Source organism: Alosa sapidissima, chromosome 9 (genome assembly GCF_018492685.1).
Source record: "Alosa sapidissima isolate fAloSap1 chromosome 9, fAloSap1.pri, whole genome shotgun sequence".
Lineage (NCBI taxonomy): Eukaryota > Metazoa > Chordata > Actinopteri > Clupeiformes > Clupeidae > Alosa > Alosa sapidissima.
In genome coordinates, this window is record NC_055965.1 from 10,730,318 (window position 1) to 10,864,093 (window position 133,776).

General features: G+C 43.0%; 9 protein-coding genes and 1 long non-coding RNA gene across 13 annotated transcripts; 9 read left to right on the forward strand and 1 right to left on the reverse strand.

Moving 5' to 3' along the window:
- Positions 1–11,923: 11,923 nt before the first annotated feature.
- On the forward strand, positions 11,924–13,405 carry LOC121719186 (cytosolic phospholipase A2 gamma-like). The gene is made up of 5 exons (XM_042104623.1): positions 11,924–12,006; positions 12,140–12,223; positions 12,340–12,494; positions 12,849–13,014; positions 13,149–13,405. Exons 3-5 carry the CDS (start codon positions 12,360–12,362, stop codon positions 13,352–13,354), a joined length of 507 nt encoding a protein of 168 aa, XP_041960557.1. The 5' UTR covers positions 11,924–12,006; positions 12,140–12,223; positions 12,340–12,359; the 3' UTR covers positions 13,355–13,405.
- Positions 13,406–17,860: 4,455 nt separating this feature from the next.
- LOC121719151 lies at positions 17,861–22,007 on the forward strand. The gene is made up of 8 exons (XM_042104575.1): positions 17,861–18,115; positions 18,521–19,280; positions 19,569–19,764; positions 20,045–20,150; positions 20,401–20,636; positions 20,833–20,991; positions 21,390–21,515; positions 21,673–22,007. Exons 1-8 carry the CDS (start codon positions 17,996–17,998, stop codon positions 21,683–21,685), a joined length of 1,716 nt encoding a protein of 571 aa, XP_041960509.1. The 5' UTR covers positions 17,861–17,995; the 3' UTR covers positions 21,686–22,007.
- Positions 22,008–29,075: 7,068 nt separating this feature from the next.
- Positions 29,076–33,169, forward strand: LOC121719150. Of its 2 annotated transcripts, XM_042104572.1 has the most exons (8): positions 29,076–29,333; positions 29,747–30,512; positions 30,799–30,994; positions 31,275–31,380; positions 31,637–31,872; positions 32,069–32,227; positions 32,623–32,748; positions 32,907–33,169. In XM_042104572.1, exons 1-8 carry the CDS (start codon positions 29,214–29,216, stop codon positions 32,917–32,919), a joined length of 1,722 nt encoding a protein of 573 aa, XP_041960506.1. In that variant the 5' UTR covers positions 29,076–29,213; the 3' UTR covers positions 32,920–33,169. The 2 variants fall into 2 exon arrangements, with proteins under 2 accessions (XP_041960506.1, XP_041960507.1); XM_042104573.1 differs by lacking the exon at positions 29,076–29,333 and having other exon boundaries at positions 29,738–30,512.
- Positions 33,170–36,650: 3,481 nt separating this feature from the next.
- On the forward strand, positions 36,651–41,001 carry LOC121719153. Its single transcript, XM_042104577.1, has 8 exons — positions 36,651–37,072; positions 37,515–38,274; positions 38,563–38,758; positions 39,031–39,136; positions 39,393–39,628; positions 39,825–39,983; positions 40,384–40,509; positions 40,667–41,001. The coding sequence occupies exons 1-8, from the start codon at positions 36,959–36,961 to the stop codon at positions 40,677–40,679; spliced, it is 1,710 nt and encodes a 569-aa protein (XP_041960511.1). The 5' UTR covers positions 36,651–36,958; the 3' UTR covers positions 40,680–41,001.
- An 8,776-nt stretch (positions 41,002–49,777) lies between these two features.
- On the forward strand, positions 49,778–61,584 carry LOC121719155. 2 transcript variants are annotated; one of them, XM_042104580.1, is made up of 8 exons: positions 49,778–50,333; positions 50,801–51,560; positions 59,146–59,341; positions 59,614–59,719; positions 59,976–60,211; positions 60,408–60,566; positions 60,967–61,092; positions 61,250–61,584. In XM_042104580.1, exons 1-8 carry the CDS (start codon positions 50,220–50,222, stop codon positions 61,260–61,262), a joined length of 1,710 nt encoding a protein of 569 aa, XP_041960514.1. In that variant the 5' UTR covers positions 49,778–50,219; the 3' UTR covers positions 61,263–61,584. The 2 variants fall into 2 exon arrangements, with proteins under 2 accessions (XP_041960514.1, XP_041960513.1); XM_042104579.1 differs by lacking the exons at positions 49,778–50,333; positions 50,801–51,560 and adding exons at positions 57,224–57,655; positions 58,098–58,857.
- Positions 51,997–54,208, forward strand: LOC121719185 (TOG array regulator of axonemal microtubules protein 1-like). Its single transcript, XM_042104622.1, has 5 exons — positions 51,997–52,422; positions 52,679–52,914; positions 53,111–53,269; positions 53,665–53,790; positions 53,946–54,208. The coding sequence occupies exons 2-5, from the start codon at positions 52,697–52,699 to the stop codon at positions 53,956–53,958; spliced, it is 516 nt and encodes a 171-aa protein (XP_041960556.1). The 5' UTR covers positions 51,997–52,422; positions 52,679–52,696; the 3' UTR covers positions 53,959–54,208.
- A 7,072-nt stretch (positions 61,585–68,656) lies between the features above and the next one.
- Positions 68,657–72,960, forward strand: LOC121719154. Its single transcript, XM_042104578.1, has 8 exons — positions 68,657–69,007; positions 69,469–70,228; positions 70,517–70,712; positions 70,984–71,089; positions 71,346–71,581; positions 71,778–71,936; positions 72,332–72,457; positions 72,613–72,960. The coding sequence occupies exons 1-8, from the start codon at positions 68,894–68,896 to the stop codon at positions 72,623–72,625; spliced, it is 1,710 nt and encodes a 569-aa protein (XP_041960512.1). The 5' UTR covers positions 68,657–68,893; the 3' UTR covers positions 72,626–72,960.
- Positions 72,961–76,400: 3,440 nt separating this feature from the next.
- Positions 76,401–79,412, reverse strand: LOC121719239. 2 transcript variants are annotated; one of them, XR_006034209.1, is made up of 2 exons: positions 79,322–79,412; positions 76,401–77,480 (listed from the first exon to the last, which is right to left on the reverse strand). It is a non-coding gene; the product is annotated as an uncharacterized LOC121719239 (long non-coding RNA). The 2 variants fall into 2 exon arrangements; XR_006034208.1 differs by lacking the exon at positions 79,322–79,412 and adding an exon at positions 77,647–77,784.
- LOC121719152 (TOG array regulator of axonemal microtubules protein 1-like) lies at positions 76,484–80,566 on the forward strand. Its single transcript, XM_042104576.1, has 8 exons — positions 76,484–76,614; positions 77,078–77,837; positions 78,126–78,327; positions 78,600–78,705; positions 78,963–79,198; positions 79,395–79,553; positions 79,949–80,074; positions 80,230–80,566. The coding sequence occupies exons 1-8, from the start codon at positions 76,501–76,503 to the stop codon at positions 80,240–80,242; spliced, it is 1,716 nt and encodes a 571-aa protein (XP_041960510.1). The 5' UTR covers positions 76,484–76,500; the 3' UTR covers positions 80,243–80,566.
- Positions 80,567–105,873: 25,307 nt separating this feature from the next.
- Positions 105,874–127,939, forward strand: LOC121719156 (cytosolic phospholipase A2 delta-like). The gene is made up of 15 exons (XM_042104581.1): positions 105,874–105,980; positions 107,885–107,903; positions 108,529–108,622; positions 108,840–108,982; positions 116,540–116,741; positions 117,146–117,251; positions 117,432–117,629; positions 117,854–117,943; positions 118,860–118,883; positions 119,037–119,138; positions 119,408–119,578; positions 125,733–125,816; positions 125,914–126,068; positions 126,196–126,358; positions 127,347–127,939. Exons 2-15 carry the CDS (start codon positions 107,887–107,889, stop codon positions 127,502–127,504), a joined length of 1,707 nt encoding a protein of 568 aa, XP_041960515.1. The 5' UTR covers positions 105,874–105,980; positions 107,885–107,886; the 3' UTR covers positions 127,505–127,939.
- The last annotated feature ends 5,837 nt before the right edge of the window (positions 127,940–133,776 follow it).

A 133,776-nucleotide genomic window follows, 5' to 3' on the forward strand; every position in this document is an offset into this window, starting at 1 on the left:
TTACAGACCAATGCTCTATTTATAAAAAGTTGTTCTACAGTACAAATCTTTTTTTCTGCAGGTACACATATTTTTGCACCACCTTGAGGATCAAAAATGTCTCATATGTATTCTATATGTGTGCATCAGGATTTGTAACTGTATTACAACTGTACAAATCATTTTCACTGTTACAGATATCCACTGTTATCCACTGTTTCCATCCAAAACGTAGCATGGCATCTTATACATCAATTATACAAATAATATTTATTACCTAAATTACCTAGTGATGTTTTCACTAGAATAACATTGGACGAAACTCATTCTTAAGCAAACACACTGAGCCAACCAGCTTGATTGAGATATACATGTGGGAGGGAATATATCTCCCATATAGGAGTATAAAAGCAGCGTTGTCTTACATTCTGCACACAACAGTTCTCCTCATATAAGCTCTCATCTCACCTCCATTGGAAACACTGGCCCCAAATGGTTGTGGTACGTAAGTAAGATTTTTTTGTGGTGTACTCTAAACCATGATCGCTATCAAATAACAACAACAACAACAACATCAATAATATCAATAATCATCATCATCGTCATCATCATCACCATCATCTGATTTGTCTTTCATATTCACTTGTTCTGATTTCTTAAATTGTATTTTCTCTTTCAGGTTCAAATAACACCATGGACAGTTTCAGTGTGTCTCTAAGAACAAGGTTCCTTCTTTACCTTTTATATTCATGTGTGACACATTATTCTACCTCCGGCTATTCTTCAGACATGGATGTGGAGGTCAGGTAAGATTTCAGGTTTGCCTTATCTATGTTACTGTTAAAAGTTGTGATATCTTATCTTACTGTAACTACAGTATGTTTAGTTTTTTTATATGCGTTTCTTATATATTTATCTTAATCATCTCTTTTTGTTGCCTTTTTATACAAATATCTATATAAAATAAATACATAAATAATGAAATACATATACAGTATAAATGAATGGATGCAAATAAATAAATAATACAGTTATATGACACAAAGACGATAAACTACTATGTGAGGCTGTTTTGTTAATTATGGTGAGATTTTCAAAGAATCAATCAGTCTGTACTCTCTCCTGACAGAGCCACAGAAAAAGAGAGCGTTGCAACACACGGCTGAATCGCAGGAGGGTGGGATGTATTTTTGGATGCAAAAGGGCCTAATCAATTAACTCATTGACTACTGACCAAGTGATTGGCTGTTTTAAGTTCCAAAACCCCCATAATCTGGTAATTGGCATGGAAAATAGCTACCATTTCCCCCCACGGTGGGGGGGCGGATGGGAGTGTTGTGTTGCCACTCTGTTTTCTCTAGCACTCTGCCTCCTATATGCAACAGCTGAGTGTTGAAGCGACTCATCTCTAAATCTGGCTCATGCAACCCTCCTTCCAGACAGGAGCTCTGTAAAGAAGAGGAGGCCTTCATTCAGAAGAGGCTTGCAACTGTTAGAAGGTGTCTGCACAGTCATGGCATTGACAGCATCTATGTGAGGGGCCATAATTCATCCATCCACCCTTTCTGTATTGTTACAGATACAGTTTTTCTCAGTTACTTTGGTGTATTTCTCGATTCATCAGTACTACCCTACAAAGGCAAAAGGCAGTAACTGGCCAGAGTGTCAAATTGAGAAAAATTGTTGCCCTGATGAAGAAATGTGTGTATATATAAAAAAAAAAAACTTGTGCTGCACCTTTGACCCTTATTTGTCAGACACTGTACTCTGCCTTTGTATTATGTACTAAAAATAAGGAGTCATGCAAAGGCAAAAGGCAGTAACTGTCAATATTTGCTACCAAAGGCAGAGTATGGTAACTGGACTTGTGCGTCAAAGAACAAAGCCAAAGAACAGTAACTGCAGCTGAGGCTTTCTGCCATGGTTGCTTGTATAGTTTTGAGAGTTACGGTAAACACAACCCTCTATTTTTTTCAAAACAAAAAACAGTCAAATTGAGTACAGATAATTATCCACATGATAAAGGAAGTCTTTAATATCCCAAAAATGACAATAACTAATTTTCGACCAAAAATGCAGTTACTGCCTTTTGCATTTGTAGGGCAGAGTAGCGTACAGTAAGCATAACAGTAAGTGTACAACAGTAAGTACAACAGTATGTCTACAGTCACCACAACAGTAAGTGCAACAGTAAGTGCATTTCTCGAAACAATTTGTGCAAACTGCATCACACAGTAGATTACTGTGTGCTTACAAGGAAGTGGATTACAAGGCCAAACTGCTGCTCTTCTCTATTCATCAGAGAACCTGTATAATGCATTTTGACTGACAGTTCATAATTCATTCAACAATTCAATTTAATGTCAGAAAAAACAGACAATTGTCCACAAGCAATTGCACGGATGTGCGAAAGCATGTGCTGTTTGTTTGAAGGAAACAGACATTGCTTTAAAAATGTGCATAAGTATCTAGATGATGTGGCAGTTGAACTAGTAGTATTGAGAATATCAATCATGATCCGAAAAAACACCAAAGCAACTGAGAAAAACAGTAATGTGTTTATTCAGGTGTATAACGTATACTAAGAAGACCGTTGTGATAATGCAAATACATGGTATGACTGACTGACTGACTGACTGACTTACAGTACTAACTGGATGGAGCATGAATATGTTACAAGAAATAAAACAACATTTCTCTGCTCAGGATGTAGTACCTCGTATGGCAGTAATGGGCTCTGGTGGAGGAGAGAGGGCCCAGATCGCCTTTCTGGGTGTCCTACAGCAACTGGGGGAGTATAATCTTCTGGACTGCTTCCTCTACCTGGCTGGGGTCTCTGGATCCACATGGTCAGTAGCTGCTGATAACTATGTACAACTAAGTGATGGAAGATGTATTAAGAGCTATTAGCCAAGTAAGAAGTGTCAATACAGCAATGTAAACAAATACTCCTTAACAAGTCCTGTAATGCCTGTGATATAAGGTCTACACAGTGTGAAACTGAACAGTCCCTTTGAGTCCACACAGTGAGCAGCAAATCGTTTCAAGGGTAACATTCAAAGGTGCAGCCTCAGCTACTGCACTATGCACAAAAACAATCCGTAGCTATTGTAGATGGACCACCGCATAGTCATTGGTGACCGATTTCTACCCACAACATGAAACACTTCTTTTAAAACGTGAAAGGGAGTAAAATAAGAAACTCTTACTAACTAGGACCTACTTGCTGCAGTGTTCCGTTTCATACTTGTATGTTGTCATTTTGCACGTCCCCGTGCATTGTTTGACCATCACGTGTGGTGGTTCTAATGGGTTCTGGTTCTGTTTTTAATGTCACTCAGGGCTATGGCCTCGATGTACGATGATGCCCATTGGTCGCAAAACGTGACCAGCGTGACCAGACAGGTTCTCCAGAGTATGTCTGAGGGGAAGGGCGTGACGTTTTCCGAGGGTGTGCAGTGGCTCAAGGGGAGATATGAAGAAGGGGATCTGTCCCTCTCTGATCCTTGGGGAGTAATTGTTTGCAACCTCAAAGGCGCAGCGGTGAGTATCCAACCACACATTGTACAACAAAGACAAGAATACAATACAGGGGACACTTAAGAGCTTCAATTCCTATCGCAATGTCTTCATATGGGTGGTAAAAAAGGCTGATGCTTATTTTGCTGCACACAGTGGTAAGTTGAGTGATGCCACAGATACATTTGCCTTATTCAAACGGTGGCCATTGTAAACCAAAACAAGGCTACACAAACCATAGGATTGTTGTGTTCTATGCATTTGCCAGAAGGTGTACTAGAAGAGATGGAACTGAAGCAAATAGAAAGACTGACTTGAGTTATGCACTGTTCACCTCACAATATGTCTGGGATATAATGTTGTGTGTTGTATAGACAAAGACATTGAAAATAGCTTTTTGTTCAAGACCGCTAATCACATTGCGACAGATCGGCACTCAGACAGACAACACAGACAAACAGACAGACATATAAACGATTGAATGAATGAACGAATGAATGAATGAATGAATGAATGAACAAGCAACTGAGTTTGTTTGTAACACATCAGCTGGAGACTAGGACCCTGTCAGATGACGGATCCAGAGACCGAGATGGTGCCAATCCATACCCACTCTACAGTGCTATAGACCGGACATTATTTGACAAGGACAAAGTGAAAGGTACAAAACAACAACGTACATAGCATATTTTTCTGTGAAATCATTCATATTGGTGACTTATGGTATAGAATTTCAGACCAGTGTGAAAATCAGTCTTTAAAATAAATGTTGAAAGTGCTTGTAAACTATAGTCCTACCAGACTCTAAGAGTGGCGTTTGTGAACACATGTTATTATGACCGCCGCGCATCGTCCTATCCTTATTAGACGTTCTCTGCGGTACAGTCCTTGTAGGAAGCGTCCATTGTTTTTCCAACCCACTTTTAACTTCCAACAAAATTACGTCTCACTGCAACGATGCGCCATCTAGTGGACAAACGACTACTTATCGCCAATACTGGAAATGCAGCCATGATGATAATGCTGAATATTTATTTTGGCTTTCTTTTAATCCTACTGAATTTGTAATTATGTATCGGCCATTCTAATACCGATAGTATGTGGGTGCCTGTGTGTGTGTGCATGTGTATATGTGTGCACCGCCATCTACAGGCCAATGAGTGTACAGTTACTAAATGTACACATAACCTAATTTTTTTTAGACCCCCCCATGGATGAAATTCTACAAAACTTGGCATACCCCCAGAGAATGCCAGGTCAATCATACACATAAAATTTGGTGCAGTTCTGAACATCTTAACTGAAGATAGGGGCGATTAAAGCAGAATAATATTGCATTTTCATTTTTTACCGGGGGGGCAAATCACAAATGAGTGATTATGGGCCAGGTTGATGTGGGCCCTTGAGACCAACATACCATAAAAGATTCTTCATCCTCAGTGCCACGATTCAGGTAGTTATTTAGGAAAAACTGCTTTTTTTGCAGTTCGGGGGCCCAGCACGGGGGGGGAGTGGCCCCGGGGACGAAACAAAATTTTTCCGTAAAAATCTAGTGGGGCTACATACCCACCAAATTTCATGTGTCCCGGTGGTTCGGTGTCCCGGGTATCGTTGACCAAAAATTCAGGAAGTAGATGACGGAAAAAAAAACAAAAAAAACCTTTGACAATCCCTATATGACCGCTTCGCTAGCTTCGCTAGCGTCGGTCATAATGAATGACACTGGCACTACGCACAAATTAATGTAGCCTAAACTTACACCGCACTTTCCTAATAACTTAAGTTCTCTCGCGTCACTGATAGTAGCTAGAATGCATAAAAAAAACACTGGGAAAAACAGTGTTCAGTCCACCAAGTCATAAGCTATCGGCGCTGCGCAGCACCAGTTGTGATATTTATCTTACGGAGTGTAATCGTAGGTAATGTCATGTATGAAAACTAGTATTGTTAGGCAATACTATAAGTGCAACTCCAGGGCAGCTGAGATGTGGCGATGACATCATCGATACGCAAGCAGGATGTGCGGTTTCGCTGTCTAAACGAATTCAAACGGGCTACGGTTTCAGATTTTTCCACTCTGGGACCAGGTTTCAAGAAAGTGCGGTTTCGGGCAGTGCGTTTACAGAATTCGTTTGGACGCTCGGCCAAGACGAAGCAAAACCTCTGCATTTAACCTAAAAAGCGTCTCCGTGTGGACAGGCCCTTAGTCAGATTTTTTATTTTTTTTATTTTTCGCATGTCCAAATTTCCGTCAAGGATTCCCGGGACACTGTAAGACTGGGGTACACAAAACTTGGTGGGCATGTAACCTCCTTTTTTCGTTTTGATCTGTAGCCCCCCCGCTGGACTAGACTAGAGTGTGAGAGTCGGGACCCGTCGGGCTCGGGTCCGGTGGGGTTCGGACAAATATTTAGAAATTGTAGTCGGGTTCGGTTCGGGTTCGGACACATGGGGGCGATATGCATTGGAAGCTTTACATTTAAATCCCTTATTATGTTGGGTAACCAACAGGTCTGCTTTACATGATGCAAACATTTGTTTTTTGAGAATAAAGAAAAATGTAAAAAAGACCTAATAGCTTTCTTCCTGTGTGCAAGATTTGTTTATCGTGACAACGCATTTCAGGCATGCCGCCTGAAATGCACACGCGTTGTCACGTCTCACGACTACGTAAACAAAGGTTATGCACATCGCACATATGCACATAAGCACAGTCTTGGGTGACGTTAAAAAAGTTGTTAGCCTATCAGGAGATTTTAAGATTATTTGCGTTGCATACTGTGGTAAAGACAGGCTACCGGTAGGCTATAAGGTCGTCTCGTTCAACTGGATGAGGATTTCCTCGAGTTGCCCCAATTAACGTCGATGCTGCATATGGATCAGTGACAGAGGCACTGTAGTTTCAACGACTGTTGCAGTTCATTTTTAAGACTTTTCGTCAATGGTAAGACAAGAATTCTATTTAAGCTATGCTTGCTTGGGCCTCTTGTGTTAATGTGCGCTGTGTGTGACCTGCGTGCGTGCATGCTCATCTGATTCTGTAGACAATTTGTTGTGTGTTCTGTTTAATGGGCTAAAAAGACAGGCTATCCACAAACGTGAACGTTTAATCACTAGCATGGGAATAACTGAGGCATCATATGCGTCGGGCTCGGGTCGGGTTCGGACATAAAAATGAAAATGCCTGTCGGGTTCGGGTCGGGTTCGGACACAACTCTGTCGGACGCGGGCCGGGTTCGGACAGAAATTTGCGTCCCGATCCGCACTCTAGACCGGACCCCCGAAAGGAGGGTAGGGCAGACACAGTTTTCTGTGAATATCTCGAGAACCGTAGGGTTTAGGAGGACCATTTTTTTTTGTATGTTGATCTCAAAGGGCCATGTCAACCCATTCCATAACCACTCATTTCATGTATAGCGCCATCTAGTTAAACACAAAAAAGTAAAAATGAGGTGTTGTAATCGCAGGTATCTGTGACCTAACATAGTCAAAACTGCACGAAATTGGAAGTGTAGGATCATTATGACACCCTCTGAATGCACGCCAAGTTTTGTGGAATTCCGTTCATGGGGGGCCACACAATAAATTAATTTATGTTACTATACACCAACTGGCCTGTATAGGTGGCCGGAGACAGTTTTCTGTGAATATCTCGAGAACTGTAGGGCCTAGGAGGTCCACCTTTTTTTGTATGTTGGTCTTAAGGGGCCATGTCAACTTATCCCATTACCACTTATTTCATGTATAGCGCCACCTAGTTAAAAATTAAAAAGCAAAACATTAGGTGTTTTCATCACAATATCTCTGGCTGACATGGTCAAAACTGCACAAGTGTAGGATCATTATGACACCCTCCGAATGCATGCCAAGTTTCGTGGACTTTCGTTCATGGGGGGCCTTACAATAAAATAATTTATGTGTACATTTAGTGACCGTACACCAACAAGGATTCCCGGGACACTAAAAAGACCGGGGTACACGAAACTTGGTGGGCATGTACCCCCACATGGATAGCATGGAACCATCGCTTTTCGTTTGGATCCCCCCCCCCCCCCCCCCGCTGGACTGGACCTCCTGAAAGGAGGGTAGGGCAGACACAGTTTTCTGTGAATATCTTGAGAACCGCAGGGCCTAGGATGACCCATTTTTTGCGTATGTTTGTCTCCAGGGGTCATGCAAACCCATTCCATATGCACACATGTGCATAAACAGATACACACGCACACACATACATTCACAGTAATCCTACGTATGACACATACTCACACAGTAGACCAGGGCTCTACAGTGCGCCCATTTCACTCGCACATGCGAGTAAAAATGATGCCGTGCGAATGCAAAAAATTATTTAGGCGCACTGATGACTTCTAACCATGTCAGTGTTTGTCTACAAAATACACCGCAACATCGAGAAACATTACTGGTGCAAACCATAGAATCACGTTGCGAATGCAGCATAAAAACTACACCTCCCATCAACGTTAGCAGTTTCGCGTTGTGACTCGCTAGTAGTCGCTTCTATCAAATCCAAGGGCGCGCAGAAAAAAGCGGAAAGCAATGTATTATATTATTTTACATTAACAAAATGTAGGAAAATAGAACAGACTGAAAATAAAGTAGGCACTGATCTTTAAAATCCTGTTTCCTGTAGCCTAAATGTTGTCAGTCATTCTTAATATTCGCAATTGGTGCACTGGTATGTTTAACTGTTAGCTGCAGTATAATGTTAGATTATGTGTAAGTTAAGTACAGAACTGACTGTGCGCCCAAATTGTTGTCTGTGCTCCTACATTTTTTAACTCGGGCGCACAAGTGCTCCTGAAAAAAAATGTTAGTGTAGAGCCCTGTCAGTAGACATATATACGCATGCATGCACATGCACACACACAGGCACATAAACAGGCAAACACACAAGCACATGCACATGCACGCACACACACCCACCCACACACCCACACACACATAAACATAAACATGTACACGCACACAATTCAAGAATTTCTCAGAATTATGAACAGGCAAGATGGGGGTGGGGTTGTATAAAATGTATATTACATGTGAAATCTATGAACTAATCATGTTTTGGTACTTGTTGTCTAGCAGATACTAGTAAGAATTGAGTCAGTTAGAATCATATATGCCTTTCAGCGTGACTTATTTTTGTGGAAAACGTGCTGGACTGGGCGGCGGTCATATTTTGTACCGCTCTGTGGTACATCTAGTTTTAAAACAACTCAACAATTTTTCCTCTGCAGAGATGTGGTTTGAGTTGAGTCCGCATGAGGCTGGGTTTACAGATCCTGGAGCTTTTATTAAGATGTCCCTGATGAAACAGGAGTTTAAGGGAGGACATGTAGAATACTCCCCAAAGAGGAAGCCAATGGACATGGTTCAACTGCAAGGTCTTTTTGCAAACTTGATTCACTCATGTCATACATACAGACACACACATACACACACACACACACACACACACACACACACACACACACACACACACATGCACAGACACACACACAGACACACAGACACACACACACACACACACACACAAACAAACACGCACACACACACACACTGCACACACACCTTATGTGTGCCTAATGATGCAGTGAGTCTGTTTTTGCAGGGATCTGTGGATCTGTTTTTGGAAATGAGAAGCAAGGCAAGCAAATGATAAAGGCATTCATCTTGGACTGGATCAAGTCACTCTGGGCTTGTGCGTTTGAGTACCTCCTTTGTGTTTTTTCTGCTCATTAATTAATACTATTCTTTTTAATTTGCAACATACATTTACACATTTACATTATATTTACACACACACACACACTCTTGCCGTCAGCAATTCTGGATGACATTGATGTTTGAACAAAACACCAGCAAAACAACAGAGAGCACCCCCCCCCCCCCCCCCCCCCCACAGGCTCCATATCTTCCTGTCTCACTATCTTCTTATGTCGGACAGGGTTGCAAGAGGATAACTCAACGTCAACAGGAGGTATGTAGCACTTTCTGTGAATGTGAATGGCCTAAGAGTAACCTGCAATGCTTTTAGACTGTCCATTGTCACTAATATCAATGCTGGACTCATGCATGTTAACTTTAAGCCTATCTTAGGCCTAGTCCACACGTACCAAACTGATCTTTTTTTCCTCCGTCTTCCCTGGAACCGTATCAAGAATATTTGCGTCCAAACGCATCCATCTCAACACGACTCAACACTTCATATCCCAAGTCTATAGGTGGCACTGTTTCTTTACGACAAAAATGGCTAGTACAAAGAAAACCAGAATTGTTTGTGTGGACTGATAGTGAACTGTCAACTGTAGTCAACTGTAAAACTAATAAACTTCAATTTTACAGTTTGTGAAGGGTGCAGTCCCATCCTTTATTTGGCTTTATCACTGCAAGTGCATAGGCTACTAAACGCTAGGCCTACCCAAGTTCTAGGCTATTCCGTCGCCACATTTATAATATTGCTATAATACCTTTGTTAGTAACAGTCGATACTTTTGCCTGCATCAAATCGCACATTCGCATTTAGTGCGCTACCATCGGCTTAACATGAGTTCTAGGTGTCTTTGTATATTATTTATGTTGTAAGACATGTAAAATAAATTAATGAAACCGGTACTACGCACAAATTAATTTAAACTTACACCGCACTTCCAATAACTTCTGACTAGTTCTCTCGCGTCACTGACAGTAGCTAGAATGCATCAAAAAAACACCGGGGAAAACACTGTTCAGTCCACCAAGTCATAAGCTATCGGCGCTGCGCAGCACCAGTTGTGATATTTATTCTACTGAGTGTAATCGTAGGTAATGTCATGTAAGAAAACTATTGTTAGGCAATACTATAAACTTGTGTCAAGTCCAGGGCAGCTGAGGTGTGGCGATGACATCATCAATAGCCTACGCAAGTATGCGGTTTCGCCGTCCAAACAAACTCACAAGGGCTACGGTTTCAGATTTTTCCACCCTGGGACCAGGTTTCAAAAAAGTGCGGTTTCGGGCAGTGCATTTACAGGATTCATTTGGACGATCGTTTGGAGTGCGTTTAACCCAAAAAGCGTCTCCATGTGGACGGGTTCAGTTCTGACTGATAGATCTCAGATAGATCTCAGTTTGTCGAGGTCACCGAGTACTGTCGGTACGAAAAGAAAGAAAGAAACAAACAAACAAAAAAAAACTGTGCTACCTAGTTCTACACTCTGACCTCGACAATCTGAGATCTAAAAAAACTCCGGACTTCTCCTTTAACATACTACAGTAAAAATGTGGATGTTGAGGTAATTAACACTATGGGTGTTTTTTTATGTTTGCTTTAACTAAGGTGTGATTCAGATTCTAATGGCACTGGTTGAGTTGGTGGAGAGCATGGGTGATGTGGAGCGCTGCCGTGAAGTGTTGGGCTACTTGAAAATTCTTCTTGGTGGTAAGACAGCAGGTTTTTTTTATATTCTGCTTCTGTGGACATGACGGAAGGAATGACAGCATGGCACAATATTTTGTTCAGGTTCATAAAATATGTCTGTTAGCTCAATTGCATTTGTTTTTCTATTCATTCATCATGACAATGAACTGAATACCCAGATCCCAGAGTCACATGTGCATGTACAGTAACCATGGTGAAATGAAACGTGAGGAGAACTGGATGCAAGTGCAGGACACGGTTTAAGTGAGGACAGTTGATGACACTAGTCAATAAACATAGAAACTGAGCACATATGCTCAAGGTAGCAAACATAAAGGTTTAGCAACACAAAGGCAATAATGTTCATTAGAACTCAGTTGAGCAGGAGCATTGATGGGGTAGAGTGTCAGCAGGTGTGGGTGTGGTTGTGACACATGGTTTCAGTTCCTCAGTTTCAGCGGTAGACTGCATGAGAGGCTTTGGATTTGGTTCCCTGGCCAATCAAGATTGATTGTGGGTCAAAATGATTCTTTAAAAGGCAGAAACTCAAAGTGTCATATGCGCACTAAGGGTATGATTGGAGATGATAAAATGGTGTGTTCAGTTGAAAAACCCATCTTGTCAAAGACATTAATTTGTGGCAAGCTCTACCAAAGATTCAGAAAATGAAATGAGTGGTTAAGGCAGCACTTTGGGAAACGTACGACTCTAAGTACTCTAAGAAACTTTCCCCTAGAAAGAGATGGACCACAATGTGAATTAGAATTGAGCTACGTTGTACTTTTGTGAAAGCTAGATGTCGAAAGAAAACACATCGTTTCAGCCATCTTGAATATTCTTCCAGTTACTTTTATCTAGACTCCACAGGTGTAATGATTATATTTAAGGGATTCATAGACTTCTCTGCTGCCATCTAGAGGACTATGGGAAATTCAGCCCCACGCTCCTTGAACTGGATTATGAGATGTGGACAGACATGAATGACCAGGAGAAAAAAAAAAAGCACATGGAGAATATCTTTGAAGAACTCATAGGATCATCTGAGCAGTGGGGCCAGGAGTTGAACAAGTTTAACGACATTGTAACTGATGGTAAGACTTCTGTTAGAATGTTCAAACAGAGAATTAGGGGTTAACATAAAGCAAATCTGAATCTGATATACAGTAGCACTACGATGAGTAATCCATTTGATAGCACTGACCCTGACTCATTTTTCCCTTTCAGTGTGGTGGGTCATTAAACACATCTTGCCATTATTCTATAAATGGCAATTTGGAAACGTGGCTAATTTCCTCAACCAATTCCACGGTAACAGTCCTCCACACTGAATCATTTCAGAGGAGCATTTTCAAAAGAGATCATGTAAAATTCTATCTTTATCAACATTGTGTGCTTACACTACTGGGGTTACTGGTTATGTGCAGACCCCAAGGTTCCAGAGGACATGAGCAAGAAGGATGTGATGCACCTGATAGATGCTGGGCTCTTCCTGAACTCTCCGTATCCATCCGTGCTGAGAGAGGCGAGGGATGTGGACATCATATTGTCCTTTGACTTCAGTATGGATGATCCCTTTGGTGTAAGGAAAAATCCCTATCCCTGCATACGCGATACCAGTGCAATCATCTCAGTACATGAACAGCAAATATATGATGTACCTATTGAACAACTGCACATCATCCCAATTTGAGATTATAATCCTCTACTGTGATTCCCTGATGTATCGAAGATCATACTGATATTTTACTTCCTTTAAGAAGGTTAAATTATGTAAAACTACAAATAAACATCCTTAAATTATTTGTGATAGGCTAGTGATTGTAAGAACAATACAGGATGAATACTGTATTGTGTTGAATAACGTTTTCCTCCACTTCATCACTTGTGTTCTGAGTTCAGTTATATCCATGCTGATGTGTATGTTTGTGTTCAGACATTGAAGGAGGCCAGTGACTATGCAGCCGCCAACAAAAGGCCTTTCCCCAAAATAGACTTCGCAAAATTGCACCCAGACCACCCAGACTCCTTCTATGTTTTTGAGGAAGAGGGCAAGCCAACTATAATCCACATCCCCCTCTTCAACATCGATAATTGTGAAAGTGAGTGGAATGTTAATATTGTCATATTTTTCCGTATTCCTATTTTTTAAACATGTTACCTACTCTGTCTCCTTCTCTGAACTCTACTCTCACATTTCCATTCTCTTCATGGCTTCCTCATGCCAACCCTACAGATGAATCCACCATTACAGAAGAGTCGAAGGAATACACCACCTTCCAGATGATCTACAGGGACAAAAACAAGATCGACCACCTAGCAGATCTGGCCGCAATGAATGTGAAGATAAACAGAGACGGCATCCTGGAAGAGATACGAAAAACATCTGAGCGACGCAGCAGCGCCATTTGTCAGTTTGTGCAGGATATGCGCTCATGCTGAAACGTGTTTTTAACATGGACGTGTGGCCTTTAGTATGAGCTTCCTTGTGTCTGACTAGATTTATTTAAGATTACAAGTATATTTAAGATTATATTTGTCTTTTTAATTTTCATGACACTGGCAATGTAGGCCTAAATAGACACAAAAATTAATTATTTTTCACTGCCCCATCAGTTGCTACTGAATTTGTTTAACTGTACATTGTGTGATATTCATAATAAAGTTATGGGAGTTTTCCGGGAAATGTAACAGCCACAGGAGAAACAGGTGTTGGCAGGTATGAATGTAATAGAATTCTCTCATTTCGGTATTTCATAAACATGTATGTTATACTTTTTAAAATTATTTTAGAACATAAATGTTTTTTTTCTGTGTGTCATAACTGTTAGGCCTACTAGTTAAAATGATGAATGTCACTACCTATTTTTTTTTTCATAGCCTGACATAGCCAGATTCAATTCTATTCAGAATTTCCCAAATTTATATTGTGGGCGTGGTCAATCCGGACTGGCCTCCAGGCAAATTCTAAAGTGGATGACACCTAAACTAGCAAATATTCTTTGGCCTTAATCTGGATAGATGAACCCTTCTGACAGCTCGTTGCATAGAAGCAGACAATATGGCTTTGCTAGTTCAATAGCCAAGGCTATTATAAGAACTTGTATATAAGCATATAATAAGAAGAATTTGGCTGTGATGTTGGTTTACATTTGTTGATGATAAGTGTGGCATATAAGGCTGAACAAACGTTTTTGCTATTTTTTCAAATATGAGGCATGGAAATGATTGAGTTGTGTTGCACCGACTTAGATTAAAAAATCTAGAAAATATTCTAATTTATCAATATTCCAATATTAGATTCATTCTTGCAAACCTTATTAGAAATAAATTCTTGCTGTCTGTAGTTTTGAGTTAAATATTGCTATACCAGCCACATCTTCTGTGCATGTTCACACTTCACTAGAAGTTAGTTGTATTTCTGGAGAGTGGCAAACCAACAGCATGACTTGGGATATTTGATTGTAATGCAGAACAATGGAAAATGCAGACATTGGTGTTTAAGGAGATTCAAGATTCAAAGATTCAAGGAAGCTTTACTGTCATTCCTACATTTGAGTGTAGGAGCAAAATTTAGTCATGCTAGTGGCTGCACTAGACCCGTTACAGTTTGCATACCAGGAGAAAGTGGGCGTGGACGATGCCATCACTTATTTTCTACACAGGACACATTCCCACCTATAAGGGGAAAAGTGCTGTGAGAATCATGTTCTTTGAATTCTCAAGTGCTTTCAACACCATCCAACCCCTCAGACTGGGAGACAAGCTCTTGCAGATGGGTGTGGATGCTCACCTGGTAACCTGGATTACAGATTACCTGACCGAGCGACCACAGTTCGTCAGACTGAAGAACTCTCTCTCTGACACCTCCAGACCGCTGCGCTCCTCTGACGAACGACGTCTAGCTCTACCACCGGTACGCTCAAGCCAATCCAAACTTTTCTCATCTGTTGTTCCTCGTTGGTGGAACACACTGCCAGTTCCTACAAGGGGAGGGACATCCTTTTCCACTTTCAAAAAACTCCTGAAGACCCAGCTCTTTAGAGAACATCTACTCTCATAGCAACACTTACAACAAGTCTTACTGATCTGTAACTGTTAAAAACAGCACTCACCGACGCACTTATTCTTACTGTACTCTAATGTTTTTTTTAAACTGTCCTAAAATTGTGAGAATTGTTCTAAAACTTACTGTTTACCATGTTGTTAGTCGCTTTGGTTAAAAAGCGTCAGCCAAATGTAATGTAATGTAATGTAATGACACTGATCAGCAGCACCGGAGCGCCACAGGGAACTGTGCCCTCTCCAGTCCTGCTCACCCTGTACACATCTGACTTCTGCTACAACACCGAGTCATGCCACATGCAGAAGTTTTCTGACGATACTGCAATTGTGGGGTGTATCAGGAACGGGCAGGAGGAGGAGTACAGGAGCCTGGTGGAGGACTTTGTGCAATGGTGCAATCATCTTCAACTCAACACTTCAAAGACAAAGGAGATGGTGGTGGATTTCCGCAGGTCTAAGCCCAGTCTGCTACCAGTCCCCATTGATGGGGTCAATGTGGAGGTGGTAAGCACCTACAAGTATCTGGGTCTCCACCTGGACAATAAACTGGACTGGTCAGCCAACACTGATGCTACAAGAAAGGGCAGAGCAGGCTGTACTTCCTGAGGAGGCTGCAGTCCTTCAATGTGTGCAGCAAGCTCCTCAGGATGTTCTACCAGTCTGTTGTTGCCAGCGTCCTCTTCTATGCAGTGGTATGCTGGGGAGGAAGCACAAAGAAGAAGGATGCGGAGGGAATTGACAGGCTGGTAAGGAAAGCTGGCTCTGTAGTGGGAGCTGAACTGGAGTGCATCACTTCAATATCTGACAAAAGGACCCTAAACAAACTGATCAACATCTTGGACAATGAGTGTCACCCACTCCACAGCACTATTGTTAAGCAGAAGAGACTGATCAGCTGGAGACTTCGCTCACTGCCTTGCACAACAGACAGACTGAGGAAGTAATTTGTCGCCAGGGCCATTGAACTGTTCAATGCTTCACTTAAGGGAAGAGGAGAGATAGACTTCTCTGCATAGTCTGTCTGCCTCTTCACCCCCTCCACGTTTGGATACTGTCTGTCAACTAGACACTTTTTACCACTGTCTTTCTGCCTCACTGTTTGCATGCTATATTAGCACATATGCAAAACCCCTCCCTCCATGCCACAGCCGAACTGTGGCCATACTTATACCTTTTCTTAAAATAGTTATATATAGATATATAGACTTATTCTTGCACTGTTGCACTGTTGGACTTACTCATTTGCACGATCACAATGACCACTATCACCATTGCACTATCACCGTGACACTCACTCACACAGAGCACCTTACCTTACCTTACTATGCACAGAGAATCACAGGCTCAGTCCCTGCCTCAGTCATTGCAAGCGCCTCTTGATTGATTAATCACCACAATGTGGATACTGTTTTTAGAATTTATTTAGATTAAATGTTAGTTAGTATAATTTGTATTTTAGTATATTTAGTATATTTTTTATCTTCTACTGTCCTTATTGCTTAGTTGTGTTTTTATATTATATACTTTTAATTACTTTTTCTGCTGTAAGTGAATGTGTGTGTGTTGTCTGTATGCTACTGAGACCTTGAATTTCCCCTGGGGATCAATAAAGTATCTATCTATCTATCTAGTGTATATGTCCTCAATGGTGGGTAGGCTGCAGCTGATGGTCCGCTGAGCTGAGCCTGCTTAACCACATGCTGCAGTGCCCTCCTGTCTGCAGCTTCTATTCCACATAGTACTACAGGAGAAGAGGATGCTCTCCACTCCGCAGTTAATTAACATAGAAGGCATAGGCCTAAATGATGGAACCTCAGTGCTGATCTGACCTAAGGGGTCAACGAGCTCGATAGATGGGAATGGACTCTTAACGTTAGGCCAGTGTCCTATCCTCAGATTCTACGAACATTTGGTGAGATCTGTGATTTTCTTGTTTGCAAAAAAATTGCAAAACGTGGATACAAATATGGATAGTCCTACCCTGATGCAGATTTATGACTCACTCACACCATATGAACTCTACCATGTTTGGATGAAAATTGTGATGAAATGAGGGATGTACTACATGCTCAATAAAAGTTCATATTCTGAACAATACAATAAAGTTTTATTGTGTTAATACAATTATTTGTTACTCGTGTTTGACAACGAGTAACAAATAAGGACAACGAAAACACCATGTCACGTTAATCACAACGTCAATCACCATAATAAAAGATGTGGAAGCTTATTTTTTACCCTTATATCCCACTAGGGCGAGAGAGTACTTAGGTAGCCTATGTGTCTGTCTACTCGCATAACTTCAAAGCCACTGTCCCGATGTAGGCCTACTGCAAATTTGTGAAGGCACCTACCAGAGGCTAACCATATTCCAGTCCTAGCCTACATGATCAGATAATGAAAAAAATCAGATTCTGGAATTTGGTTTTACTTTGATAAAATGTCTGACAGGGGCAATGGGGTCTGCAGTTGCCTGATTGCTCTTGTTCTGTACTTGAGTTTTTGGAATGGAATAATATCTGCTCAGCGTATAGGCCTAATAATTTGCAGGCTATGTTAGGCAGAAATCACTGAACTCAAATCAAAGATGAATTAGCCTTATTAAAGTTGTTGGCCCGACAAGGTCCTTTTTATGAGTCAACATTTACTTAAAATAGCTTAGCTTTCGATCGTTATGGTTATTTATCTATAATAGCGACTGCTGACCAGTTTAAGGCCTAGGCCGATAGGCGACAACTCATTTATTTGCATCTGAACAGTCCAGCTAGGCTACAGTCCAGCAACCATACATGCGTCACAATTATGAGGTCACAATAGCGTTCCTGTCACCCTTTGCGCTGTCACACACTTACTTTTCAGTAGATCCTTCTCGATTTTGTCAAATCAAATTTTGCATAACAATCTACGGTCTTTGACACGGTTTTGTATTTTAAGTTCAAGGCGTTTAATTTCAGTTCATTGTCATTACCAAGTTGGAAATGTAGGCTGGCTACTGTCTGTGAATTAGCTTTAAGTTCAATGGATTCCCAAAGTGTTAAAGGAGAGCTGGATAAAATCCGCGCTCAAAACCAGGAGATAATTACCAAAATGAGGCAGCACCTGAAGAAACAGATGCCTAACAACTGGACCTCTGTGTGTGTGAGTTCCCTCAACAATCTTATTATAGCTGAACATTATGTAAATGTTGTATCCCTTATTTTCTGGTGCCTATAATAAGTTGTGATGAATAACACTTCTAGTGACACACTTTAGAAAGTAATCTTTCAGAAAGTAGAAAGGTTAAAGGTCAAATTTAGTTTGATGACCTAAACTGGTAACCAAAGATTGTCTAGTTATCCGTCTCTGCTGGTAACTAATCTTAAATAATCTTTGGCTCAACCATAATTATGGGTTAGTGGTTACCATAAGAACTATATAAACTTTCAGGGTTCACCACATACAAAATTGCTACGTTTATGGTTTATATAGATACATAATTGTATTACACTTGCATTGATAATGCAGTGTGTGTGTGTGTGTGTGTGTGTGTGTGTGTGTCTGCAGTCTCAGCATCAGCTGTTTCATCCTCATCATCATCCTCATGTTGTGCCTGTGCTGCCGTCAGAACACAATCCCACAATGCTCTGCGGTTCACTGCAGCCGCTCAGAGCCGGTGTAGCGCCTGGCCAGCGCAAGCTGTTGCCCCCTATCAGCCCTGCACCCCCCCAGCAGCAGCGGTCCAGCGCCTCATTCCCCTCCTTGCCCACGATCGCCAAGGTCCAAGACCCGGTCCTGATGCAGCTGTTGGTTGGTGACAGATTCCCCTCTGCAGCTCCCAAACCAGGTGCCCTGCGATCCCTAGGCAGGAAGAAGTTGACAGGCCTTGATCGCGCTCACCCACTAAAGTCACTCCATCATGACAGAGCCCCGAATGGCGTTGCTACTGGCAGCATGGCACCTGCTCCACCTGAGGAAACAGGAGAAAGCCAGAACAAGCCAAACAAGATCAGGGCCAGGCGCTGTGCCAGAGCTGTCCAGCATGACCGAAACCATGACAGCGATGGTCAAGCTGAAGCCCAGGACGTGGGGTGCATGCAGGAGCCCCTTAGAGTCACTGAGGAGGTCAGACTCACTGATCTCCATTGCAACAGTGTCCTCAAACACGTCTCAGATGGCAGAGGCAGCTCCACTCCACCTATTGCCTCTGCTGTCCCTGTCCCCCCAGAGACAGCTAAACCCCAGGCAACCTGTCAGAGACAGTTCATCAGCAGACTGCCCCGCTTCAAGAAAACAACATCACTCAGTGTGGCCACTGCTGTGACAGGTGAGTAGTGAAGTTAGGAAAGTTAGGTACACACCCCTACCCCATCTCACACACACACTCAGTCACTCAGTATTGTCTCATATAGCTTTGGTTGTAACATGAAAATAATCTACAAATGGGCATGAGGTGTTCAATATAAAGAGATTACTGAGCAGCACATACAGAACACATTATACAGTTATAACACAGCTTACTTACACAGTGCAGTTATTACATAATTATGTATAGTAATAATTTGCCAGTGTAGACAGGATGTCAGACAAACACATTTGACCTTTAACCTCCCAGAGCAAAAGTCCGTGGAGTCTCTGGCAGGGAAGGAGGAAGTGAGGGAGCAGGTGAAGAAGAGGAGAGTGATAGTGGAGAAGCAGACAAGCAGCACCCAGCAGACCAGGGAGCTCCCAGAGCTTGCCAAACTGCCCCCTGTGTCCTGCCCTGAGCAGGCCATCCTGCAGGCCTTCAGGCTGCTCAGAGACGACGACTGGTGGGAGTAAACAGTAGCTAAAATAGGCTAGGCTAACACATCTAAGGCCTTTATTTATTTACAGGCCTTTAGCTGTGATATTGTAGGTTACATTAACATATTGACTTCAGACAGATGATAGGCTTTCAGCTAAGATCATAGAGTCTAGACATGATGACATATGTGTGTTAGAAGAATATGTTCCTTCATTGAAGATAGCCTGCCCTATGCTAGGGCTATATGCTAAAGTCAAGTCTATGTATCCTCATGTTTCTCTGAGTTGAGTGTGTTTTCTCTTTAGGGAGCAGAAGATCGAGGCCCTGAACTCCATCAGGTCTCTGTCCCAGCACCACGCTGAGGTGCTGCTGCCCAGGCTGCATGATGTGTGTCTGGCTGTCTACCGCGAGGTCAGAGGCTCTCTGCTGGAAAACAAGCTGGAGCTCATGATGCATTTGTTCTGTTTCAGACTAGAGAGAAAATGTGTATTTAAATGACTTTTGATGCTATATATAGTTCAATAAGTTTACATTCTTAATGCCACTACAATCTATAATCATACTGGGCATTCACTTTTGTGAACAGAATACAGCTGTAATTTTATTATATATTTTAAGTCAGAGTGGTAACCTATCATTCTGCATCACCCCTCCCACCCAGGTGAAGAACCTGCGCTCAATGGTGTCCCGAGTTGCCATGGTGACGCTGGCCCACCTGCACGCTCACCTGGGGCGAGCTATGGACGCAGAGGCCGAGGGCACAGCCCAGACGCTGCTCCCTAAAGCTGGAGAGGCCAGTGGCTTCATCAGGGAGGACATGGAGCTGGCACTGGGGTACATGGTGCTCAACGTCACCCCCTCTCGCAGCATGAACGCCCTCATCAACACAGGACTCAGGTGAGGGGAAAGAGAATCTTGGTGACCCTGCACTTCAGACTCTCTCCTTGTATACTGGTTCTTTGTGCTACAGTTTTACTGGTCCTCAACCAGTTCTCTCTGTTACATGGTTCTCTTTTTCACCTGGTTCTCCTGGCTCTTTGGTTTGTTGTCTCCTCTGGTTCTCTTGGTTTGTCATGGTTCTCTACTTTCTTAGGCACCGTAATGCGGCCGTGAGGAAGACCACTGCTCAGTTCCTGGAGAGACTGGCAGAGGTCATGGGGGCATCCCGCGTCCTGTCTGGCAAAAAGGACTTGACTGACCGGTTTATCCATTCCATCAGCTGCCTGGCCATTGACAGTGCACAGGAAGTCAGGTGGGAGTGCTATTTTTTGTTTCTAAATTAACCAATCAGCTACCAAATCAAAACAATCAGCTCTCCAAATCATTAATAAATGGTCAGTGCAGTGGACTTGAAATTGTGTGTTTACCACAATTAGAATGAAGTAGTTAGTGGAAAAATGTTTACGTCCAGGACCATACACTGTATGTTTTGTACATACTGTAAATAGAATATGAATGAATGAGCGTCAAACGTAATGCAACGACAGTAGACACACCATTCTCCCTATTAAAAAGTCATAGTGGCATCAGAATCTGTTTTGAATGCTATTATAAGGTACAACTACTACATAATGTTACTATAATGCGGCCATTTTTTATGACTATTATGTCCTCATCAATGAGTGTTGATGTATTTTGTGTCTGAAACAGGACCCATGCCCGTAACACCCTGGCATTCCTGGCTTCACATCCTAACCTTATCAAGATGGTGGACAGGTTCGCCCCTCAGAGAGACCAAGTCACTGTCAAGGACGTTATCAACAAATGCCAGAAAAGGTGGGTGCAAAACATTAGTGGACACCATGAACATTAAACATTTATATTTTACATCATTATCTATCAGTGTGATAATGTATCAGTTGTTTTTATTAAACCTGAGAGAATACAGAGGGGATATACCTGGTAAAGTGTTTTTTTTTTTTTTCTCCTGCAGAAATTTGCATTAAAGTAAACATCCAAGTCAGAAGACTGCAACAATTGATTTTGGATTACAAACAAATCTTCAAATGTGGCATATGAGGTGCTGAGACCAGGCCTATGAAAAGCAAAAAGCGCCCAGATTTAAATGTGGCCATAATCTCCATCTCGCCGCCGATCCAAAGAAAGAAGGAATTTTGGCAGCTGCAAAGGATCGCCTCCACCAATACCAAGCTCCTTCTGCCCCAACTATTTCACTCTCAAGACACCCCACCTCCCGCCACACACACACACACAGACACAGTACTACAGTATTCCATCATCCTTTGTCCTACAAATTAAAAATAAAGGGTGAAAAAAACACAAGTGTATGTATTTGTCTCTATTGCCTCAAGATTGCTAATAATAAACGTTGTAACAATAAACTTTATTGGTCCAATAAAGTTCAAGGTGTTTCCCTAGTGTCAGACTGTCAGTGGCAAGTTTTATTCTGACGTTCTGAGGTGACATAGTGGTTGCACTTTGACCCCATTTACCACTGACCTTGACTGAATGCTGACAATTACTTTACAGTGTAAAACATATATCTCAGATACATCAATGTCTGTATGTAACCCCTTCTTAACGGGTGTGTGCACAGGCACTATTACAATACATAAACAATTAATTAAATGGCGCAAACAGGATCCTGAAGGTCTCAGCGGTGGAATGGTGAGCTGGCTGAGATTCCTGAATACCAGTAGGCTAACAATTACAGACAATAAATTCAATTGAATAGCGCGGTGCCTCCACTGTAAAAATACTACACTTACCGTATAGCTCGTGTATAGTGTATTCCTACAGAATTTAAATAATCAATGTGAAAATAATAAGACTAGTGGTGAAGGTAGTTAAATGAATTGCCAATACACCCTGGATATAAAGAAATATAATAATTAAATATTTATTTGATAATAGCCACGTCGTGGACGTGACAACCCAAAAGCTGACAAATGTCAGGGAGCGAACAATTCACTCAAGGGGAAAACCGAACGTTAACGTTCAGACAGTAAGGCTAAATACACTGTTAGCTTAAGCTAAACAGTTCCCAGTGTGAAAGACAGACAACAATACAATATACATATCATTCAATCACAAGAATATACCAATCACAACAGTATTATTAATCATCTATAATCAAATAAAACCCCAACCCCCCCAAGCGCTGGCCGTTGGAGCTCGGTGGTGCACAGGACGGCAGCTCTCTGAGCTGCAGGCAGGACAGCAACCGCTGAACGGCTCTCCAACTCGCCGGTGATCCAAGCAGAGACGAGAACGTGTGTGTGTGTCAGTGTAAGTGCAGTTGACGTTACTCACGACCGATCACTCAGAACCGGGAGATCCCGCTCAGTCCTGACACAGAGGAATCGGAGGCAGCTATGTCCCAGCTAGCCGAGGATGCGACTCCGGTGGAGGATATTGCTGCAGTCAGCCTGCAGTGCACACCTCAACAGCAGCAGCGGGTAGTTGGCGGTTGGCACTCCGGTGGGCTCAGCACCGGAGACAAAACGCAGTCGTCCTTAGGAGGTCTGGCTCCGGTGGGCCCAGCACCGAAGCACAAATCGAGTCCGTCTCCGAAGGAGAATGCAACAGGAACTAGCTAGCAGGTCAGCTACCCAGGTCAGGATAGCTTCACCTATAGCACTCATAGATATATGAATAGCACTGAACAAATAGCTAGCTAGACAAATAATAGCAGACCGGTAACTTAAAAGAGAAGGGGTAAGCAAGTACGATGCGCTGATGTTACGGAGTAAGTGGGCCTATGAACTTGTCCAATGGTCTCCACAAACTACAGGCAGCAAAGTATCCTCTCTCTCTCCAGTGCAAACCCGGACCGTGACTGATGAGCCTTCCCCTCTCTGAGGAGATGGAACCTTCACATTCCCTGCGATTTCGCGGGCATAAACAAATAACAAATAATCATTGGCTGCTTAAACAATTCAAATAAAAGCAAAACAAACAAAGACATTTGATTGGTTCACACACAGAATGTAGTAAATCACAGTAGTAAGTAAGTTACAAAGCATTCTGGTACATGGAGTAAATACAGTACAGGTTATTAAATTGTCAGCTTTTACAGGTGCTTACACTCTCCCCCCACCAAACAAACAGCATGCCCCCATGCTGGGACACATACAGTATAAGGTGAAAAGGAAAACAAAGGTAACAAACAAACAAACAAATTAATAAACAAAGTCAAGGAACAAATAAACTAGTTTAAAAACCAGCTATGGGTGCGATGGCATTCTTGTACGGCATAAGAAATGGCCTGTGTGCACCTGTGCTACAAAGAGCCTGTGGAGAACACCACCAGGCATGAGAAGACTGCCCTGATGCTAGACGTGATGCTACTAGTGTGTGCTTGCTCTGCACTCCCAGTTTGCCATAAGTCAAATGATCAGTAGGCCTCCTTTCCCTATGTGACCTACGCACTACAAGGGGCACTGATTCTGAGGGAGCTGCAACCGTAGTTGAGGGACCATCAGGATAGCTACCATCCTGGCCTGCAGCTGCTACGTCTTCTATTACTTCAAGGGACCTGTATGGAGAGATGGGGAGTGCAGTGTTGAGGGGAGATGCGACTACATCATTAGGTGTGTGCACTAACCTAGGGCCTCTAAGTGGGGTGGAGACACACGGCGCAGTGGAATCTGGTATAGGCTGACGGACCTGTGTGCTAGTACTCAGAGGAGCGTTTTCCACTGCATCCTCAGCAAAACAGCCATATTCCGAATCGGAATCAGAAGAGCTAAGTTGTCTAAGATCTTCGGTAGGCAACACTTCAGAGACACCAACCCTACGATTCTCCTTATCCCTTCTATGCCTCACAGCTCTTGGGCACGGAGCTGGAGAAGTATCAGCCACGGGGCCCAATCTCACCTCCTGTCCCAACGGCAAAATATGGTTGCGGTGCATCACCTTGATGGGTCCTTTACCATCCACGGGCCTCAACCTGTACACAGGGAGGTCAGAAAGCTGACTGTCCACTACATATGGACAAGAACTCCACCTATCTGCCAATTTCTGCTTCCCTTTCAAACCAAGGTTCCGAATCAACACCCGATCCCCAGGACTCAGGCTATGATAGCGGACTTTCTGGTCATAACGCTCCTTATTGCTCTGGTTCATCCTATCCGCCGAGGCTTGGGCTAGCTGGTAAGCAGCTTGCAACTCCTCTTTCATCTTTGTCACATACCTCAAATGTGACGCAGATGACGTGTCATTAGACGAAACACCAAAACAGATATCAACAGGGAGTCGAGCTTCCCTACCAAACATCAAAAAATAAGGTGAGTACCCTGTTGCCTCATTGGGTGTGCAATTATATGCATGCACCAGATGCACAATGTGTTGGCTCCATTGGGACTTTTGCTGAGACTCAAGGGTGCCCAACATATCCAGCAAAGTCCTATTGAACCTCTCCGGTTGAGGGTCACCCTGTGGATGGTAAGGGGACGTCCTAGACTTCTTAACACCCAACATAGTCAACATCTCAGTCACCAGTCTACTCTCAAAATCCCTACCCTGGTCTGAGTGAATGCGGGTGGGCAAGCCGTAATGTATAAAATACTTCTCCCACAGAGTCTTCGCCACAGTAACAGCTGTCTGGTCCTTTGTGGGAAAGGCTTGTGCATACCGAGTGAAGTGGTCGGTGACAACCAGCACATTACAAACATTCCGAGAGTCAGGCTCAATCGAAAGAAAGTCAATGCACACCAGATCCAAGGGTCCAGAACTCTGTATGTGGGAAAGTAGAGCAGCTCTCTGAGGCAGCGTTTTCCGCTTGATGCAGCGTTCACAGGTCTTACAGTGTTTCTCAACATCCAGCTTCATACGGGGCCAGTAAAATCTGTCACGTACCAAGCTATACGACTTATCAAAACCCAAGTGGCCAATGTCGTCATGCAGCAACTTAAAAACAAGACTGTGAAACTGCTTAGGCAGCACCAATTGCCTTACACACTGGTCACCCTGCTTAATGGTCCTATACAACAACCCTTTGTTGAGGGACAGCTTTATCCACTCCCTTTTCAATACCTTCATGTCTGGGTGCCTAGTCTGGATACTGTTGGCAGGTTTCTTCAGACTAATCGCTTGCCAGACCTCTCCTATACAAGGATCACTCCTCTGGGCCTCTTGAAGCTCACCAGGACTGAAAGTAGGAAGCTGGTCAGTGGCTACTGTAGCAGCATGACAGTACACCGTAGGGATGGCTGACTTATGACTACCGATCTGATCAACCACACACGGAAAAGAGGGACAACCTGCTCTCTGCATGGATATAACTTGACAAATCGCTCTCACACCAGGCGCTGGAATTTCTTGCCACTCATCATATAGATCTTGAAGATGTATTTAAAAGACCACAAAAATCTGCATGGGCAAATTGAGTGAAGTTTCCTCTTTTTACTGGGTGTGTATGCACAGACTAGCATGTATATGTGTAGACCATGTATGTAGAATACAGTGAAGAGTTAGTAAAATATTGTACATTCAAGAAACACTTTTAAGTTTTGTACTGTACATCCTCAAGAAAGTTTTACCGAAGTACAGTACCATCAACATGTGAGGCAAAAAAATGCCCATAAAGACCCTCCTGTTACGACTCGCATTATGTGTGGCCCAATTACGATGATTGTTTTTGAATCAGTAGATGTTCCTCTCTCCAGCAACAGTAAAACCATCCACCAAAGCCACTGCACATGTAAGATAATGCCTCATAAAAATGACCAAAATTTAGAGATATGAAAATTCTGCTTTCAGTGGTTCTGATAACCCTACACCCTCTTAATGTCAATGCTTCATCTTCAACTTTTGGTCTGTAAAACTAGGGAACCCAGACTCTATGGAAATATAAAAGTTATTTTCATATCTTTATATTAGAATTATCAGGGAACTGTAGCCATTGCAATTTCAGTAATTTTTAGCCATAAATTGCCTGATTTTCGAGGGTCTCCAGGGGGGCCCCCAGAACTCAGTAATGAAATATAGCTTGAGGGTTTTAATCATATGGCTGTCCATAGTTCCACATACCTCTCACACATACAAAGTATGAGCCGATTTGGCCGACCCCCATCTTCCAACCTCTGCCTGGTTTTCTCATCCAATGACTCTTAAGTACAATAATCAAGTAAATGTTCTTAGTTACTGTTCACCCCTGGTGGCTAGGAAGATGGTGAAGTAACTAGTTTCAGAAAGGGACACACAGACAGGAGACAATAATGCAGGGTGGGCCATCATGGTAGTGCACTTTGGAGAATGAGAGGTGGAAATTCCAATTCCAATTATTGGAGATGCAGTGGTCAGAATATGCATAGACCCAAATATGTATGGTGGGCAAATGGATGAAGAGTCTCAGTCTGAGTCTAAAATTAATATTGAGATGAGCTTAAACTAAACAGGACATGTTCCCCCTGTGAGACATTTATGAGAAAAGATTGGTCAGCGTTTGACAACTGAATATTCCATTAGACTCAAGACCTACTGTAGGATGAGATCTCTCTCCTCCTATGCCTGCCTCTTTTATGAACATTTCTCCCTACATCCACCAGGTGGCAGGCTTACTGGAAGCCAGCAATTTATATGCCGTCTACACCGACCACAGAGACAGGACCTGGTTTCCTCTTCCACCAGAGAAGATTGATAAGAGAGCAATTCCTCAGCAACAGGGATGGACACTATGTATGATACATGTATTTAACATACATATTTCAAATACAAAATACTATTTTACAATTTGTATTTTATTGGGTTGAAAGAAATGGCTTCATATTTTGTTTTAAAATAGTTGTGTATTTTTGTAATTTAAATTAATGGCAAATATTCTTGGTAAAACCAATATGTGGTGACATCATAAAAGTGCAAAACAATGAATGCAATTCATTAATTCATATTGAGATTCAGGAAGATGATCCAGTGCGTGTAGGTATCATCAGTGCATAAGTAACGTGTAGGTTGCTCATACACACACCCCCTCTCTCACACCAACCTCAAGTGTCTTGAGAACTTTACCCATCAGTTCCCATGAGAACTTTAATCAGCAGAACACATGGAAACCATTTGTCGTCAGTTTAACCCCATTTGTCCACACAAATACCCAGTTAGTTAAAAACCAGCCAATAGGGTCCTACCTGATCAACAGCTTTACAAGGGAGCGTACCTGTTCCCTGGGTCCTATGTTCCCTGGTTCCTATGTTCCCTGTGCATGTTCACACTTCACTAGAAGTTAGTTGTATTTCTGGAGAGTGGCAAAACAACAGCATGACTTGGGATATTTGATTGTGTTGATGGAAAATGCAGACATTGGTGTTCAAGGAGATTCAAGATTCAAAGATTCAAGGAAGCTTTATTGTCATTCCTACATTTACATGTAGGAGCGAAATTTAGTCCTGCTAGTGTATATGTCCTCAATGTTGGGTAGGCTGCAGCCGATGGTCCGCTGAGCTGAGCCTGCTTAACCACATGCTGCAGTGCCCTCCTGTCTGCAGCTTCTATTCCACATAGTAATACAGGCGAAGAGGACACTCTCCACTCCGCAGTTAATTAACATAGAAGGCATAGGCCTAAATGATGGAACCCCAGTGATGATCTGACCTAAGGGGTCAATGCAATGCTTAATAAAAGTTAATATTCTGAACAATACAATAAAGTTTTATTGTGTCAATACAATTATTTGTTACTCGTGTTTGACAACGAGTAACAAATAAGGACAACGAAAACACCATGTCACGTGAATCACCACGTCAATCACCATAATAAAAGATGTGGAAGCTTATTTTTTACCGTTATCTCCCACTAGGGCGAGAGAGTACTTAGGTAGCCTATGTGTCTGTCTACTCGCATAACTTCAAAGCCACTGTCCCGATGTAGGCCTACTGCAAATTTGTGAAGGCACCTACCAGAGGCTAACCATATTCCGGTCCTAGCCTACATGATCAGATAATGAAAAAAAATCAGATTCTGGAATTTGGTTTTACTTTGATAAAATGTCTGACAGGGGCAATGGGGTCTGCAGTTGCCTCAGCGTATAGGCCTAATAATTTGCAGGCTATGTTAGGCAGAAATCACTGAACTCAAATCAAAGATGAATTAGCCTTATTAAAGTTGTTGGCCCGACAAGGTCCTTTTTATGAGTCAACATTTACTTAAAATAGCTTAGCTTTCGATCGTTATGGTTATTTATCTATAATAGCGACTGCTGACCAGTTTAAGGCCTAGGCCGATAGGCGACAACTCATTTATTTGCATCTGAACAGTCCAGCTAGGCTACAGTCCAGCAACCATACATGCGTCACAATTATGAGGTCACAATAGCGTTCCTGTCACCCTTGGCGCTGTCACACACTTACTTTTCAGTAGATCCTTTTCGATTTTGTCAAATCAAATTTTGCATAACAATCTACGGTCTTTGACACGGTTTTGTATTTTAAGTTCAAGGCGTTTAATTTCAGTTCATTGTCATTACCAAGTTGGAAATGTAGGCTGGCTACTGTCTGTGAATTAGCTTTAAGTTCAATGGATTCCCAAAGTGTTAAAGGAGAGCTGGATAAAATCCGCGCTCAAAACCAGGAGATAATTACCAAAATGCGGCAGCACCTGGTGAAACAGATGCCTAACAACTGGACCTCTGTGTGTGTGAGTTCCCTCAACAATCTTATTATAGCTGAACATTATGTAAATGTTGTATCCCTTATTTTCTGGTGCCTGTAATAAGTTGTGATAAATAACACTTCTAGTGACACACTTTAGAAAGTAATCTTTCAGAAAGTAGAAAGGTTAAAGGTCAAATTTAGTTTGATGACCTAAACTGGTAACCAAAGATTGTCTAGTTACCCGTCTGCTGGTAACTAATCTTAAATAATCTTTGGCTCAACCATAATTATGGGTTAGTGGTTACCATAAGAACTATATAAACTTTCCAGGATCACCACATACAAAATTGCTACGTTTATGGTTTATATAGATACATAATTGTATTACACTTGCATTGATAATGCAGTGTGTGTGTGTGTGTGTGTGTGTGTGTGTGTGTGTGTGTGTGTCTGCAGTCTCAGCATCAGCTGTTTCATCCTCATCATCATCCTCATGTTGTGCCTGTGCTGCCGTCAGAACACAATCCCACAATGCTCTGCGGTTCACTGCAGCCGCTCAGAGCCGGTGTAGCGCCTGGCCAGCGCAAGCTGTTGCCCCCTATCAGCCCTGCACCCCCCCAGCAGCAGCAGCAGCGGTCCAGCGCCTCATTCCCCTCCTTGCCCACGATCGCCAAGGTCCAAGACCCGGTCCTGATGCAGCTGTTGGTTGGTGACAGATTCCCCTCTGCAGCTCCCAAACGAGGTGCCCTGCGATCCCTAGGCAGGAAGAAGTTGACAGGCCTTGATCGCGCTCACCCACTAAAGTCACTCCATCATGACAGAGCCCCGAGTGGCGTTGCTACTGGCAGCATGGCACCTGCTCCACCTGAGGAAACAGGAGAAAGCCAGAACAAGCCAAACAAGATCAGGGCCAGGCGCTGTGCCAGAGCTGTCCAGCATGACCGAAACCATGACAGCGATGGTCAAGCTGAAGCCCAGGACGTGGGGTGCATGCAGGAGCCCCTTAGAGTCACTGAGGAGGTCAGACTCACTGATCTCCGTTGCAACAGTGTCCTCAAACACGTCTCAGATGGCAGAGGCAGCTCCACTCCACCTATTGCCTCCACTGTCCCTGCCCCCCCAGAGACAGCTAAACCCCAGGCAACCTGTCAGAGACAGTTCATCAGCAGACTGCCCCGCTTCAAGAAAACAACATCACTCAGTGTGGCCACTGCTGTGACAGGTGAGTAGTGAAGTTAGGAGAGTTAGGTACACACCCCTACCCCATCTCACACACACACTCAGTCACTCAGTATTGTCTCATATAGCTTTGGTTGTAACATGAAAATAATCTACAAATGGGCATGAGGTGTTCAATATAAAGAGATTACTGAGCAGCACATACAGAACACATTATACAGTTATAACACAGCTTACTTACACAGTGCAGTTTACATAATTATGTATAGTAATAGTTTGCCAGTGTAGACAGGATGTCAGACAAACACATTTGACCTTTAACCTCCCAGAGCAAAAGTCCATGGAGTCTCTGGCAGGGAAGGAGGAAGTGAGGGAGCAGGTGAAGAAGAAGAGAGTGATAGTGGAGAAGCAGACAAGCAGCACCCAGCAGACCAGGGAGCTCCCAGAGCTGGCCAAACTGCCCCCTGTGTCCTGCCCTGAGCAGGCCATCCTGCAGGCCTTCAGGCTGCTCAGAGACGACGACTGGTGGGAGTAAACAGTAGCTAAAATAGGCTAGGCTAACACATCTAAGGCCTTTATTTATTTACAGGCCTTTAGCTGTGATATTGTAGGTTACATTAACATATTGACTTCAGACAGATGATAGGCTTTCAGCTAAGATCATAGAGTCTAGACATGATGACATATGTGTGTTAGAAGAATATGTTCCTTCATTGAAGATAGCCTGCCCTATGCTAGGGCTATATGCTAAAGTCAAGTCTATGTATCCTCATGTTTCTCTGAGTTGAGTGTGTTTTCTCTTTAGGGAGCAGAAGATCGAGGCCCTGACCTCCATCAGGTCTCTGTCCCAGCACCACGCTGAGGTGCTGCTGCCCAGGCTGCATGATGTGTGTCTGGCCGTCTACCGCGAGGTCAGAGGCTCTCTGCTGAAAAACAAGCTGGAGCTCATGATGCATTTGTTGTGTTTCAGACCAGATAGAGAATGTCTATTCAAATGACTTAATGATGCTATACATAGTTCAATGAGTTTACATTTCTTAATGCCACTACAATCTATAATCATACTGGGCATTCACTTTTGTGAACAGAACACACAGCTGTAACTCTATTCTAGATATTTCAAGTCAGAGTGGTAACCTATCATTCTGCATCACCCCTCCCACCCAGGTGAAGAACCTGCGCTCAATGGTGTCCCGAGTTGCCATGGTGACGCTGGCCCACCTGCACGCTCACCTGGGGCGAGCTATGGACGCAGAGGCCGAGGGCACAGCCCAGACGCTGCTGCCTAAAGCTGGAGAGGCCAGCGGCTTCATCAGGGAGGACATGGAGCTGGCACTGGGGTACATGGTGCTCAACGTCACCCCCTCTCGCAGCATGAACGCCTTCATCAACACAGGACTCAGGTGAGGGGAAAGAGAATCTTGGTGACCCTGCACTTCAGACTCTCTCCTTGTATACTGGTTCTTTGTGCTACAGTTTTACTGGTCCTCAACCAGTTCTCTCTGTTACATGGTTCTCTTTTTCACCTGGTTCTCCTGGCTCTGTGGTTCGTTGTCTCCTCTGGTTCTCTTGGTTTGTCATGGTTCTCTACTTTCTTAGGCACCGTAATGCGGCCGTGAGGAAGACCACTGCTCAGTTCCTGGAGATACTGGCAGAGGTCATGGGGGCATCCCACGTCCTGTCTGGCAAAAAGGACTTGACTGACCGGTTTATCCATTCCATCAGCTGCCTGGCCATTGACAGTGCACAGGAAGTCAGGTGGGAGTGCTATTTTTTGTTTCTAAATTAACCAATCAGCTACCAAATCAAAACAATCAGCTCTCGAAATCATTAATAAATGGTCAGTGCAGTGGACTTGAAATTGTGTGTTTACCACAATTAGAATGAAGTAGTTAGTGGAAAAATGTTTATGTCCAGGAAACACTGTATGTTTTGTACATACTGTACATAGAATATGAATGAATGAGCGTCAAACGTAATGCAACTACAGTAGACACACCATTCTCCCTATTAAAAAGTCACAGTGGCATCAGAATCTGTTTTGAATGCTAGTATAAGGTACAACTACTACATAATGTTACTATAATGCGGCCATTTTTTATGACTATTATGTCCTCATAAATGAGTGTTGATGTATTTTGTGTCTGAAACAGGACCCATGCCCGTAACACCCTGGCATTCCTGGCTTCACATCCTAACCTTATCAAGATGGTGGACAGGTTCGCCCCTCAGAGAGACCAAGTCACTGTCAAGGACGTTATCAACAAATGCCAGAAAAGGTGGGTGCAAAACATTAGTGGACACCATGAACATTAAACATTTATATTTTACATCATTATCTATCAGTGTGATAATGTATCAGTTGTTTTTATTAAACCTGAGAGAATACAGAGGGGATATACCTGGTAAAGTGTTTTTTTTTTTTTTTCTCCTGCAGAAATTTGCATTAAAGTAAACATCCAAGTCAGAAGACTGCAACAATTGATTTTGGATTACAAACAAATCTTCAAATGTGGCATATGAGGTGCTGAGACCAGGCCTATGAAAAGCAAAAAGCGCCCAGATTTAAATGTGGCCATAATCTCCATCTCGCCGCCGATCCAAAGAAAGAAGGAATTCTGGCAGCTGCAAAGGATCGCCTCCACCAATACCAAGCTCCTTCTGCCCCAACTATTTCACTCTCAAGACACCCCACCTCCCGCCACACACACACACACACACACACACACACACAGTACTACAGTATTCCATCATCCTTTGTCCTACAAATTAAAAATAAAGGGTGAAAAAAACACAAGTGTATGTATTTGTCTCTATTGCCTCAAGATTGCTAATAATAAACGTTGCAACAATAAACTTTATTGGTCCAATAAAGTTCAAGGTGTTTCCCTAGTGTCAGACTGTCAGTGGCAAGTTTTATTCTGACGTTCTGAGGTGACATAGTGGTTGCACTTTGACCCCATTTACCACTGACCTTGACTGAATGCTGACAATTACTTTACAGTGTAAAACATATATCTCAGATACATCAATGTCTGTATATAGATCTTGAAGATGTATTTAAAAGACCACAAAAATCTGCATGGGCAAATTGAATGAAGTTTCCTCTTTTTACTGAGTGTGTATGCACAGACTTGCATGTATATGTGTAGACCATGTATGTAGAATACAGTGAAGAGTTAGTAAAATATTGTACATTCAAGAAACACTTTTAAGTTTTGTACTGTACATCATAGACATAATATACATAGACGCCGCATCGACCGCTGCTCCCTACTAGCGCTGACGAGATTTGGAGCCGCCATCTTGGACCGGTCATCCACTCCACTCAGTGTAATCTGTTTGGCCGGTGCAATGAGCTGTCAGCACACTTAATTAATCATATCTCACTGAATACCGAACAGATTTTCACGCGGTTTTTTTGCTGCAAAGGTCATACATGTAGCTATGATACAGGCCACATTGTTCGAAAATACAAAATACAACCAATAGTACGGTAATGTTAAATCTTACTTGTGAAAAGTAAATCCCCCGAGTATGGTCCGCCGATTTGAGCAGGAACATGTTGCACAGTGCTGTCATCTTGTGTTTTCTGCTGCAACGCAATGAGGAGTATGACCGGTCCAAGATGGCGGCCGCATTTCTTGTTTCCAGCAGCCAATGCGGCGTCTATGTATATTATGTCTATGCTGTACATCCTCAAGAAAGTTTTACAGAAGCACAGTACCATCAACATGTGAGGCAAAAAAATGCCCATAAAGACCCTCCTGTTACGACTCGCATTATGTGTGGCCCAATTACGATGATTGTTTTTGAATCAGTAGATGTTCCTCTCTCCAGCAACAGTAAAACCATCCACCAAAGCCACTGCACATGTAAGATAATGCCTCTGATAACCCTACACCCTCTTAATGTCAATGCTTCATCTTCAACTTTTGGTCTGTAAAACTAGGGAACCCAGACTCTATGGAAATATAAAAGTTATTTTCATATCTTTATATTAGAATTATCAGGGAACTGTAGCCATTGCAATTTCAGTAATATTTAGCCATAAATTGCCTAATTTTCGAGGGTCTCCAGGGGGGCTGGTGGCTAGGAAGATGGTGAAGTAACTAGTTTCAGAAAGGGACACACACACAGGAGACAATAATGCAGGGTGGGCCATCATGGTAGTGCACTTTGGAGAATGAGAGGTGGAAATTCCAATTCCAATTATTGGAGATGCAGTGGTCAGAATATGCATAGACCCAACTAAACAGGACATGTTCCCCCTGTGAGACATTTATGAGAAAAGATTGGTCAGCGTTTGACAACTGAATATTCCATTAGACTCAAGAAGACTTACTGTAGGATGAGATCTCTCTCCTCCTATGCCTGCCTCTTTTATGAACATTTCTCCCTACATCCACCAGGTGGCAGAGAAGGCTTACTGGAAGCCAGCAATTTATATGCCGTCTACACAGACCACAGAGACAGGACCTGGTTTCCTCTTCCACCAGAGAAGATTGATAAGAGAGCAATTCCTCAGCAACAGGGATGGACACTATGTATGATACATGTATTTAACATACATATTTCAAATACAAAATACTATTTTACAATTTGTATTTTATTGGGTTGAAAGAAATGGCTTCATATTTTGTTTTAAAATAGTTGTGTATTTTTGTAATTTAAATTAATGGCAAATATTCTTGGTAAAACCAATATGTGGTGACATCATAAAAGTGCAAAACAATGAATGCAATTCATTAATTCATATTGAGATTCAGGAAGATGATCCAGTGCGTGTAGGTATCATCAGTGCATAAGTAACGTGTAGGTTGCTCATACACACACCCCCTCTCTCACACCAACCTCAAGTGTCTTGAGAACTTTACCCATCAGTTCCCATGAGAACTTTAATCAGCAGAACACATGGAAACCATTTGTCGTCAGTTTAACCCCATTTGTCCACACAAATACCCAGTTAGTTAAAAACCAGCCAATAGGGTCCTACCTGATCAACAGCTTTACAAGGGAGCGTACCTGTTCCCTGGGTCCTATGTTCCCTGGTTCCTATGTTCCCTGTGCATGTTCACACTTCACTAGAAGTTAGTTGTATTTCTGGAGAGTGGCAAAACAACAGCATGACTTGGGATATTTGATTGTGTTGATGGAAAATGCAGACATTGGTGTTCAAGGAGATTCAAGATTCAAAGATTCAAGGAAGCTTTATTGTCATTCCTACATTTACATGTAGGAGCGAAATTTAGTCCTGCTAGTGTATATGTCCTCAAAGTTGGGTAGGCTGCAGCCGATGGTCCGCTGAGCTGAGCCTGCTTAACCACATGCTGCAGTGCCCTCCTGTCTGCAGCTTCTATTCCACATAGTAATACAGGCGAAGAGGACACTCTCCACTCCGCAGTTAATTAACATAGACGGCATAGGCCTAAATGATGGAACCCCAGTGATGATCTGACCTAAGGGGTCAATGCAATGCTTAATAAAAGTTAATATTCTGAACAATACAATAAAGTTTTATTGTCTCAATACAATTATTTGTTACTCGTGTTTGACAACGAGTAACAAATAAGGACAACGAAAACACCATGTCACGTGAATCACCACGTCAATCACCATAATAAAAGATGTGGAAGGTTATTTTTTACCCTTATCTCCCACTAAGAGGGCGAGAGAGTCCTTAGGTAGCCTATGTGTCTGTCTACTAGCATAACTTCAAAGCCGCTGTCCCGATAGGCCTACTGCAAATTTGTGAAGGCAACTACCAGAGGGTAACCATTCCGGTCCTATGATCAGATAATGCCGAATCAGGGACCAATCAGATTCTGGAATTTGGTTTTACTTTGATAAAATGTATGACATGGGCAATAGGGTCTGCAGTTGCCTGATTGCTCTTGTTCTGTAGTTTTTGGAATGGAATAATATCTGCTCATCGTATAGGCCTAATAATTTTGCCAACTGTAGGCTATGGTTAAGCAGAAATCACTGAACTCAAATCAAATATTAATTAGGCTTATTCAAGTTGTTGGCCAGAGAAGGTCCGTTTTATAAGTCTACATTTACTTAAAATAGCTTAGCTTTCGATCGCTATGGTTAGTTTATCTATAATAGCGACTATAATATCTATAATAGCGACTGCTATTGCTGGTTGTAACGCAGGCCTAAGGCCTAGGCCGATAGGCTAGCCTACAACTAATTTATTTGCACCTGAACAGTCCAGCAACAGACGTCGAAGAATCTCAACATGCGTCACAGTTATGAGGTCACAATAGCGTTCCTGTCACCCTGGGCGAAAACTATTTCAGTTGTTGAAACTTCTCAGAAAGAAACACACTTACTTTTCAGTAGATCCTTTTCGATTTTCTAAAATCAAATTTTGCATAACCATCTTTGACACGGTTTTGTAAGGCGTTTATTTCAGTTCATTGTCATCACCAAGTTGGAAGTGTAGGCTGGCTACTGTCTGTGAAAATATTCGCTTTCAGTTCAATGGATTCCCAAAGTCTTAAAGGAGAGCTGGATAAAATCCGAGCTCAAAACCAGGAGATAATTAACATAATGCGGCAGCACCTGAAGAAACAGATGCCGAACAACTACACCTCTGTGAGTTCCCTCAACAATCTTATTATAGCTGAACATATCATTTTATAGCCTAAATATTAGGTAAATGTTGTATCCCTTATTTTCTGGTGCCTATAATAAGTTGTGATACATAACACTTCTAGTAACGCACTTTAGAAAGTGACCTTTTTCAGAAAGTAGAAAGGTTAAAGGTCAAATTTAGTTTGGTGACCTAAACTAACCAAAGATTGTCTAGTTACGTCTCTGCTGGTGACTATTATTAAATCATCTTTGGCTCAACCACAATTATGGGTTAGTGGTTACCTAGAACTAGGCTATAGAAACTTTCAGGGATCACCACATCCAAAATTGCTTTTGTTTATGGTTCATGTACACAATAGTATTACACTTGTATTGATAATGCAGTGTGTGTGTGTGTGTGTGTGACATGTTTGATGACGTGTTGCCTCCTTCCTGTCTGCAGTCTCAGCATCAGCTGTTTCATCCTCATCATCATCCTCATGTTGAGCCTGTGCTGCAGCCAGAACACAATCCCACAATGCTCTGCGGTTCACTGCAGCCGCTCAGAGCCGGTGTAGCGCCTGGCCAGCGCAAGCTGTTGCCCCCTATCAGCCCTGCACCCCCCCAGCAGCAGCGGTCCAGCGCATCATTCCCCTCCTTGCCCGCGATCGCCAAGGTCCAAGACCCGGTCCTGATGCAGCTGTTGGTAGGTAACAGATTCCCCTCTGCAGCTCCCAAACGAGGTGCCCTACGATCCCTAGGCAGGAAGAAGTTGACAGGCCTTGATCGCGCTCACCCTCTGAAGCCGCTCCATCATGACAGAGCCCCGAGTGGCGTGGCTACTGGCAGCATGGCACCTGCTCCACCTGAGGAAACAGGAGAAAGCCAGAACAAGCCAAAGAAGATCAAGGCCAGGCGCTGTGCCAGAGCTGTCCAGCATGACCGAAACCATGACAGCGATGGTCAAGCTGAAGCCCAGGACGTGGGGTGCATGCAGGAGCCCCTTAGAGTCACTGAGGAGGTCAGACTCACTGATCTCCGTTGCAACAGTGTCCTCAAACACGTCTCAGATGGCAGAGGCAGCTCCACTCCACGTATTGCCTCCACTGTCCCTGCCCCCCCAGAGACAGCTAAACCCCAGGCAACCTGTCAGAGACAGTTCATCAGCAGACTGCCCCGCTTCAAGAAAACAACATCACTCAGTGTGGCCACTGCTGTGACAGGTGAGTAGTGAAGTTAGGAGAGTTAGGTACACACCCCTACCCCATCTCACACACACACTCAGTCACTCAGTATTGTCTCATATAGCTTTGGTTGTAACATGAAAATAATCTACAAATGGGCATGAGGTGTTCAATATAAAGAGATTACTGAGCAGCACATACAGAACACATTATACAGTTATAACACAGCTTACTTACACAGTGCAGTTATTACATAATTATGTATAGTAATAGTTTGCCAGTGTAGACAGGATGTCAGACAAACACATTTGACCTTTAACCTCCCAGAGCAAAAGCCCATGGAGTCTCTGGCAGGGAAGGAGGAAGTGAGGGAGCAGGTGAAGAAGAAGAGAGTGATAGTGGAGAAGCAGACAAGCAGCACCCAGCAGACCAGGGAGCTCCCAGAGCTGGCCAAACTGCCCCCTGTGTCCTGCCCTGAGCAGGCCATCCTGCAGGCCTTCAGGCTGCTCAGAGACGACGACTGGTGGGAGTAAACAGTAGCTAAAATAGGCTAGGCTAACACATCTAAGCAATTTACAGGCCTTTAGCTGTGATATTGTAGGTTACATTAACATATTGACTTCAGACAGATGATAGGCTTTCAGCTAAGATCATAGAGTCTAGACATGATGACATATGTGTGTTAGAAGAATGTGTTCCTTCATTGAAGATAGCCTGCCCTATGCTAGGGCTATATGCTAAAGTCAAGTCTATGTATCCTCATGTTTCTCTGAGTTGAGTGTGTTTTCTCTTTAGGGAGCAGAAGATCGAGGCCCTGACCTCCATCAGGTCTCTGTCCCAGCACCACGCTGAGGTGCTGCTGCCCAGGCTGCATGATGTGTGTCTGGCCGTCTACCGCGAGGTCAGAGGCTCTCTGCTGAAAAACAAGCTGGAGCTCATGATGCATTTGTTGTGTTTCAGACCAGATAGAGAATGTCTATTCAAATGACTTAATGATGCTATACATAGTTCAATGAGTTTACATTTCTTAATGCCACTACAATCTATAATCATACTGGGCATTCACTTTTGTGAACAGAACACACAGCTGTAACTCTATTCTAGATATTTCAAGTCAGAGTGGTAACCTATCATTCTGCATCACCCCTCCCACCCAGGTGAAGAACCTGCGCTCAATGGTGTCCCGAGTTGCCATGGTGACGCTGGCCCACCTGCACGCTCACCTGGGGCGAGCTATGGACGCAGAGGCCGAGGGCACAGCCCAGACGCTGCTGCCTAAAGCTGGAGAGGCCAGCGGCTTCATCAGGGAGGACATGGAGCTGGCACTGGGGTACATGGTGCTCAACGTCACCCCCTCTCGCAGCATGAACGCCTTCATCAACACAGGACTCAGGTGAGGGGAAAGAGAATCTTGGTGACCCTGCACTTCAGACTCTCTCCTTGTATACTGGTTCTTTGTGCTACAGTTTTACTGGTCCTCAACCAGTTCTCTCTGTTACATGGTTCTCTTTTTCACCTGGTTCTCCTGGCTCTGTGGTTCGTTGTCTCCTCTGGTTCTCTTGGTTTGTCATGGTTCTCTACTTTCTTAGGCACCGTAATGCGGCCGTAAGGAAGACCACTGCTCAGTTCCTGGAGAGACTGGCAGAGGTCATGGGGGCATCCCGCGTCCTGTCAGGGAAAAAGGACTTGACTGACCGGTTTATCCATTCCATCAGCTGCCTGGCCATTGACAGTGCACAGGAAGTCAGGTGGGAGTGCTGTTTTTTGTTTCTAAATTAACCAATCAGCTACCAAATCAAAACAATCAGCTCTCCAAATCATTAATAAATGGTCAGTGCAGTGGACTTGAAATTGTGTGTTTACCACAATTAGAATGAAGTAGTTAGTGGAAAAATGTTTACGTCCGGGAAACACTGTATGTTTTGTACATACTGTACATAGAATATGAATGAATGAGCGTCAAACGTAATGCAACGACAGTAGACACACCATTCTCCCTATTAAAGTCATAGTGGCATCAGAATCTGTTTTGAATGCTATTATAAGGTACAACTACTACATAATGTTACTATAATGCGGCCATTATCAATGACTATTATGTCCTCATTGTAAATAAATGAGTGTTGATGTATTTTGTGTCTCAAACAGGACCCATGCCCGTAACACCCTGGCATTCCTGGCTTCACATCCTAACCTTATCAAGATGGTGGACAGGTTCGCCCCTCAGAGAGACCAAGTCACTGTCAAGGACGTTATCAACAAATGCCAGAAAAGGTGGGTGCAAAACATTAGTGGACACCATGAACATTAAACATTTATATTTTACATCATTATCTATCAGTGTGATAATGTATCAGTTGTTTTTATTAAACCTGAGAGAATACAGAGGGGATATACCTGGTAAAGTGTTTTTTTTTTTTTTCTCCTGCAGAAATTTGCATTAAAGTAAACATCCAAGTCAGAAGACTGCAACAATTGATTTTGGATTACAAACAAATCTTCAAATGTGGCATATGAGGTGCTGAGACCAGGCCTATGAAAAGCAAAAAGCGCCCAGATTTAAATGTGGCCATAATCTCCATCTCGCCGCCGATCCAAAGAAAGAAGGAATTTTGGCAGCTGCAAAGGATCGCCTCCACCAATACCAAGCTCCTTCTGCCCCAACTATTTCACTCTCAAGACACCCCACCTCCCGCCACACACACACACACAGACACAGTACTACAGTATTCCATCATCCTTTGTCCTACAAATTAAAAATAAAGGGTGAAAAAAACACAAGTGTATGTATTTGTCTCTATTGCCTCAAGATTGCTAATAATAAACGTTGTAACAATAAACTTTATTGGTCCAATAAAGTTCAAGGTGTTTCCCTAGTGTCAGACTGTCAGTGGCAAGTTTTATTCTGACGTTCTGAGGTGACATAGTGGTTGCACTTTGACCCCATTTACCACTGACCTTGACTGAATGCTGACAATTACTTTACAGTGTAAAACATATATCTCAGATACATCAATGTCTGTATGTAACCCCTTCTTAACGGGTGTGTGCACAGGCACTATTACAATACATAAACAATTAATTAAATGGCGCAAACAGGATCCTGAAGGTCTCAGCGGTGGAATGGTGAGCTGGCTGAGATTCCTGAATACCAGTAGGCTAACAATTACAGACAATAAATTCAATTGAATAGCGCGGTGCCTCCACTGTAAAAATACTACACTTACCGTATAGCTCGTGTATAGTGTATTCCTACAGAATTTAAATAATCAATGTGAAAATAATAAGACTAGTGGTGAAGGTAGTTAAATGAATTGCCAATACACCCTGGATATAAAGAAATATAATAATTAAATATTTATTTGATAATAGCCACGTCGTGGACGTGACAACCCAAAAGCTGACAAATGTCAGGGAGCGAACAATTCACTCAAGGGGAAAACCGAACGTTAACGTTCAGACAGTAAGGCTAAATACACTGTTAGCTTAAGCTAAACAGTTCCCAGTGTGAAAGACAGACAACAATACAATATACATATCATTCAATCACAAGAATATACCAATCACAACAGTATTATTAATCATCTATAATCAAATAAAACCCCAACCCCCCCAAGCGCTGGCCGTTGGAGCTCGGTGGTGCACAGGACGGCAGCTCTGTGAGCTGCAGGCAGGACAGCAACCGCTGAACGGCTCTCCAACTCGCCGGTGATCCAAGCAGAGACGAGAACGTGTGTGTGTGTCAGTGTAAGTGCAGTTGACGTTACTCACGACCGATCACTCAGAACCGGGAGATCCCGCTCAGTCCTGACACAGAGGAATCGGAGGCAGCTATGTCCCAGCTAGCCGAGGATGCGACTCCGGTGGAGGATATTGCTGCAGTCAGCCTGCAGTGCACACCTCAACAGCAGCAGCGGGTAGTTGGCGGTTGGCACTCCGGTGGGCTCAGCACCGGAGGCAAAACGCAGTCGTCCTTAGGAGGTCTGGCTCCGGTGGGCCCAGCACCGAAGCACAAATCGAGTCCGTCTCCGAAGGAGAATGCAACAGGAACTAGCTAGCAGGTCAGCTACCCAGGTCAGGATAGCTTCACCTATAGCACTCATAGATATATGAATAGCACTGAACAAATAGCTAGTTAGACAAATAATAGCAGACCGGTAACTTAAAAGAGAAGGGGTAAGCAAGTACGATGCGCTGATGTTACGGAGTAAGTGGGCCTATGAACTTGTCCAATGGTCTCCACAAACTACAGGCAGCAAAGTATCCTCTCTCTCTCCAGTGCAAACCCGGACCGTGACTGATGAGCCTTCCCCTCTCTGAGGAGATGGAACCTTCACATTCCCTGCGATTTCGCGGGCATAAACAAATAACAAATAATCATTGGCTGCTTAAACAATTCAAATAAAAGCAAAACAAACAAAGACATTTGATTGGTTCACACACAGAATGTAGTAAATCACAGTAGTAAGTAAGTTACAAAGTATTCTGGTACATGGAGTAAATACGTACAGTACAGGTTATTAAATTGTCAGCTTTTACAGGTGCTTACACTCTCCCCCCACCAAACAAACAGCATGCCCCCATGCTGGGACACATACAGTATAAGGTGAAAAGGAAAACAAAGGTAACAAACAAACAAACAAATTAATAAACAAAGTCAAGGAACAAATAAACTAGTTTAAAAACCAGCTATGGGTGCGATGGCATTCTTGTACGGCATAAGAAATGGCCTGTGTGCACCTGTGCTACAAAGAGCCTGTGGAGAACACCACCAGGCATGAGAAGACTGCCCTGATGCTAGACGTGATGCTACTAGTGTGTGCTTGCTCTGCACTCCCAGTTTGCCATAAGTCAAATGATCAGTAGGCCTCCTTTCCCTATGTGACCTACGCACTACAAGGGGCACTGATTCTGAGGGAGCTGCAACCGTAGTTGAGGGACCATCAGGATAGCTACCATCCTGGCCTGCAGCTGCTACGTCTTCTATTACTTCAAGGGACCTGTATGGAGAGATGGGGAGTGCAGTGTTGAGGGGAGATGCGACTACATCATTAGGTGTGTGCACTAACCTAGGGCCTCTAAGTGGGGTGGAGACACACGGCGCAGTGGAATCTGGTATAGGCTGACGGACCTGTGTGCTAGTACTCAGAGGAGCGTTTTCCACTGCATCCTCAGCAAAACAGCCATATTCCGAATCGGAATCAGAAGAGCTAAGTTGTCGAAGATCTTCGGTAGGCAACACTTCAGAGACACCAACCCTACGATTCTCCTTATCCCTTCTATGCCTCACAGCTCTTGGGCACGGAGCTGGAGAAGTATCAGCCACGGGGCCCAATCTCACCTCCTGTCCCAACGGCAAAATATGGTTGCGGTGCATCACCTTGATGGGTCCTTTACCATCCACGGGCCTCAACCTGTACACAGGGAGGTCAGAAAGCTGACTGTCCACTACATATGGACAAGAACTCCACCTATCTGCCAATTTCTGCTTCCCTTTCAAACCAAGGTTCCGAATCAACACCCGATCCCCAGGACTCAGGCTATGATAGCGGACTTTCTGGTCATAACGCTCCTTATTGCTCTGGTTCATCCTATCCGCCGAGGCTTGGGCTAGCTGGTAAGCAGCTTGCAACTCCTCTTTCATCTTTGTCACATACCTCAAATGTGACGCAGATGACGTGTCATTAGACGAAACACCAAAACAGACATCAACAGGGAGTCGAGCTTCCCTACCAAACATCAAAAAATAAGGTGAGTACCCTGTTGCCTCATTGGGTGTGCAATTATATGCATGCACCAGATGCACAATGTGTTGGCTCCATTGGGACTTTTGCTGAGACTCAAGGGTGCCCAACATATCCAGCAAAGTCCTATTGAACCTCTCCGGTTGAGGGTCACCCTGTGGATGGTAAGGGGACGTCCTAGACTTCTTAACACCCAACATAGTCAACATCTCAGTCACCAGTCTACTCTCAAAATCCCTACCCTGGTCTGAGTGAATGCGGGTGGGCAAGCCGTAATGTATAAAATACTTCTCCCACAGAGTCTTCGCCACAGTAACAGCTGTCTGGTCCTTTGTGGGAAAGGCTTGTGCATACCGAGTGAAGTGGTCGGTGACAACCAGCACATTACAAACATTCCGAGAGTCAGGCTCAATCGAAAGAAAGTCAATGCACACCAGATCCAAGGGTCCAGAACTCTGTATGTGGGAAAGTAGAGCAGCTCTCTGAGGCAGCGTTTTCCGCTTGATGCAGCGTTCACAGGTCTTACAGTGTTTCTCAACATCCAGCTTCATACGGGGCCAGTAAAATCTGTCACGTACCAAGCTATACGACTTATCAAAACCCAAGTGGCCAATGTCGTCATGCAGCAACTTAAAAACAAGACTGTGAAACTGCTTAGGCAGCACCAATTGCCTTACACACTGGTCACCCTGCTTAATGGTCCTATACAACAACCCTTTGTTGAGGGACAGCTTTATCCACTCCCTTTTCAATACCTTCATGTCTGGGTGCCTAGTCTGGATACTGTTGGCAGGTTTCTTCAGACTAATCGCTTGCCAGACCTCTCCTATACAAGGATCACTCCTCTGGGCCTCTTGAAGCTCACCAGGACTGAAAGTAGGAAGCTGGTCAGTGGCTACTGTAGCAGCATGACAGTACACCGTAGGGATGGCTGACTTATGACTACCGATCTGATCAACCACACACGGAAAAGAGGGACAACCTGCTCTCTGCATGGATATAACTTGACAAATCGCTCTCACACCAGGCGCTGGAATTTCTTGCCACTCATCATATAGATCTTGAAGATGTATTTAAAAGACCACAAAAATCTGCATGGGCAAATTGAGTGAAGTTTCCTCTTTTTACTGGGTGTGTATGCACAGACTAGCATGTATATGTGTAGACCATGTATGTAGAATACAGTGAAGAGTTAGTAAAATATTGTACATTCAAGAAACACTTTTAAGTTTTGTACTGTACATCCTCAAGAAAGTTTTACCGAAGTACAGTACCATCAACATGTGAGGCAAAAAAATGCCCATAAAGACCCTCCTGTTACGACTCGCATTATGTGTGGCCCAATTACGATGATTGTTTTTGAATCAGTAGATGTTCCTCTCTCCAGCAACAGTAAAACCATCCACCAAAGCCACTGCACATGTAAGATAATGCCTCATAAAAATGACCAAAATTTAGAGATATGAAAATTCTGCTTTCAGTGGTTCTGATAACCCTACACCCTCTTAATGTCAATGCTTCATCTTCAACTTTTGGTCTGTAAAACTAGGGAACCCAGACTTTATGGAAATATAAAAGTTATTTTCATATATTTATATTAGAATTATCAGGGAACTGTAGCCATTGCAATTTCAGTCATTTTTAGCCATAAATTGCCTGATTTTCGAGGGTCTCCAGGGGGGCCCCCAGAACTCAGTAATGAAATATAGCTTGAGGGTTTTAATCATATGGCTGTCCATAGTTCCACATACCTCTCACACATACAAAGTATGAGCCGATTTGGCCGACCCCCATCTTCCAACCTCTGCCTGGTTTTCTCATCCAATGACTCTTAAGTACAATAATCAAGTAAATGTTCTTAGTTACTGTTCACCCCTGGTGGCTAGGAAGATGGTGAAGTAACTAGTTTCAGAAAGGGACACACAGACAGGAGACAATAATGCAGGGTGGGCCATCATGGTAGTGCACTTTGGAGAATGAGAGGTGGAAATTCCAATTCCAATTATTGGAGATGCAGTGGTCAGAATATGCATAGACCCAAATATGTATGGTGGGCAAATGGATGAAGAGTCTCAGTCTGAGTCTAAAATTAATATTGAGATGAGCTTAAACTAAACAGGACATGTTCCCCCAGTGAGACATTTATGAGAAAAGATTGGTCAGCGTTTGACAACTGAATATTCCATTAGACTCAAGAAGACCTACTGTAGGATGAGATCTCTCTCCTCCTATGCCTGCCTCTTTTATGAACATTTCTCCCTACATCCACCAGGTGGCAGAGAAGGCTTACTGGAAGCCTACAATTTATATGCCGTCTACCCCGACCACAGAGACAGGACCTGGTTTCCTCTTCCACCAGATAAGATTGATAAGAGAGCAATTCCTCAGCAACAGGGATGGACACTATGTATGATACATGTATTTAACATACGTATTTCAAATACAAAATACTATTTTACAATTTGTATTTTATTGGGTTGAAAGAAATGGCTTCATATTTTGTTTTAAAATAGTTGTGTATTTTTGTAATTTAAATTAATGGCAAATATTCTTGGTAAAACCAATATGTGGTGACATCATAAAAGTTCAAAACAATGAATGCAATTCATTAATTCATATTGAGATTCAGGAAGATGATCCAGTGCGTGTAGGTATCATCAGTGCATAAGTAACGTGTAGGTTGCTCATACACACACCCCCTCTCTCACACCAACCTCAAGTGTCTTGAGAACTTTACCCATCAGTTCCCATGAGAACTTTAATCAGCAGAACACATGGAAACCATTTGTCGTCAGTTTAACCCCATTTGTCCACACAAATACCCAGTTAGTTAAAAACCAGCCAATAGGGTCCTACCTGATCAACAGCTTTACAAGGGAGCGTACCTGTTCCCTGGGTCCTATGTTCCCTGGTTCCTATGTTCCCTGTGCATGTTCACACTTCACTAGAAGTTAGTTGTATTTCTGGAGAGTGGCAAAACAACAGCATGACTTGGGATATTTGATTGTGTTGATGGAAAATGCAGACATTGGTGTTCAAGGAGATTCAAGATTCAAAGATTCAAGGAAGCTTTATTGTCATTCCTACATTTACATGTAGGAGCGAAATTTAGTCCTGCTAGTGTATATGTCCTCAATGTTGGGTAGGCTGCAGCCGATGGTCCGCTGAGCTGAGCCTGCTTAACCACATGCTGCAGTGCCCTCCTGTCTGCAGCTTCTATTCCACATAGTAATACAGGCGACCACTCCGCAGTTAATTAACATAGAAGGCATAGGCCTAAATGATGGAACCCCACTGATGATCTGACCTAAGGGGTCAATGCAATGCTTAATAAAAGTTAATATTCTGAACAATACAATAAAGTTTTATTGTGTCAATACAATTATTTGTTACTCGTGTTTGACAACGAGTAACAAATAAGGACAACGAAAACACCATGTCACGTGAATCACCACAATAAAAGATGTGGAAGCTTATTTTTTACCCTTATCTCCCACTAAGAGGGCGAGAGAGTACTTAGGTAGCCTATGTTGTCTAGTAGCATAACTTCAAAGCCGCTGTCCCGATGTAGGCCTACTGCAAATTTGTGAAGGCAACTACCAGAGGGTAACCATATTCCGGTCCTACATGATCAGATAATGCCGAATCAGGGACCAATCGGATTCTGGAATTTGGTTTTACTTTGATAAAATGTGTGACATGGGCAATAGGGTCTGCAGTTGCCTGATTGCTCTTGTTCTGTAGTTTAGTTTTTGGAATGGAATAATCAGAGGTGGGACCAAGTCACTGTTTGGCAAGTCACAAGTAAGTCCCAAGTCTTAGCACTCAAGTCCAAGTCAAGTCCCAAGTAAATACAGAGAAGGGTAAGTCGAGTCCAAGTCCAAGTCTCATCACAGCCAAGGCGAGTCCAAGTCCAAGTCCCAATCTTTTTCAAGTCCTGAACAAGTCATCAGGTACTCTTCACTTAATAATGGCATTATTAGACTATCGATCATAATTTTAACACTTCCATCTAATCCACAGATTTTTTTTTTATAAATACAGATTAAAATATGTTCAATGTTTCTGTCTTGAAATATTTTACGATATATGCATGCGCATACAATATACACATGTGCATACCTGAGTAATCTGTACAAAACGGATAGCTACATGACAAATAAAAATATTGTTTTTCCAAATTTCGGAGCCCACTTTAAGGATGAGTAATAATTTGACTAATGGCATTTCACTGCGCTAGGCCACAGATTTGCCTGCAAACAATTTATTAGGCTGTCTGCCAGTGGCGACTCATAAGGGAAGCCAAGGTCAACACTTTTATATTATTTAAAAGATAATAATGACACAGTAATTTTGTTTTAAAGTATTCATTTCTTAAGAAATACTACACGTGATGCTGTTTATCTCATTTGTAAATGGTGCACTGTCACTTTAAGCCCATTGTGTGCCACTGTCCACACATTCTCATAATGATCTTTTTTACCAGCTCCATTCCTATGGCTAGTCCACAAACTCAAACATTGTTTGTGCCACATGAATAGCACAATATTAACAATGATAAGCATTATATTAAGTTGGCACAAACAGCTTTCATTCCTTTGGAAATAGATGCATGTATGACATGATGATTGCTTGACATTTTCTGTTTGCAATTAAATGTGAATTATGAGCCTGGTAGCCAGTAGCCACCTAGCTAGCTGAGTGGAATGCGTTTCAATCGGCATATCAATGTGCTTCATGTAAACAAATTATTGAATAGGCCTACTTCAAGACTCACCATTTCCATTAAACAAAGTGCACCAAAAATAGTTCCCTTTTCAATAGACAGCGTCTTGGTTGCTAGGTAACCAACATTCCAGACCCCTCATAGGTAGGGAAAGTAATCTCATCGCCATCTAGTGGTTGCGTTCCTAGAGTTTAGCGGAGTGGATGGGATTTTTTTTTTTGAAAAAATATATCTCGCTGCACAGTGGGATCTTAATTTAATGCCTTCCATATGTTAGGCACTGGGGTCACCTCTATTGCTTCAAGTGGTCATACCTTATTTTTAGGATCAGTTGAATTGTTTTGAGTTTTTGTCGTAACACGGTGATAAGGAACTACAGCTGCATGTGACGTCACATGTTTGGGCGCTTAATCTCTAACTGATCAGCCATAACGAAACAGTGCTTCACCACATCTGTGGATTAAGCCACACAGTCAACTCAATGTAAGTAAGATAAACGAGGATGCTAATTGTTCTTAGCATTGCCAGCATTGTGTATAATATGATTGTCACTTGGAGGAGACTAACCAGAGACGGTTGATAAAGCATATTAAGGATCTTTGGACTAGCATAATTAGCTAACCGCTGCTAACGTGCTAGCATCGTCACTTCAGGCTGTGCACAGTAATATAACATTTATTCACCATAAATTAATAAAGTTGAGTGGTTCTGCAATGCAGACAATGTTTCCGTTTTTTTGCAGTACCATGTCCCTTACATGACATGGCCCATTGTCCCTGTAACATGCATTCAGCAAACCTAGATATGAATGTGATTTCAGCCCGACTTTCAACATTTCTTTCAAGAAGACATGTAAACCACCAAGACCCGTAACGAGGGATCTGGAATGTTGGTTACCTAGCAACCAAGATGCTGTCTATTGAAAAGGGAACTATTTTTTGATGCGTTAGAACGATGTCGAAATTAACATTTTTAAACAATAATGGGGTGTTTTCAGATTATTTAGTTTGTTGTAGAATTGTTGTATAAACGTTAAGCAATATAGCACTCGTGATCGTGGGATTGGTGATGGATATTCCCACGGCTGTTGTTGCCTGCTTAGCTTTCGATCGTTATGGTTAGTTTATCTATAATAGCGACTATAATATCTATAATAGCGACTGCTATTGCTGGTTGTAACGTAGGCCTAAGGCCTAGGCCGATAGGCTAGCCTACAACTAATTTATTTGCACCTGAACAGTCCAGCAACAGACGTCGAAGAATCTCAACATGCGTCACAGTTATGAGGTCACAATAGCGTTCCTGTCACCCTGGGCGAAAACTATTTCAGTTGTTGAAACTTCTCAGAAAGAAACACACTTACTTTTCAGTAGATCCTTTTCGATTTTCTAAAATCAAATTTTGCATAACCATCTTTGACACGGTTTTGTAAGGCGTTTATTTCAGTTCATTGTCATCACCAAGTTGGAAGTGTAGGCTGGCTACTGTCTGTGAAAATATTCGCTTTCAGTTCAATGGATTCCCAAAGTCTTAAAGGAGAGCTGGATAAAATCCGAGCTCAAAACCAGGAGATAATTAACATAATGCGGCAGCACCTGAAGAAACAGATGCCGAACAACTACACCTCTGTGAGTTCCCTCAACAATCTTATTATAGCTGAACATATCATTTTATAGCCTAAATATTAGGTAAATGTTGTATCCCTTATTTTCTGGTGCCTATAATAAGTTGTGATACATAACACTTCTACTAACGCACTTTAGAAAGTGACCTTTTTCAGAAAGTAGAAAGGTTAAAGGTCAAATTTAGTTTGATGACCTAAACTGGTAACCAAAGATTGTCTAGTTACGTCTCTGCTGGTAACTATTATTAAATCATCTTTGGCTCAACCACAATTATGGGTTAGTGGTTACCTAGAACTAGGCTATAGAAACTTTCAGGGATCACCACATCCAAAATTGCTTTTGTTTATGGTTCATATACACAATAGTATTACACTTGCATTGATAGTGCAGTGTGTGTGTGTGTGTGTCTGTGTGTGTGTGCGTGTGTGTGTGACATGTTTGATGACGTGTTGCCTCCTTCCTGTCTGCAGTCTCAGCATCAGCTGTTTCATCCTCATCATCATCCTCATGTTGAGCCTGTGTTGCAGCCAGAACACAATCCCACAATGCTCTGCGGTTCACTGCAGCCGCTCAGAGCCTGTGTAGCGCCTGGCCAGCGCAAGCTGTTGCCCCCTATCAGCCCTGCACCCCCCCAGCAGCAGCGGTCCAGCGCCTCATTCCCCTCCTTGCCCGCGATCGCCAAGGTCCAAGACCCGGTCCTGATGCAGCTGTTGGTAGGTGACAGATTCCCCTCTGCAGCTCCCAAACGAGGTGCCCTACGATCCCTAGGCAGGAAGAAGTTGACAGGCCTTGATCGCGCTCACCCTCTGAAGCCGCTCCATCATGACAGAGCCCCGAGTGGCGTGGCTACTGGCAGCATGGCACCTGCTCCACCTGAGGAAACAGGAGAAAGCCAGAACAAGCCAAAGAAGATCAAGGCCAGGCGCTGTGCCAGAGCTGTCCAGCATGACCGAAACCATGACAGCGATGGTCAAGCTGAAGCCCAGGACGTGGGGTGCATGCAGGAGCCCCTTAGAGTCACTGAGGAGGTCAGACTCACTGATCTCCGTTGCAACAGTGTCCTCAAACACGTCTCAGATGGCAGAGGCAGCTCCACTCCACCTATTGCCTCTGCTGTCCCTGCCCCCCCAGAGACAGCTAAACCCCAGGCAACCTGTCAGAGACAGTTCATCAGCAGACTGCCCCGCTTCAAGAAAACAACATCACTCAGTGTGGCCACTGCTGTGACAGGTGAGTAGTGAAGTTAGGAAAGTTAGGTACACACCCCTACCCCATCTCACACACACACTCAGTCACTCAGTATTGTCTCATATAGCTTTGGTTGTAACATGAAAATAATCTACAAATGGGCATGAGGTGTTCAATATAAAGAGATTACTGAGCAGCACATACAGAACACATTATACAGTTATAACACAGCTTACTTACACAGTGCAGTTATTACATAATTATGTATAGTAATAGTTTGCCAGTGTAGATAGGATGTCAGACAAACACATTTGACCTTTAACCTCCCAGAGCAAAAGCCCATGGAGTCTCTGGCAGGGAAGGAGGAAGCAGGTGAAGAAGAGGAGAGTGATAGTGGAGAAGCAAACAAGCAGCACCCAGCAGACCAGGGAGCTCCCAGAGCTGGCCAAACTGCCCCCTGTGTCCTGCCCTGAGCAGGCCATCCTGCAGGCCTTCAGGCTGCTCAGAGACGACGACTGGTGGGAGTAAACAGTAGCTAAAATAGGCTAGGCTAACACATCTAAGGCCTTTATTTATTTACAGGCCTTTAGCTGTGATATTGTAGGTTACATTAACATATTGACTTCAGACAGATGATAGGCTTTCAGCTAAGATCATAGAGTCTAGACATGATGACATATGTGTGTTAGAAGAATGTGTTCCTTCATTGAAGATAGCCTGCCCTATGCTAGGGCTATATGCTAAAGTCAAGTCTATGTATCCTCATGTTCCTCTGAGTTGAGTGTGTTTTCTCTTTAGGGAGCAGAAGATCGAGGCCCTGACCTCCATCAGGTCTCTGTCCCAGCACCACGCTGAGGTGCTGCTGCCCAGGCTGCATGATGTGTGTGTGGCCGTCTACCGCGAGGTCAGAGGCTCTCTGCTGAAAAACAAGCTGGAGCTCATGATGCATTTGTTGTGTTTCAGACCAGATAGAGAATGTCTATTGAAATGACTTAATGATGCTATACATAGTTCAATGAGTTTACATTTCTTAATGCCACTACAATCTATAATCATACTGGGCATTCACTTTTGTGAACAGAACACACAGCTGTAACTCTATTCTAGATATTTCAAGTCAGAGTGGTAACCTATCATTCTGCATCACCCCTCCCACCCAGGTGAAGAACCTGCGCTCAATGGTGTCCCGAGTTGCCATGGTGACGCTGGCCCACCTGCACGCTCACCTGGGGCGAGCTATGGACGCAGAGGCCGAGGGCACAGCCCAGACGCTGCTGCCTAAAGCTGGAGAGGCCAGCGGCTTCATCAGGGAGGACATGGAGCTGGCACTGGGGTACATGGTGCTCAACGTCACCCCCTCTCGCAGCATGAACGCCTTCATCAACACAGGACTCAGGTGAGGGGAAAGAGAATCTTGGTGACCCTGCACTTCAGACTCTCTCCTTGTATACTGGTTCTTTGTGCTACAGTTTTACTGGTCCTCAACCAGTTCTCTCTGTTACATGGTTCTCTTTTTCACCTGGTTCTCCTGGCTCTGTGGTTCGTTGTCTCCTCTGGTTCTCTTGGTTTGTCATGGTTCTCTACTTTCTTAGGCACCGTAATGCGGCCGTGAGGAAGACCACTGCTCAGTTCCTGGAGAGACTGGCAGAGGTCATGGGGGCATCCCGCGTCCTGTCAGGGAAAAAGGACTTGACTGACCGGTTTATCCATTCCATCAGCTGCCTGGCCATTGACAGTGCACAGGAAGTCAGGTGGGAGTGCTATTTTTTGTTTCTAAATTAACCAATCAGCTACCAAATCAAAACAATCAGCTCTCGAAATCATTAATAAATGGTCAGTGCAGTGGACTTGAAATTGTGTGTTTACCACAATTAGAATGAAGTAGTTAGTGGAAAAATGTTTACGTCCAGGAAACACTGTATGTTTTGTACATACTGTAAATAGAATATGAATGAATGAGCGTCAAACGTAATGCAACGACAGTAGACACACCATTCTCCCTATTAAAAAGTCATAATGGCATCAGAATATGTTTTGAATGCTAGTATAAGGTACAACTACTACATAATGTTACTTTAATGCGGCCATTTTTTATGACTATTATGTCCTCATCAATGAGTGTTGATGTATTTTGTGTCTGAAACAGGACCCATGCCCGTAACACCCTGGCATTCCTGGCTTCACATCCTAACCTTATCAAGATGGTGGACAGGTTCGCCCCTCAGAGAGACCAAGTCACTGTCAAGGACGTTATCAACAAATGCCAGAAAAGGTGGGTGCAAAACATTAGTGGACACCATGAACATTAAACATTTATATTTTACATCATTATCTATCAGTGTGATAATGTATCAGTTGTTTTTATTAAACCTGAGAGAATACAGAGAGGATATACTTGGTAAAGTGTTTTTTTTTTTTCTCCTGCAGAAATTTGCATTAAAGTAAACATCCAAGTCAGAAGACTGCAACAATTGATTTTGGATTACAAACAAATCTTCAAATGTGGCATATGAGGTGCTGAGACCAGGCCTATGAAAAGCAAAAAGCGCCCAGATTTAAATGTGGCCATAATCTCCATCTCGCCGCCGATCCAAAGAAAGAAGGAATTCTGGCAGCTGCAAAGGATCGCCTCCACCAATACCAAGCTCCTTCTGCCCCAACTATTTCACTCTCAAGACACTCCACCTCCCGCCACACACACACACACACACACACACACACACACACACACACAGTACTACAGTATTCCATCATCCTTTGTCCTACAAATTAAAAATAAAGGGTGAAAAAAACACAAGTGTATGTATTTGTCTCTATTGCCTCAAGATTGCTAATAATAAACGTTGCAACAATAAACTTTATTGGTCCAATAAAGTTCAAGGTGTTTCCCTAGTGTCAGACTGTCAGTGGCAAGTTTTATTCTGACGTTCTGAGGTGACATAGTGGTTGCACTTTGACCCCATTTACCACTGACCTTGACTGAATGCTGACAATTACTTTACAGTGTAAAACATATATCTCAGATACATCAATGTCTGTATATAGATCTTGAAGATGTATTTAAAAGACCACAAAAATCTGCATGGGCAAATTGAATGAAGTTTCCTCTTTTTACTGAGTGTGTATGCACAGACTTGCATGTATATGTGTAGACCATGTATGTAGAATACAGTGAAGAGTTAGTAAAATATTGTACATTCAAGAAACACTTTTAAGTTTTGTACTGTACATCCTCAAGAAAGTTTTACAGAAGCACAGTACCATCAACATGTGAGGCAAAAAAATGCCCATAAAGACCCTCCTGTTACGACTCGCATTATGTGTGGCCCAATTACGATGATTGTTTTTGAATCAGTAGATGTTCCTCTCTCCAGCAACAGTAAAACCATCCACCAAAGCCACTGCACATGTAAGATAATGCCTCTGATAACCCTACACCCTCTTAATGTCAATGCTTCATCTTCAACTTTTGGTCTGTAAAACTAGGGAACCCAGACTCTATGGAAATATAAAAGTTATTTTCATATCTTTATATTAGAATTATCAGGGAACTGTAGCCATTGCAATTTCAGTAATATTTAGCCATAAATTGCCTAATTTTCGAGGGTCTCCAGGGGGGCTGGTGGCTAGGAAGATGGTGAAGTAACTAGTTTCAGAAAGGGACACACACACAGGAGACAATAATGCAGGGTGGGCCATCATGGTAGTGCACTTTGGAGAATGAGAGGTGGAAATTCCAATTCCAATTATTGGAGATGCAGTGGTCAGAATATGCATAGACCCAACTAAACAGGACATGTTCCCCCTGTGAGACATTTATGAGAAAAGATTGGTCAGCGTTTGACAACTGAATATTCCATTAGACTCAAGAAGACTTACTGTAGGATGAGATCTCTCTCCTCCTATGCCTGCCTCTTTTATGAACATTTCTCCCTACATCCACCAGGTGGCAGAGAAGGCTTACTGGAAGCCAGCAATTTATATGCCGTCTACACAGACCACAGAGACAGGACCTGGTTTCCTCTTCCACCAGAGAAGATTGATAAGAGAGCAATTCCTCAGCAACAGGGATGGACACTATGTATGATACATGTATTTAACATACATATTTCAAATACAAAATACTATTTTACAATTTGTATTTTATTGGGTTGAAAGAAATGGCTTCATATTTTGTTTTAAAATAGTTGTGTATTTTTGTAATTTAAATTAATGGCAAATATTCTTGGTAAAACCAATATGTGGTGACATCATAAAAGTGCAAAACAATGAATGCAATTCATTAATTCATATTGAGATTCAGGAAGATGATCCAGTGCGTGTAGGTATCATCAGTGCATAAGTAACGTGTAGGTTGCTCATACACACACCCCCTCTCTCACACCAACCTCAAGTGTCTTGAGAACTTTACCCATCAGTTCCCATGAGAACTTTAATCAGCAGAACACATGGAAACCATTTGTCGTCAGTTTAACCCCATTTGTCCACACAAATACCCAGTTAGTTAAAAACCAGCCAATAGGGTCCTACCTGATCAACAGCTTTACAAGGGAGCGTACCTGTTCCCTGGGTCCTATGTTCCCTGGTTCCTATGTTCCCTGTGCATGTTCACACTTCACTAGAAGTTAGTTGTATTTCTGGAGAGTGGCAAAACAACAGCATGACTTGGGATATTTGATTGTGTTGATGGAAAATGCAGACATTGGTGTTCAAGGAGATTCAAGATTCAAAGATTCAAGGAAGCTTTATTGTCATTCCTACATTTACATGTAGGAGCGAAATTTAGTCCTGCTAGTGTATATGTCCTCAAAGTTGGGTAGGCTGCAGCCGATGGTCCGCTGAGCTGAGCCTGCTTAACCACATGCTGCAGTGCCCTCCTGTCTGCAGCTTCTATTCCACATAGTAATACAGGCGAAGAGGACACTCTCCACTCCGCAGTTAATTAACATAGACGGCATAGGCCTAAATGATGGAACCCCAGTGATGATCTGACCTAAGGGGTCAATGCAATGCTTAATAAAAGTTAATATTCTGAACAATACAATAAAGTTTTATTGTCTCAATACAATTATTTGTTACTCGTGTTTGACAACGAGTAACAAATAAGGACAACGAAAACACCATGTCACGTGAATCACCACGTCAATCACCATAATAAAAGATGTGGAAGGTTATTTTTTACCCTTATCTCCCACTAAGAGGGCGAGAGAGTCCTTAGGTAGCCTATGTGTCTGTCTACTAGCATAACTTCAAAGCCGCTGTCCCGATAGGCCTACTGCAAATTTGTGAAGGCAACTACCAGAGGGTAACCATTCCGGTCCTATGATCAGATAATGCCGAATCAGGGACCAATCAGATTCTGGAATTTGGTTTTACTTTGATAAAATGTATGACATGGGCAATAGGGTCTGCAGTTGCCTGATTGCTCTTGTTCTGTAGTTTTTGGAATGGAATAATATCTGCTCATCGTATAGGCCTAATAATTTTGCCAACTGTAGGCTATGGTTAAGCAGAAATCACTGAACTCAAATCAAATATTAATTAGGCTTATTCAAGTTGTTGGCCAGAGAAGGTCCGTTTTATAAGTCTACATTTACTTAAAATAGCTTAGCTTTCGATCGCTATGGTTAGTTTATCTATAATAGCGACTATAATATCTATAATAGCGACTGCTATTGCTGGTTGTAACGCAGGCCTAAGGCCTAGGCCGATAGGCTAGCCTACAACTAATTTATTTGCACCTGAACAGTCCAGCAACAGACGTCGAAGAATCTCAACATGCGTCACAGTTATGAGGTCACAATAGCGTTCCTGTCACCCTGGGCGAAAACTATTTCAGTTGTTGAAACTTCTCAGAAAGAAACACACTTACTTTTCAGTAGATCCTTTTCGATTTTCTAAAATCAAATTTTGCATAACCATCTTTGACACGGTTTTGTAAGGCGTTTATTTCAGTTCATTGTCATCACCAAGTTGGAAGTGTAGGCTGGCTACTGTCTGTGAAAATATTCGCTTTCAGTTCAATGGATTCCCAAAGTCTTAAAGGAGAGCTGGATAAAATCCGAGCTCAAAACCAGGAGATAATTAACATAATGCGGCAGCACCTGAAGAAACAGATGCCGAACAACTACACCTCTGTGAGTTCCCTCAACAATCTTATTATAGCTGAACATATCATTTTATAGCCTAAATATTAGGTAAATGTTGTATCCCTTATTTTCTGGTGCCTATAATAAGTTGTGATACATAACACTTCTAGTAACGCACTTTAGAAAGTGACCTTTTTCAGAAAGTAGAAAGGTTAAAGGTCAAATTTAGTTTGGTGACCTAAACTAACCAAAGATTGTCTAGTTACGTCTCTGCTGGTGACTATTATTAAATCATCTTTGGCTCAACCACAATTATGGGTTAGTGGTTACCTAGAACTAGGCTATAGAAACTTTCAGGGATCACCACATCCAAAATTGCTTTTGTTTATGGTTCATGTACACAATAGTATTACACTTGTATTGATAATGCAGTGTGTGTGTGTGTGTGTGTGACATGTTTGATGACGTGTTGCCTCCTTCCTGTCTGCAGTCTCAGCATCAGCTGTTTCATCCTCATCATCATCCTCATGTTGAGCCTGTGCTGCAGCCAGAACACAATCCCACAATGCTCTGCGGTTCACTGCAGCCGCTCAGAGCCGGTGTAGCGCCTGGCCAACGCAAGCTGTTGCCCCCTATCAGCCCTGCACCCCCCCAGCAGCAGCGGTCCAGCGCATCATTCCCCTCCTTGCCCGCGATCGCCAAGGTCCAAGACCCGGTCCTGATGCAGCTGTTGGTAGGTAACAGATTCCCCTCTGCAGCTCCCAAACGAGGTGCCCTACGATCCCTAGGCAGGAAGAAGTTGACAGGCCTTGATCGCGCTCACCCTCTGAAGCCGCTCCATCATGACAGAGCCCCGAGTGGCGTGGCTACTGGCAGCATGGCACCTGCTCCACCTGAGGAAACAGGAGAAAGCCAGAACAAGCCAAAGAAGATCAAGGCCAGGCGCTGTGCCAGAGCTGTCCAGCATGACCGAAACCATGACAGCGATGGTCAAGCTGAAGCCCAGGACGTGGGGTGCATGCAGGAGCCCCTTAGAGTCACTGAGGAGGTCAGACTCACTGATCTCCGTTGCAACAGTGTCCTCAAACACGTCTCAGATGGCAGAGGCAGCTCCACTCCACGTATTGCCTCCACTGTCCCTGCCCCCCCAGAGACAGCTAAACCCCAGGCAACCTGTCAGAGACAGTTCATCAGCAGACTGCCCCGCTTCAAGAAAACAACACCACTCAGTGTGGCCACTGCTGTGACAGGTGAGTAGTGAAGTTAGGAGAGTTAGGTACACACCCCTACCCCATCTCACACACACACTCAGTCACTCAGTATTGTCTCATATAGCTTTGGTTGTAACATGAAAATAATCTACAAATGGGCATGAGGTGTTCAATATAAAGAGATTACTGAGCAGCACATACAGAACACATTATACAGTTATAACACAGCTTACTTACACAGTGCAGTTATTACATAATTATGTATAGTAATAGTTTGCCAGTGTAGACAGGATGTCAGACAAACACATTTGACCTTTAACCTCCCAGAGCAAAAGCCCATGGAGTCTCTGGCAGGGAAGGAGGAAGTGAGGGAGCAGGTGAAGAAGAAGAGAGTGATAGTGGAGAAGCAGACAAGCAGCACCCAGCAGACCAGGGAGCTCCCAGAGCTGGCCAAACTGCCCCCTGTGTCCTGCCCTGAGCAGGCCATCCTGCAGGCCTTCAGGCTGCTCAGAGACGACGACTGGTGGGAGTAAACAGTAGCTAAAATAGGCTAGGCTAACACATCTAAGCAATTTACAGGCCTTTAGCTGTGATATTGTAGGTTACATTAACATATTGACTTCAGACAGATGATAGGCTTTCAGCTAAGATCATAGAGTCTAGACATGATGACATATGTGTGTTAGAAGAATGTGTTCCTTCATTGAAGATAGCCTGCCCTATGCTAGGGCTATATGCTAAAGTCAAGTCTATGTATCCTCATGTTTCTCTGAGTTGAGTGTGTTTTCTCTTTAGGGAGCAGAAGATCGAGGCCCTGACCTCCATCAGGTCTCTGTCCCAGCACCACGCTGAGGTGCTGCTGCCCAGGCTGCATGATGTGTGTCTGGCCGTCTACCGCGAGGTCAGAGGCTCTCTGCTGAAAAACAAGCTGGAGCTCATGATGCATTTGTTGTGTTTCAGACCAGATAGAGAATGTCTATTCAAATGACTTAATGATGCTATACATAGTTCAATGAGTTTACATTTCTTAATGCCACTACAATCTATAATCATACTGGGCATTCACTTTTGTGAACAGAACACACAGCTGTAACTCTATTCTAGATATTTCAAGTCAGAGTGGTAACCTATCATTCTGCATCACCCCTCCCACCCAGGTGAAGAACCTGCGCTCAATGGTGTCCCGAGTTGCCATGGTGACGCTGGCCCACCTGCACGCTCACCTGGGGCGAGCTATGGACGCAGAGGCCGAGGGCACAGCCCAGACGCTGCTGCCTAAAGCTGGAGAGGCCAGCGGCTTCATCAGGGAGGACATGGAGCTGGCACTGGGGTACATGGTGCTCAACGTCACCCCCTCTCGCAGCATGAACGCCTTCATCAACACAGGACTCAGGTGAGGGGAAAGAGAATCTTGGTGACCCTGCACTTCAGACTCTCTCCTTGTATACTGGTTCTTTGTGCTACAGTTTTACTGGTCCTCAACCAGTTCTCTCTGTTACATGGTTCTCTTTTTCACCTGGTTCTCCTGGCTCTGTGGTTCGTTGTCTCCTCTGGTTCTCTTGGTTTGTCATGGTTCTCTACTTTCTTAGGCACCGTAATGCGGCCGTAAGGAAGACCACTGCTCAGTTCCTGGAGAGACTGGCAGAGGTCATGGGGGCATCCCGCGTCCTGTCAGGGAAAAAGGACTTGACTGACCGGTTTATCCATTCCATCAGCTGCCTGGCCATTGACAGTGCACAGGAAGTCAGGTGGGAGTGCTGTTTTTTGTTTCTAAATTAACCAATCAGCTACCAAATCAAAACAATCAGCTCTCCAAATCATTAATAAATGGTCAGTGCAGTGGACTTGAAATTGTGTGTTTACCACAATTAGAATGAAGTAGTTAGTGGAAAAATGTTTACGTCCGGGAAACACTGTATGTTTTGTACATACTGTACATAGAATATGAATGAATGAGCGTCAAACGTAATGCAACGACAGTAGACACACCATTCTCCCTATTAAAGTCATAGTGGCATCAGAATCTGTTTTGAATGCTATTATAAGGTACAACTACTACATAATGTTACTATAATGCGGCCATTATCAATGACTATTATGTCCTCATTGTAAATAAATGAGTGTTGATGTATTTTGTGTCTCAAACAGGACCCATGCCCGTAACACCCTGGCATTCCTGGCTTCACATCCTAACCTTATCAAGATGGTGGACAGGTTCGCCCCTCAGAGAGACCAAGTCACTGTCAAGGACGTTATCAACAAATGCCAGAAAAGGTGGGTGCAAAACATTAGTGGACACCATGAACATTAAACATTTATATTTTACATCATTATCTATCAGTGTGATAATGTATCAGTTGTTTTTATTAAACCTGAGAGAATACAGAGGGGATATACCTGGTAAAGTGTTTTTTTTTTTTTTCTCCTGCAGAAATTTGCATTAAAGTAAACATCCAAGTCAGAAGACTGCAACAATTGATTTTAGATTACAAACAAATCTTCAAATGTGGCATATGAGGTGCTGAGACCAGGCCTATGAAAAGCAAAAAGCGCCCAGATTTAAATGTGGCCATAATCTCCATCTCGCCGCCGATCCAAAGAAAGAAGGAATTTTGGCAGCTGCAAAGGATCGCCTCCACCAATACCAAGCTCCTTCTGCCCCAACTATTTCACTCTCAAGACACCCCACCTCCCGCCACACACACACACACAGACACAGTACTACAGTATTCCATCATCCTTTGTCCTACAAATTAAAAATAAAGGGTGAAAAAAACACAAGTGTATGTATTTGTCTCTATTGCCTCAAGATTGCTAATAATAAACGTTGTAACAATAAACTTTATTGGTCCAATAAAGTTCAAGGTGTTTCCCTAGTGTCAGACTGTCAGTGGCAAGTTTTATTCTGACGTTCTGAGGTGACATAGTGGTTGCACTTTGACCCCATTTACCACTGACCTTGACTGAATGCTGACAATTACTTTACAGTGTAAAACATATATCTCAGATACATCAATGTCTGTATGTAACCCCTTCTTAACGGGTGTGTGCACAGGCACTATTACAATACATAAACAATTAATTAAATGGCGCAAACAGGATCCTGAAGGTCTCAGCGGTGGAATGGTGAGCTGGCTGAGATTCCTGAATACCAGTAGGCTAACAATTACAGACAATAAATTCAATTGAATAGCGCGGTGCCTCCACTGTAAAAATACTACACTTACCGTATAGCTCGTGTATAGTGTATTCCTACAGAATTTAAATAATCAATGTGAAAATAATAAGACTAGTGGTGAAGGTAGTTAAATGAATTGCCAATACACCCTGGATATAAAGAAATATAATAATTAAATATTTATTTGATAATAGCCACGTCGTGGACGTGACAACCCAAAAGCTGACAAATGTCAGGGAGCGAACAATTCACTCAAGGGGAAAACCGAACGTTAATGTTCAGACAGTAAGGCTAAATACACTGTTAGCTTAAGCTAAACAGTTCCCAGTGTGAAAGACAGACAACAATACAATATACATATCATTCAATCACAAGAATATACCAATCACAACAGTATTATTAATCATCTATAATCAAATAAAACCCCAACCCCCCCAAGCGCTGGCCGTTGGAGCTCGGTGGTGCACAGGACGGCAGCTCTGTGAGCTGCAGGCAGGACAGCAACCGCTGAACGGCTCTCCAACTCGCCGGTGATCCAAGCAGAGACGAGAACGTGTGTGTGTGTCAGTGTAAGTGCAGTTGACGTTACTCACGACCGATCACTCAGAACCGGGAGATCCCGCTCAGTCCTGACACAGAGGAATCGGAGGCAGCTATGTCCCAGCTAGCCGAGGATGCGACTCCGGTGGAGGATATTGCTGCAGTCAGCCTGCAGTGCACACCTCAACAGCAGCAGCGGGTAGTTGGCGGTTGGCACTCCGGTGGGCTCAGCACCGGAGGCAAAACGCAGTCGTCCTTAGGAGGTCTGGCTCCGGTGGGCCCAGCACCGAAGCACAAATCGAGTCCGTCTCCGAAGGAGAATGCAACAGGAACTAGCTAGCAGGTCAGCTACCCAGGTCAGGATAGCTTCACCTATAGCACTCATAGATATATGAATAGCACTGAACAAATAGCTAGCTAGACAAATAATAGCAGACCGGTAACTTAAAAGAGAAGGGGTAAGCAAGTACGATGCGCTGATGTTACGGAGTAAGTGGGCCTATGAACTTGTCCAATGGTCTCCACAAACTACAGGCAGCAAAGTATCCTCTCTCTCTCCAGTGCAAACCCGGACCGTGACTGATGAGCCTTCCCCTCTCTGAGGAGATGGAACCTTCACATTCCCTGCGATTTCGCGGGCATAAACAAATAACAAATAATCATTGGCTGCTTAAACAATTCAAATAAAAGCAAAACAAACAAAGACATTTGATTGGTTCACACACAGAATGTAGTAAATCACAGTAGTAAGTAAGTTACAAAGTATTCTGGTACATGGAGTAAATACGTACAGTACAGGTTATTAAATTGTCAGCTTTTACAGGTGCTTACACTCTCCCCCCACCAAACAAACAGCATGCCCCCATGCTGGGACACATACAGTATAAGGTGAAAAGGAAAACAAAGGTAACAAACAAACAAACAAATTAATAAACAAAGTCAAGGAACAAATAAACTAGTTTAAAAACCAGCTATGGGTGCGATGGCATTCTTGTACGGCATAAGAAATGGCCTGTGTGCACCTGTGCTACAAAGAGCCTGTGGAGAACACCACCAGGCATGAGAAGACTGCCCTGATGCTAGACGTGATGCTACTAGTGTGTGCTTGCTCTGCACTCCCAGTTTGCCATAAGTCAAATGATCAGTAGGCCTCCTTTCCCTATGTGACCTACGCACTACAAGGGGCACTGATTCTGAGGGAGCTGCAACCGTAGTTGAGGGACCATCAGGATAGCTACCATCCTGGCCTGCAGCTGCTACGTCTTCTATTACTTCAAGGGACCTGTATGGAGAGATGGGGAGTGCAGTGTTGAGGGGAGATGCGACTACATCATTAGGTGTGTGCACTAACCTAGGGCCTCTAAGTGGGGTGGAGACACACGGCGCAGTGGAATCTGGTATAGGCTGACGGACCTGTGTGCTAGTACTCAGAGGAGCGTTTTCCACTGCATCCTCAGCAAAACAGCCATATTCCGAATCGGAATCAGAAGAGCTAAGTTGTCTAAGATCTTCGGTAGGCAACACTTCAGAGACACCAACCCTACGATTCTCCTTATCCCTTCTATGCCTCACAGCTCTTGGGCACGGAGCTGGAGAAGTATCAGCCACGGGGCCCAATCTCACCTCCTGTCCCAACGGCAAAATATGGTTGCGGTGCATCACCTTGATGGGTCCTTTACCATCCACAGGCCTCAACCTGTACACAGGGAGGTCAGAAAGCTGACTGTCCACTACATATGGACAAGAACTCCACCTATCTGCCAATTTCTGCTTCCCTTTCAAACCAAGGTTCCGAATCAACACCCGATCCCCAGGACTCAGGCTATGATAGCGGACTTTCTGGTCATAACGCTCCTTATTGCTCTGGTTCATCCTATCCGCCGAGGCTTGGGCTAGCTGGTAAGCAGCTTGCAACTCCTCTTTCATCTTTGTCACATACCTCAAATGTGACGCAGATGACGTGTCATTAGACGAAACACCAAAACAGACATCAACAGGGAGTCGAGCTTCCCTACCAAACATCAAAAAATAAGGTGAGTACCCTGTTGCCTCATTGGGTGTGCAATTATATGCATGCACCAGATGCACAATGTGTTGGCTCCATTGGGACTTTTGCTGAGACTCAAGGGTGCCCAACATATCCAGCAAAGTCCTATTGAACCTCTCCGGTTGAGGGTCACCCTGTGGATGGTAAGGGGACGTCCTAGACTTCTTAACACCCAACATAGTCAACATCTCAGTCACCAGTCTACTCTCAAAATCCCTACCCTGGTCTGAGTGAATGCGGGTGGGCAAGCCGTAATGTATAAAATACTTCTCCCACAGAGTCTTCGCCACAGTAACAGCTGTCTGGTCCTTTGTGGGAAAGGCTTGTGCATACCGAGTGAAGTGGTCGGTGACAACCAGCACATTACAAACATTCCGAGAGTCAGGCTCAATCGAAAGAAAGTCAATGCACACCAGATCCAAGGGTCCAGAACTCTGTATGTGGGAAAGTAGAGCAGCTCTCTGAGGCAGCGTTTTCCGCTTGATGCAGCGTTCACAGGTCTTACAGTGTTTCTCAACATCCAGCTTCATACGGGGCCAGTAAAATCTGTCACGTACCAAGCTATACGACTTATCAAAACCCAAGTGGCCAATGTCGTCATGCAGCAACTTAAAAACAAGACTGTGAAACTGCTTAGGCAGCACCAATTGCCTTACACACTGGTCACCCTGCTTAATGGTCCTATACAACAACCCTTTGTTGAGGGACAGCTTTATCCACTCCCTTTTCAATACCTTCATGTCTGGGTGCCTAGTCTGGATACTGTTGGCAGGTTTCTTCAGACTAATCGCTTGCCAGACCTCTCCTATACAAGGATCACTCCTCTGGGCCTCTTGAAGCTCACCAGGACTGAAAGTAGGAAGCTGGTCAGTGGCTACTGTAGCAGCATGACAGTACACCGTAGGGATGGCTGACTTATGACTACCGATCTGATCAACCACACACGGAAAAGAGGGACAACCTGCTCTCTGCATGGATATAACTTGACAAATCGCTCTCACACCAGGCGCTGGAATTTCTTGCCACTCATCATATAGATCTTGAAGATGTATTTAAAAGACCACAAAAATCTGCATGGGCAAATTGAGTGAAGTTTCCTCTTTTTACTGGGTGTGTATGCACAGACTAGCATGTATATGTGTAGACCATGTATGTAGAATACAGTGAAGAGTTAGTAAAATATTGTACATTCAAGAAACACTTTTAAGTTTTGTACTGTACATCCTCAAGAAAGTTTTACCGAAGTACAGTACCATCAACATGTGAGGCAAAAAAATGCCCATAAAGACCCTCCTGTTACGACTCGCATTATGTGTGGCCCAATTACGATGATTGTTTTTGAATCAGTAGATGTTCCTCTCTCCAGCAACAGTAAAACCATCCACCAAAGCCACTGCACATGTAAGATAATGCCTCATAAAAATGACCAAAATTTAGAGATATGAAAATTCTGCTTTCAGTGGTTCTGATAACCCTACACCCTCTTAATGTCAATGCTTCATCTTCAACTTTTGGTCTGTAAAACTAGGGAACCCAGACTTTATGGAAATATAAAAGTTATTTTCATATATTTATATTAGAATTATCAGGGAACTGTAGCCATTGCAATTTCAGTCATTTTTAGCCATAAATTGCCTGATTTTCGAGGGTCTCCAGGGGGGCCCCCAGAACTCAGTAATGAAATATAGCTTGAGGGTTTTAATCATATGGCTGTCCATAGTTCCACATACCTCTCACACATACAAAGTATGAGCCGATTTGGCCGACCCCCATCTTCCAACCTCTGCCTGGTTTTCTCATCCAATGACTCTTAAGTACAATAATCAAGTAAATGTTCTTAGTTACTGTTCACCCCTGGTGGCTAGGAAGATGGTGAAGTAACTAGTTTCAGAAAGGGACACACAGACAGGAGACAATAATGCAGGGTGGGCCATCATGGTAGTGCACTTTGGAGAATGAGAGGTGGAAATTCCAATTCCAATTATTGGAGATGCAGTGGTCAGAATATGCATAGACCCAAATATGTATGGTGGGCAAATGGATGAAGAGTCTCAGTCTGAGTCTAAAATTAATATTGAGATGAGCTTAAACTAAACAGGACATGTTCCCCCAGTGAGACATTTATGAGAAAAGATTGGTCAGCGTTTGACAACTGAATATTCCATTAGACTCAAGAAGACCTACTGTAGGATGAGATCTCTCTCCTCCTATGCCTGCCTCTTTTATGAACATTTCTCCCTACATCCACCAGGTGGCAGAGAAGGCTTACTGGAAGCCTACAATTTATATGCCGTCTACCCCGACCACAGAGACAGGACCTGGTTTCCTCTTCCACCAGATAAGATTGATAAGAGAGCAATTCCTCAGCAACAGGGATGGACACTATGTATGATACATGTATTTAACATACGTATTTCAAATACAAAATACTATTTTACAATTTGTATTTTATTGGGTTGAAAGAAATGGCTTCATATTTTGTTTTAAAATAGTTGTGTATTTTTGTAATTTAAATTAATGGCAAATATTCTTGGTAAAACCAATATGTGGTGACATCATAAAAGTTCAAAACAATGAATGCAATTCATTAATTCATATTGAGATTCAGGAAGATGATCCAGTGCGTGTAGGTATCATCAGTGCATAAGTAACGTGTAGGTTGCTCATACACACACCCCCTCTCTCACACCAACCTCAAGTGTCTTGAGAACTTTACCCATCAGTTCCCATGAGAACTTTAATCAGCAGAACACATGGAAACCATTTGTCGTCAGTTTAACCCCATTTGTCCACACAAATACCCAGTTAGTTAAAAACCAGCCAATAGGGTCCTACCTGATCAACAGCTTTACAAGGGAGCGTACCTGTTCCCTGGGTCCTATGTTCCCCGGTTCCTATGTTCCCTGTGCATGTTCACACTTCACTAGAAGTTAGTTGTATTTCTGGAGAGTGGCAAAACAACAGCATGACTTGGGATATTTGATTGTGTTGATGGAAAATGCAGACATTGGTGTTCAAGGAGATTCAAGATTCAAAGATTCAAGGAAGCTTTATTGTCATTCCTACATTTACATGTAGGAGCGAAATTTAGTCCTGCTAGTGTATATGTCCTCAATGTTGGGTAGGCTGCAGCCGATGGTCCGCTGAGCTGAGCCTGCTTAACCACATGCTGCAGTGCCCTCCTGTCTGCAGCTTCTATTCCACATAGTAATACAGGCGAAGAGGACACTCTCCACTCCGCAGTTAATTAACACAGAAGACATAGGCCTAAATGATGGAACCCCAGTGATGATCTGACCTAAGGGGTCAATGCAATGCTCAATAAAAGTTAATATTCTGAACAATAAAGTTTTATTGTGTCAATACAATTATTTGTTACTCGTGTTTGACAACGAGTAACAAATAAGGACAACGAAAACACCATGTCACGTGAATCACCACGTCAATCACCATAATAAAAGATGTGGAAGCTTATTTTTTACCCTTATCTCCCACTAAGAGGGCGAGAGAGTACTTAGGTAGCCTATGTGTCTACTAGCATAACTTCAAAGCCGCTGTCCCGATGTAGGCCTACTGCAAATTTGTGAAGGCAACTACCAGAGGGTAACCATATTCCGGTCCTACATGATCAGATGCCGAATCAGGGACCAATCCGATTCTGGAATTTGGTTTTACTTTGATAAAATGTGTGACATGGGCAATGGGGTCTGCAGTTGCCTGATTGCTCTTGTTCTGTAGTTGAGTTTTTGGAATGGAATAATATCTGCTCATCGTATAGGCCTAATCATTTTGCCAACTGTAGGCTATGGTTAAGCAGAAATCACTGAACTCAAATCAAATATTAGGCTTATTAAAGTTGTTGGCCAGAGAAGGTCCGTTTTATAAGTCTACATTTACTTAAAATAACTTAGCTTTCGATCGTTATGGTTAGTTTATCTATAATAGCGACTATAATATCTATAATAGCGACTGCTATTGCTGGTTGTAACGTAGGCCGATAGGCTAGCCTACAACTAATTTATTTGCACCTCAACAGTCCAGCAACAGACGTCGAAGAATCTCAACATGCGTCACAGTTATGAGGTCACAATAGCGTTCCTGTCACCCTGGGCGAAAACTATTTCAGTTGTTGAAACTTCTCAGAAAGAAACACACTTACTTTTCAGTAGATCCTTTTCGATTTTCTAAAATCAAATTTTGCATAACCATCTTTGACACGGTTTTGTAAGGCGTTTATTTCAGTTCATTGTCATCACCAAGTTGGAAGTGTAGGCTGGCTACTGTCTGTGAAAATATTCGCTTTCAGTTCAATGGATTCCCAAAGTCTTAAAGGAGAGCTGGATAAAATCCGAGCTCAAAACCAGGAGATAATTAACATAATGCGGCAGCACCTGAAGAAACAGATGCCGAACAACTACACCTCTGTGAGTTCCCTCAACAATCTTATTATAGCTGAACATATCATTTTATAGCCTAAATATTTGGTAAATGTTGCATCCCTTATTTTCTGGTGCCTATAATAAGTTGTGATACATAACACTTCTACTAACGCACTTTAGAAAGTGACCTTTTTCAGAAAGTAGAAAGGTTAAAGGTCAAATTTAGTTTGATGACCTAAACTGGTAACCAAAGATTGTCTAGTTACGTCTCTGCTGGTAACTATTATTAAATCATCTTTGGCTCAACCACAATTATGGGTTAATGGTTACCTAGAACTAGGCTATAGAAACTTTCAGGGATCACCACATCCAACATTGCTTTTGTTTATGGTTCATATACACAATAGTATTACACTTGCATTGATAGTGCAGTGTGTGTGTGTCTGTGTGTGTGTGCGTGTGTGTGTGACATGTTTGATGACGTGTTGCCTCCTTCCTGTCTGCAGTCTCAGCATCAGCTGTTTCATCCTCATCATCATCCTCATGTTGAGCCTGTGCTGCCGCCAGAACACAATCCCACAATGCTCTGCGGTTCACTGCAGCCGCTCAGAGCCGGTGTAGCGCCTGGCCAGCGCAAGCTGTTGCCCCCTATCAGCCCTGCACCCCCCCAGCAGCAGCGGTCCAGCGCATCATTCCCCTCCTTGCCCGCGATCGCCAAGGTCCAAGACCCGGTCCTGATGCAGCTGTTGGTAGGTGACAGATTCCCCTCTGCAGCTCCCAAACGAGGTGCCCTCCGATCCCTAGGTAGGAAGAAGTTGACAGGCCTTGATCGCGCTCACCCACTGAAGCCGCTCCATCATGACAGAGCCCCGAGTGGCGTTGCTACTGGCAGCATGGTACCTGCTCCACCTGAGGAAACAGGAGAAAGCCAGAACAAGCCAAACAAGATCAGGACCAGGCGCTGTGCCAGAGCTGTCCAGCATGACCTAAACCAGGACAGCGATGGTCAAGCTGAAGCCCAGGACGTGGGGTGCATGCAGGAGCCCCTTAGAGTCACTGAGGAGGTCAGACTCACTGATCTCCGTTGCAACAGTGTCCTCAAGCACGTCTCAGATGGCAGAGGCAGCTCCACTCCACCTATTGCCTCCACTGTCCCTGCCCCCCCAGAGACAGCTAAACCCCAGGCAACCTGTCAGAGACAGTTCATCAGCAGACTGCCCCGCTTCAAGAAAACAACATCACTCAGTGTGGCCACTGCTGTGACAGGTGAGTAGTGAAGTTAGGAGAGTTAGGTACACACCCCTACCCCATCTCACACACACACTCAGTCACTCAGTATTGTCTCATATAGCTTTGGTTGTAACATGAAAATAATCTACAAATGGGCATGAGGTGTTCAATATAAAGAGATTACTGTGCAGCACATACAGAACAAGTTATACAGTTATAACACAGCTTACTTACACAGTGCAGTTATTACATAATTATGTATAGTAATAGTTTGCCAGTGTAGACAGGATGTCAGACAAACACATTTGACCTTTAACCTCCCAGAGCAAAAGTCCATGGAGTCTCTGGCAGGGAAGGAGGAAGTGAGGGAGCAGGTGAAGAAGAGGAGAGTGATAGTGGAGAAGCAAACAAGCAGCACCCAGCAGACCAGGGAGCTCCCAGAGCTGGCCAAACTGCCCCCTGTGTCCTGCCCTGAGCAGGCCATCCTGCAGGCCTTCAGGTTGCTCAGAGACGACAACTGGTGGGAGTAAACAGTAGCTAAAATAGGCTAGGCTAACACATCTAAGCAATTTACAGGCCTTTAGCTGTGATATTGTAGGTTACATTAACATATTGACTTCAGACAGATGATAGGCTTTCAGCTAAGATCATAGAGTCTAGACATGATGACATATGTGTGTTAGAAGAATGTGTTCCTTCATTGAAGATAGCCTGCCCTATGCTAGGGCTATATGCTAAGTCAAGTCTATGTATCCTCATGTTCCTCTGAGTTGAGTGTGTTTTCTCTTTAGGGAGCAGAAGATCGAGGCCCTGACCTCCATCAGGTCTCTGTCTCAGCACCACGCTGAGGTGCTGCTGCCCAGGCTGCATGATGTGTGTCTGGCCGTCTACCGCGAGGTCAGAGGCTCTCTGCTGAAAAACAAGCTGGAGCTCATGATGCATTTGTTGTGTTTCAGACCAGATAGAGAATGTCTATTCAAATGACTTAATGATACTATACATAGTTCAATGAGTTTACATTTCTTAATGCCACTACAATCTATAATCATACTGGGCATTCACTTTTGTGAACAGAACACACAGCTGTAACTCTATTCTAGATATTTCAAGTCAGAGTAGTAACCTATCATTCTGCATCACCCCTCCCACCCAGGTGAAGAACCTGCGCTCAATGGTGTCCCGAGTTGCCATGGTGACGCTGGCCCACCTGCACGCTCACCTGGGGCGAGCTATGGACGCAGAGGCCGAGGGCACAGCCCAGACGCTGCTGCCTAAAGCTGGAGAGGCCAGCGGCTTCATCAGGGAGGACATGGAGCTGGCACTGGGGTACATGGTGCTCAACGTCACCCCCTCTCGCAGCATGAACGCCCTCATCAACACAGGACTCAGGTGAGGGGAAAGAGAATCTTGGTGACCCTGCACTTCAGACTCTCTCCTTGTATACTGGTTCTTTGTGCTACAGTTTTACTGGTCCTCAACCAGTTCTCTCTGTTACATGGTTCTCTTTTTCACCTGGTTCTCCTGGCTCTTTGGTTTGTTGTCTCCTCTGGTTCTCTTGGTTTGTCATGGTTCTCTACTTTCTTAGGCACCGTAATGCGGCCGTGAGGAAGACCACTGCTCAGTTCCTGGAGAGACTGGCAGAGGTCATGGGGGCATCCCGCGTCCTGTCTGGCAAAAAGGACTTGACTGACCGGTTTATCCATTCCATCAGCTGCCTGGCCATTGACAGTGCACAGGAAGTCAGGTGGGAGTGCTATTTTTTGTTTCTAAATTAACCAATCAGCTACCAAATCAAAACAATCAGCTCTCGAAATCATTAATAAATGGTCAGTGCAGTGGACTTGAAATTGTGTGTTTACCACAATTAGAATGAAGTAGTTAGTGGAAAAATGTTTACGTCCAGGAAACACTGTATGTTTTGTACATACTGTAAATAGAATATGAATGAATGAGCGTCAAACGTAATGCAACGACAGTAGACACACCATTCTCCCTATTAAAAAGTCATAATGGCATCAGAATATGTTTTGAATGCTAGTATAAGGTACAACTACTACATAATGTTACTTTAATGCGGCCATTTTTTATGACTATTATGTCCTCATCAATGAGTGTTGATGTATTTTGTGTCTGAAACAGGACCCATGCCCGTAACACCCTGGCATTCCTGGCTTCACATCCTAACCTTATCAAGATGGTGGACAGGTTCGCCCCTCAGAGAGACCAAGTCACTGTCAAGGACGTTATCAACAAATGCCAGAAAAGGTGGGTGCAAAACATTAGTGGACACCATGAACATTAAACATTTATATTTTACATCATTATCTATCAGTGTGATAATGTATCAGTTGTTTTTATTAAACCTGAGAGAATACAGAGAGGATATACCTGGTAAAGTGTTTTTTTTTTTTCTCCTGCAGAAATTTGCATTAAAGTAAACATCCAAGTCAGAAGACTGCAACAATTGATTTTGGATTACAAACAAATCTTCAAATGTGGCATATGAGGTGCTGAGACCAGGCCTATGAAAAGCAAAAAGCGCCCAGATTTAAATGTGGCCATAATCTCCATCTCGCCGCCGATCCAAAGAAAGAAGGAATTTTGGCAGCTGCAAAGGATCGCCTCCACCAATACCAAGCTCCTTCTGCCCCAACTATTTCACTCTCAAGACACCCCACCTCCCGCCACACACACACACACACACACACACACACACACACACACACACACACACACACACAGTACTACAGTATTCCATCATCCTTTGTCCTACAAATTAAAAATAAAGGGTGAAAAAAACACAAGTGTATGTATTTGTCTCTATTGCCTCAAGATTGCTAATAATAAATGTTGTAACAATAAACTTTATTGATCCAATAAAGTTCAAGATGTTTCCCTAGTGTCAGACTGTCAGTGGCAAGTTTTATTCTGACGTTCTGAGGTGACATAGTGGTTGCACTTTGACCCCATTTACCACTGACCTTGACTGAATGCTGACAATTACTTTACAGTGTAAAACGATATATCTCAGATACATCAATGTCTGTATATAGATCTTGAAGATGTATTTAAAAGACCAAAAAAATCTGCATGGGCAAATTGAGTGAAGTTTCCTCTTTTTACTGAGTGTGTATGCACAGACTTGCATGTATATGTGTAGACCATGTATGTAGAATACAGTGAAGAGTTAGTAAAATATTGTACATTCAAGAAACACTTTTAAGTTTTGTACTGTACATCCTCAAGAAAGTTTTACAGAAGTACAGTACCATCAACATGTGAGGCAAAAAAAATGCCCATAAAGACCCTCCTGTTACGACTCGCATTATGTGTGGCCCAATTACGATGATTGTTTTTGAATCAGTAGATGTTCCTCTCTCCAGCAACAGTAAAACCATCCACCAAAGCCACTGCACATGTAAGATAATGCCTCATAAAAATGACCAAAATTTAGAGATATGAAAATTCTGCTTTCAGTGGTTCTGATAACCCTACACCCTCTTAATGTCAATGCTTCATCTTCAACTTTTGGTCTGTAAAACTAGGGAACCCAGACTCTATGGAAATATAAAAGTTATTTTCATATCTTTATATTAGAATTATCAGGGAACTGTAGCCATTGCAATTTCAGTAATATTTAGCCATAAATTGCCTGATTTTCGAGGGTCTCCAGGGGGGCCCCCAGAACTCAGTAATGAAATATAGCTTGAGGGTTTTAATCATATGGCTGTCCATAGTTCCACATACCTCTCACACATACAAAGTATGAGCCGATTTGGCCGACCCCCATCTTCCAACCTCTGCCTGGTTTTCTCATCCAATGACTCTTAAGTACAATAATCAAGTAAATGTTCTTAGTTACTGTTCACCCCTGGTGGCTAGGAAGATGGTGAAGTAACTAGTTTCAGAAAGGGACACACAGACAGGAGACAATAATGCAGGGTGGGCCATCATGGTAGTGCACTTTGGAGAATGAGAGGTGGAAATTCCAATTCCAATTATTGGAGATGCAGTGGTCAGAATATGCATAGACCCAAATATGTATGGTGGGCAAACGGATGAACAGTCTCAGTCTGAGTCTAAAATTAATATTGAGATGAGCTTAAAATGAACAGGACATGTTCCCCCAGTGAGACATTTATGAGAAAAGATTGGTCAGCGTTTGACAACTGAATATTCCATTAGACTCAAGAAGACCTACTGTAGGATGAGATCTCTCTCCTCCTATACCTGCCTCTTTTATGAACATTTCTCCCTACATCCACCAGGTGGCAGAGAATGCTTACTGGAAGCCTGCAATTTGTATGCCATATTAAACCGACCACAGAGACAGGACCTTGTTTCCTCTTCCACCAGAGAAGATTGATAAGAGAGCAATTTCTCATCAACAGGGATGGACACTATTTATGATACATGTATTTAAAATACGTATTTCAAATACAAAATGCTATTTTACAATTTGTATTTTATTGGGTTGAAATAAATGGCTTCATATTTTGTTTTTAAAATAGTTGTGTATTTTTGAAATTTAAATATTGGTAAATATTCTTGGTAAAACCAATATGTGGTGACATCATAAAAGTGCAAAACAATGAATGCAATTCATTAATTCATATTGAGATTCAGGTAGATGATCCAGTGCGTGTAGGTATCATCAGTGCATAAGTAACGTGTAGGTTGCTCATACACACACCCCCTCTCTCACACCAACCTCAAGTGTCTTGAGAACTTTACCCATCAGTTCCCATTTAATCAGCAGAACACATGGAAACCGTTGGTCGTCAGTTTAACCCCATTTGTCCACACAAATACCCAGTTAGTTAAAAACCAGCTAAAAGGGTCCTACCTGATCAACAGCTTTACAAGGGAGCGTACCTGTTCCCTGGGTCCTATGTTCCCTGGTTCCATGTTCCCTGTGCATGTTCACACTTCACTAGAAGTTAGTTGTATTTCTGGAGAGTGGCAAAACAACAGCATGACTTGGGATATTTGATTGTGTTGATGGAAAATGCAGACATTGGTGTTCAAGGAGATTCAAGATTCAAAGATTTAAGGAAGCTTTATTGTCATTCCTACATTTACATGTAGGAGCGAAATTTAGTCCTGCTAGTGTATATGTCCTCAATGTTGGGTAGGCTGCAGCCGATGGTCCGCTGAGCTGAGCCTGCTTAACCACATGCTGCAGTGCCCTCCTGTCTGCAGCTTCTATTCCACATAGTAATACAGGCGAAGAGGACACTCTCCACTCCGCAGTTAATTAACACAGAAGACATAGGCCTAAATGATGGAACCCCAGTGATGATCTGACCTAAGGGGTCAATGCAATGCTCAATAAAAGTTAATATTCTGAACAATAAAGTTTTATTGTGTCAATACAATTATTTGTTACTCGTGTTTGACAACGAGTAACAAATAAGGACAACGAAAACACCATGTCACGTGAATCACCATAATAAAAGATGTGGAAGCTTATTTTTTACCCTTATCTCCCACTAAGAGGGCGAGAGAGTACTTAGGTAGCCTATGTGTCTACTAGCATAACTTCAAAGCCGCTGTCCCGATGTAGGCCTACTGCAAATTTGTGAAGGCAACTACCAGAGGGTAACCATATTCCGGTCCTACATGATCAGATGCCGAATCAGGGACCAATCCGATTCTGGAATTTGGTTTTACTTTGATAAAATGTGTGACATGGGCAATGGGGTCTGCAGTTGCCTGATTGCTCTTGTTCTGTAGTTGAGTTTTTGGAATGGAATAATATCTGCTCATCGTATAGGCCTAATCATTTTGCCAACTGTAGGCTAGGGTTAAGCAGAAATCACTGAACTCAAATCAAATATTAGGCTTATTAAAGTTGTTGGCCAGAGAAGGTCCGTTTTATAAGTCTACATTTACTTAAAATAACTTAGCTTTCGATCGTTATGGTTAGTTTATCTATAATAGCGACTATAATATCTATAATAGCGACTGCTATTGCTGGTTGTAACGTAGGCCGATAGGCTAGCCTACAACTAATTTATTTGCACCTCAACAGTCCAGCAACAGACGTCGAAGAATCTCAACATGCGTCACAGTTATGAGGTCACAATAGCGTTCCTGTCACCCTGGGCGAAAACTATTTCAGTTGTTGAAACTTCTCAGAAAGAAACACACTTACTTTTCAGTAGATCCTTTTCGATTTTCTAAAATCAAATTTTGCATAACCATCTTTGACACGGTTTTGTAAGGCGTTTATTTCAGTTCATTGTCATCACCAAGTTGGAAGTGTAGGCTGGCTACTGTCTGTGAAAATATTCGCTTTCAGTTCAATGGATTCCCAAAGTCTTAAAGGAGAGCTGGATAAAATCCGAGCTCAAAACCAGGAGATAATTAACATAATGCGGCAGCACCTGAAGAAACAGATGCCGAACAACTACACCTCTGTGAGTTCCCTCAACAATCTTATTATAGCTGAACATATCATTTTATAGCCTAAATATTTGGTAAATGTTGTATCCCTTATTTTCTGGTGCCTATAATAAGTTGTGATACATAACACTTCTACTAACGCACTTTAGAAAGTGACCTTTTTCAGAAAGTAGAAAGGTTAAAGGTCAAATTTAGTGTGATGACCTAAACTGGTAACCAAAGATTGTCTAGTTACCCGTCTCTGCTGGTAACTATTCTTAAATAATCTTTGGCTCAACCACAATTATGGGTTAATGGTTACCTAGAACTAGGTTATAGAAACTTTCAGGGATCACCACATCCAACATTGCTTTTGTTTATGGTTCATATACACAATAGTATTACACTTGCATTGATAGTGCAGTGTGTGTGTGTCTGTGTGTGTGTGCGTGTGTGTGTGACATGTTTGATGACGTGTTGCCTCCTTCCTGTCTGCAGTCTCAGCATCAGCTGTTTCATCCTCATCATCATCCTCATGTTGAGCCTGTGCTGCCGCCAGAACACAATCCCACAATGCTCTGCGGTTCACTGCAGCCGCTCAGAGCCGGTGTAGCGCCTGGCCAGCGCAAGCTGTTGCCCCCTATCAGCCCTGCACCCCCCCAGCAGCAGCGGTCCAGCGCCTCATTCCCCTCCTTGCCCGCGATCGCCAAGGTCCAAGACCCGGTCCTGATGCAGCTGTTGGTAGGTGACAGATTCCCCTCTGCAGCTCCCAAACGAGGTGCCCTCCGATCCCTAGGTAGGAAGAAGTTGACAGGCCTTGATCGCGCTCACCCACTGAAGCCGCTCCATCATGACAGAGCCCCGAGTGGCGTTGCTACTGGCAGCATGGTACCTGCTCCACCTGAGGAAACAGGAGAAAGCCAGAACAAGCCAAACAAGATCAGGACCAGGCGCTGTGCCAGAGCTGTCCAGCATGACCTAAACCATGACAGCGATGGTCAAGCTGAAGCCCAGGACGTGGGGTGCATGCAGGAGCCCCTTAGAGTCACTGAGGAGGTCAGACTCACTGATCTCCGTTGCAACAGTGTCCTCAAGCACGTCTCAGATGGCAGAGGCAGCTCCACTCCACCTATTGCCTCCACTGTCCCTGCCCCCCCAGAGACAGCTAAACCCCAGGCAACCTGTCAGAGACAGTTCATCAGCAGACTGCCCCGCTTCAAGAAAACAACATCACTCAGTGTGGCCACTGCTGTGACAGGTGAGTAGTGAAGTTAGGAGAGTTAGGTACACACCCCTACCCCATCTCACACACACACTCAGTCACTCAGTATTGTCTCATATAGCTTTGGTTGTAACATGAAAATAATCTACAAATGGGCATGAGGTGTTCAATATAAAGAGATTACTGAGCAGCACATACAGAACACATCATACAGTTATAACACAGCTTACTTACACAGTGCAGTTATTACATAATTATGTATAGTAATAGTTTGCCAGTGTAGACAGAATGTCAGACAAACACATTTGACCTTTAACCTCCCAGAGCAAAAGCCCATGGAGTCTCTGGCAGGGAAGGAGGAAGTGAGGGAGTGTAAGAAAGTGAAGAAGAGGAGAGTGATAGTGGAGAAGCAGACAAGCAGCACCCAGCAGACCAGGGAGCTCCCAGAGCTGGCCAAACTGCCCCCTGTGTCCTGCCCTGAGCAGGCCATCCTGCAGGCCTTCAGGCTGCTCAGAGATGATGACTGGTGGGAGTAAACAGTAGCTAAAATAGGCTAGGCTAACACATCTAAGCAATTTACAGGCCTTTAGCTGTGATATTGTAGGTTACATTAACATATTGACTTCAGACAGATGATAGGCTTTCAGCTAAGATCATAGAGTCTAGACATGATGACATATGTGTGTTAGAAGAATGTGTTCCTTCATTGAAGATAGCCTGCCCTATGCTAGGGCTATATGCTAAAGTCAAGTCTATGTATCCTCATGTTCCTCTGAGTTGAGTGTGTTTTCTCTTTAGGGAGCAGAAGATCGAGGCCCTGACCTCCATCAGGTCTCTGTCCCAGCACCACGCTGAGGTGCTGCTGCCCAGGCTGCATGATGTGTGTGTGGCCGTCTACCGCGAGGTCAGAGGCTCTCTGCTGAAAAACAAGCTGGAGCTCATGATGCATTTGTTGTGTTTCAGACCAGATAGAGAATGTCTATTGAAATGACTTAATGATGCTATACATAGTTCAATGAGTTTACATTTCTTAATGCCACTACAATCTATAATCATACTGGGCATTCACTTTTGTGAACAGAACACACAGCTGTAACTCTATTCTAGATATTTCAAGTCAGAGTGGTAACCTATCTTTCTTCTATCACCCCTCCCACCCAGGTGAAGAACCTGCGCTCAATGGTGTCCCGAGTTGCCATGGTGACGCTGGCCCACCTGCACGCTCACCTGGGGCGAGCTATGGACGCAGAGGCCGAGGGCACAGCCCAGACGCTGCTGCCTAAAGCTGGAGAGGCCAGCGGCTTCATCAGGGAGGACATGGAGCTGGCACTGGGGTACATGGTGCTCAACGTCACCCCCTCTCGCAGCATGAACGCCTTCATCAACACAGGACTCAGGTGAGGGGAAAGAGAATCTTGGTGACCCTGCACTTCAGACTCTCTCCTTGTATACTGGTTCTTTGTGCTACAGTTTTACTGGTCCTCAACCAGTTCTCTCTGTTACATGGTTCTCTTTTTCACCTGGTTCTCCTGGCTCTGTGGTTCGTTGTCTCCTCTGGTTCTCTTGGTTTGTCATGGTTCTCTACTTTCTTAGGCACCGTAATGCGGCCGTGAGGAAGACCACTGCTCAGTTCCTGGAGAGACTGGCAGAGGTCATGGGGGCATCCCGCGTCCTGTCAGGGAAAAAGGACTTGACTGACCGGTTTATCCATTCCATCAGCTGCCTGGCCATTGACAGTGCACAGGAAGTCAGGTGGGAGTGCTGTTTTTTGTTTCTAAATTAACCAATCAGCTACCAAATCAAAACAATCAGCTCTCGAAATCATTAATAAATGGTCAGTGCAGTGGACTTGAAATTGTGTGTTTACCACAATTAGAATGAAGTAGTTAGTGGAAAAATGTTTACGTCCAGGAAACACTGTATGTTTTGTACATACTGTAAATAGAATATGAATGAATGAGCGTCAAACGTAATGCAACGACAGTAGACACACCATTCTCCCTATTAAAAAGTCATAATGGCATCAGAATATGTTTTGAATGCTAGTATAAGGTACAACTACTACATAATGTTACTTTAATGCGGCCATTTTTTATGACTATTATGTCCTCATCAATGAGTGTTGATGTATTTTGTGTCTGAAACAGGACCCATGCCCGTAACACCCTGGCATTCCTGGCTTCACATCCTAACCTTATCAAGATGGTGGACAGGTTCGCCCCTCAGAGAGACCAAGTCACTGTCAAGGACGTTATCAACAAATGCCAGAAAAGGTGGGTGCAAAACATTAGTGGACACCATGAACATTAAACATTTATATTTTACATCATTATCTATCAGTGTGATAATGTATCAGTTGTTTTTATTAAACCTGAGAGAATACAGAGAGGATATACCTGGTAAAGTGTTTTTTTTTTTTCTCCTGCAGAAATTTGCATTAAAGTAAACATCCAAGTCAGAAGACTGCAACAATTGATTTTGGATTACAAACAAATCTTCAAATGTGGCATATGAGGTGCTGAGACCAGGCCTATGAAAAGCAAAAAGCGCCCAGATTTAAATGTGGCCATAATCTCCATCTCGCCGCCGATCCAAAGAAAGAAGGAATTTTGGCAGCTGCAAAGGATCGCCTCCACCAATACCAAGCTCCTTCTGCCCCAACTATTTCACTCTCAAGACACCCCACCTCCCGCCACACACACACACACACACACACACACACACACACACACACACACACACACACACACACACACACACAGTACTACAGTATTCCATCATCCTTTGTCCTACAAATTAAAAATAAAGGGTGAAAAAAACACAAGTGTATGTATTTGTCTCTATTGCCTCAAGATTGCTAATAATAAACATTGTAACAATAAACTTCACAGTTTAAGTCCTATTGGTCTAATAAAGTTCAAGGTGTTTCCTTAGTGTCAGACTGTCAGTGGCAAGTTCTATTCTAACGTTCTGAGGTGACATAGTGGTTGCACTTTGACCCCATTTACCACTGACCTTGACTGAATGCTGACAATTACTTTACAGTGTGACCCTCCTGTCACGTCTTGCATTATGTGTGGCCCAATTAGACGAAGATTGTTTTTGAATCAGTAGATGTTCCTCTCTCCAGCAACAGTAAAACCATCCACCAAAGCCACTGCGCATGTGAAATAATGCCTCTTAAAAATGACCAAAATTTAGAGAGATGAAAATTCTGCTTTCAGTGGTTCTGATAACCCCCTATACACCCTCTTAATGTCAATGCTTCATCTTCAACTAAAGAAACTAGGGAATTCAGGCTCTATGGAAATGTAAAAGTTATGTTCATATCTTTATCAGAATTATCAGGGTAGCCATTGCAATTTCAGTAATTTTCAGCGATAAATTGCCTGATTTTCGAGGTTCTCCATGGGGGGCCCCAGAACACAGTAATGAAATATAGCTGGAGGGTTTTAATCATATGGCTGTTCATAGTTCCACATACCTCTCACACATACAAAGTATGAGCCGATTTGGCCGACCCCATCTTCAGACCTTTGCCTGGTTTTCTCATCCAATGACTCTTAAGTACAATAATCAAGTAAATGTTTTTAGTTACTGTCTACCCCTGGTGGCTAGGGAGATGGTGAAGTAACTAGTTTCAGAAAGGGACACACACACACAGGAGACAATAATGCAGGGTGGGCCATCATGGTAGTGCACTTTGGAGAATGAGAGGTGGAATTTCCAATTCCAATTATTGGAGATGCAGTGGTCAGAATATGCATAGACCTAAATATGTATGGTGGGCAAACGGATGAACAGTCTCAGTCTGAGTCTAAAATTATTATTGAGATGAGCTTAAAATGAACAGGACATGTTCCCCCAGTGAGACATTTATGAGAAAAGATTGGTCAGCGTTTGACAACTGAATATTCCATTAGACTCAAGAAGACCTACTGTAGGATGAGATCTCTCTCCACCTATACCTGCCTCTTTTATGAACATTTCTCCCTACATCCACCAGGTGGCAGAGAAGGCTTACTGGAAGCCTGCAATTTATATGCCGTCTACACCGACCACAGAGACAGGACCTTGTTTCCTCTTCCACCAGAGAAGATTGATAAGAGAGCAATTTCTCATCAACAGGGATGGACACTATTTATGATACATGTATTTAAAATACGTATTTCAAATACAAAATGCTATTTTACAATTTGTATTTTATTGGGTTGAAATAAATGGCTTCATATTTTGTTTTTAAAATAGTTGTGTATTTTTGAAATTTAAATATTGGTAAATATTCTTGGTAAAACCAATATGCGATGACATCATAAAAGTGCAAAACAATGAATGCAACCTCTGACTGGTGCTGACGTTTGTCGTCAGTTTAACCCCATTTAGCGCTTACACAGTACCCAGTTAGTTAAAAACCAGCTAAAAGGGTCATACTTAATCAACAGCTTTACACAGTGCAATATCATTCTGGGCATTGACAATATCAGAGACTAGCCTGGCTAGCGCCACCACTTCTCAATGAGACGTGGTCTGGGAACCAAACGTTCATTTTCTCGTATTTGAAAAAAATGCCCAGATCCGTTTATTGGGTGCCACGGATGTCTATCAAATGCGTCTGTGCATAGCTCATCATTGTCTTGCTTTCCCCCCTGTTCTGTTATTGGTTCCCTATCTGAGGCAAAAATTAGGGCGGTAGTTTCCAGGCTGCCTTAGCAGCGTGAATCAAATCGTGCGCAAGGCAGCATGGGAACACCCAGGCTAATCAGAGACTTCATTCTCTGTAGCCTATATGTTAGTGTAGCCTACCATGAGTTGAAGCCGTTATTATGACCGCCGCGCAGCGACTGAAAGACCGGGGTAGACGAAACTTGGTGGGCATGTAACCCCACATGGATAGCATGGAACCATCGTTTTTCGTTTTGATCTGTAGCCCCCCCTGCTGTACTGGACCCCCCGAAAGGAGGGTAGGGCAGACACAGTTTTCTGTGAATATCTTGAGAACCGTAGGGCCTAGGATGACCAATGTTTTGCGTATGTTTGCCTCCAGGGGTCATGTAAACCCATTCCATATGCACACATGTGCATAAACAGATACACATGCACACACAAACATTCACAGTAATCCTACGTATGACACATACTCACACAGTAGACATATACGCATAAACAGGCAAACACACAAGCACATGCACATGCACATGCACATGCACACACACACACCCACACACAGGAGGGTAGGGCAGACACAGTTTTCTGTGAATATCTCGAGAACCGTAGGGTTTAGGAGGACCTTTTTTTTTTTTGTTTGTTGATCTCAAGGGGCCATGTCAACCCATTCCATAACCACTCATTTCATGTATAGCACCACCTAGTTAAACACAAAAAAGTAAAAATGAGGTGTTGTAATCGCAGGTATGTGTGACCTAACATAGTCAAAACTGCACGAAATTGGAAGTGTAGGATCACTATGACACCCTCTGAATGCACGCCAAGTTTTGTGGAATTCCGTTCATGGGGGGCCACACAATAAATTAATTTATGTTACTATACACCAACTGGCCTGTAGGTGGCCGGAGACAGTTTTCTGTAAATATCTCAAGAACCGTAGGGCCTAGGAGGTCCACCTTTTTTATGTGTGTTGGTCTTAAGGGGGCATGTCAACCCATCCCATTACCACTTATTTCATGTATAGCGCCACCTAGTTAAAAATTAAAAAGCAAAAAATTAGGTGTTTTCACCACAATAGCTCTGGCTGACATGGTCAAAACTGCACGAAATTGAAAGTGTAGGATCATTATGACACCCTCCGAATGCATGCCAAGTTTCGTGGACTTTCGTTCATGGGGGGCCTTACAATAAAATAATTTATGTGTACATCTAGTGACCGTACACCAACAAGGATTCCCGGGACACTGAAAGACCGGGGTACACGAAACTTGGTGGGCATGTAACCCCACATGGATAGCATGGAACCATCGTTTTTCGTTTTGATCTGTAGCCCCCCCGCTGGACTGCACCCCCCGAAAGGAGGGTAGGGCAGACACAGTTTTCTGTGAATATCTTGAGAACCGTAGGGCCTAGGATGACCAATTTTTTGCATATGTTTGCCTCCAGGGGTCATGTAAACCCATTCCATATGCACACATGTGCATAAACAGATACACACGCACACACAAACATTCACAGTAATCCTACGTATGACACATACTCACACAGTAGACATATACGCATGCATACACATGCACACACACGGGCACATAAACAGGCAAACACACAAGCACATGCACATGCACGCACACATACACACCCACACACACACACAGGCACATAAACAGGCAAACACACAAGCACATGCACATGCATGCACACATACACACCCACACACACACACATAAACATAAACATGTACATGCACACAATTCAAGAATTTCTCAGAATTATGAACAGGCAAGATGGGGGTGGGGTTGTATAAAATGTATATTACATGTGAAATCTATGAACTAATCATGTTTTGGTACTTGTTGTCTAGCAGATACCAGTGAGAATTGAGTGTGCATAATGCAATTCAGTGAGACAGTTAGAATCATATATGTGGAAAACATGTGCTGGACTGGGCGGCGATCATATTTTGTACCGATCTGCGGTACATCTAGTTATTTGAATAGTATGAGAACATATTGTTATTATCATTATTACATACACAAGTACTTATTACATATAAGTCATTTGGCAAGTCATGGCCTATAAAAGCACACTTGAATTCAATCATGGAACCCTGACCAATTAAAGGAAAGGGAAAACGGTTGGTCGATTAGGAAATAAGTAATTTACTTACATTACAGTGCCACATAAAGCATTACCTTACTGAGAACATTAGAAAGAAGATAAAGTAACTGTTGTAACCACCAAAACATATGGCCGCTGTCATTTTCCAAATTGTAATCTTATGAAATCAAAATTAATTTCCACACACTGCCATTATTCAGATACCTATCAAGAAGCAAACTGAGCGATGGGAATGGGAGACGGCCATTGAGAACTCTCATGCAGGGGATCAGAGATACAGAAAACAATATGTGGCCAGACCTGTTTGAATTATAAACCCAACTCATTTACACAAGGACCTGTCTTAAATATATGACTTGTTTCCAGACCTACTGCACTCAGTCCCCCATACTTTGTGACTGCACTCAGTTCTACATACAGTACTTTGTGACTACACTCAGTTCTACTTTGTGTCTGCTTGTCATGAGCTCTCTCTCTGCCTGGTAACACGTGCTGATTGAAGTCTGATGACCTCCACCTGTTCCTGCTCTGCTCTGCCTCACCCTCGTTACCTACCAGCTGCACTGCATTCACCACTCATCATGCCCTCTATATAAAGCCTTGCTTTTCAGTCCACACTTGTCAGATCGTCTGCAACCAGCACCAGTTACCTGCCTGTTTATTGAAAACGCCTCTGACTCTTTGCCTGTGATCCCGGACCCGCTCGACTACTTCTGTGTTCTCCAGCCCCGGTAATCTTGACCTGCCTTCCGTCCCTCTTCTACGAATACCGCCTAGTCCTTGACTGTACTGCTGCTTCGTTTCAATTGCTGTTGTGTGTGTGTTTCCCCCAGGACTTCCCGGATCATCCAGCTCCTGCCTTCGCTGTTCGGCTACTGGGGGAACACACACACGCAGACTCTTGGAACTCCTGTACCCCCCCCGGAACCCCTGAAACCCCCAACCCTTAAATAAACTTTTGAACGTGACGCAATTGTGGTCCTCGTCCTGTTTGGTGTCTGACAGTACGATCTGACCAAACATGGACCCAGCGCACGGTCGAACCAGCATGGAAACCGACGAACCAGAACCACCCACCGCCATGCAACGCCTGGAAGAGACAGAGAGAGAGGTAAACCGCAACACTGCTGACATTGCCTCCCTACTTCAAGCCGGCTTGAGCCAGCGTCAGCAGTTCCAGCAGCAACAGCAACAACTTGCAATGATCATTCAACTTCTCACCAACCTTTCTCCTCTGCCTGCTCCCACCGGCCCAGCCCCAGCCAGCCTGCTCACCGGCCCAGCACCCGAGTCTCCTGCCCAGTCCACTGCTACCGTGGCTGCCGGAGCCCCAGAACCCAGGATCGGCAATCCAGAGCGGTTCAGCGGCGACCCAACCCAGGTACGGGCGTTCCTGACGAGCTGCCGTGTCCAGTTTACCCTGCAACCCAGGACTTTTGCCACTGAAGGGGCGAGGGTCGGTTACGTGATCACTCACCTGACGGGCCGAGCTCGACTCTGGGGAACGGCGGAGTTCGAGCGCCAGACCCCAGCATGTGCAACCTTCAACCTATTCGCAGAGGAGATGCTCAAGGTATTCGATTTGGAATCCACAATAGCCGAGGCATCTCGGATCCTGATGAGTATTCGCCAAGGCAGAAGGACTGTTGCGGATTACTCCATCGACTTTCGAACCGTGGCAAGTCGGAGCTCCTGGAACATGGAAGCATTGGTGGATGCTTTCCTCCACAGCCTGGCGGACTACATAAAGGACGAGCTGGTTTCCCATGATCAACCCCCCACTCTTGATGAAGCCATTGCTCTGGCTGTCCGCATCGACCGCAGGATCCAGGCCCGCCGTCATGAGAGAGGGCGCCAGAGTCCATCCACCAGCACACGGAGTGTCCCAACTGCCCTTCTGTCCGCACCTGCCACACCATCTAGCCAGCCGGACCAGTCTGAACCGATGGAGATCGGCCGCACCTCCCTAACCCCTGCAGAGCGCCAGCGACGCATCACCTCCAACTTGTGCCTGTACTGTGGTGGTGATGGTCATCGAGTCGCCACCTGTCCAGCAAAAGCCGGAGCTCACCAGATGTAGGAGGAATCCGGATGAGCTCAATGAACATTCAGCCCTCCATCAGCCGTAAACCCCTCATCCAAGTCTGTCTTCACCTGTCTGATTCCACCCACACCCTGGCAGCCCTGGTGGACTCTGGCGCAGAAGCAAACATTATTGACACAGGACTTGCTCGTCAGCTGGGCTTGGAAAGCCATCGCTTGTCCACTCCTGTTCCAGCCCGGGCCCTGGACGGTCACGCAATTGGCACAGTTACCAGCATCACAGCCCCCATCTCAATGATGGTGTCAGGAAACCACCGAGAGACCATCCGCTTCCACCTGCTCAGCTCTCCAGGCCAACCCCTAATCCTGGGCTACCCTTGGCTCCGTCTCCACAATCCTCACCTCGATTGGGCCTCCGGAACTGTGAAAGAGTGGGGAAATGCCTGCCACCTGACCTGTTTGCGTGCTGCCTCGCTGCCCCCCGGCTCAGTACCCCCCAGCATTGCCCACGACATTTCTAATGTCCCTGAATGTTACCATGGCCTCCGAGAGGTGTTCAACAAGACCAAAGCCACATCTCTGCCCCCACACCGTCCGTACGACTGTGCCATTGATCTCCTCCCTGGGACTGCTCCACCCAAAGGTCACCTCTACTCACTATCCCCTCCTGAAAGAAAAACTATGGAGGATTACATCAGGGACTCCCTGGCAGCTGGACTCATCCGCCCGTCTTCCTCTCCTGCTGGTGCCGGGTTCTTCTTTGTGGGAAAGAAAGATGGTTCTCTTCGCCCCTGCATTGATTATCGAGGTCTGAATGATGTCACAGTGAAGAACCGGTACCCTCTGCCTTTACTCACCTCTGCTTTTGAATTGCTCCAGGGATCCACTATTTTCACCAAACTGGACCTTAGAAATGCTTACCACCTAGTGCGAGTAAGGGAGGGTGACGAGTGGAAGACAGCATTCAACACCCACACCGGCCATTATGAGTACCTGGTAATGCCATTTGGCCTCACCAACGCCCCAGCGGTATTCCAGGCGCTGGTGAATGATGTGCTGCGGGACATGCTGAATAAATTCGTCTTTGTGTACCTGGACGACATCTTAATTTTCTCCAGAACTCTGTCCGAACACACCCGTCATGTCCAGCTGGTTCTTCGACGGCTCCTGGAGAACTCTCTCTATGTCAAGGCGGAGAAATGCGAGTTCCATGCTCAGACTGTGTCATTCCTGGGATACATCGTCGCTGAAGGCAATATCCAGATGGACCCCGCAAAGGTCTCGGCAGTTACCTCCTGGCCAGTTCCGGGGAATAGGAAGAAGCTGCAGCAATTCCTCGGTTTTGCCAATTTCTACCGGAAATTCATCCGGAACTACAGCTCCGTCGCCGCTCCCCTCACAGCTCTGACCAGCATCAAACACCCCTTTTCCTGGACCCCAGAGGCCAACACAGCCTTTCATACCCTCAAGGCCCGGTTCACCACTGCCCCCATCCTCCAGATGCCGGATTCAGACCGGCAGTTCGTTGTCGAGGTGGATGCCTCAGACGTGGGAGTCGGGGCCATACTCTCTCAACGGGCAGAGGAGGACAACAAGTTGCACCCCTGTGCATTTTTCTCTCGCCGGCTTTCACCTGCAGAGCGCAATTATGATGTTGGAAACCGTGAGCTGTTGGCTGTCAAGCTTGCCCTGGAGGAGTGGCGTCACTGGCTGGAGGGGTCCACAGTTCCGTTCCTGGTCTGGACCGATCACAAAAACCTCGAATACATCCGCAATGCCAAACGTCTTAACCCCAGACAGTCCCGCTGGGCCTTGTTTTTCACCAGATTCAACTTCACCCTGTCATACCGCCCAGGTTCTCGGAACACCAAGCCGGACGCTCTCTCCCGTCAGTTTCATAAGGATGACGCCCCTTCCCAGGAACCTGCATCAATTCTGCCCGATCCCTGCGTCGTAGCTGCCCTGACCTGGGATATCGAGGAGGAAATTCAAGAGGCCCTCCGTGACCATCCCAGTCCCAGTGCATGCCCAGACGGTCGTCTCTTCGTCCCAGATAATTTGAGGTCCCGGGTCATACAGTGGGGACACAACTCCCGCCTTGCCTGCCACCCGGGCTCCGCCCGCACCTGCCATCTCCTTGCCCAGCGCTTTTGGTGGTCGTCTTTGAGAAGGGATGTCCGAGAATTCGTCCGTGCCTGCCCCACCTGCAATCAGAACAAGTCCTCCACTCGGCCCCCCGCTGGTTTACTCCAGCCCTTGCCTGTGCCCACACGACCCTGGTCCCACGTCTCCTTGGACTTTGTAACTGGCCTCCCACCATCAGGTGGGATGACTGTCATTCTCACTGTGGTTGACCGGTTTAGCAAGATGGCACACTTCATTCCCCTCCCTAAACTGCCATCTGCCAGAGAGACTGCCCAGGCTGTTCTTGATCATGTCTTCCGTCTACACGGGCTGCCCAGGGATGTTGTCTCTGACCGAGGCCCGCAATTTACCTCTACATTCTGGAAGGAGTTCTGCCGTCTTCTAGGGGCCACAGTGAGTCTCACCTCTGGGTTCCACCCCCAGTCCAATGGTCAATCCGAGCGGGCAAACCAGGAGCTGGAGAAGGCGCTGCGGTGCATGGTTTCTCGCAAACCCCAGGCTTGGGCACAACAACTGATGTGGATAGAGTATGCTCACAACTCCCTCACCTGCTCTGCCACTGGTATGTCACCTTTCCAGTGTGTGTATGGCTACCAGCCCCCCCTGTTCCCCAGCCAGGAAGGAGATGTGTCCTGCCCGTCTGCCCTCGCCTATGCCCGCCGTTGCCGTCGTACCTGGTCACAAGCTCGTGCCACGCTACTCAAGTCAGCTGTCAGCTATGCCACTGGGGCTAACCGCCGAAGATCGCCGGCACCCGCCTACCGTGTTGGCCAGAAGGTGTGGCTGTCAGCCAAGGATCTCCCACTGCGGGTGGAATCGCGTAAACTGGCACCTCGATTCCTCGGCCCGTTCCCTATCCAGAGGGTCATCAGCCCAACCGCAGTCCGGCTCCAGTTGCCAACCTCCATGAGGGTGCACCCTACTTTCCATGTTTCGAAAGTCAAGCCGACGCATGAAAGCCCGCTGGTCCCCGTGCCGCTTCCTCCTCCTCCTCCTCGCCTCGTTGACGGTGGGCTGGTGTACACCGTTCGACGCCTGCTTCGGTCCAGACGGCGAGGTAGGGGCCTCCAGTATCTCGTCGACTGGGAGGGCTATGGACCTGAGGAGAGAACCTGGGTGCCAGCCAGTCGGATTGTGGACCGGACACTCATCGCCGACTTCCACCGTCTGCATCCTGATCAACCTGCAATCCGTAGGGGCCGCCCCAGAGGGGTCCCTAACCGTCCTGCCCGCCCGGCTTCCTGTCATGTGCCTGACCCTGACCCTGTCTCGGTACCTGTCCCGTCTTCTGTCCACGACCCTCCAGCTCCCTCCGAGGATGAGGATGTTCACTCGGACCGCTCGGAGGAATTCTAGCCCTCCACCGGCTCCCCTCCGCCCTCCCGACGTGGTGTCACTCTTGGGGACTTCTGGGGCCGTCCCTTAGGGGGGGGGGTTCTGTCATGAGCTCTCTCTCTGCCTGGTAACATGTGCTGATTGAAGTCTGATGACCTCCACCTGTTCCTGCTCTGCTCTGCCTCACCCTCGTTACCTACCAGCTGCACTGCATTCACCACTCATCATGCCCTCTATATAAAGCCTTGCTTTTCAGTCCACACTTGTCAGATCGTCTGCAACCAGCACCAGTTACCTGCCTGTTTATTGAAAACGCCTCTGACTCTTTGCCTGTGATCCCGGACCCGCTCGACTACTTCTGTGTTCTCCAGCCCCGGTAATCTTGACCTGCCTTCCGTCCCTCTTCTACGAATACCGCCTAGTCCTTGACTGTACTGCTGCTTCGTTTCAATTGCTGTTGTGTGTGTGTTTCCCCCAGGACTTCCCGGATCATCCAGCTCCTGCCTTCGCTGTTCGGCTACTGGGGGAACACACACACGCAGACTCTTGGAACTCCTGTACCCCCCCCGGAACCCCTGAAACCCCCAACCCTTAAATAAACTTTTGAACGTGACGCAATTGTGGTCCTCGTCCTGTTTGGTGTCTGACACTGCTATTTACTAAAATAAAAAGATATTGCTGTATCAATCACATGGAACAATCTTTTTTTTTGCAGTGGAGAAAGATATTCATAGTTTCTTACAGTCTACAACCTCTCAAAAAACCAATCAATCTGACATCAGCGACTGAAATGTCCTCCTTTAAATTCATGCAGTCCGTGCAGACATGATTCACAAAAACAGGAAGCTGACATTTTACAAAATATGTACTCTAGACACAAACATGCTATCATACGAATTTACAGTTAGTTAAAAAGAATGAATTTACAAATACATTTTCATGAACATGGATGAACAGATGTGCACCTACCGTCACACAAGAGACTCACTCAAGGGAAACTATGACGAGTGACTGATCAGAATGTGTGAATGTTGAAAAGGAGCTGCAGATGAAATGCTTCTCTTTTCCCTCAGACGGTTTTTGCACAGACAAGTGAATATTGCTGACATATGGCCATTCTTCTGCCACAAACAGCTCAGGCCATCGTCTTCTATACTTGTGGCTGTGTGTGTATGTGCCGATGACCTCGTCTCACTTTCTCAAGTTTATCATCAGCATCTTTGTCAGGTCAGTCACGGAGGATGACCTCTTGACCTATGAGGTGAGGCTGACTACTGGTGCAGGACCGCGCACAGAATCACGCTTGCGCACACACACACGCACGCACACACACACACACACACATAAACACCAACACGTACACTAACGCATGCACAAACACACCCATACGTACAGACACACACGCACGCACACAGACACGCACATAAACACACACACTCGCACAAACATGCACACACAAAAACACACACATGCAGGCAAGCAGGCACATGCACACACACACACACACACACCCCATTACCCTCACACACACACTCATAAGCGAACATATACACACACACATACACGCACAGACACAGGCACACACATACAGGCAAGTAGACACACGCACACACACACACACACACACACACACACACACACACACCATTACCCCCCCACACACACTCACAAGTGAAAACTAACACACAGAGAAGCACACATATACACAAAAGCAAATGTACACATGCACACACTCATTTACATACACAAAAGTTGCAAGAGTAGGGGATGGAGTAGGAGACAAATTGACAAGCGATCTATTTTTGTGGAGAGAATGTGCAGGATTGAGCGGGGGTCATATTTTTTTACTGTTTGACGGTACATCTAGTTGTAATTCATAATTATAATCTACTGACATGAATTATGGTCTCTTGGGCTAGTTTACTCGACTAACTCTCTCTTTCATCCAACTAGTGGGTGTTAAACAGTCACTCACTCTAATGTAACATGTAAAGGCAACTTTACACTTGGGATTCATTGAGATTTGAAAACATAATATAAGATTTGAAAATATAAAATGGAAAATGGACTACAATCATGTTATGCTTTTTTACTTTCAAGTCATGAATTCTGAGAAACTGTAACATATAGGCCTACTGCTGGTAGTTCACTTGCTCTGGAATTTTTTTTTATTAAGACATATTGACATCAGACATAAAGGCCATTGGTCCTTCAATAAAGGAGATATACCTGATGAAAATGATGCAAACAAAATCTAATTAAGACATAAATTATTAATATAATATAGGCATCAAGTACCTTTCACTTTGACCATCTACAGTATATTTACAAAAAAATACATATGAAAAAGACATTAAGCCTATAGTAAATGATAGTCAAACAACCAAATAGGATTTTAAGAAGAAAACCGCCTTTTCACACTTTTGCACTTAACAGAAGAAACAAATAAATAACAACATATTGACCTTCCATCAGTTGTATTGAAATCTTGTAAAATATGCTCAGAAGCAGAATGTCTACATGGGCAGGTAAGCTAGAGGATGCAGAGGGTGTCCAGTCAGAAAAGAAAGAAACGCCACGAAGCAGGATTGAGCCGGCCACAATACAATACCTGTCATAGGACAGCATCTGAATAGTTTAAAACAGTACAGCTTCCAAACTACAGCAGATGCAATCGTGGGGTTGCTAGTCCCAGTTCCAAGTCATGGACAAACATCAGACTTGCTAACTCAGTTGGCTATTTTCTAACCAGCTAGCAGTTGGCCATTTTACAACATCATTGCAAGTTAAAGGTGTGGAGGGTGGGAAGAAAGGACATGTGGTGGGGAAAAACTCACACCGACCTGTTCACTTCAGTTAGCACTCTGGAAAACCTCGATCCAAGGAGACAAGCTGAGACGAGAGTAGGAGAGAAGCTGAGACGAGAGTAGGAGAGAAGCTGAGACGAGAGTAGGAGACAAGCTGAGACGAGAGTAGCCGTTGACTGTAGAGCTTTATTTACAATACCACAAAGTGATGACACAGTCTGACTAAGTCTAAGTCAATGCAACACTGAGCAGTAGAGTGAATGGGTATTCTGCAGAATATTTAACCCAATCTGAGACCTGTGCAAAATCTGAGACTGGAGCTGTTGCGCTCCATCCTTTATTCTCAAGGGGTTAAAGGTCATCTTAGGGAATCAGACTTGTGACTGAAGGGTGGTCGGTTTGATCCCTGACTAGCAGGAACAACTGTGTGGGGGGACTGATTGAACAGCGCTCTCCCATATCCACATCCACAGACGAGGTGCCCTTGAGTAAGGCACCTAACCCCCAACGGCTTGCCGGGTGCTGGATTAAGGGCTGCCCACTGCTCCGGGTGTGTGTGTGTGTGTGTGTGTGTGTGTGTGTGTGTGTGTGTGTGTGTATGAATGTGTGTACACTACTACCCGGATGGGTAAAATGCAGAGAACAAATTTCCAATAGGAACTTCCTACAGGATTAATAAAGTATAACTCAACTTAACACAAGTAAGCATTCTTAATGCTCTTTAAATGCTCAGTGAACAGCATGATAGAAATGCAGTCACTGGTCATGTCATGCTAAATAATGGGCTGCTGCTTTCAGTCTTTCAGTCTAAGTCCAACCTCATTTTTTTGTCTTAAGTTGTAACAGGAAGTGTTGTATGCTGTTGTGTGTTTGCAGAGCTGAGGATGATGACAGTGTGATCTACAGTACAGTCCACAAACCCTGACCCGCCAGGGAAACAGCAGACAATACCCTCAGGTCATCTCAGCTGTCCATTGGAAACATAGAGGTCTAATAGTCCAAGCAAGATTATCAGTATTCTGATGAGATAAAATGCAACATGTCTCTTTTCTATTTTGTTGTCTTGTCTTTTTTGTTTTAATGTCTATAATATTGTATTGGACTTGGGGATATTTTGTCAATGAATGAGTGAATATCTAATGATTGATGTAGTACCTTTGTTGACCATAGATGGCCTCTTAAACATTTAGCAGGCCTGGAGAGAAATGAAACATGCCGGAGATACGGGACAGAACCCCAAATGGTTATGATTGGGTATTGCAGTTTCGATAGCTCTGATTGGCTGAATAAGTCTTCAATCACGTCTTCAATGCGGAAGCCGTAGTGACGTGTCTTTCGACGTTCCTTCAACTCCCTCAGTATTCATAGGGAGGGAAAGTGAAAACCAGCGCCCCAAGTGGTTGCGTTCCTATCGAAGAGCAGCTCCAATGTTAAAGGTAAACTATGCAGTATTGGCAGTTTCCTTACTGTTTTCTCAGTTTTTGCTTCTTTTTCGCTGGCTCTGTCATGATGAATGTCTGAGAAACTCCATTGCTACCTTGTTCTAGCCGGTGCCTGGCGTGTATGTGTATTTGAATGCAGTAAAGCAATTCGTTACACTCGTTATACTTCCTGACACTGAGGCCGTCGGCCCGCCGGTCCACAGTTGCAAGGGTGGTTTTTCCGCTCACAGGCGCTAGGGGGAAGTGAGACGGCCACCATTCAACCCGAAAAAAAGTCATATAACCATTCCAATGACTCTGAAGCTGTTAAATGAAGGTACATTAAGCTAAAAAAACTTGCATATTAAGCTAAAAAACCTGCATAGTGTGCCTTTAAGTCCCATAGACCTATTTTTAAAAAAATATTGTGAAGCCAAATCAGCGATGTTATCCACCAAAAATATTTTTCAGTGTCTATACAGTAATAATATTCTAACTGTGAAAATGTCAGACCCTATTTTGCCTTATTTAAGAAAATCGAAATTGCTCCTTTTGTTTCATAAACGAACTACAAAAGAAGTCACGTGACTTTACCCTTCAACGTTACTCACGGTAGCATGGTTTGTTTATTAGCCTGGTTAGCATTGACACTTAACACTTACAGCTAGCTCTTCATGTGAGTAGAAGCACAACACCAGATATCCTGACATAAAGGTTATCACCACACGGTTTACATCACGTTCCGTTATTAGAAAAATATGTTAAGCCAGTTAAGCAAATTGCGTATTGATCAGTTAGAGATTAAGCGCCCAAACATGTGATGTCACATGCAGCTGTAGTTCCTTATCACCGTGTTACGACAAAAACTCAAAACAATTCAACTGATCCTAAAAATAAGGTATGACCACTTGAAGCAATAGAGGTGACCCCAGTGCCTAACATATGGAAGGCATTAAATTAAGATTCCAATGTGCACCGAGATATATTTTTTCTAAAACAAAAATTCCATCCACTCCGCTAAACTCTAGGAACGCAATTACTAGATGGCGATGAGATTACTTTCCCTCCATACCACGGTTAGAAATGGAAAACGGTAAGTTTTTTTAAAATCAGTAAACTAGTCTTAAACAGCACTTGAACGTCATGTGTTTACAACATATTGAATCACGCAGATTTCGCCAGGAATCCAGTGCACTTTTTATTTTTGTAGACAAAAATAGACAAGCCTATGGCTAGCTAGCTAATTAGCAAGTCCAATAACACACGTGATACGATAAAAATTAAGACAAATTGGTGTAATTATTTAAATAATATAAAATATCATGGTGTTGGAATGTGGAAGATGCTCATGTATAGACTAGAGGGGTATAATAATAATAGTTGATAATAATAATACTACTACTACTAATAATAATAGATAATAGTTTTACCCATCATAAAGAAAGCTACAGTTTAAACACTTCCATCACTGCACATATTACTTAGCTCCTTGAAACAATATTCCTTCCTTGGGGTGCTAAACCAAAAGTCCTTGTCACTTATTGGGATAATGTAGTTTATTTGTATTTAACCTGTAGTTTCTAACCATTCATTCCAATAGCTTTGGGTATTCCAAACTTTTAAAAGTCATTTTACTTATGTTTAAATGTTTTTTATACTTTAATGTTTTACCCAGCAATGTCGAAGCACAGGCCAAGGAGTCAGGCCCAAAGGAGGCGGAGGAATGACCTGTTACAATGGGGGCAGGTACAGAAGAGGGTAAGCAAGACTTAAGCCCTTGGTGTACTCCCATGCATACCACAATGCAAAATGTAAATTCATGGACAGTGTACATTCATGTCTCCTAGGTATACTTGGTTTTCTGGCCCTGGTGTGCGCCTAAACACACAAGCTCTCAATTACTTGTCTTTACTAACACAGTCTTTGAAATATCTCTACAACGTTTGAATCCACATGGGTGGGGAGCAGGCTTGTAGGTTTGTTTTTCAGTTTCATTTTTTAGATGAACAGGATCGACACTTGAGCTACCAAGCCAGAGGTAGAAGCAGTATCAGCAGCCACAGATCTCCATGTGTTGTCTACTGTATATGTTGTTATTACTGATTATATATTTTTTGTTGTTATCAGTCTTCACACTGAGGGCCTGATGTACTAAGAATTAGCTCAAAATTAGTACAGTGCTTTTAGTGCTTTTCTTACTCATACATATGCGTTTATGGGAAGGTAATAGGTGAAGTGGGAGTATCGTGCAAAAACATGGGAGGAAAAGTGCTAATAGCTATTGATTAGGTATTCTGCCATGTATGAAAACAGTACACACGTCTGTTTTGTGATAAAATATCCACCTTTTAAAAAAACAGTGTAATCCAAATTGCGGTTAAATGCATCAGCTAGAGAAACGTTCAACAGAGAAACTCGTAGAGAAACGAGACAACAGAATCAGTATTCAGAACACCATTTTTTCTTCATTGTACTATGTCAGAAAACAACCTTAACTTTTGTTTGCCTTTATAATGTCGTACTTTCACGCCATCCACTTCCCAATCTGCTAGTATAGGGTATCAAGTAAGTCATAGCATACATGATCTACTACTGGTGTATCTTATTATCATGTATGATTGCAAAACTTTTTAATGTTGCCATCGATCCATTAAGCTGCACTTGTTCAGCTATGGGCACCGCAAATTGTGTCACAGGGCGGTGACTAGGGATTGACCATTATGGGGTTTTTTTCAGAGCCGATACTGATATCAATTATTATAAAAAAAGGACTCTAAACGATATGTAACACCGATATTTCAGTTGTCAAAAGGGGGGGGTAGATAGTAAATGCGATATGCAGCAAAAATGTAATTCAAAAGCATTTAATTATGCAAACTTTTCTTTCTTGGGGGCAGCCGTGGCCTACTGGTTAGCGCTTCGGACTTCGGAGGGTTGCCGGTTCGAACCCCGACCAGTAGGCTCGGCTGAAGTGCCCTTGAGCAAGGCACCTAACCCCTCACTGCTCCCCGAGCGCCGTTGTTGCAGGCAGCTCACTGTGCCAGGGTTAATGTGTGCTTCACCTCACTGTGTGTTCACTGTGTGCTGTGTGTGTTTTACTAATTCACGGATTGGGATAAATGCAGAGACCAAATTTCCCTCACGGGATCAAAAAAATATATACTTATACTTACTTATACTTTCTTCTTTTGTTACTCTATCAACTTGCATCATCATGTGTATCATGTTAATCCAAGAACTGAACAATAATTTTCAATGGGCTGTGTGGTTGTTAAGGGGCCTGTCACAAAGAGGATGTTTTACCATTGTGTGTGTGAGCGCACGAGAGGGAGAGGGAGAGGGAGGTGCATGCGTGATGACTATAGGCAAGTGATAGGTTGAATAGTTTAACCAAGCCGCTTAAAAATAGTTGTTAGACTGTGTCCATATGTAGGCTATAAGCTATACTTTAATAGCCAGCTTAGGACGAGATTTAGTTTAGGTCAGATTTATTATGGCTGGTCCTGGGTGCCTGTAGTTTTTTTTGCCAGTCCGTTTCAGCATAGAGAATGGTTGTGTTATTGGTATGTATAGTGTTGGACTTAAGTGTATGTTATTATACAGTGTGAAGTGTAGCCAGGTGTTTTTCCATATCGTTTTATTATTGTTTAATATGTTATGTTATTGAACATATACTTCATACCACACACTGTGATTTCTTTCATTGGAGGAGCTACCATCATGCTGCACCATGTTATTGAGGTAGTGGGTACAACCGGTGGTGGAGGAAATACTACAGATGGTAATGGTTGCCTACAAATTAGGTGACTGCGGACTGCTTGCTTGGCGATTGTGCTGCACACGCAATGTAGTTCTTCTATTTTGAAATAATGTCAAAACTCATTTTGACGATACATGGACATAATAGGATAATAGAATCGTTTCACTGTCAATACTGATGCCTGGATGAAAAGCCTGATATTGCAGTATGCAGATTTGCTATTCCTACCCAAACATGATTTTCAGTTTACAAAGAAAACTGGCTACCCAGCACATTGAAAACCGAAGAAGAATTGTTACTTTGACCATAACTATTTATTGATGCTTGTGATATTTTCATCAAACCTATGCGAATCTAGAGTTAGTCCACCATCCTCAAATTGAATTATATGCGATTTGGAAGGTTGGATGCAAATTTCAAGTGCTTTCATATTTTGATGCCTGCTATTTCCATGGGAGTATACCAGCGCCTTTGGTTTTATACAGTCCCCGTATACAGATCAGCTGATTGTAACAATACCGATATATATAGGTGACCTTTTACAGCAGTATTATTCTTTTAGATTTCCACATGGTGACTTTGCAGCCGCGCCATTTTGTCTTTCTTTGTGGATTGACACAAAAAAAGGCAAAACTAATGTCAACTTTGCAGGTATTGTTTTGTAGTTGAAGGGTTCAGATGCAAAAGCCTCTAAATGCCACCTATGTCAAAAATGAGATAAAGATGGTGAGGGGATGCTCTCCACACATAGTATACGCTAATCAAATAATTTAAATTCTAAACCCACTAAATACCACTCTCTTCCTGGTCTGAAATATCGATTTATAGGCAAAAACCTATAGGAGCCTGAATTTAAATGCTCATTTAAAAGAAAAGTGGTCAGACGGATTTAGAGGGTTTTGCATCTGAACTCTTCAGTTGTTCATGGCCCATCTCCATGTAGAGCACCAAATCGTACACTCCTTTTTAAAAAACTAATAGACGGAAATATATTGGCTCGGACTAAGCCATGATCAATTCCAGCCGATCAACACAACACAGGTTGTTTCTTGATTTGTTGTAGAACTAAGCAACAGTGTATCTGGGATGTGGATGACATTTAAAAATGTCCAGCAGTTAACACATGTAGCACAGCACACAAAATTTGACGAGATATTCTAGACATTGCCAGATCTAAATTTGCTGTTTCACCTATCCACACATCTCTCTCACACATACAGAGTGAGATGCCCTAGCATCTATTTAAATGCATAATGTTTTGTACAGTATCTGGTAAGCATCACCATCATCTTTGCAGAGCATCATAGAGTGTTTTCCCTGGCTACAGTGTAGTTCCCAGTTCTCTGAATTTAAGGTTGTATCAGCGATAGTGGGGAAACGTCACCTCTGTTGATGTTCAAACAAAACTCACTACTCCCTCCCACTCCCTCCCGTGCAATTGAAACTCTCCTAAATGTGCATCTCGTCAGTTATTGGTTAAAACACTTTGTTTTGCCTTTGAGTGCACTTGTTGGTAGCAATTGTTTCTGTGTACAGATCTCGGAGCCTAGGCTGTCTACAGAGACACGTTTTTTTGACGGCCTGCTTATGGGGCTGGCAGCTAGCGTTAGTCGTCGCTAGGAAAGATTATATGAATGTGATAATTTATGTTTGGGCCTTTCTGGGCCTGAAATCGGTGATACAACCTTTAAAATATTTTAAATCTTAAAATCTGGAATTGTACCAAAAAATGATCTGAGAAGTAAAATTATGTCAAATACACAATTATTGCAGTACAAAAATGTTATACACCAAAAACTGGAACTATTATGACAAAAGCATGTTGAAATGTGAATGGCAATATGACAGGCAAGTTCAGTTGTGAACCTATAGGGGGTAATTCTCCCATGTGCGTCAGGGTGCGTAAGTAAAAAAAAGTACATAACTAAGCGCATTTCACTCTGCGCAAATTCTCCCCTTGGCTTCAAATCTGTCATTTACACATGATAGAGGGAGTTACGGTTTTGGGAGGAGCAACCCCAAAATCTGGGTGTTTCTTATATATACAACTCTTGTGGACATTCTGCCACTGCTTAAGCACCTTTCCAGCTATGTGCTCCAGAGGGCTGTATTAAGGTTGAGCGCCACTACAAGGTGAAACAGCATATTGCTCGATGTCAGCAGTAGGCCTACTTCTGAGTACATGTGGGTTGCATAGAATGTTACAAAATAACATTACAGTATCAAATTTGGTGCTTAATATGCAGATACAACTTCATGTTTTCCAGCATTAGTGTCACACGATGGCATATTTCCCGACATTACCTTATCATGAGGCTACATTGTTTAATGGTGAAAACTCTGTTATAATCACCCACTTTAGATATTGGAGCTTACTGACTGCATCTTCAGTTTTAACTTGACATGAAGTCATAATCCCAGAGCCTACTTCGTTCGAATCTGTCCATTTCTTTCCAATTTGACCAAAGTCATCCATAAATTTTCACAGGCTATTTTCACTATTGTCAAGCAGCGTTTATATTCGCCTGTCTCTTGTTTCGTTTATAATAGAGGCTGATATTGTTATCCCAGTCTCTCTACTGTATTCGAAACTGCAGGTGTCAGTCTACAGCTTCGTTAGCACCAATTGATATTATAAGAAGCAGTTGCCATTACAACTTTCTTTCTCTACAGAGGGTCAATGAGAAAGTCCACGTTCCATGTTTTCACGTTTTAATATCAACCTAAATTAACAAGTGGTGGATCAGTGTGGTTCTATTTTAAATAAATCACGCCTCTTTTATAAGGCCGTCTTGATTTCGAACTTCCGCACTGTGGTTGTGACAGAAGCGGGAATGGGAGAATACGTGTAACAGAGGTGCTTATCTGAAGTGTGTAAAAAAAAAAAGCTTATGCAAGATTTACGCACGGATGGGAAAATTGCCCCCTAGGACATAGCAATATCACACACACTTTAGTACTCTGTTGGTGTTCTATCACTCCAGTGGGGCAGCCGTGGCCTACTGGTTAGGGCTTCGGGCTTGTAACGGAAGGATTACTGGTTCAATCCCCTACAGGAAAAATGTGGGCGGGGGAAGTGGTTGAGCACTGCTCTCCCATGCCCACATCCACAGCTGTAGTGTCCTTGAGCAAGGCACCTAACCCCTCACTGCTCCCCAAGGGCTGCTGTAGCTAGGCAGCTCATTGCTCCGGGATAGTGTGTGCTTCACCTCACTGTGTGTTCACTGTGTGCTCTGTGTGTTCACTATTTCACAGATAGGATAAATGCAGAGACCAAATTCCTTGCAAGTATACTTGGCCTAGAAACCTGATTTTACATTCCCATTATTAGTTTTTCAAAATGTAATTTTAATTAAGAACAAATGAAAGTACAAGTGTATTTTGCCCATATTTTCACAATCCACATTTCATTTAATGAGACCATTTCCCCCTATTATGTAAGACAATAAAATGGAGTGTTTGGTTTGGTACATCTACATGTATACTGGAGTCCAATGACGTACTGTATGGTTCAGTTTGTGAGTTCAGTTTGTGAGTTCAAAAGAGGTAACATGACTTTGTTCTGCACTAAAGATCTACCAGTATTATGACACTACATTTTCACTTGCCTCAGTTCGGATTTTACTTCCACTTGCCTAGTGCCATTTTGTGGAAGCAGTTGAATTTGCATGAATTTGAATTCTAATGTAATAGCACCCCAAAATAATGAACTACTGCTTGAATATTGTGTGCTTACACTTGTTTGGCTTTTGGTTTTGAACATTTATTTAAACTAATTACATAGAAAACATAATAAATAGCATCCACATATTCATATGCATTATGCCTATTTAGGCTAAAACCATGACTGAAGCCTAATTACTCTCATGTTCTTAAAGTGACAGGCACTCAATTTGACTTACACAATAGCCTACACTACAGTGTACTGTACTGACATTAAGGATACATGACAATCGTGTAAAATGTCAATATAATCAGAAATAAATACGAAATAGTGATTACTATGTATTTAGCTGGCAATTACGCCGCTCATAAATAATATAAACTTAGGCTAATATGAAGTTAAAAATGTATGAAACACAAACATTTGATATGAAGCCACATTTTTACTGAGTGTATTTGGGGGACTCTATGTTCTGTAATGTCTATGATCTCCACTGGTATGGTGTGGGGCTCCCAAATCAAATCAAGAAAGTATCAACATTCTTATTATTGATATCAAAGCAATTGTGACAAACTAAATTGTAAAACACTCCACATACACATTCATACAAACCATTATGAATGATATGTATGATACAGCTGCGCTTGAATTGCTGTATCTCACCGCTATGAATTAGCCATTCTAAAATCTGAAAAAAGTGTAACTGTAATAATGAGCTCTTATCTTACTTTATTTGTTGACTTGATTATTTTCCTTATTCCATTTATTCATATATTAAGCTTCTGCTGTAGTTTGTAATTTGCAATTAGGCATGTAGTTTTAAGTAACTCATTTAGTCATGTAGTTTTAAGGAGTTAACTAAATTACATAAAGCTCATACAGGTAATACAGGTTCGTGACCACAAAGCAAACCAGAGGCGTGAGTCCAATAATCTTTTTTAGCCAAGAATTGATATACAGTAACCAATATGCACACAACCCCCCAAAAAGGTCAATCAAAAACCACAGCAAATCACAAGCCAGGCATATATGGGCAAGTACACATAATAAAGACAATAAATAACATTAATTTCCTGCACACAGTGACCTTTTGGCTACGCACCACGCCGTATGGCTCGAGAGGCCCACTAAGCAAAATAGAGGCGCCAGGAGCAGGGCTGGAGCTTACCATGGGAGATAGGCTATCAGAGGAGAGAGAGCCAAAATCCACACCACACGTGAATACTTCAACAAGTCAATCCAAAAGACAAACACCCAGTGTACTACAGCAGGAAGAGTGAAGGGACTCCACCAGCTTGGGACCTGCCACCACTTTGGCTCACAGGCCCTGTCCAGTGAGAGAGAGAGAAAGAAAGAAAGGGGATTAATCAATAGTCCATAATGTGTGGTTTACAGCAGTGGTTTTCAAAGTGGGGGCCGGGGCCGCGAGGGGGTGCCAGGGGGGCCTCAGCAAGTTGGAAGGAAAAATAAAAGAAACCAATAAATACATTTGAAACATTTAAAATATACCTATTACTATGAGGGTTGTTATACAATGCCATTATAATCATTTGTTGTATATCTGAACATTATATTTTCCATGATAATGACTGGGAATAATAGTAGCGTGATAGCTCTCATATAGCAGAAAACCCCAAATGCTATTTTTACACACTGTATGCTCCATCGCGAAGTGCTTGTAGCTTAAATTAGGATTAAGGAGAGTGGATTAGGATTATCTTAATGTATTTTTACATTTGCCGTAGTATTGTCGATGGGTTAAATAACACATCAAGGGGGTCCTTGGCCAGAACCTAGTGGTATTTGGGAACCCCTGGCTTACAGTACAGATACACTAGTGCTAGTTCTTCCTCATCAAAAAAGGATTTATCTTCAGGTGACTGACAATATCTTCCCTTCCACCTGCTGAAGGAGCGATATACAGGGCTAGGTGGGCACCCCGGGTCACTGGGAAGAGAAGTTGATTAGCATGCACACATGCAAATACGCACACACACACACACACACCAGCACAGACAAGCACATCCAACACGTACACAGGGATGTAGTGGTAAAATAAGAGGTGGGTAAACTATGAATTCTGTGATCTCAGTGAGGTGGACTGCGCCATGCAGTATGGGATTTTTTTTAAAAGGCATTCAGAACATGTTTATATTTAACAATACCAGTGGTATTAAATTGTTCCCAGAGTGTTGATGAGTGTACATATTGTCAATGTGGATAATACAGTGGGATTTTAGAATGTTAAAAGTTGCAATTGGTGAATAAACTCTATTTCTGAAATTTCAGAGATGGATAAACTGAGTTTACTTGTGTACTCCTCGGGAGTTAAATGAACATAAATGAAAGAAACAAACACTGTAGACAAAGCAGCAGACTCATAGATCATGGAAACAGGCCCGAGGCCAGCACGAACACCACCAATGCTTCTGCATCTCAAGTGTAAGTTCTTGAGGTAGGAGCATTAAGAACCCAGTGAAAATATACAACGGAAACATGAAATAAAGAGTTTATTTGTTATTTGTTGATGTCTGAGCTTGGTTGAGGCCTGAGTCCTCATTGTTGCAACTGTCAAAGAAAACATCAGAAAAAATTCTGTAGATGTAGTAAAAGCTAAGGTCACCATATTGCTTGTTCTAAAAATAGACACGATAGGCCTACAAACATTCAGTGTATGGCTGCTGATGGTTCCGTCTCCCACTACAGGTGGCGAGATGAAGCCTATGCGGCCACCACTGCTCATGTGGTCAAAAATCTCCAGGCACACTCAAGTGTGAGAAAACACTGCAGGTTTATTCACAATACTGGCAGCAAATCACTGGCAACAGCACGTTCCGGCAACACTACTCAAAATTCTGTAGGGGCAGGCCCCATCTTATACACGTTAGTTAGCCTACATCGTGGTAATACAAATCACATGAGTACAATGGTCTTTGCCAAAACTCCTCCGAAGTAAGTAAGATAATTGGTCAATAAAATACATATACATCCTTCAACATTTTCTCGCCATAGTCCATTTCCTGTCAGGATATTCCTAATATTACTACCTCAGAATACCCTTAACTCGTGACAAAAGGGGTTGCATGACCTTTATTAGAAAGTTGTGACACGGAGGGAGCAAATGACAGACAAAGCAAAATTGATGCATCGAATGTATAGAAAAGCATACACATAATATATGAAAATGTATTATTAATCACCTCTATGTAGTAAGATTTGTTAGTAATCCAAAATTTCTACTACACTCACTACTGATGACAGAGGGGATCAGGATAGCCAATCTGGCAAAGGAAGAGTTAAAATCATCACACGGAGGTAGCCTACCTGAGCCAATAAGGTTCTCACACCCGAATCCGTATGCTATCTTTCAAAACGACTCCACACCAGGTTACAGCACAACGGGGCTGCTAACAAACAAACAAACGAACAGTCACATCTCAGCGCCAGACAGGCAGACCATGTGAGTGATCAAACAATTGCTTACCTGCTGGCAGTAATGGTTCACCTACGCAACCAGGGGAGCAGCTTCCTTAAATAGCATAGGGCCTATAATTACCCACCTGTCAATCCAGGGGATAATTCTGGGAAATCACCACCAGAGGAAGGTGTATCCTGCTAAAGAACGCATGACAATGGGAAATTCAACCCATAAGGAAATATGTTCTGCTGTTTAGATTTTTCAGTGAAACTCAAGATTTTGAAGACATGTGAACAAACGAGCACACACACACATAGACTCAACATTTACTCACACACACACACACACACGCACACACACTAAGAAGCTACTGTACATGGCCATGATGCAGGAACTATTCATAGGAAAGGTGCTTTCCCACACTGATCACCTTTAACTGATAAAACCTTTGTAAAAGGAAATAGGAAGCTAAAGAGCTAAAGATTAAATTTATGAGTTAAATATTCATCAGCAGTTGAAAATGTCTCTGTGGCAAGTGCATTCTTTATGCAGTTCAAATGTGTTCCTGGCATCTGTGTGTGTGTGTGTGTGTGTGTGTGTGTGTGTGTGTGTGTGTGTGTGTGTGTGTGTTTGGGTCTCTCGCGAGCTCACTTTACTAAAAGCGGTTCATGTGTGGTCATTCAGCATTGTGAGGAAGGGTGTGCAAGCCGGGCAGCAGCACTTGAATTTAAAGCAGCTTGAATTTGCACAATTTGGAAAGCAGCACTGAGGTGCCTTGTTTGTGAACTTGAAGGCATCATTTGGTAAGGCAAAGCAATGATTATTTTTAAGAAATGCTCCAAAACCACAACCTGGTATAGTGTCTCAAGTAAATATATTTGTAAACATGTCAATATAGGCTAGGCCACTCTTGCATATTAATGTTTAGGTTTCGTCAATATTATGCCTATATAATAGTCTAGAAACGATTCACACAATGCCATTAATTTAAAAATGATAGACAGTAGGAGATGGTATCGATAATAGTGTCCATAGTATTTCAATGCCAAATTTGGATACCAATGTGTATTTGTGTTTTCTTTCATTTTTATGTTTGCTTATGTTTACAAATAACCTTAAATTATGTATAATGCCTCAACATCAATGGGTGGCATCTTCCACAATGTCCCCTGTTGAGGTGCTCTAGTTCCATCTGACACCAAATTAAGTTTTGGGGGATGTTGTTTTTGTTTTGGAGTTTGATATGTTGATATGTTGTACAGTGTTCGAATTGTTTGCTTGATATTTGTCAAACATTAGTAAACACCTATTTCTTTTGATCTTTCACTGACTCTGTGCTTTATGGGTTACATAAGGTTACATACCAACATGCACCGACTTTTGAAATAATCAGTGGTGGAGGAAGTACTGAACCTCAGTACTTAAGTAAAAGTACAAATACACAGAGAAATATTTACTTTAGTAAAAGTAAAAGTACCACAATGACAACCCTACTTAAGTAAAAGTAAAAAGTACCTGCTTTTAAATGTACTTTAAGTATTAAAAGTAAAAGTATTTGCATAATGATTTATTCTCTTAATATCTATATTCTAAAAGGAAAAATCAGTATGGGCTGTGGCATTTTAATTAAGCTAGTTTTAGGTTATACTCGACTAGATAGTTTTAAGTTAATGCAATTGTGCTTACCATCTGTGGCCCTGTTTACATTCTGACCTACAATTCTAGAGACTGTAATTCTGGTTATCTACTAGGGTGATCTGCTGAGTAATATCATTCAGCAAAACACGAGAGCCTGAAGTTTAACGGGGTAGACAAGGGAAACGTCGGGTGGATCGTAATGCCAATTATGCTGATTGAACAGAAAAGTTGCTGAGAAAGGTGTCTTTATGATTAAGTTCAGTTTCACTTGCGCAGACGCATAGACATTGAATGAGCGCTCACGTTACTACCCCCCAATTGTAGGCTATGCATCTTTATTTAATCACACACAATTAAGAAATATTTCCTAATCTGGAAAATGTTACGTTTTTTCCGGCCACCGGTTCATTAATAGTCTACCATTCATTTGTGCCGCAAATGATCAGACGTGTGACAGAAGCATGGGCATAGCCTGTAACTTCGCTGATCCGCGGATAGCAATCTCATCGGAGAGGAGGCCCTAACGCTGCAGATAACAGACAGAGAAAGGCACAGAACACAGTTGCATGTACAGTGTAGCCATGGGTCTGGTGAATATAGCCTACCGAATGCAGATGGCTACAAGCTCACGCTGCCTGGTCTAGACTAGAAGCTTATGTTTCTAAGAATGCACGTAGCGCTCCAGAATCTTTGGTAGCAACCCCCCGGTAAAACAAACGTGTTTGTCAGAGAGAGAAAAAAAACTGATCATAAAATGTATCGTAAAAAGGAACGATGGTGTTGTAGAAATGTAGCGGAGTAAAAGTACAGATAATTGCTGTAAAATGTAACGAAGTAAAAGTCAAAAGTATGCACTATAAATTTTACTTAAGTAAAGTACAAATACGTGGAAAATTTACTTAAGTACAGTAACGAAGTATTTGTACTTCGTTACATTCCACCACTGGAAATAATTAAAGGCATTCATACTTATCCAATCGAAAAGTAGAGTATACCTTGATGCAATCATTTATAGCAGTCAATGACTAATGATACCGACTCCTTTTTTTTCTCCTTACATGGTCTACAGACATGGATGTGGTGATCAGGTACAATACAGTCGGCGGAAACATATTTTATCAATTATACTGTACAAGGCATTCAACAGAGAGAAAACAACAAAACTATGTTTACTAATTATTATTATTATTAGTAGTAGTATTAGTAGTAGTAGTAATAGTTACTAAATTGTGCCCTCATTTTTTTATTTTTGTAAAATGAGAGCACAGTTTAGTAAAAGGAGCACACTATCTAAAAAAGCACACATTCTCTCAATGTACAAGAAAATTTAGAAGGACACCTTCAGGGCTCTGTACTGGAGATAAGTTGAGAAGTGTGCTATATTTCCTTTGAGATAGTATGCTACTATTGACTGAAATCCCAGATCCCTCTGAAAAAGAAACCTGCACTCACCTATATGAAGTTCATCATATGCACGTTGTGTTCAGCTAGGGGATGAGTGGATGTGGTATTGGAAGCTGCCAGACATGTTTCTATTTTCATCTGCAGTCAGTGCTGACATCAAAAGGGGAGAGGAATTGGCTCTGAGTTCCCCATCCATTGCCAGTTAAAATGTCCCGTCCTCGCTCATGGTAGTGTGAATGGGTAATCTTTATGTGATACTGTAAACCATTTATAAAATAAAAATTCTGATCTCCACAACTCTTATTTAAGAAAGGACCTCTGCCCCCATGAGACACATTTCATTAAGGAAAGGCAAAGTAAAGTACAGGATGCTCTATGCAGACATGCCATTCACTGTCCTGAGGTGAGCTAACCTGCACGTTTGCATTCATCAGTATTCATAAATTAATGAACAGACAAAAGTCTTGAGAATGTCCTCATTTTCCTTTGCCAGGCGAAAAAAGTTTCTGCTGTCTAGAGCATAACTTTGAAACCAATCATCATAATGTTATTACAAGAGAATCATTAAAATGTATATCACTAAATATATATAATATTGTATGGTATGTGTTCCCTCACAGAATATAGTTCCTCGTGTGGCACTGTTGGGTTCTGGGGGTGGCCAAAGGGCCCACACCGGCTTCCTTGGTGTTATGCGGCAGTTGGGAAAAGAAGATCTCCTAGACTGCATGCTCTATGTGGCCAGAGTCTCTGGATCCACGTGGTCAGTAAAAAAAAAAAAAAAACATGACATGAAGACATCTTACTATGTTTGCCACTGTGTGGATGACTATGCTTTGCATATTGTGGTAAAGATTACATTTATAAGTTAAATATTCATCAGCAGTTGAAAATGTCTCTGTGGCAAGTGCATGCTTTATGCAGTTCAAATGTGTTCCTGGCATCTGTGTGTGTGTGTGTGTGTGTGTGTGTGTGTGTTTGTGTGTGTGTGTGTTTGGGTGAAAGGTGATGAAATATACAGAGACAGGTCAAGAAATATAGTGCAATGTAGACAGTATAGAGTTGATTTACAGACGGTGGTTTAGAGTAATATGAAGTATTCCTTTATTCTGAGATACATCTGAGATAGGCTACATCAATAGGCTATCCACACTCACACTCCCCCACATTTGTAGTTACCATCTGGGATGTTGATGGCTCCTGTGTGTTTACTAACAGGAATATGGGCCCTCACTACCTGGGGCCTGTTGCACAAAAGCAGAATTAAGACATCTGGGATAAGTTACTGAGCTGCGCTCAATGAATCCAAAACAAGAGCGTACAGGGTTAATTGGTTGCACAACGAGCAAGCCAGGATGAGCAGACACGGATTCATCAAGCCAGGTGAAACCTATCCTGGATAAGTGCGCGCTCACGGCTCCCTCAAATAGACCCCGCCACCGATCACAGATTCACTGATTCACCATGGCAACTAGACATAACTAGAGCAGCTTCATTGCTTCTTCTACGGTGTGAAGTAGGTAGCGATAGCCTTTTCACAACAGCAATAAACAGCAACACCTCTGTTTAGGAGAATATTGCAACTAGTGCCGCGACCACCACGCACAAAATGGTTAGGCACTCCCGTGAAGTCACATTGTCGCATGACAGGTCGGGAATGGCGATATGTAAAAGTTAATTAATGATCACAAATGTTTAAATAATGACAGTGGGTCTAGTTATATGTGATAACAATGTGTAGTGGGCAGTGGAATAACTATTGGTTTCCGTTTGTGGTGACTGCTGACTGAGATAAGGGATGACATTAAATAGATCCTGGAACTTAGCCTGGTCTGGAGCAGGCTAGCTCCACAGAATAAATCGCCATGGTGATTTATACCATAACATAATCTGCTGCCCCCTATCCCGCTTTTGTGCAACTGGCTCACGGATAAATTGAGCCAGGATAACCAAGATATCCCGGCTTAATCCCTTATTCTAGTTTTGTGCAATAGGCCCCTGGTCTCTAATATTGGGTGGACGTTTGAAAACCATCGCCATAGGCTATTTGCTACGATATAGCCTAAGCTACTGTTAGGCCTACAACAAGTCGCGATTTATTATAAGTATAAGTATAAGTATATATAAGTATATATACTCTTTTGATCCTGTGAGGGAAATTTGGTCTCTGCATTTACTTCCAACCCGTGAATTAGTGAAACACAGACAGCACACAGTGTACATGTAACGGTAACAGGTTACCGGCTATTCTCCCCTCGAAACACACAACAACACAACAACGTAGTATAAAAATATATAGTTTATTAACAATCAAGTTTTAAAAACACAGTTCAATAAATAGCTTCGGGTCAGGTGAATAAGTATACTAGCACCTTAACTCATTGAATGCCAAGCTGTTTTCGGAAGCTTTGTCCTAGAGTGCCAGCAATCTAGACCATTGTTGATGATTTTTGTAGAGCCACAGCATATTCTGTGTTATAGCTATGAACACATAGCCTGGCGGGCCATCCTATATCATTGAAATGTATAGTCTGTAATCGAACCATTCACCTTGCTTAATCCAAGGGGAGGGCAGAGAATTGTCTTTCAAACTGCCTAGGCATGTGTAGCTAGGCGGGGGTAGAGTTCCAGATTTTAGTTGTCGACTACGCCACCTAGAGGAGTTATGCTTCCCTAGGAATTAAATGGTGAGGTGGTGTGCTTAAATGCAGCCTGGGCACACACTTCCTAGCTATCAGATTTGCAGACACACAGGTTCGTTGCAATTATGAGACAGAGACGGAATTCTATAAATCAATCATTACTTGTTTTTATTGTATTTCAAGAACACATCAACCTGAAGAGAATGGCATTTAGAGGATACGCCATACGGTCATTTTATTTTGGACAAGACAAAAACAATTCACATTAGGGATACTTCCATAGACAGGACAAAACAAATACTTAAACACATGGAGTGGGGCTTACCCAGGGGAGGCAGGCTATCTGGACTGGGGTCAACAGGACCACACGTGGAACTCTGGATACACCACAACCACCCAGGTGCATGCTACACTGGAAATGCACACAATACACACATGAAAAATAGGACACCCACCACAAGGTGACAAGCCTCCCTGCAGTAAAGCCCCAACTTCTGTAACAAAAAGGAAACAATGAAACACAGACACAATCACACCAATGGGTCAAGAGACAGGTCTAAATCATGAGGAGCCAACAGACGCTCTCACCGTCTGAGGGGCAGTGAAACAAAGGTGTAAGTAAGCTTACAGTTAGAGTAAACACAGCATGCACAACTGCAACAGAACCAAAACCCAACAGGGGCGCCACAAAAGCGCCTAAACCACTCACAGCAGACTTTGTGACAAATACAGACACATGCCCATGCAATAGACGACACTGGCCACTGGTGAGACATATAATGGACAAGATAACAAAGAAATAAACAAACTAAACACAACGCCAATGACACGCTGACATTTTCCCACAACAGACAAGGACAGAAATAAACCAATACAGTTAACACATACACAGGCCCGCATGCACACACAAGCGGAGGGTTACCATAAGAAGCCTGTGCCAGCACGCACAGTAGGCTCGCCTAGATTAGGCCTACTGCTAATGGCATCACGTCGCGGGCAGACGGCATGCGAAATAAATAAAACAAAATCAGAGAGACAAAACAGAAGCACTAGTATTAGCTGGTGAAATAGAGATCCACTCCAATGGGTGTAGCCAGCGTACAACCTGCACAACAGCTGATGAAATGCGATTTCCCTGCGATAATGGACGCGTATTGAACTGGGTGGCCAATCTGACCATGAAACCAGCAGATGACAACAAAACCCACACACTCCTTAGCTCACGAATCGCTAACTGAGTCGCAACGATCAATTGCTCGACTCCCAACTCCTGCAGCACCACTCCCAACAATGGGTCCCATCTGCAGAAGACCACGGATATCCACGAGCTGCTAACCACAGGAGCACAGAATGAGAAGGAGCAAACGAGGGCACAAAACTAGAGACAAACAATCCCAACCTAGTCCTGCCGCTTCCCAGCATCAGCCTCTTTGATAATTACTACACATCCGGCATCCGGTGTGGCACCGATGTGGTGGGTTGGCTTAAAGGCACAGGCACTCCATTTCAACCTATTACACATGCAATAGGCCAGCGCTATGACCATATCCGTATCCGGTCGGCAAAACGGCAAATATATCCTTCTTCGAAAGGAATGACTTAAGTGCATTGTGTTGCTCAACTTTCAAAAAAAAAAAAGTCCAACTCCTCCAAAGTTGACGCTAACGCCGATTCAAACAACCACTCTTCGTTCGCCATAGCCACCTTCCTTGTTGTTCACCGTCGCAAGACTGTCGTTATCCTGTTAAGCCCGCCTTAAGACTCTCTAACAAAATAGAGCACTGTGATTGGATGACGTCAACGGCGTCAGCCAATAGAAATCCCTATGGTTTGATACTAGACGCTAGGGTGCGTCTAGATTTCTAGGCTAATGAACACATACAATGGCTCATTTGAAAGGTGAGACTTTAAGCTCCCAGTGGGTGCAAACCGTGTATTTCTACACGCCCCTGTTCCTGAGAAATCCCAAGCTAAACAGTGGCTAGTTTTCATCAAAATCGCTGTTTTTTTCTAGAAATGGAGATGTATGAAATATGAAGTGTTGCCTGTAAAGATTCCGGGAAGTGACTTAGCGAGACCTGGCGAGACTGCCACCTAGTGATAGACCCACGAAAATGGCCTGGTTTTGAGCTGACTTGCATGCGTCACTGATTCGACCCAAAGCGGCAACCGAGTTATGATAAAATGTCCAGATAAAATGTCCAGATTGTGCGTTTTCATGAGTTTTCGATCGTCATATATTTCATTTCCATTCATCACAGAGTTCCCAAAATCACATATAAGGTGTGTTAGAGTGTCTAGTTTCGTAATTAAAAAAAAAAGCTAAAAACGTAATATTACATTTTTGGCACTCAACGCATTTTGGCACTCAATGAGTTAACACAGCAGTAGCAGAGTGATCCTTCCTAAACCAGGGGCTGTGACGGGGCTAAGCTCCGTACAGAGAGAACCAACCAAAGGGGGGGGGGTTTAGCCAGGGGCTCTATCCAAGTATATGGGCGCCACTAGGGGTTGCCTAATGCACCCAACAAGGAAGGCAAAAGAGGTAAGCTACGATACAGTACTCACTCACAAAATGGTAATAAGACACACAGCAACCTTTAGTGTTGATCATGTCAGTTGTGGACCTACACTTACGGAAGCCACACTGTGTTTCAGGGAGAGTAAGTTCTGAGATGTACTCGACCAGTCGGGAGAGCATAATCTTTGCAAGGACTTTGCCTGCTGTGGAGAGGAGCGAAATTCCTCGGCTGTTGCCACAGTCTGCTCTGTCCCCTTTCTGCTTATAGAGAACGATGATGTTGGCATCCTTCCAATCCTGGGATATGTTCTCAGACTGCCAGATTTTGGTGATCAAGAGGTGTAAGCGGCGTGTGAGGAGGTAGCCCCCATGTTTGAACACCTCCGCTGGGATACCATCGGGTCCTGGGATTTTGTTATTTTTCAGGCTCCTGATCGCCTTGGATGTTTCTCCGAAGCCAGGAGGGCTGTCCAAGTGTCGCATCTGTGGCATAACAGGCGCCTTGTCAAGGATGTTGGGGTCTGCAGGGTTGCTGAGGAGACCTTTAAAATGTTCGGCCCAACGCTCAAGGATCTCTTGGCGGTCCTTCAGGAGGCTGTCTCCAGCAGCAGATCTAACAAGAGTGAGGGTTTGCTTCCTTGGTCCATAGAGAGCTTTGATGGCATCATAGAAGCCATGCGTGTCACTGCAGTCAGCAAGATGTTAAATTTATTTTGCTTTCTCCAGCCACCAGGTGTCTTCCATGGCCCTTAGTGACAGCTGTGCTTTGGCTCTAGCCTTGGTGTAGTTGGCTTTTAGCATGGAGGATTGTGGGTTGGAGAGCAGGGCTTTGTGGGTCTGCTGTTTTTCTTGCAGAGTCAAATGGATATGAGAAGAGTTGTTGTCAAACCAGTCCTGATGTTTTCTGACCTTGGTGCCAAGGGCTGTTGAGGCGGCAGAGTGGATGGCGGCAGATAGAACTGGCCAGTCTTTGGCATCAGCTTTCTCTGGGACATGAGAGAGGTTGCATGTAAGGTGGCGACGGAAGTCATCAATGGTGTCTGGGTTGGAGAGAGCGGCGATGTTAGTCTTCTAGTCAGTCCAGCACTCTGCTCCCCGCATGGCTCTAGTGATCATCACATCCTGTCTGTTCTTTTGGCGAACAATGATGTAGTCCAAAAGGTGCCAGTGTTTAGATCTGGGATGTTGCCAGGTAGTTTTGTGATGTTTTTTCATCTGGAAGGTGGTATTAGTGATAAGCAACTCATGCTCTGCACAGAGGGATAGTAGGCGGTGCCCATTGTTGTTCATTTTTCCTACTCTATGCTGACCAATGACCTTCTTCCAGATGAGATGCTCATTTCCCACTCGTGCATTAAAGTCACCCATAAGAAGTTTGTCGGCGGCTGGGACTTTCTGGATGACTTCATCAAGACAATGGTAGAAATCTTCTTTTGTGTTGTTATCTGCATCCAGGGTGGGTGCATAAGCACTGATGAGTGTGGCAAAGCGCTTCTTGGTAAGAGGAATGCGCCATGTCATCAGGCGCTCACTGATGCCCACAGGGGATTCCGGGATTTGCTGCAGCAGCTTGGTTTTCACAGCAAAACCCACACCGTGGATACGACGCATGCCTTCGGGAACCCCTTTCCAGAAGAAGGTGTAGCCTGCACCCACTTTCGTCATGGAATCCTCGCCGTGTAACCTGGTCTCACTGAGAGCTGCAATGCCCTCAGCCTCCTCGACGAGTAGATTGCTGGTCCACTGAGCAATCTAGCTGAATTAAGGCTAGATTATCCCCGGTGTTTCTGCCTGTTAGGCCTAATTTGTGGCACAACTGAATGGTGTTATGGAACCGCAGACTGAAAGAAAAAGAAACTAAATGTTTCTCTGATCAATACACTTCTTAATTCATAAAATATAGAGGCATAACATTAGGTGGTAGTGGTAGGTGCCTGAAAACTGACAGGTGTGTACGATGTTATTTTTTATGTGAAATGTCCGTTTATGAAAATAGCTGGCCACGTGTAAACGTAGACTTATAGCTTCTAATCAGTACAACAGTTTTCAGCATAATTGCACAAGGGTTTTATAATCATCAATTAGCTTTTTAACAAGGGTTGCCAACTGTTCCGTAAAATACAGAATCATCCGTATTTCAAAGGAAAAAGAAGGTGTTCCATATTGAACTGATACGGAACGCATTTTGTTCCGTAGCCTATTATTATTAACTCTATCAAGTTTGACTATGAACGAAGAACGTGCGATTCGTATGAGATAAAGAGAAACCTTGCCGCTGTCATATATCCCTCTCGGTTTGTCTGTCATTACTATATCCCAAAAGAGCCAGACCCACATCAAATTGTTGGGTCTGGGAACACACCATTGGCAGGCCTCAATCGGGATGGGATAAACGGTTGTCTTTCAAATTCCCTCTGCACGCAATAGAATAGCGCTTCAACCCATGAGTCCCATGCATTTTCCCACCAGCGGAGCTAGTTGGTAGATCAAACTTTTGCTGTAGAGGGTCGACTTCAATGGCGTTCTTTGTTCTTTTCTCAAAGAAAAGCTTAACTCCAAGTCTTTAAGAGTCGCGGTCAAAGCCGATTCGAAAGACCGCTGTTTGCCAGCAGCAGCAGCCATTTTCTTTGTTTTCAAGTAACAGGGAATTCACGTGGAACTGTAGCAACTCTGTCATTATGTTAAGCCCGCCCACCAACTCTATACACGATGTGATTGGCCTGACCAGAGTTTATTTTTTTCCTCTTGCAAGCCAATGGAGAGTTGCTAGACGACCCTGGCTGAGTATATTTTCCTCAACCATACTAAGCAGTTCTAATAACATATTTATGCGTTTCCTGTATGTGCTTTCCGAGTTGATCTCATGAACACACTTTTTTTTTCGGAGGTCGGGATTTTTAAAGTTGGGTCCTCCGAGTTTACGGCCGGTATGAAGGCAGTATCAGGTTAAAACCGTGATTTTCACCTGAGAGCATCTTTAAGACTCACTGCACAGTGACAGGCAATGTTTGGTAGAATACATGAAGTTTGTAAGTGGAAGAATACATTTGAATGATATGATTTGAATAGGTGCTGTTCTGTCTTTGACCTGAAATTGCCTTTTTGCTGTGTTATGTCCACTATCTACTCTATGTGAATACCTGTTTGTTGGTTTCAGGTGCATGTCCTCATTGTATAAAGACCCACAGTGGACACAGAATGCAGAGGAGGCTGCAAATGAAGCACTGTTGAGCATGTCTGAGGGGGAGGGTGTCACATTCCATGATGGCGTTTACTGGATGAAGCAGAGACACGAGGAAGGATATTTTTCCCTCTCTGATGTGTGGGGGGTGCTAACTTGCAGAATAAAAGGTGTATCTGTGAGTATAAACATACTGCAACATTTTAAAATGAGCCTACATTCAGTCAAGACACTGAGAGCATCTGAGCATAAAGGCTTTTTTTTTGTTTTGTTATATTTTAATAAATAGGAATATGAAATTACAGAAATTAAAATTACTGAAAAAGTAAGCAGGTGTGCTTTACTTTTTCTGTAATATTAATTTCAATGCGATGAGTGTTTTGGGGAACAGTTGGGTCATTCCATGTCAAATCAACTGGTACCTTGCTATTTGATGTCAAAGTGACGCCTAAATGAACGGGGGACAATGGAATGCCAACTCCAAGTGATCCACGATTAGCCTAAGAGCCTCCCATAGGGGGTGCGCTTTCCAAACGTTCGCCGACCCCTTTAAGGATAACTCGGGTTATTTTCCTCTGTTAGCTGGAGACCAGGTTTTTGATGGATGACAAAGTTGAAAATGGGGCCATTCCATACCCACTCTACAGTGCCATTGAAAAACATTGCTTTCACAAGGAACAGCCACCAGGTATACTGTAAATATATACTATAAATACTATACAGCACAAATATGAAAATGACCGTAAGTCATTTCATCTATAAGAACAATGAGATTATGGGTGCATTTTGTCAGCGCTCAAAATCATACAATCTGTAAATTGCAAATCAACAGTATAAAACAAATCACACCTGGTTATTCACCTTCTAGGTTGCTGCTCCTGCCTTGACAGATTAATAAACTTCAAAACTCCTCGAACAGATTTTGTGTTTGAGTTCAGTCCTCATGAGGTTGGCTTCCTAGAGCCTGAAGCTTATGTGAAGACATCACTGCTGAAGCAGGACTTTGTGGGAGGGAAAGTGAAATCTGACCAGCGGAGGAAACCAATGGATATGGTTCAACTGCAAGGTTATCTTTTACTATAACACCCCAATGCAGGATAATAAACAATACAAGTTTCTGATGTTCTAATCCAGCACTACAGGTTGTACCACACACTCCAGAAAGAGGAAGAACTCTTTCTGCCGAACTTTACTCTTATCATCGGCGGCATGCCTTAAGAGCACCAAGCATGGTGATCCGCTAACTATAAATATCTAAAGGCATTCCTGAACTAACCTTGATCTTTGCAGGAATTTGTGGATGTGCTATGGGAGATTTTGACATAATCATAAAATATATGAAGGACACTCTCTGGGACTGGATTCACTCAATTATACTTGGTACGTTACCAGACTTGGCTTTGTTCACCACATTGCCACACTGTTTGTATCTGCTTCCTCCCATCTCAGGGTAATATCTTTTACCTTTTACGAATTAGGTCTTAGTAAGTCTTAGTATCTGCATGAATTTAATGAATTATCTTATGAATCTGCTCATTGGATCCCTTCTGTGAATATTCTCATACTCAAGACTTGGGATATTCCACCATTTGGGGAAATATACTCATTTTCCACCTCCCCTCCAGCCGTTTTCTGAGTCTGACAGTAACACTTTTAGCTCCCGCTCATTGAATCAGATTAGACCGTTAGCATCTCTGCTATAAGCTAACGGTCTAATCTGATTCAATGAGCTGGAGCTAAAAGTGTTACTGCCAGACTCAGAGAACGGCTGGATGAACTGGGGAAAGATTGTTTAACTCAAGGGGAGGTGGAAAATGAGTGTATTTCCCCAAATGGTGGAATATCCCTTTAATCTTTAGCACATTATATGAATTCCAGCATTCTTTGTGCAATGATACTGTATATGATTTACTTGGGAGGAAATGTACAGTGTTTGCCTTTTGGTTAATGATGATCCTTTCTTTTCTTGACAAGGAAATTCAATTTAAGATGTTAATCATGAACCCTTTCTTTTGTTTGATAAGAAACTTACATAGAAGCTGTGTACGTTTCTTGTCAAACAAAAGGAACACACTTTCTTTCTAAAATAATATCCACAAATTATGCAAGTATACTGAGTTTAGACTTCAGAATGAGATGTTGAGGTTTATACTAAAACATACAATCCATTCAAGAGCAAACCAGACAGGACATTTGGTGAGAGATAATAAAACAAGGAAAATTGTGTGTGTGTGTGTGTGTGTTACCAAATAGTCATGGAATTATATTAATTATCTATTGCATTTTTACTTTACAGACCTAGAAAGTGGTGCATATTCAGGTAAAAATGTCTTGTATGTGTTGTAGACTATAGGATTTTACTTATTTCATGTCTGCTGAACAATACATGAGAATACATACCAGTATAATCCGTTGGTTAGCAGAAATCTGAATAATGCATCTATGTTTCTGAGGGTTTTTTTCTTACTTAAAGGAAAGACTGACATTGTATTCATATTGGCTGACTTGATGAAGAAGTATGCTGACACAGAGCACAGCCTCTCTGAGTTGGAAAGACTTAAATGTCTCCTTGGAGGTAGTTACACACATCTACCCACCAACTATTTACACAACTTAAACAATTGAAGAGTAGAAATAAGTTTGAGTCTTGTTCACACACAATAGAGAATGGTAGTTCTTAAAACAAATGATTCCTTCTTGTTTACTAAATGCAAGTGAAGCACACTAAAAATCTGTAAACTAAAATGACAAAATTATCAGGTTTTGTATTCTTATTTATTCAGGTTTTGTAGTTATATAATGAGATGTGTTATTTTTATTAATTTTATTTTTTCTGCTATCTAGTGAGTTATGGAGAATTCAGCCTGTCACTTAAGGGTCTAGAGCAAGAGACCTGGAGAAACATGATTGACCAAGAGAGGAAGGAACTTGTGGAAGCCATCTCTGATGAACTGATAGCTTCAATAGACAAATGGGGCCACGACCACTCTCAATTTGAAGGCACAGCTGGTGATGGTAAGAGCTTTCATTTAAATGTTCTGTTAGCAGCTAATGCAACACAGTATGCCTACAGATTTCAGCATTAAAGAAATTCTATGAAGCAATCTGCTGCTTTTTGAGGTAGCCTAGCTTACTGGGCCATATGTCGGAGCGGAGCCAGGATTATTTTATAGGGGTGGCCATCTGGGTCCAGACTTTTTATTGGGGTGCCACTTATGAACCAAAACTACTATATGAAAACTACTTACATGTTTCAAAGATTAGGATAGCTGATTTTAATAACGCCAATAGATTGTGTAAAGCCAACACTAATGCACAAGTCCATTCACAGACAATCTGAACTCGCCCAATTTTTTAACCTGAGCTAACCATGAGTATTAGTAGTATTGAAGAGAAAATTATGCCTGCCCCACTTTCTTTGCATATTCATTTGTATATTAGCCTGTGTTTAAAGAAGAATAAGACGGCCCGTTTTGACAGCTTAGTCTATTTGAAGCATTATAGGGCATCCTTTAGTTAAACTAGATGTACCACAGAGCGGTACAAAATATGACCGCCGCCCAGTCCAGCACATTTTTTCCACAAAAATAAATCACGCTGAAAGGCCTATATGATTCTAACTGTCTCACTAAATTGCATTATCCACACTCAATTCTCACTGGTATCTGCTAGACAACAAGTACCAAAACATGATTAGTTCATAGATTTCACATGTAAAATTCATTTTATACATCCCCACCTCCATCTTGCCTGTTCATAATTCTGAGAAATTCTTGATTGTTTGTGTTATGTTTATGTTATGTGTGTGTGTGTGTGTGTGCGTGCTTGTGTGTGTGCTTGCGTATGTGCCTGTGCATGCAAGCGTACATATGTCTACTGTGTGAGTATGTGTTATACGTATGATTACTGTGAATGTATGTGTGTGTGTGTGTGTGTGTATCTGTTTGTGCACATGTGTACAGATGAAATGGGTTAACATGACCCCTGGAGGCAATCATACGGAAAAAAATGGTCATCCTAGGCCCTACAGTTCTCAAGATATTCACAGAGAACTGTGTCTGCCCTACCCTCCTTTCGGGGGGTCCAGTCCAGCGGGGGGGCTACAGATCAAAACGAAAAATGACGGTTCCATGCTATCCATGTGGGGGTACATGCCCACCCAGTTTTGTGTACCCCGGTCTTTCAGTGTCCCGTCGAATTCCGTTCATGGGGGGCCACACAATAAATTAATTTATGTTACTATACACCAACTGGCCTGTAGGTGGCCGGAGACAGTTTTCTGTGAATATCTCGAGAACCGTAGGGCCTAGGAGGTCCACCTTTTTTTTGTATGTTGGTCGTAAGGGGGCATGTCAACCCATCCCATTACCACTTATTTCATGTGCTAGCGCCACCTAGTTAAAAATTAAAAAGCAAAAAATTAGGTGTTTTCAACACAATATCTCACAACTATCTGTTGTGAGCTTTCGTTCATGGGGGGCCTTACAATAAAATAATTTATGTGTACATTTAGTGACCGTACTCCAACAAGGATTCCCGGGACACTGAAAGACTGGGGTACATGAAACTTGGTGGGCATGTAACCCCACATGGATAGCATGAAACCATCGGTTTTTGTTTTGATCTGTAGCCCCCCCGCTGTACTGGACCCCCCCGAAAGGAGGGTAGGGCAGATTTCTGTGAATATCTTGAGAACCGTAGGGCATAGGATGACCAATTTTTTCCGTATGTTTGCCTCCAGGGGTCATGTTAACCCATTCCATGTGCACACATGTGCATAAACAGATACACACGCACACTAGACTTTTACGGAAAAATTCCGTTTCGTCCCCGGGGGCCACCACAACCCCCCCCCCCCCCCCCCACGTGCTGGGCCCCCCGAACCGCAAAAAAAAAACAGTTTTTCCTAAATAATTACCTGAACCGTGGCACTGAGGATGAAGAATCTTTTATGGTATGTTGGTCTAAAGGCCCCCCCCCCCCCCCCCCCCCGGTAAAAAATGAAAATGCAATATTATTCTGCTTCAATCACCCCCTATCTTCAGTTAAGATGTTCAGAACTGCACCAAATTTTATGTGTATGATTGACCTGGCATTCTCTGGGGGTATGCCAAGTTTCGTAGAATTTCATCCATGGGGGGGTCTAAAAAAATTATGTTATGTGTACATTTAGTGACTGTACACTCATTGGCCTGTAGATGTCGGTGCACACATATACACATGCACACACACAGGCACCCACATACTATCGGTATTAGAACGGCCGATACATAATTACAAATTCAGTAGGATTAAAAGAAAGCCAAAATAAATATTCATCATCATCATCATGGCTGCATTTTCAGTATTGGCGATAAGTAGTCGTTTGTCCACTAGATGGCGCATCGTTGCAGTGAGATGTAATTTTGTTGGAAGTTAAAAGTGGGTTGGAAAAACAATGGACGCTTCCTACAAGGACTGTAATTTACTGCAGCGAACATCTAATAAGTATAGGACAATGTTCACATGAAGTGTAATTCCCATTTCTTCTTGAAGCCGAAATAAATCTGAGGATGTTTATCGGACATGCTTGGTTTTTACTGCAGGTACGTTAATCTTGTAATATCAATAAGGACCTAGGTAATGTTACCGTTGGTTGAGTGATGGAGGCCAATTTCATTGATTGCATTTGTAGAAAACTATAAATGCGGTTATACCAAGCAAATTGATAGCAGCACTGTTTGTATCTTTCGACTGTCATTTATTGCACGTGCTACAAAATCATTCTGTGCAATGGAAGATTTACCAACGTTACACCGGTCTGATACAGTTTTGCCTATACATGCGTGAGACTGAGACGCCTGTTTATTTTGTTTTAAGTGTGTGCAGGGTGTGAGAGGGGAATCGATGTGCTTTGATTCCAGCTTGGTAGTTGTAGTCTGTGAAATTAAAAAGCACGTGTGTGAAGTATCCAAACAATGACACCTTCATTTCATTATGGCTGCTTTAGCAACACACCTTAAGCTACTGTGTAGTGGGTCCCATTTAGAAGTGGCTACTTCATTCGCACTTTCATGGAGCTGCAAAAAATAACTGTAAAGTTATTACAACTTTTCGCCACGATATGGCAGTTTAAGTCCGCTTGATACTGTAAGGTGTAAGCCATTGGTTTCCAAAGGAGATTTTATTTGTGTCGCCAGCATAGCCTATTGACAATTTATGTTGTAAATAGGCCTACCTTATAATCCTACCTGTAGCTTAGGGAAGCTAACAGCTTTCTATTAGGATCTAGTTTGTTAGTTACAGTTTTGTCATAACTCCCTGATGCATTTTTGCATTTAGAATAGCCAGAGCGTGTATATCTCAATCGGAAAATTAAACAATATCGGGTGCCTATGGACTATCTTGATATGATCTATGATCTGCCCGCTATTTATTTTTTGATTTCTTAAAAGATTGAGCTTGGTCTGATGAAAGCCAGACTAGCCATGGACCTCAGTTACACAAAGGGAACATGAATCAGCCTATATTTGCACGAACAATAACGGACAAAAGCTCTTCAACTTTGGCCCGGTAAAATGTGTATGAACAGTCTAGCGACGCATTTCATCAAGGCCCATTTGGACATGTCAGTTATTTGCACCACTGGTTAGATGTAAAACAGCATTTCGTTTCAGACTACTGTTACTTAATTTGTGCATTAACAATAACGTTTCAGACTACTGTTACTTAATTTGTGCATTGACAATAAAGTAATACATGAACTAAAGATGACTAAAATCTTATGTAGAAGAAGAAACATTCACAAAAAATCCATCAATCCAAAAATGACCTTTGTTTTTGATAGCTGTTGAAAACGGCATGGAACTGACAGAGATGTTTTTGTTTATAAATACATAAAAAATAAATAAATAAATAAATAATAATAACATTATGCTGATACCTTTTGCTTTTCCCAAATACAATGTAGCCTACAGGTGTAAGTGACCTTTCATCAATCCAGTTGCAATGGATGAACTGTGATGAACTGCCCTACTTGTGATTGTTTAGAGATTTTAAAGGTTTTATAACAATGCTACATCTTCTTTGGCTATTCTACAATCTATTCACCTTTTCAGCACCAGTAGGCTACTTTCTGTGCAGCCGCACACACACACTCAGGCATGCCAAACAAGCATACACAAAAGTTTCAAGAGTGGGGGATGGAGTAAAATATGGCGACAAATTGAAGTGTGATTTATTTTCGCGGAACGGATGTACAGGACTGAGCGGCGGTCATATTTTGTACCGCTATGCGGTACATCTAGTTTTCATTGTGTCCGCTAGGTTATATCTGTGGCCTGAAATACCTTGTATGTGAAAGAAAACTTGTTCCCGAAGCACTTTTGAATTTATTTCCTCAGCATATTAGGTCATCATATATTATTATGGCCATTATTAAAATAATAATAAAAGAGTTTTTGAACTTTAATGTCACTAATGCTGATTATTCAATGATTCATTTGAATTTATATATTTAAAATACTTTTACAGCAAAAATTATATATGTGATTAATTTAGATTAAATGTATACAAGCGCCAAAACAGTCAGTTTCCTATCGAAAATGGCAAGCAGAGTGGCCGGGCTTTGACCAGTGGTAGCAGTGGCCACCCTTGGCCACCACGTAGCTCCGCCCCTGCCAAATGCACGTACATTTGTGAATGTAACGTTATCAGCGCCATGGCGCACGCTGGGATTCTGCAGTTTACGTGGTATTTATCAAATGTGCAATGCATCGGGTAATCAGCGCCTTTCTCCGCCCCCCTACAGCAATTTGCGAATGTTCACAACTGCAAGGCATACTTCAATCACAAGCGCAGTTGAATGAACAACATTAAAAGGAATCAAATGTTTAGCGATCATGAAATAATACAATACATCATAAGATGTCAACAAGCAGGGAGATAAAGAAGACCAGTAGTTCTACTCAAACTACTTGTGTGCGTAGACTATGGAAGATTGTCAAATCTGGCCAGTAGGAAAGTTTAAATGGATGATGTGAAAGTGAAAGTAAGACATTCGAAAGGCCAGCAAAATTCAAAGTTGCTTTTAATATAGTACTATTGGAACATGAAAAAGGGAGCTTGTCATCTATGATTTTCATGAAAATTGTGTTTTTGTATAGGCCTGAGAACTTCATCGTCTGACTCACTCGTATTTGTGTGTAGCGTGATATTAAATAAGCAATATCATTCGTTTTTGTGGGACACTATTAACTTATTGCATGGCGCTTTGCATGTCATGCAAATAAGAGCACATACATCTTCACATGTAGATGGTGTCAGACTGTAATCCTTTAGAAGTCTTTGAAAAAAGTGTATGAAGGCTTTAGTGTCAAGTGGAATGGTTTGTTTTTAGTGTAAGGTGTACAAAGAATGCATGTTTGCCCATGGCACCTTGCCAACAGGGTGCGAGTGTGACAGCGTATTTTGCCGGTCATGTGGCCAGAGCAAAGTCAGACACACATAGTGGGCTGTCAGGCCGAAGTTAACTAATAAAAGATAGATAGACCAGAATTTACACTGGTTGCATGTGATTGGTTTATTCAATTTCACTTCACTGGAGAGGTCTCGCCCATTTCAGAGCTTCCTGTAGTTGTCAAACTCGGGCCCTATATCGGAACGTCACATATTACCAACCGTCCTGTATGTCCAACCTCTTACAAATGTGTCACTTAATATTCATTTCTATACAAACCAAGACGACGGATTCCTAAAGAAACGCAAGCACCCACACCATACAGTAAGCGTATCTAAATTAGCTATGTACCAAAAATTACATTTTACCGTGACTCGAAGAGTTGTAAACAGTGTTGTAAGGCTGTACAAGGCAGTGTACAAATCCGCTTGGAGCTCCAGTGGAATTTTGAATTGCGACCATTGCCGTGAGAAAGGTTGGGAATAAGCACCCACCAGCCCAGGCAGTAAGATCCAAACTAGATTTTGTTCAAATCTACACACCTATGGCTACTGAAAAATGTAAGGTTCATTTATCAAATGTTATTTTGAAGTATTAAAAAACATCGTTGTTTTAGAATTTTCAAACGAAAAGGTTGGTAATTTGCATGTTTACGATATGTAACTTTATGATGATGAAATTGAAATTGAAGGGTACTGTTTTCAGATACTGACACAAATATATTTTTTTCAGTGTGGTGGGTCATGAGACATGTAATGCCATTGTTCATTGGCTGGAGGTTTGGAACTGTGGCTAATTTCCTCTACAAATTTCGAGGTGATATTGCTTTACTTAGAAGCATGACAAGTGCAGAAAAAAGACCTTTGTCTTCATGATATGAATGTTCCATCTTCTGTGGTGAATGTTGCTACAGATGATGCCATACCTAAGGACATGATTCAAAAGAAACAGATGCATCTGATAGATGCTGGACTCTACCTAAACTCACCATATCCATCAGCCCTGAGAGCAGCCAGATGCATAGATCTCATCATATCCTTTGATTTCAGTGATGGAGACCCCTTTGAGGTGAAAGCACTCACCCAGTCATATCATTTCATCGAAACAATTTGAGAAAATTATTAAGCGCTGTTACAACTTACGATTGTACTATTACAACAAACTACTAATTTGTGTTGTTTTGTCCCATACTCAGACACTGAAGGTGGCCAGTCAGTATGCAGTCATTAACCACCTTCCTTTCCCCAAAGTGGATCCACATTTGGACTCTAAATGCCCAAAGTCCTGTTATGTTTTTGAAGAAGGAGGCAAACCAACAGTTATTCACATTCCCCTCTTTAACATGGACAACTGTGAAAGTGAGTTATTGTGTTCTGTACAAAAGCCTACTTCACAGCTAAATTCGCAGCTAGCATTAAAATCAAGAGAATAATCCATATCCAAATGCACTGATACAAAGCCACCATGAGGTTGTTTCTGACAACAAAAGAATTACTACTTTAATTATTATATTACAGCACCACAATAAAATGATGCCTGCCACTCAGTTAGCTTAGTGAAATGTTGCAGTCTGGAGTTATATGTAATATATTTATAGTAAATAAATGTACATGTAATATGCCATCAAAGATTGAGGACACATGTCAATGTCGGTCTCCAGTAGACCATCTAGTGTTCTGTTTTTTTCAGGCCATTTACTGGATTATTAATCTCCTCCACCGTGATAGGCCTGTCACATAATTCTATTCCATTCCCATCAACAATTTTAACTGGTAGAGTACAGAAATGTGTCTGCTGAAGCCAGGGGGAACCTAGATTTATCTTAGTCTTAGTAAAAGTTACAGCTGAGTATTTCTCTGTCTTCTGTAAGAACCCCATCTATATTTAGTCTATAAATGATATTGTTGAAATGGTGTTTTACTAAGTTAAAGAAATGGTTAGAATTGTGAGTATAACTAATCTAAGTTGACCTGCAAGTGAGCTAGTTCCAAATTTTTCTCCACTAATAATGTGGAGATTTTTGTCACCACGTTTGCATCTGTTTAACACTGCCATATTTCCTCAAAAAGTTACCCATTTCCTAATTGATCCCAAATAGTTTTTCTTCATTGGCTTTACCAATACCCCTTCCTTAAAGCTGCTAAGTTTAAAGCTTCCCTAAAGTCTGCTAAGTGTATGTGTGTGAGTGTGCATGTGTGTGGGTGTGTGTGTGTGTTTGGTGCGATTGTGTGTGTGTGTGTTTGTGCGATAGTGTGTGTGTGTGTGTATGTGTGTGTGTGTGAACCATGAGAAACCCCTTAAACTTGACTCACCATGGCTTCACACTCTCTCTATCTCAATCTACAGATGAAGAAACACTTGAAATGGAAAAAAAGGAATACACAACCGTCCAGTGGCCCTACCGAGACAAAACAAAGATCGATCACCTGGCAGATCTAGCAGCGAAAAATGTGAGGATGAACCGAGAAATCATCCTGAGTGAGATAGAAAAGATAGTGCAGTGACACAGACCACAGAAATAACTCTATGGCCTTTGTTGAAGCAGTCAGCATAAACATGCATTTACATGAAAATGCATTTAGGATAGCAGAACATGAAATGTCTAATTAGGAGACAATAAACTATAATTTTCTTATAACTAGGCTTATGCATCTATTTTCATTCTAGTAAATTAGTTAAATATTGCTATACCAGCCCCACCTGTCCTAAGGGGCCAACTATCTCGGTAGATGGGAATGGTCTCTTAACTTTAGGCCAGTGTCCTACCCTCAGATTCTACGAAGATTTAGTGAGATCTGTGATTTTCCAGTTGGTAAATTTGACATTTGGATAAATATATGGATAGTCTTACCCCGGCCAGATTCAGTTCTCTGATGCAGATTTGTGACAGTCACACCATGTTTGGATGAAAATTGTGAAGAAGTGAGTGATGAACTGTATGCTCTTCATGTCCTTATAAAAGTTAATATTCTGAACAAAACAATAAAGTTTTATTGTGTTAATAAAAAAATATTTGTTACTCGTGTGGCGGAGGACAACAAGAAAAACATGTTACGTAACCCTTGAATAGAAGATAATAAAAACGTGGAAGCTCATTTTTACCGTTATCTCCCACTAGAGGGCCAGAGACCACTTAGGTAGCCTATATTTGTTTGTGTGTTATTAAACACGTAACTTTAAAGCCACTGTCCCAATGTAGGCCTACTGCAAATATTTGGAGGCAACTGCCAGAGGGTAACCATATTCCGGTCCTACATGATCACGTTAAGATAATTAAATGCCGAATCAGATTCTGAAATTTGCTTTTACTTTAGTTAAAGGTTGTATCAGCGATTTCAGGCACAAACATAAATTATCACATTAATCTAATCTTTCCTAACGATCCGCTAGCTGCCTGCCCCCTTGTGTTTCCTCCCGTATCGGGCCTTCCACCTCCCTCCTCGGTCTTGCCTCCTCTGTGGGGTATACTACAAATCTCGATTAGTGGGTTAGCGAGGTATGTTGCGCTCAAAGCCAGGTTATGCTGTGGTAAGTGGATCTGTTTTAGCGTCGCTATATCACCATGGTATCTTATGCTTGCAACTAAACTTGGAGGTTATGTGCTAAGTTATAGCTCAAATCGTGTAATCTACCGCCCACTGACCAATCAATTGTCTTGAAAAACGAAGTTATCTCACGTGTAGGATTCTGTTATATATCTTACAGGTGGAGCTCCGGCCTCTTCAAACATTTTGGATCTCGAATGTGCTTAATGTTGTGCGTGCAAATATGCCACTATGGACGTGCATACCATACAACATCTGATGACAATTGATTTATTTGATGTTATAGGCTAGACACTAAAAATGACCGCAGCGTAGATTACACTATCGCTCATAAATGCGGAAGTAATTGTTTTTTAATATAGGCGGTCTTGTGCGTCTCCACGTTTCACGATTGGCCAACGTCATCCCAACACAGAGAACGCGCACAGATCTAAGCAGAAAGCCTAGTTTGACAAATATATCACATAACTGCTATAGTATCACTTAACATATACCCCTGAGTCAAGGCTTTGTGAAGCCTCGATATGTCTACATAGCCTAGATATGTCTAACGTGCTTCGTAGTATATCCCACTGGTTGCAATTAGATGAATGAGATTATCTCGTTGACGTCGGGCTTTGAACGATTTCCGGGGAACGAGCTGGAGGACCGAGGAGAGAGGCCGTATGCAAATAAATGTTTGAGAAAACCCCTTTCCCTCCATCATCCTATCGTTCCTTCCTCATTTCCTTCACAACATTAATTAGGAGGAGGGGCTAGGACCGAAGGAAGGAAAGAAGGGAGGGAAGGAGGATAGACAAAAAGTCAAATGAGAAGAGGCCGCTAGATTGTGTAATTTCATGGGTTAATTCTTTAAATTTTACCAAAGTCCTTTTAGGCAAGTCCCTCCACTCGGCGGCCATATTGCAACGCTTTTTTTTTTTATCTGTATTCTCAGGTCTTGTGACCAGTAATAGGGAATCTCTAAATAGGCTTACTGAGAAAAAGTGTGTTTTGTGCTGATATTTGTAACATTTTTGTACGTTTTATTTGCGTTTCTTGGCTGAAGTTTGAAGTATACCAGTGTGATAGCCAGATTTTCTTCTTTTAATGTCTTCTATTTATTTGAGTATTTTCCTTTATTTCTCCAATGTATACATTAAAAATATATATATATATATTTCAAAGTTAAATGTATGTTGGTATACTGTGCTGTGTTGTACATAATTTGCATCAGATATATGTATGCTATTGAGGGGTCTTGGGCCTTTTTGTTTAAGGACCTGAGTGCTGAGCAGGCAGAACCTCTATTGTGAGTGGATGTCCTTCTTGCTCCTTCCCCACAGAGCCGTATATAGAGAGAAGCTGTTTCCCAAAGTCAAGGAAGCATACAAAATACCCATAATCCTCTGTGATGACATGCATCAGAGCAACACCTACTGAAACAGAAACAGAAGTGTGCAGTTAAAAGCGGAAGCGCTCAGGCGAAACTGCGGTGACTTGCATGTCCGCATGAGTCTGTTCCAAAGTAGAGTCCGAGAACACTAGGGAGGCCTCTAGCCTCAACTTCGTACAATCCAACTCGCAAGGAAGCATTTTATCAAGGAAGCATGCTCGCCTTTAGGAAACAGCCAGAGTTTTATGGCGCCATTTAGCTGACTTATGAAAACGAGTGCAGATACAGAAATCGAGAGCGTAATACAGAAACTGAGTGAAACCTAATCTCGTGGTAAATAAAATTGTTATCACATGTGTAACAATTATGCTTGAGAGCACAAAAATGACGTTCACATTGGACAGCTCTTCGGCTCTGTCTAGACACATTGGTGGCATTCAGAATGTGTTAGTGTCATGCACAAGGGACTACAACTCCCCAGGACACAGGCCTCAGATCCACCCAAGACAAACAACAAAATCTAGTTTAGATTGTTGCATTTTATTTATACAAAAGGCACACAGGACTGGAGGTCAGCAGACTGATATTAAAGGGGCACCACTAGGGGCAGTCACACACCCTACTTACAGTCACTAGGCTAGGCAGGTTTAACCCCCCCACACACACACACAGTGCATTCACCCACAGGAGACACTTCAGAGGATTCACAGCAATCTTCACACAATCAGTTCGAATCCAGCAATATTGTTTCAATACACAATAGTGAAACAATCCACACAAAGAGGGTGGAATGGGGAAGCATCCGCTGGTGTTGAAACACCCCCAGTAACCCACAAGTCCTCTACCAAAAAGTCCCTTTGAGTAGAGTTTGTCTGTAGGCCTACTGGTCGGCTGTCCCCACCGACCAGTATAAAAGAGTACAGACTGGTGCTAAATATTGAGTTATTAAGAGGAACTTCCCTTTCTCTTGGAAGAAAGTGTGGTGAAAAGTTTGGATCATTCGCTATTGACCGCAGGATGTTGATTGGATCACCCGTCGCTGTCCACGCACCTCTCCCAGTGTGTAGGCTACCCCTCATCAGCTGTTGGCCTCCTCCGGCAATACTTCTCCTTCACTGCAACACAGCCCTAGTCAGAACACAAGCCGCTGTGCAAAGCGGTTCTTCAGAGAGGTACAAATGCACAATATTGAATCAATAACGTCCCTTTTGATAATATTCGCGTTGAGTGTCACTACGGCATCGATCCTTCGGCCGTCTGCCAGTGCACAGCCAGTGGAGTTGCCGACAGTCGGCAAACCGTCTCCCCCTCCATCATTTCAGACTGCCCTTTATATAGAGAGGGGGACCTATCCCTTTCTAGAGCTCATTTCAGACCCATCAAGCAATCACAGTATCATTGGCAATTAGACAGGTGTCCCACACGATAGCAGTTTAGTTCATCAAAACAAAATGGGACAACAGTCCCATCGCAAGTCACTCTACAGTCCATCATACACAGAACGGCAACAATCAGGCAGTAAACATTGTACAGGATACACAATATAACATCAGTACCCAGTATTAAAGCACAGCCCACAATTGTCCATAGCCTCCCACGACATTAGTAGATGAGTCAATGTGATGTGGTTGTCTGTTTTCTACCCTGTCTTTTACTTGTCTGTCTCTGTCCTCCCTCAATTAGCTATTGGCGCCAGGATTTGCAAGGAGGAGATCTGCGGTGGGAGTGGTCAATGGTGGTTATGGGTTATAACAGTTGTGTCCACATGGATGAATGTGCACGAGTGAGTGAATACATGTATGGGTATTCCAGTGTGATTGGGTTTAGTTTAATATTTGCTTTGCATTTATTATGTGGGGAAACAAAAAGGGTAAGGCTATTTGCACCCCTGGTACAATTAGCAGTGTATGCTATTTGTACCCTGGTGCAAATAGAAGTGAATTGTATTCGTACCCCCCGTCATGGTACAAATATCAATGTATGCTATTCATACCCCGGTGCACACAACAAGGTGTTCTATTAATACCAGCAAATATCAGTGTACGCTATTTGCACCCCTGTGCATTTACTCTGGCAATGTAGTACGGAATCACAACAACTTCTTCTGCTAACGCGCTCTCTCTCTTTCTGCTGCTCCGGCCTGACGAAAGGCTGGCTGCGGTCCTTGCTCCTTGCCCATTTATCTTTTTGCTTCACACTTACACATGCTGATATGCACATTCACATGCTGATATGCATGACACTTTTGGTTGGTTCCCACTTACTGACTGCAAATCCTTCGTTAATAAACCAGCATCTTCTTTAAACATTCAGTGTGGTCTCCCCTATGTCAGCTCTACTTTGAGCCAAGTGGTCCTGACACACGTGCTCATGAACACACACAAACACACACACATACAGATACATGCAGGCACACAAACACACATAAACACATAAACACACACACACACACACACACATACAGATACATGCAGACACACACACACACATAAACACACACACACACACACACACACAGACACATAAACACACAGACACAGACACAGACACAGACACATAAACACATAAACACATAAACACACACACGTACACACACACATACATAAACACACACAAACACGCACACAGAGACACACACAGTAGGCATACGTACGCACGCACAGACTCACGGGCATACACACACAGGCACGTACACACAGATAAACACAAACACGTACACGCACGCATGCACAAACACACCCACGTGCGCACATGCACGCACACCCCATTACCCCCCCACACACACTGACAAGCAAAAACACACACACAGAGAAGCACACATATTCACAAAAACAAACGCACAGTCGCACACATGCACACACTTATTTACATACAGAAAAGTTGCAAGAGAAGGGGATGGAGTAGATGGAGACAAATTGACAAGTGTGATTTATTTTTGCAGAGAGCATGTGCAGGACTGAGCAGTGGTCATGTTTTGTACCGCTCTGCGGTACCTCTAGTTATAATAAATTATTAATTAAAAGAGTATTACAGCGTATAATGAATGTACACAAAGGGCAAAGTTTTATTCTCTGCAGAGACGGTTCGTCTGAACACAAGAAGTGTTTCATTTGCGTTTGTTTCCTGAAAAAAAAAAAACGTTTTTTCTGTTAGTTTTGCTGACTATTAATAACTGTTGCCGTCTGCCGTCTGAAAAATATGGCAGTATAGGCAGTTACTGTTGACCACAACTTCATGGGTACATTTGGTTTACAAGAAGACTAAGCAAACCAAGAGGTCATTAGGCCAAGAGGGCATTAGGAAATGTTCCATAAACCCCAAGAACACTGCTACCACCCCCCCCCCCCCCCCCAAAATTGATATTTGATAAATTGATGGCAATTGATAATTGATAAATTGATGCTTAAAATATATCATATTCACTGATCATAGCATTAAAATACAGCCTATAAAAACCTACACTGGTATTCAACAATTTTAATCAAGTCTATTGGGAGTTTGATCTCTTCACATCTATAGACAACATCAATAGAGTAGCTCCTGAGCAACGATAGCCTAGTTGCTTTGAATAATGTAAAGGTGACACCTGTTAAACTCACCTCAGCTTAACATTCACTAAGGGTAAATACATTAAAGCCGAAAAACCCATGACAGGAGGGGACATGAAACTAGCTGTCAGAGCTACATGACTACACAGACTATGTGACAGTATGCACAAAATGAAAGCAGTCATAGAACCACAGCCTTCCTGTGTGTGTGTGTGTGTGTGTGCGTGTGTGCGTGTGTGAAAGACACTGTATATCTCGTCACTATTCCTCTAACTCCTCTAACAGCTATGTGACTACATGCAGAGACT

Coding starts and splice junctions, on each gene's coding strand:
- LOC121719153 (XM_042104577.1), top strand. CDS start 36,959: ATGGATTCCCAAAGTCTTAAAGGAGAGCTGGATAAAATCCGAGCTCAA. Junction 38,759..39,030: donor CTGCTCAGAGACGACGACTG/GTGGGAGTAAAC, acceptor TTTTCTCTTTAG/GGAGCAGAAGATCGAGGCCC. Junction 39,629..39,824: donor TTCATCAACACAGGACTCAG/GTGAGGGGAAAG, acceptor CTACTTTCTTAG/GCACCGTAATGCGGCCGTAA.
- LOC121719186 (XM_042104623.1), top strand. CDS start 12,360: ATGAGCAAGAAGGATGTGATGCACCTGATAGATGCTGGGCTCTTCCTG. Junction 12,495..12,848: donor GTATGGATGATCCCTTTGGT/GTAAGGAAAAAT, acceptor GTTTGTGTTCAG/ACATTGAAGGAGGCCAGTGA. Junction 13,015..13,148: donor CAACATCGATAATTGTGAAA/GTGAGTGGAATG, acceptor CCAACCCTACAG/ATGAATCCACCATTACAGAA.
- LOC121719154 (XM_042104578.1), top strand. CDS start 68,894: ATGGATTCCCAAAGTCTTAAAGGAGAGCTGGATAAAATCCGAGCTCAA. Junction 70,229..70,516: donor TGTGGCCACTGCTGTGACAG/GTGAGTAGTGAA, acceptor TTAACCTCCCAG/AGCAAAAGTCCATGGAGTCT. Junction 71,582..71,777: donor CTCATCAACACAGGACTCAG/GTGAGGGGAAAG, acceptor CTACTTTCTTAG/GCACCGTAATGCGGCCGTGA.
- LOC121719151 (XM_042104575.1), top strand. CDS start 17,996: ATGGATTCCCAAAGTGTTAAAGGAGAGCTGGATAAAATCCGCGCTCAA. Junction 19,281..19,568: donor TGTGGCCACTGCTGTGACAG/GTGAGTAGTGAA, acceptor TTAACCTCCCAG/AGCAAAAGTCCGTGGAGTCT. Junction 19,765..20,044: donor CTGCTCAGAGACGACGACTG/GTGGGAGTAAAC, acceptor TTTTCTCTTTAG/GGAGCAGAAGATCGAGGCCC.
- LOC121719156 (XM_042104581.1), top strand. Junction 116,742..117,145: donor GCAGAATAAAAGGTGTATCT/GTGAGTATAAAC, acceptor TTCCTCTGTTAG/CTGGAGACCAGGTTTTTGAT. Junction 125,817..125,913: donor TTTCCTCTACAAATTTCGAG/GTGATATTGCTT, acceptor ATGTTGCTACAG/ATGATGCCATACCTAAGGAC.
- LOC121719155 (XM_042104580.1), top strand. CDS start 50,220: ATGGATTCCCAAAGTCTTAAAGGAGAGCTGGATAAAATCCGAGCTCAA. Junction 50,334..50,800: donor TGCCGAACAACTACACCTCT/GTGAGTTCCCTC, acceptor TCCTGTCTGCAG/TCTCAGCATCAGCTGTTTCA. Junction 59,720..59,975: donor GTCTGGCCGTCTACCGCGAG/GTCAGAGGCTCT, acceptor CCTCCCACCCAG/GTGAAGAACCTGCGCTCAAT.
- LOC121719150 (XM_042104572.1), top strand. CDS start 29,214: ATGGATTCCCAAAGTGTTAAAGGAGAGCTGGATAAAATCCGCGCTCAA. Junction 29,334..29,746: donor ACAACTGGACCTCTGTGTGT/GTGAGTTCCCTC, acceptor GTGTGTCTGCAG/TCTCAGCATCAGCTGTTTCA. Junction 30,513..30,798: donor TGTGGCCACTGCTGTGACAG/GTGAGTAGTGAA, acceptor TTAACCTCCCAG/AGCAAAAGTCCATGGAGTCT.
- LOC121719185 (XM_042104622.1), top strand. CDS start 52,697: ATGGTGTCCCGAGTTGCCATGGTGACGCTGGCCCACCTGCACGCTCAC. Junction 52,915..53,110: donor TTCATCAACACAGGACTCAG/GTGAGGGGAAAG, acceptor CTACTTTCTTAG/GCACCGTAATGCGGCCGTGA. Junction 53,270..53,664: donor GACAGTGCACAGGAAGTCAG/GTGGGAGTGCTA, acceptor TGTCTGAAACAG/GACCCATGCCCGTAACACCC.
- LOC121719152 (XM_042104576.1), top strand. CDS start 76,501: ATGGATTCCCAAAGTCTTAAAGGAGAGCTGGATAAAATCCGAGCTCAA. Junction 76,615..77,077: donor TGCCGAACAACTACACCTCT/GTGAGTTCCCTC, acceptor TCCTGTCTGCAG/TCTCAGCATCAGCTGTTTCA. Junction 79,199..79,394: donor TTCATCAACACAGGACTCAG/GTGAGGGGAAAG, acceptor CTACTTTCTTAG/GCACCGTAATGCGGCCGTGA.